General features: G+C 57.6%; 3 protein-coding genes across 5 annotated transcripts in view; all 3 read left to right on the top strand.

Moving 5' to 3' along the window:
- Positions 1-8,889, top strand: part of TMEM9 (transmembrane protein 9) — an 18,705-nt gene extending 9,816 nt beyond the window's left edge. For all 3 annotated transcript variants that reach the window (XM_004438968.3, XM_087424309.1, XM_087424310.1), the window contains exon 6: positions 7,849-8,889. In XM_004438968.3, the coding sequence (XP_004439025.1) occupies positions 7,849-8,001 (153 nt within the window). In that variant the 3' untranslated portion in view covers positions 8,002-8,889. The remainder of the gene's footprint in view (positions 1-7,848) is intronic.
- Positions 8,890-26,213: 17,324 nt separating this feature from the next.
- ASCL5 (achaete-scute family bHLH transcription factor 5) lies at positions 26,214-26,774 on the top strand. The gene has a single exon (XM_004439008.2). The coding sequence runs from the start codon at positions 26,214-26,216 to the stop codon at positions 26,772-26,774; it is 561 nt and encodes a 186-aa protein (XP_004439065.2).
- Positions 26,775-28,397: 1,623 nt separating this feature from the next.
- On the top strand, positions 28,398-92,117 carry CACNA1S (calcium voltage-gated channel subunit alpha1 S). Its single transcript, XM_004438969.3, has 44 exons — positions 28,398-28,549; positions 30,407-30,512; positions 43,136-43,275; positions 44,503-44,645; positions 44,805-44,957; positions 47,100-47,305; positions 48,589-48,692; positions 50,510-50,655; positions 51,083-51,164; positions 53,109-53,269; positions 56,380-56,605; positions 57,313-57,520; positions 58,518-58,638; positions 59,456-59,570; positions 60,628-60,721; positions 61,405-61,474; positions 63,769-63,901; positions 64,548-64,677; positions 65,595-65,654; positions 67,257-67,363; positions 67,881-67,968; positions 68,238-68,345; positions 70,649-70,701; positions 70,996-71,142; positions 71,585-71,786; positions 72,268-72,426; positions 74,195-74,305; positions 74,980-75,063; positions 79,532-79,588; positions 80,497-80,625; positions 80,835-80,900; positions 81,489-81,580; positions 82,221-82,380; positions 83,347-83,474; positions 84,421-84,517; positions 84,854-84,956; positions 85,791-85,892; positions 86,192-86,316; positions 87,642-87,770; positions 88,557-88,807; positions 90,136-90,221; positions 90,999-91,084; positions 91,277-91,417; positions 91,561-92,117. The coding sequence occupies exons 1-44, from the start codon at positions 28,398-28,400 to the stop codon at positions 91,810-91,812; spliced, it is 5,613 nt and encodes a 1,870-aa protein (XP_004439026.1). The 3' UTR covers positions 91,813-92,117.
- Positions 92,118-103,270: the final 11,153 nt, after the last annotated feature.

Here is a 103,270-nt window from a genome sequence, read left to right on the forward strand (position 1 = left end):
GGCCTCGGTGCACAAGCCGGGGGAGCTGCACCTGCCTGTGCGACCACGTTTCTAGCACAGGAGACGTGAACCCACCAGGCCGGTCACACGTAGAGACGCCTAGTATCCCGGTTGCTCACACGTTGTGTCGGGTTCTGGTGGACTTGGTGGTGCCGGGCTTATCCTTCAGATTCTGCAGAACTCTGTTGAGCACCTGCTCAGTGCAGACGTGGCCCTGGGGCCCTGATGAGAGCCAGCAAGGATGCAGTGGTACGAGGTGGGAAACCACCTACGCCCGAGGAACCCTGAGTGTTTCAGGGGTAAGGCAGGAGGGAGGACTAGAGGCACATGGAGCTGGCCGGGAGACTTCGGCCAGATTACTAAAGGCCTCAAAAGTCAAGCTGAGGAGTTTCAGCTTCACGAGATAAGGAAGATGGGAACCGCTGATACCAGGCAGCCCACAGGCCCATCGAGCACTCACACTGTGGTGGGCTGGCCAGGCTAGTGCAGGTCAGTCACAGCTAACAGTCACCCTCTCTTTCCCCCAGCCCCATCCTGAGGAGTTTGAGGTCTGGGGAACAGCTCTTGGTGGGAGCGGGAAGTGGTGTACACTGTGCAGCCTGCCGGGCAGAGTGGTAAGGGGCCGCGCTCCCCAGGGAGTCTGGGGGAGTCTCCTGACCCGCGTGCCCCCAGCTCCCCCTGCAGGCCCATACAGCCGCCAGTTGTGTGAACCAGACAGCGGTGAGTCAGGAGGGTCGCCGAGCAGAGCAGGCAGTCTCAGAGCGGTGGGATCTGCAGGCAGGCAGGGCTGTACTGCTGTCTGCCCTGTGGACGGCTCCGGGAAGCTGTGGAGGGCACGGGCGGCTGCCAGCTCTATGCCAAGGGCCTCCTGCTGCTGGGAGGGCCTCCGGTGGTTTATCCCCAGAGTGAGGGAGGGAGAGCGAGCCGGCGGGGGTATAGGGGGTTCCAGTGGTGAAGCCCCGCCATGTCCCGGGGGAGTTAGTTGAAGAAACTGGGAGATGTTTAGCTTGAAGAAAAAACAAGAACCAAACTCATAGAGGCAGCAGCCTTCAGAGGCATGCAGAGGAGAGCTTGACCTCTTTCTGGGTGAAGCCAGGGTCTGAGGACCCAGAACTGGGAGTGAGAAGGAGATTTAACACTGTGAGGAGGAGTCTTCCTGCAGACGATGCGCGGGGTGGGTGGGCTCCCTCATAAGGCAGTGAGTCCAGGGTCACTAGAGGTCACCAGGTGTAGGCTGAACTGTCCTCAGCAGTCACAGGTTGGAGGATTTCAGGCACTGGACTGGAGGCGGGAAAGGGCAGTTCCCCCAAGAAGAGGGTCCAGGGCTCAGATCCCTCTATGAAGCTGCAAGCCGAGTGAGTCTGGGCCTGCATGAGGTGAGGGAGGGCGAGAGGCCTGGCCGCACCACGGCCCATACTTCTCCTGGGTACGTGCCTGGACCGTTCCCAGTCTGCCCCCAGCCTCCTGCTGACATGAGCTTGGCCAGAGGTGGAGCAGAGAGGGTGGGCCTCGCCCCACTGGAACTGGGGCCTGGGAGGCAGTGGCATTGGCAGTTGGGTGGTCTGTGTTCATGAGGAAACCTTGCGTGCCTACCTGGTTATTAATGTACAGTAATAGCAGCTCTGATGGGGGCGCATCGCTAATGAACACTCTGCGATCAGGGTAACGTGGTAATTGCAGTCCTGGCTGCGGAGTAATTGAGAGACGCGGCCGCTGATTACACAGCTTGAGCTGCCTAGTCCCTGGAATGTATGGCCCTGGGGCACGGCCTTGTTGTGTCTCCTGCCGTCCTGGATACGGAGCCAGAGGGCTGGGCAGTTTGCCGCCTTTGGGTCTGAGCCCAGGCCCCTCTCCCCTGAGAGACCTGAGGGCTCCCCACTTTGAGTCTTAAGTCATGGCCGCCTCTGTTTGTGGGAGGGAGGCCTTGGGGCGGGGGGAGTGGGTAGAGTTGGTCAGTGTAGTCCTGGGAGTGGAGCCTGTATCGCAGGGTGGACATTTCCTGGGGGCAGATGCAGGCTGAGTAGGAAGCATTGTCCATCAAGGGGCACTGTCCGGCCATGTGTTGGGGGTCCCTGGGAGGACAGTGGGCCCCGCGGGCAGCTCTCAGGCTAAAGCTGGCAAGCCCGTGCTCCGTGCTGTGGAGGAGATTCCTGTTCTGGGAGGGTAGAGGGGGAGTGGATGACACCTCCACCCGAGGTTCTAGAATTAGTAGAAAGTGTGTTCAGTCTCTGATACCCCAGCCTGAGGTGCAGCCAGCTCTGCACAGATGTGCGGGCAGGCAGTGCCCTGGGGGTGGTTAAGGGGCATCCTCAGGGCAGCTGCGAGTGTGGTCTGCGCTGCTCCCCTCGTGACTCTGGTATCCCCGTCTCAGGTGCCCCTGTCTCATCCCTTCCTGGAGTCCAGTGGTTCCATTCCTCTCCCGTGCACGTGGCTTCCCTTCCTCTCGCTGGTCTCAAAAGTTGTGCAGGTGGCACGTGTGCATTCACAGACCCCTGTCTGTCCTTGGGGGTTTAAGCCCCAGGACAGAACCCAAACCGGGTGAATGAGCAGGGAACCTAGGGGCAGTCGGTGGACCAGGAGTTAGGAGATGGGCCACCATGGAGAGAGCTGGCCGCTTTGGGAGGCCATTTACCAGACAAAGGTTGGAGGACTTCTCCTTCTCTTTGTACTGTCTGGGAAGGAAGGCTTCCTGGCAGAGGGGGGTCTTCAGAGCCAGCTCAAAGGATGGATGAGACTCAGTCACCGCTATGGTGGCTGTGTCCTGCATGGTAAGGGGTCCTTGCTGACCCTCCGGTCTCGTTGCACGTGCAGGTGGGGTAGGGGGAGGTGCCACCTGGCTGAGCAGCGGCAGAGCTGGGGCTGAGGCTGCCTCTGGGTTTATTAGTGGTCTGGAGAGTGTTTCCCTTAAGAAGGCCGGGGCCTCCCTAGGGTAGGGGGACTTGGCTTTCACCCCAAGAGGAAGAAAGCCTTGGGTTCTCTGAAGGTCACCTCAGCCCGTACAACTCAGTGACCTTGAGGGGGAAACTCGCTAGGCTCCAGGGCTCTCCCCAGTAGTCTGGGACCTGGTCCGAGGTGAGATCTGGAGGTGGGCTCTCTTCCTGGGACGGGCTGCATCCTCCCGATTCTCCTGCCCTGGTCTGGAGGCCGGGAGGAGGGAGAGAGGGCTCCCCCACAGCACCAGCCCCAGCCCCAGCCCCAGGAGGAGATGAAAGCCCGTGGTGGCCCTTTGAAAGCGCTGGCAGGCCTCAGGGGCCCTGATTGCCGGGCGGGCGCTGCCTCCCGGGATGCCAGCAGCATTAGGATAATCCCCGGCTCAGACGCCCTTTGAAAGGAGGAAGTGAGCGTGTTTGCTGGGACGAGCTGCCTTAGATGTGCAGGTTGGGCTCTTTGAAGAGAGAGAAGTGAGGGTTTCTAGGAGGCTCCGGGTGTCTCTGCTGCTCCCAGCACGGCCCCTCTGCGCTCTGAAGGGGTCCTCAAAGATCTCTCCTGCGGGGCGTGGCTGCCGTCCTGGGCCCCTTGTGGGAGAGGGGTGCAGAGGGTCAAGCGAAGATGACAGCGATAGTGATGGAGGTGGCGCCTAGGCACAGGGGGGCTGTGGAGAAGAGAAGGCTTGGGGCACCGAGCGCCCCACTTCCTTCCAGGGACGGTTGGGCGGCACCGTGTGCTCAGGGCCTGGCCCTGGGACTGACACAGACACTTCTCTCCTCTCCTCTGGGGACAGACGGGAGGGGTGCAAGTGGGTAGACATTTCTGGAGCAGCCATCAGGCCTCACAGCACTGTCATCAGGAGCAGGGCTTCAGCTCGTAGTTCTAGGGGGGAGTCCAGCTCTGCCACTTGCTGTCCGCGGTGTCAACTGCCAGGTTCAGTTTTGTGAGTCTGGAATGGGCGCGATGGTCCCTGTCAGCATATTGTCGTGACCTTGTGTGTGCCAGAGCTACCGTGTGTGTTCCTCCTTCAGAAGGAGGTATCTCAGGCAGAGCTTAACACTTGGGTAGCATGATCTCATTGGAGGGAAAGCTGGGGGGCACAGCAGAGGCCTGGCAGCGAGGCGGCCACGGTGCAGAGAAAGGCCACGTGGAACAGTGTGACCAGAGGACAGGAGGCAGGGGAGGCGAGGCCAGGCTGCAGGGGAGACCAGCTCGGAAGGCGCAGATGCCGAGCTTGGGGCATTTTATCCGTGAGCAGCTGGGGCACCAGGCCAGGCTTCTGAGCAAGGATGGCTGTGTGGTATGTGACAGCGTCAGAAGGTGACAGACAGCAGCGTGGGGGCGACAGGAGAGCCTCGCGGCCTGAGGCCATGGGGCTGGCTGCCGCAGGAGGATTCGGGTTATACTTGAGGACTGAGCTAGGCTGTAGGGCTCTGCACTCGGCCCTTCTTAGCCGTGTGGGTCCTGCCTCCCCTAGGACTGGGGCTGAGGGCTGGCCGCCTGAAGTGGGGGTTCTCTTTCCTCATCTCCTTGTCGCCCCAGAGCCTCAGGTCCAGTCCAGAGCTGACTCAGAACCAGCACTTCCCAGCAGGCTGAGGAGGGTTCACCCGGGATGGTTTGAGGGGCTCATAGCTAGTTTATCAGCTCAGTCTCATCCATATGAATATTTGGGGTCTCCCAGGGCTGGGGACGGGGCCTAGCCGGCAGTGCCTGCTCTCTGGTGCCTTTCCTGCTCTCACCTTCGGGGAAGATATCAGTCTGCTTCTTGGGTTTTCCATGTTGGCCAAAGAGGGACGAGCCACGTCCTGGGGTAAGAGATGTGCGGACGTGGGTTCAGGTCCCGGTTCAGCCGCTGAACCGCTGTGAGACCTTGGGCAGTGAGATGATTCGTCTTCCGAAGCTGTAGTTTCCTCATCCCCAGCTGGGAATAACGTCACCCACGTGCCAGTCTTGTGGGCCTGGGCGTGATCCGTGTGGAGTTCCCCGCACGGCACCTGGTACACAGTGGCGTCATCACTATCACACTTGTCTGGTTCCTCTGGGTGGCCCCTGGGAGCCCGTCGGCATCCAAGCGCCCCCTCCTGATTGGCCTCCCCCCCCTTCACTGCCCCTCCACCTCCCCAAGTGGCCCGAAGACCTAACCTTAGAGGTGGGAAATGGTGGCCTTTCTCCTGCCGCCAGCCGCCATCCTGCTGCAGAGCAGGCGAGGATGAGCGCGCTCTGGGCCGTCTCTAGAGCAGATGTGGTCTTTAATACCTTTTAATCAGACTATTAGCTTTGGGAACACGGAGCTCTCAGCAGCAGCTTCCCTCAGTTAGGAGCTGTTTGTTAAGACTTTACATGAGAGGAGAACAAATGATGCCGTGGTACTGCGGTGAATTCCAGCGTGTTCCCTTAATGCTCTGCCTGGCGCCCCTGGCGTCCCTGCTCAAGACGCTCTCCCGAGATGCGAGCCGCGCAGGCAGAAGCAGGGCTGAAGCCTTCCCACCCGCCCCACCTGCCTCCCAGTGCCCGCTTCTCAGGGTCACACCCCTCCCTCCTCGCTGGTCTCAGAAGGGACAAGATGGGGACTGGGGGGAGAAGCCCCTCTGGCCCCGAAGCCAGGAGAGCTAGGTGCTGATGGGCCAGCAGCGTCCCGAGTGGGTCTTCACGCCCATCCCGCCTAGATGGCCTTGCGGAGCTTGTTCCAGCCCCGGGGAGCGCTTGGTTGGTGCAGCTGAAGTGGGAAGGAATGGACTTGAAAGGAGGTGCGACACCACAGTCATTATTCCAAGGCCACAGGCTGCCAGCTTCCCCCTCCCCCCCAGGAGACCCCAGAGCTGGGGTGCGATATTAGTAATTGCTGCTGATCTTCGAGTGCTCGCTATCTGCCAGGTGCTGCCAGAGGCTTCACGTTCATTGTCTCACTGAAAAGAGAACTAGGAAGGGAAATAGGCTCAGAGGACGAGGTGACTGGCCCAAGGTCGTAACCAGTAGGTGCAGAGCCGGATGCACAGCCAGGCTTGTTTGATTCCAGAGAGTTCTCCAGCGCTGTGCTAAGCTGCGGAGCAAAAGGAAACTGGACACTCTGGAGCTCCTGTCTGTGACCACCAGCCTCCTTAGGATTTTGCGTTTACGATCTTGTGTAACCTGCTGTGCCCATCTCCTGATCGTGAACCAGGGTTTTTCAAACTGTAGGTTACGACCCGTGAGGTCATGAAGTCAGTTTGGGAATCACGACCAGCATTTCAAAACATGAAATGGAGCAGAGCAGAGAGTGTCACAATGCATCAGACTAAGTGTCTCATGGAACTTTTTGATTTGTGTGTGTGTGTGTGTGCACACGCGCACGTGCACACGTGCTTGTTAGCTCATCAGGTAACGTAATTTCTGCTGACAGTATGGTCAAAGTCTGAACAGACTGGCGTTGTTAAATCGAGGCTTGGAGAAATAAAGTTGCTTGTCAGGGACACACAGTTGCCCAGTGTGGGGGCTTCGCTCTGCTCCAGCTCCCACGGTAGACCTGTGGGATGGGCTGGGGAGCCTGGGGCTGGAGGAGAGGGTGGCCCCTCAGCCCAGGCATGGAGCCCGGGGTCCTGACTCCACGCGCGGGGTGCCCCTGCTGATGCTGCCGGCACCTGCCTCCCAGGTGTGATTCTCACCTGGCCTGGCAGAGGGAGGGTCCTCGGGTCCTGGACATGGGGCTCCTGGGGGCCGTGTCCATCTCTAACTCACTGTGGGCTCTGCTCACAAGATGAGTGACTCGGCTCTGCGGCGACAGTGAACCACCTCCCAGCCTCACCTCCAGCCACCTCTCGCCCCCACCCACGCTCGCCTAACCCCACCTCCCTCCCCGCCTGGCAGCTGCATGGCGATAGAAGCCGTGCCAGCTCTGGGTGTTAGAAGCAAAGTTGCATTCACTGGGCGGCCCCGGGCTTAGAGAGGTGCGCTAATCCCTTAAGAGACATGTGGCAGGAGATGAGAGGCAGGCAGAGCCAGGGAGGAAATCCCCGCGGGGGTGTGGGCCTGGCCCTGGGCTCTAATTCCCCCAAAGATCAGGCTCGGGTCCTGCAGGAAATGCGCGGGCTCCGGCGTCAGGGGCAGAGAAGTGGTAATTAGGGGAGGATGCGGCCTTTGACAGAAACAGTTCTGAAAGCAAAGGGGAGGGGGCCGTGCAGGCGGGTGGGGAAGGAGCCAGCTCTCTCAACTGTCACAGCAGAGAGTGGGCCAGAGCCGGCACTGGAATGGGATGCTGGGGTCCAGCTCCGAATTTCCATCCCTGCCAGACTCCCTGATGAAGGTCACATCCCTTCTTTCCCAGGAGAATGAGCTGGGTGTCCCAGCCCGTGAGCAGATCCTGTGGGTCACCCTCTGTGCAGGCCCTTCGTGGCCCTCCTCCCGCCCAGAGTGGATGGGCGGCCATCTCTGGGCAGCCAGGCCCTACCCCTGGGCCCTCCTTTGTCCCTGGGCGGTGGCGGCAGGGCAAGGGAGTTCTGCAGCCCAGTGCCAGCCTCGGGACACAAGGATGCACTTCCTCACATAAGTGTCACAAGTCCCCAGCACTAATAAGTGAGGTCCTGAGGCCAGCACTCAGTATTCTCTCAAGGGTTAGAAACAGCTTGGGGGGCGCAGCTGGGCACCTGACGAGCTGGCTGTGCCGCAGCTGGGGCCCCAGATCACAGTCCTCCTGGGGTCCCCCCTTCCCAGGCCCCATCCTCCAAATTCTACAAGCAAGGGGCCTCCGGCTGGCCAGGCGCGCTGTGCTGGGCCCTGCGTGCGACTAGGCAAGGCCCTCAAGAGCCCGCGGCCCTTGGGGAGCGCCCACCTCCCAGCTGGGGGTAGTTCAGACTTGGGGTTGTTCTCAGGGCGTGGGTACCGTGTTAGCTTTCGAGACCCCTCTGGCTCACAGTGCCATATCTTCCCGTTTTTGTCCCACTGCAGGACGCTCGCTCTGCGGCCGTCGCCGCTGCCTCCTTCGGGGGCCCCCGAGCAAACACGGTCCTGGAGCGCGTGGAGGGCGCGCAGCAGCGGTGGAAGCTGCAGGTGCAGGAGCAGCGGAAGACGGTCTTCGATCGGCACAAGATGCTCAGCTAGAGGGGCCGGCGCAGTCGGGTCAAGGACCAGAGGCCACGGCTGCCACGTCCACGGCTCGCGGAGCCAGAGGCCACTCTTCTGTCCCTCACTGCCACCTTCCTGGGCCTTCCCTTTGAAAGCATTTTCCCCCCTTCTCTCTCTCTCTAGGAATGTCGTTCCCAGCTGATTTAATTCGGGAAGACATGGGGTCCCTGATCTCCAGTTTGCCTGCTCAGGTCCTCGGGCTTGAGGGGTGAGGAGGGCCGGCCAAGAGGGAATGGGCACGTCTTGGGTGGCCTCGGGGTGGAAGGAGCCTGTCCTTGTTCCACCCTTGCCGCCCTGCAGCTGCAGATCCCGGGAAGGTCACTACCCTCTGGGAGGTCGAGCTGGGTCATCAGGACTCAGCGTGTGGGAGGAAAGCCTGGCCCCACATCAGCATGTGCTGCTTGCTGCTGTGTTCAGCGGCACCTTCCTCCCACCCCGATGCCTGCCTTCTACCCCACGTGGCCTGGCTCAGCTCTCAGGATGGCGCTGATGGGGGAGCTGGTGGCACGGAGCCCCACTCTGGTCTCCAGGCGCCTGGCCGCTCGCCCCAGCTTCCTCCTGCCCTGTGCTCTCCCACCCATGCGTGGCGGTGTCCGTGCACCTCGCTTCCGCTGCTGCCCAGCCCCTCATGCCCACTCAGGAGGCTGGGCAGCCCCCCACCTCCCCGAGTCTGCAGTCGCCGAGCTAGACGGTTGGTGGGAGCACACAGCACGAGGCCGGGCGGTGGCTCTGGATACCGGAGGCCCCGTCCTCGGATGGCCACTTGTCCCTGAATGTCATTGCACCAGTGCATGGAGAGACGTGCTCGTTCTGCCGTTGTCTGTAGATCAAGGAAGCCATCATTAAATTGTCTTATTTCTGTCACGTTCTGGATTTCAGGAGATTAATTAGAGAACTGAGTGTCCCACATGTGACTTGGTGAGCACTGCGTCCCAGAGAGAGGACAGAGCGTTGTCCTTGACAGGTCCAGGAGGGAGGCGGACCTGGCCGTCTGGTGGCTGTGGCAGAGTCCAGGTGGAGGTCCGGGGCTGGCCGGGAGGCCTGCTCACTGACTGGGAGGGGCTGGCAGGCGGGGTGCTGCCCCTCACGGCTGCTGTCACTGCAAGGAGCGGGCGTGGAGTGACCTGGGAGTGACCTGAGCTGTGGTTTGGGTTCATCTTTGTGGGAGGTTCCCTGAAACTCTGAGTGGTGTCCACTGTCAGGCTCCTGCAGACACAGGAAGTGATGCTCACTGCGAAGCTCCTGAGGCTTCCCAGGTGACACCAGCAGGTGTTCAGAGGGGGCAGCCGGGGAAACAGCTGCCCAGCAGAAAGTGGGAGCAGCTTTGGGCCATGCTCGGAGGAGCCCAGCGCCGGGTCCGCTCCCTCCTACCAGGAAGCACGGTGCGGGCACCGGAGCCCAGGCAGAGACACGGGGCCTGGAGGGGCCAGTGGGATCTGATGGAAGTTTCTGTCCTCGGGGGTGATCTGACTAAGCTTGTGTTGAGGACCTCGTGTAGGCGCCAGGTTGGGTTCTTGGTGATGGGTGGGGGCCGAGAGGACAACGTGCGGGGGCACCTCGGATTGCAGAGATTTGCCCAAGTTCAGAGCCGAGTACAAGTACTAAAGGGGTGGGGCTGACCTGCAGATGGGCCCCAGAGGAGTGGAGCCTTTGGAGTTGGCGTTGGAAGCCCACAGGGGCACAGCCGAGAGAGGACCAAGTGATGGTGGGGTCCTGACTGCTCAGCCAGCGTGAAGTTTGTGGGGGCCAAACGGGAGGTCCATGAGCTGCAAATGCAGGGCCGGGGCAGAGGAGCCAGCACTGGTGACACTTCTGCCCTCTCCATCTGCCTGGCACACACCTGGCGCCTGCTCGAGCAACGCGCTACTTTGGAAGCTTCAGGCCATCGAATTCTTTCAAGAGGCAGGCGAAATCAGGGCTTTCCAAAGGTGAGCAGATGGGTGTGTGAACTTGCCAAGAATAACCAATCCAAAAATGGGCGTCTGACACATCCTCCCTCTAAAGCCTCACGGCCTGGGAACCTCAAGTGCTGCATTGCTCTGAATCTTTGTAAGTCCTGCAGATGATCCAACCAGTCTTAGGTAGATGTAAGGATTTAGTCTGAAGCAAGCAGCTGTTACTAACTATAAATAAGCTCAGTGTAGGAAAGTAAATTAATATAAAAGATTAGGAATAACTGTTCACTTTACGTAAAGAGTCAACTAGTAACCCAGTGTCTACATACGCTTCACCTTACACGCAGACAGCTATACCGGGGTGTGCTCACCATCTTTCTATGAACAATGAAGGAGAGAGCCCCTCAGAGGGAGAGTTGACTGCTTTGCTGATCATCTGAACAGAGATTAGAGTCCCACACCAAATTACGGAAACGATCAGAAGTTCCACTCTTCATCCCGTCTCGTGTGGTGGGAAATGAACGTTGGTGTCACTGCGCTCAGAATCCTGCTTGTCTCTCGTTGAGCCCGCCCGCCGTGCTGGCCTGCAGTGGATTGTCCCACCTGGGAAACCTGGTGGGGTTTGGCCCTGGGGACCAGAGCCTCAGAGCTGGTCTCCACAGTTTGAGGCTGGCACTCGTCCTTCACGTGGCTCGGAGGGCAGTGACCCATGTAGGGAATGGAGAGGTGAGGCCGCTTCCTCCAGGCCTCTTCCTTCCTCACTCGCCAACTCCATCTCCCCTGCACTCTTGTTTCCTCGCATCCATCCTGCATCTGCCGGCAGAACCCCAACCGTGGGTATGTCACCCAGCCTGACTCCTCTGCTCCTCCCTGGGCAGCTCAGCTCTGCTTACAAGAGGCCGAGTAGGGCCCTGCGGGTTTGTTTGTGGTTTCCAGCTCCATCTCCCGCCCCCGCCCCCCGCGGCGACCATTAATCCTTGCTTGAGGCTCTCCCTCTCGAGGTCACTAGGCAACCTTCCTGTATTTCCCCTGTCCCTTCCCCTAGAAAATCTTGCCTTCCTACTTCAAGAAAACCAAGGCTATTAGATGTGATCTCTCATCTTCCTTACCCCCACCTGCACATTTTTCTTTGTGCCTATCTTACCTCCTCTGCTATGGTCTTGGACAGAGCTTGTCCCTCCTGCTCAAAGCCGACCCGCCCATCCCCTCTCCCTGCTGCCTCCATCATCTCTCCACCCTGTTTCCTGGTGCTTCTCAGCCCAGCAACATGCTCAACTCTCCTGCCCTACGAAGAACCTTCCACAGGCTCCAGGCCCCCCTCTGGCTGCGGTGGAGTCTCCTCGCTGTCTCCACGTCCTCCACCTTCCACTTGGTCCTTCACCCGAGCCCTCTGCAGGCAAGGTCCGTGATGACTGTAATTGCCAGACCCAGAGCGTGGCCTTGGTTCTGGTCTCTCTGGCCTTCACTGCTACATTGATGCCGTGGTCCTCCTCCTGTCATGAAATTCTTGGCTCCGGGACCTTGTGTCTGTGGTTCTCCTTGCCCTTTCTGACTATCTGTCACTTCTCCCTAAATCTTGTTATTTCCCAGGCTTCTGTTCTCAGCTTACTCAGCTCAATCTAGAACTTACCGTCTAAGTCCCCTCTCTGAAAGTCTTTTCTCTTCTCTGGTTTCCTGGTGTTAATTCTGGAATCTCTCTCTCCAGCCCAGACCTGACTCCAGTTCCAGCCTTGTCTCCCTGGCTCTCAGCTGGACTCCCCCCACCGGGGGCCACAGAGCCTGTCACAGTCGGATGTCCAAGAATAAGCTCATCTTTGCCCAGAAATTGGCTTATCTATTTTCTTTATCTATTTGCTTTATCTGAATTGGTGATACCACCACCCACCAAGTCGTTCAAGCCAGAAACCCGGAGATCGTTCAATTCTTGACTCTCCCCTGCTCTGTGGCCCCCACGTCCGGTCAGTCACAAAGTCCCGCCAACTTCACCTCCAGATATTTGGGGAATCCTCCAGTCCCCTCCGCCCCTACACCCACTGCCCAGGTTGTGCCCTCATCGTTTCTCATGGGACTACTGCGGTTCTCGTCAGGAGCTGCCCGAGTTCTTGCTTTTCATCTGATCTCGTCACTTCCCTCCTTCAAAACTATCAAGGGCTCCCTATTTCCTAAGGCTTGGGTTCTTTATTGAGGCCTACAAGGCCTCGAGGCCATGATCTGTGCTCCCCTCTGGCCTTTAGCCCCAGAACCAGTTGGCAGGAGTTACTGGGGGCCCTGCCGGCCCTTGGAAGGGGGGAGTTGGTGGGCCCTACGGGTACCTTCTCGCCAGGGTGGGTGCCGCTCTCGGGGGCCAGGGATGCAGCTGATCGCAAGCTGCCCGGAGGTCTGCGTCTTAGGTGGGGGGCACGGGCAGAAGCTGACTCAGGCTTGCCACCAGCTCCCACCATTCACCGCCCTGCCGGGGTCTGAGGAGTGAGCAGAGCTTGAAGAAGTGATGGGGGGAGGAAGAAGATGCCAGACCTGTGCTTCTCTGTCTGTTCCTGGGCATTTGCTCCCATGCACAGGCGACGCCCACAGGCTGCAGGGAGCCCTCGGGGTGGGGTGGACGGCCTGAAAGCCAAACGGACCAGGCTTCTCGACCCCGCTGGCCCTCTGGCCATCCCTCAGCCCTCTGAGCCGGTCTCCTCATCTGTAGGATGAGGCCCAGGGCCCGCCCGTAGCCGTGCTCATCAAGTGAGGCCTGCAATTCCAGGGGCTGCACGGAAACCTCCCCAGAAGTCCAGACCTCCTGTCAGTGGAGCAGGTTTCAGAGCACGAACCCTGAGCCAGCAGCCCGGGTGCAGATGCCCCTCTGCTCCTTACCAGCCGGGCAACCTCAAGTGCGTTTTAAAGCCTCGCATGCCTCCCTTTCCTTGCTGCGAGGTGGGATGCCTCCCACTGCACGGGGTTGCCGTGAGGAGTAGATTGTTAACGTGCATGAAAGGCTCAGAGCGACCCAACACAGCGGTCAGCACTCACCGCAGCTGCTGTTGTTGACACGCTTATTACCCTCATGGCACGGCCTCCCCCCACCCCCCACCCCAGCAGGCCGAGGTTCTGTAGAGTCAGCAGGGACGCCCTGCTCAGTGTGGTCAGTCAGGGGCCCTCAGGACTCCGGAAAACCCAACGGCTCAGCTCAGTCCCAGTCCTGGTGAAGTTCTGCTCCGAACTTCCAGGGGGCGAGTCTCCTGTGACCCCACCCCCAACACGATGCTGAGCGCCGGCCAAGGCGGAGGCAGGCTGACCCCGAGGCCTTGGGCTCCTCTGATGAGCCCATCTGGGCGGACATGGAGGGGGCCACGGGCTGGGGGTCAGGAGCCGGGTCCTGCCCGCCCTGCTGCTCCGCAGTGTGTGACGTTGAGCGACCTTGAGCAGCTGGCCTCCTCTCTGAGTCTCGGTTTCTCCAGAGGGAGAGGAGGGTATTAAAACGGCCCACTGCTTCCCAAAGCGCGGTCCCTGCCGGCCACGCGATTTCAGGTGGCATCGGAAGAGCGCTTTCTATTCTAGTCTGTCCATGACTATCTTAATGTATCAGAAACAATGTAACTAGCACGTAAACATCATGATTTCGTGGGTATTAACACGAAGCACAAGTAAAAGGGGGAGGTGAGTATATGTAAAGAGAAATATGAGGGAAACCCGAAGACAAGTGGGGCTCAGAAACGGCAGACATGTGGGAGGAGCCGTGCGCAGTGATGCGGGGCGGGACCCTGAGCCCGGTGACGTCCAGGGCACCTTCAGATCTCCCAAGACCTCATCTCCCCGGTGGCCCACGGTGCTGAGAAGGTCTGAGAGAGGCTCCGCTGGGGCTGCTGTGCAGTTGCAGCTCAGACCAGGCGCCAGAGGGACCACACCTGGAAACCCTGAACCGTTCCCCGGCTGGAGGGACGCTGGAGTGTAGTGGCCAGGTGTGGGGACACCAGGGCCAGACGATCTGGTCCAGATCCCAGCGCTGACTCTTCCAAACTGTGTGACCTCGGGCAAATTGATCTTCAACTGAAAAATGGGAACAGTAACTAATCTCACAGGGTGTGGGAGGAGTCAGTGTACCTGTGTGCATGTATGTGTGTAACAGAGCCTGGCGCACGGCAAGTGCTCAGTGGGTGTAGCTTGTGTCTATGTGACGGGAAGGAGGGTCTCCCCACAGCTGCTGAGAGGGGTCCCCACCTCTGTCTGCAAGGAAACAGTGTGAATTCAACATGGGCAGAGGGAGGTGAGGTGGAGGCTGGAACCCAAGCTTCTAGCTTGAGTCTCCTCCCCAGGTCAGCAGGCTTGGCCTGCAGAAGGCTAAGCTAGTGGCTGCGTGTCCTTGGGCAAACCCTTCCCTCTCTGAGCGCCTGACTCTTCAGCTGCCCATGAGGAGGGTGGCCTGGGTGACCTCCTAGCTGTGACGTTAGGCGGTTCTGCAGACGTGCCACTCTGCAGCCCACTAATCCCTGGCGGGCACATGGCCGCCCCCAGGCTGGCAGTGCTGGCTGTGCAAGCGCCCCCCGATCCTGGCCCTGGAACTGTGTCCCTGGAGAGCCACCGCCCTCCTGGCCCCCGGCTGAGCCCCTGGAGGGCCCAGTGATCCCCTAAGAGCCCCAACACCAGAGCTGGTACCATCCAAGTCGTTCCTAAGAGAGGGTCATCTTCCCCAGCCGTGAGGATCCCCGCAGATAGACTCCCGGGGTCTCCCAGGGCTGGCACCCTGCTCGCTCACGAGGCCTCTCCTGAGCCCTCACTCAGGTCCTCCCACTGCGCACGCGGCAGCTTCACAGGCTCTCAGCCCCCCTGCTGGCCGGGCCAGGTGTGTGGCCCGCCCCCGACCCTCAGCCAGGCAGCCCCGGACGACAGCATCTCCACGGCCTTGGCTCCAGCCGGGCCGCATGTGTCCTGCCTGGACCCCAGGCAGCCAATCACAGGAGGCCAGGAGTGGCCCTGTCTCCTCCTTGGGAGTGGATACCAGAGCAGAGGAGCCCCTCCGCCCTCCCCTTCTGGGTGTGTCGCGTTTGAAGCTTAATCAGGTAAAGTGTACCTGGCTCCTGGTGCTGTGGCGGGAAGCTGGGCAGGAGGCTGCCGCAGGCGCCGCAGGGCGGGCAGGCAGCACTGGCGGTCCCGCCGTCCCCAGGGCCCACGAGCCGCCGGTTGCCGTGAGCAGGAGCAGTGGTGCTGGAGGAGCCGACCCCAGAGAGGTAACTGTGCGGAGGTGGGGGCTGAGGGACGTGACCTAGCTCCTCCTGAAACAGTGACGGCCCCGCCCGGCCCGGAGGAGTGCCGCCAGGGCACTGTCTCCTCAGGGCTTAGTCAACCCGCCGGCTTTCCTGCCCAAAGACAGGGAAAGCAGAGCCGGGCCACCTGCCGGCTGGGGTGAGGGCAGCCACCTCGGAGGGCAGAAGGCAGATTAGCTGTGCTGCCAAGGGCATTGCCACCACCCAGGCATCTTTCCTGGACTTGCCCTCTGCAGAGCCCACTGCCACTGGGTTAGCCCGATGCCTGGTGCCTGCCAGGCTCCAGAGACTAAAGCATGGATTTCCTGGGTGGAAATCAGCTGCAGGAGGCTTTCCTGGAAAGGAGCTAAAGTGTGAAGGGTGTGGCAGGGGAGAGCCTGCTCCTGGGTCTGAACGTGGGGGCAGGCTGGAGGTGGTGCAGGGCAGTGGTTAGGGGCATGGCCTCTGCAGCACATGACCCGGGTCAAACCCCAGCTCCATCACTTCGGAGCTGTGTGACCACAGGCCATTTGCTTATCTGGGTCTCTGTCCCGTCACCTGTTAAATGGGTCAATAATAGCATCTGCATCACGACGCTGTTGTAAGAATCAAATGAGTAAGCCACGTAGACTGGTGCCCAGCTCAGATTAAGTGCTAGACAGATATTTTTGTTGTTTTTTTAATCCTACTATTTACTAGAGACATGATCTCACTTAAGCTCACTGAAGCTCTCCAAGCCTCAGTTTCCCCATCTGTAAAGTGGGGATGGAAAGTATCTTGAGAGGATTAAACAAGTTGCTAGCACATGGTAGGTTCCCGATAAACAGCAGTCTCCTTCCCTGTACAGTGAGCCGAGATTCTGTCCCTATGAAAACAGCACATTACCCCCATTTCGAGTGTGTGCTTTTCATCCTGTGCCCAGAGGAAGCAGTTTGGACAGAAAAGCTTTGTGTGTCTGGCCCAGACCCGCGGTGTGGCTGCTCTACCACAGACAGACAAAGCAGACGCAGCCTATGAGAGCGCCCGCTTCACCATAACATCCTGTGGTCAGATTGGCGACACCCACACAGGACCACAGGCTAGGCCACTGCATCCCCTCCACCTGTGGGCCACTTCCTGGGCACCTCCTGTGTGCCAGGGCAGAGCCGGCCCTGCGGGATGCTGAGATGCGTAAGGGGCCATCCGCCCTTCTCCTCAAGAGAGCAGGATGCAAGCCTGTGGCCAGGAGAGGGCACACCCCGAGAGAGCGTCCCCAAACCAACTAGGATTGATGAGCGACCAACACGCAGAGGTTCTAGGATTCAGAGGAGAAAGAGAAAGAATAGATCTGGAGAGGGCAGGGCAGGCGTCGGGGACAGGGAGAGACCCAAACTGCTTCCCAAGGAGAAGGACACCCGTGGGTGGAGAGGAAGGCTGATGCCCCAGCAGGGGAGAGCCTGGCATGGAGGGCAGAGGGAGGGGGAGGAGAGGGGAGATGGGCCGTGCTGGAGCGGGGGCTGATGTCGGGGAGGAGAGGACAGCAGGCCGCTGAGGACATCCAGCGCCAGGCAGCGGAGTGTGGGCCTCAGGGAGCTACACATTGTCTATGGGGGGCAACATGGCCAAAGTCACGTTTGGGAAGATGAGTCTGGTTGTGTGCATCCAGAGAAGGTGTGTGGGGCAAGCTAGAGCCGGGAGGCCGGTCCCGTCCACAGCAGCCGCTGGTGCTCACCGGGCCAGTCATGCAGCGCGCAGAGACGTTTTCACAGTGATGTCCTTGACCGGGCAGCATCCCCGGGAAGCGAGTGCCATGTTCTCCCACCCCACAGGAGAGAAAATAGGCTTGCTCATGGTCCTGTGTCTGGGACGCAGCAAAGCCAGGATCCTAAGCCACATTGGGCCAGCCCCCACGTCCTTGGTCGTAAGCCAAGTTTCCCCAAGATGCAGAGAGCACCGATTCTCTCTAAAATGTGGGTAAAACGGCCTGATTGAGGGACAGATCAGAGAATCCTGGCGACAGCCTGTGTGCAGGGAGCCACACGGACCTCAACCACGCAGAGAGGGACTTGCGGAATGGGAGAGGCCCTCCCAGCCCTGCTTCCTCCCTGTGGAGGGGACTGAAGACGCCATCCTTGCAGGGATGCCTGGAGATCAGATGAAATCCAGCGCCTGGAGCATCCCGAGGGCTAAGAAACAGTTCAGTCCCTTCCCTCCTTACGGACCGAGGAGGCGCCATCCTCCCGAGCACCTAAAATTCTCTGAATCTATCATCAGGACGGGCCTCGGGAAACCTCAGACTTCTTCTGTGGCCCCAAGGGTTTTTCCCACGAGATACCCGTCACCTACAAGGGTGCAGAGAGGGAGGGTCTCTTTCCTCCGTCCTGAGTCGGCAACGAGCTGGGCCCCAGGCATGGTTCTCTGTGAGGTGGAGGCCGGCAGGCAGGAGGCCCAGGGAGCTTGGGCTCTGGAGGGTGGAGGCAGGCGGCAGCCCCGAGGGGCAGCTTCGTGGTGCCCCCCGGCTGTGAACCCAGCTCGAGCCGGCTGTTCCACAGGAAGGGAAGCGCGGGCACAGCTCAAATTTCCCCCTCGAAGCTGCTTTCTTCCGCTGGACTGCCTGCTTTCTGCTGGCCGTGCCTAGGATGATCTTCCCCTTCTTCTCTGAGATGAGCCCTGATTCATCACAAGAATTCAAGCACTCTCCGCACCGGCTCTGCACCTCCCGCAGGGAGGCCGGCCAATACTGGCTCCTGTCGAAATTTCAGCCCAAGTCCCTGCCCATGGCCTTCCGCCCCCAGCCCTCCTGCGGCCCCAGCCCCCCCTCTGAGGGTGCTGGCTCCTTGGACTGCTTCTGCTCACAGCCTCCCTGACGCCCGTGAGGAGCAGCTTTATCTCACGGCAAGATCTGTCCACCGAGTCCCGTCAGCATCTACTGGCGGCTTTGGGGCAAGAGCCCAGATGTCCTGGCTCCTGAGCAGTAGAGTCTTTCCTCCCCCTTGTGGGTGTGACTGACAGCAGGGGGCAAGGGTCTGATAGAAGGAGCAGGGTCTGGCCTGGCCTTTCTCTCTCGGAACCTGAGTTTTACTCGTTCTCGTGGGCTGTTAGGAAAGACTAGTCCCTGGACGGGAGGTGATGCCTGGCCAGTCCCAGGGTGCACCCCAGTTTCACCTGAATCCCAAGTTTAGAATGTATCAGCTGTGTGACCTTGGGAAAGGGACTGGACCTCTCTGTGCCTCTGTTTTCCTGTCTGCAACATGAGGGCAATAACAGTACCCACCTTGCGGGGAGGCTTAGATGACTGTGCGTGTGTGCGAGCGTGCACACGCACACAGGTGCTTTAGCAGAGTGCCTGACATGGAGGGAGTCTTATACACACGCAGCCGTTGTCCCCTGGTCCAGGCAGCTGGCAGTGCCAAGCCCTCCATGGCTCCGAGCCAGCGGGTCAGTTTCTGACGGTAAATCCAGTGGCTCCCTTGGTGATAAAGGCAAGAATGAGTTTTCCCCAAAGTCTGCTGCAGGCTTGAAAGGGTATTTGAGAAATCTTCCCGAGCCGCCGGCCCCCACCCTTCAAACACCAGAGAGGACGGCACTGAGGGAGATGGCACCCGGTCTTCTAAAATGGCATCACAGGAGCTAGTAATTACGCCCCGTTATATTCGTCTGGAACCTCACTGTTCACAGGGAGATTTTACAGATTTTCTTGTTTGATCATCAAACTGACCCGAGTAGACTGGCGTCTGTATTGTCCACACGTCCAGCTCCGGGAAGTCAGAGGCAGAGCCGAGGCGGGAGCACGGACATTTTCCTTTATTGTACTGGATGTCTTTACTTTTCATCTCAACTCCTTCTGCTTTCTGTCTCTGGTGGGATTGCTGCCTCCCTCTCGTATGTATAGTGAGTAGGGCCTACTCAGGAGCCTGAATGCCTGGCTACGAATCTCAACTCTGCCCTGGACCTGCTGTGCTACCTTGGGCAAGTTGCTTAACCTCTCTGCGCCTTCATCTCCTCGTCTGTAGTATGGGGACACTATCAGTGCTGGCATTCCAGGGCCATCGTGAGAGTTCTATAGCACACGTAGAGCAGTGTCCAGCACGTGGGGAAGGGCTAGGAGTGTGGTGGACACTGTGACTAATGTGCAGCCCTTTCCTCCTCCACCACACCGGGAACGGCGCCGGGATGGTCATCTGCTGAGCCCCAGCCCCAGCAGGGCTCTGGAAAGAGTTCTGGAGACGTCAGGGGCTGACTGACAGGCAGTAGAATGCATGCTGAATACATTCCACTTATTTGGGGAGTGGTGTGGATTCGGTTGCCCTGCTCTTTCAGAGACCTGAGGAAGAAATCAAGCCCGTATGCACGGAACTTTCCTCCTGGACTTTATCGGGACCATGTGACTATGGGAAGCTGCTAGTGTGGGCGGTGCTACTGTGTCCAGTTGCGATGTTGGAGGTGGCCCATGCCATCTTGGGCCTTCCATAGTCACATCCAAGGATCTGGGAGCTTCTAGGAGCTCTTCCGGGGTGCCCCTGCCTTACTGACAATACCGCTACCAGGAACTCTGTGCCTATTTGTGCCACGTGACTCATACCCAGAACCCTATAGCATCAGAAACTGGCATGGGGCCACTCAACCAGTGAGGGCAGAGCCAGGCTTCCGTCCAGGAGAGTGTGACCTGGAGCCCGGCTCTTCCGCTCATCAGGCTGCCTCTCGCACGGGGACTCCCGGGCAGGTGAGGCTCTGGGGGTTCCTCCCAGCCGGATGCTGGGGGGCCTGATGCTCTTCCTGGGGAGTCGGGGCAGCCGCTCCGTGAACATCCTCCTGTGACTCCCCAGCATCGCACGTGTGGGCTGCAGTCAAGGGAACTAGGAAGGACCCAGCCCCTCCCCCGATGCTGGCGCCCAGGAGATCCTGTAATGATCGTGACTCCTACCGAGAAGCTGGGGACCCCTGCCCAGCCGAGAAGGTCCTCACGAATCCACCCCACCAGACCCCGCTAAATGGCACCCAAGCTATGTGACCCTGAGCAGCCCTCTGAGCCTCTCTGAGCCTCAGTTTCCTCTTCTGTAAACAGAAACGATGATCCCCACCTCCTCTCAGGTGTGAGGATTCCACAAGACAAGCACAGAGCACCAGACCTCAGGAGGCGCCTGATCCACACTGGCCTCCCTGCTCCGCCCCTTTCCTCTTCTTGGAGACGCTCAGCAAAGTGAGGCCGTGTCTGAGGGCCTGGCTCAGTCACCATGGAGAGCTCTGCGATGCTCTTCTCCTGGGGAAGTGGCGGCAGACGTGCTGCTTTAGAGCACCCGGAGCCTTCCACACCCTGAGGCAGGCAGGATGGAGTGAAGGGTGGTGCGAGGGGCTGCGGGGCTCCGGCTGAGGCGCTGGGAGCACTCCTCGGTCAGTGCAGGCCCAGGGCCGCGAGGCTGGAGCCAGCCCACACGGGCCCCGCCTCCACGCGAGGATGCGGCACCAGTGCTGACCCCCAAAGGCACCCTGAGGGCTCGCGGTCCCGGCCGGGCTGCCCTTCTCCTCGGTCACGTCTGGTGTGGCATCACTGAGATCCTGAAAGGATGGTTTATGTTGGACATGTGTTGGGGGTACTGAATGTGTATACGGCGGGAGCATGGGTGATCTTTCTAGAAATAGTTACAGGCTAGAAGACAGACTCCCCGGGGAGACTGTGACATTTCTTATTAAAAAAGAAAAAGTGCTTATTTGTCCTGGAGATTTTAAGGTAGAATTCCCTGAAATGTGGTCTATTTGATGTTAGTAGGCTTGAGAAAAAAAAGAAAAGCGTTCCGGGGGCGGGCCCAGTGGCGTGGCAGTTAGTTCCCGCGTTCTGCTTCTGAGGCCCGGGGTTTGCTGGGTTGGATCCTGGGTGCGGACCTACTCACCGCTCATCAAGCCATGCTAAGGTGGCGTTACACATAGAAGAACTAGAAGGACCTACAACTAGGATATACAACTGTGTACTGGGGCTTTGAGGAGAAAAGACAAAAAGAGGAAGATTGGCAACAGATGTTAGCTCAGGGCCAATCTTCCTCACCAAAAAAAAAAGTGTTTTAAGGTCCGTTTGGGAATTTCTGGGTTAAACCAATCAGCTTTCTTCACTGCAGGACTTTCCCTGAGATGCTGATGCGTCCTGTCCCATGGGCTCCAAGGAAGGGAAGAAAGGGGCCGCATCCTCAGAGTGTTGACCTTAGAGCCTTTGGGGAAAGTTCTAGACCACCTTGCCTGGAGGCGGGGGGATGGGTGAGGTGACCCCACAAGGCTGATCAGTTCCGTCATTTTGAGTCCTGGTTTCCTGACAAACTCTCCCAGTTTTCGGTGGCAGGGGAGGGAGGCTCTGGCAGAAGTCTGATTCAGGAGCCGGAAGGCACCACCATGGATGGATCCACTGTGCCATCTCTCAGCGTGGGAGGAGAGGCAGCGGCCCAGGACTCACTTCCCCAAAGCTGCTGCTGGAGCCGTGGGCTCCGTGTTCAGCCCAATTCTGACCTCAGAACACCTCCTCTGGCCCCAGTCCCCGTGAAGACAGTGAGAGAAGCTGCAGAGGTAGAATTATGGTGTCTGCTCTTTACATGGTCCAGCCTGTTCAAAGTTCACATCTCCCTTTGCTTGACAGATGATGGTTCAGCCCTGCCCAGGGCTTCCCAATGTCAATCAACAGACACTTATTGAGCAGGCACTGTGTGTCTCAAAGATGTGGTATAGGAGAGGAGTTCTTGCGACTACAGTTTACCACCTGGGTCGGGAGGCCGTGTCAGGAAGAACTCTGGGGAGAGGGCTCTCTGGCCACCTGTCGGCCACCGTGAAGAGAGTAGGGCTGGGGAAGAGGGGATGGGGCTGGGTGACCACTGGCCTCCTGTTGGGCTGGGACAGGGGTTGACAGGCGATGCTCATGAAGCCACCCACAGGCAGTTATAATGACGTGCCCTGCTGGGGGACGTGGACAGCTAGAGCCTCTGGCAGGATGTGACAGCGAGGAGCTGACGCTGGGGGACTCACAGTCCGTGCACCCGATTAGATGCAGCAGGGCTTTGGGAAGGAGGCCCAGGAGACCCCCGCTGGCAGCTCGCTTACCCTCCCGGTTGCAGGTTGGATTTGGGGATTATCAAGTTCTTTGTACAGTGTCTTGATGCTAGTGGGCGCTCAGTAGACTCACTGTGCAGGGCGTGACTGTGAACCCATCGTGCTCACAAAGGGAAGCTCAGCGTAGCTGCATCCTGAAGGAAGCTTCGCGGGAGAGCGTCAGGTCCCTCCCGCCGGGCACACTTGCTCGGCCACTCCTGGGGCAAAGTAAGTGGAGGGGGGCAGGCTGGTGAGGAATAGGGGTGCCGGGGGCAAGGAGTGCCCCAGCCCCAGAGAGGAACCAGGCTCCCTTAGAAAGGAGCACAGTGTCGGCCACAACTGATCCTCTGTGGCTCCTTAAAGCAATCCAGGTTGACCCAACTCCACTCATTCCACAGTGGCCATCAGGTCACCATCTCGTCCACTATTTCAGAAGCACACTTTCATCTGGTGAGTTGCCAAATACTGATACAATGTGCAATTTTTTGTTCAAAACGAATAACAAAACATGTTGAATTATACATATTTTATGGGTCTGTATATAATGAAAGTTTAAGTGATGTGAATTGATCCAGAAACTCAGGAAGAAAATTAGTAGCTGTTAACAGAAAACCGAATGGCTCTTCGTTAGGGGTCCTCCCTTGCCTGAATTTTCTAAAAGACCCGGGGACTCACAGAGTCCCCACGAGAGTTAGGGCGTCCACGCCCCGGAGGTCGGGACCTGGAATTTCATCAACCTACTGATGCTGTTGCTCCTCACCGCCACACGGTGGCGCTGCTGACAGCAGATTCTGCCCTTTCCCGAGTTGAGTGGATGGGCGGTTCTCGGCGGCTAACGGGATTCTGCCCAGGCTTCCGAGCATCCTTGAGAGGAGAGGGTCCCAGTACTCAAGTTTTCTAAGCTCAGGCAAGGGCGCTCCTCATCAGGTTCCCAGGGGAACAGCTCCCGGTGCTCGACTCAGTCTGATTACACCCCAGTGTCGCTTTCCCAACAAGAGGACTCCACAGCCATCCTCCTAAGAACATTCTCAGGGGACGTGTCCCCCCCCCCCCAAGGCGACCACGGTGACCTGCGTACCTGTCTCACCAGCTCAACAACAGCACGAGAATGTGACTCTGCACTGGGACTTCCCCTCCCACAGGGATCATAACTGAATAAGATACTTCTGTCAGGTCAGAGCAAGCCCCTCTGATCTTTTGATCCAAACGTGAAACCAGGGGGAGAAATACTGGGGGGAGCAGGGTGTGGTCAATTGGCATTTATCGGTTCATGGAATTACTGACTCTGGGGCCTTGGGCAGGTAATGCGACCTTCGTGAGCCTCTTTTCTCACCTGTAAAACTGGCAGATATCCGGTCCGACCTTGTGAGAACGGTGCAGGAATTGAGTGGGATGGTTCACAAAAAGTACGTGGAACAGTGCCCTGTGCATCATGAACAATAAATGAAGCTACAGTTGTCATTATTGTTATTATTTCACTACAGTGCTCTGCTTACCGCTATGTCCCACTGCCTAGAGCAGTCCCGAGCATACAGAGACCCTCAGTGAGTGTCTACTGAATGACGCAGTCCCTTGGCTCCCGTAGGGGGCAGAAGGCTCACTGGGGAAGGAGCAGAACACAGTCCCTGCGGGGCGTCCCACCTATGCTCCCTGGCAAGTGGGTGGCTCTTTGCTAACAGTCAAGAGAGAACGGGCTCAAGAATTATGTGGTCAAGCTGTGAGGTGTCTTGTCTGAGTCACTTTTCTGAATAATTTAAGGAAAAATATAAATAGTATGTGAGGAAAATAAGTTGAATATTGACTCAACACAAATAGATATTAAGTAGTATCTATTAAAATTGTCATCAGATATAAATAAATTTCTGAACTCTATCAACTTATATTTAAATAATTAAGTCAAATATGAACAGACAGGGGCCACGTGGGAGAGAAAGCCTGGATCCCACATTTTTGCAAACCAACTGCGCTGCTCACAGCTCATGCTGAGCGCCCAGTATGTGCCCTCAGGCGCTGGGCAGGCCTGAGGGCCGTCACCCAGGCGTGAAAGGCCGGTTCTGCCCTCTGCCGTCGCGCAGTCCGGCTGAATGTGCAGCCTGGAGAGCCCATGTGGGAGCTGCAGGGCTAGCTGCCTCTGGGGACGGCAGGGCTGGGGAGAGCAGGGCGGGGCAGAGAGGGCCCCCAACCAGTGAGTGTCAGCCAAGGTGCAGGAGGAGACTGGTCCCCACAGAGCTGACAGTTTATTTGGAAGAGGTTTTCTAGAACCTTCCCTGGAAAGCAGCAGGGAGCCCCCAAGGCTGTTGAGCAGGGGAGGGACTGGTGAATTTGTCCTGATGCAGGTCTCCGTGATGCTTACAATCACTGTTGAGTTGTCCTAGTTTCCTTCAGCATGGAGGGCAGAGCTCACTGGGAACGGACTAGGGACCCGAAAAGAGGACAAAGATGAGAAGGCGCAGAAGAGACTCTGGGGAATCTGAGTTTGTGACCGACGTCCCCCCATCGGAAGAGACCTAGTCCCCTTCTGCCCCATGGGAAGGCCCTGCCCAGTGTCCAAGGCCTCAGGCTGCCCCTCAGTCTCCCCGTGGACGCACCACAAGCTCGCTCATTCAGGGTACCCTGAGATCTGCCATGACGAGGAGGACACTAGCAGACAGACGGCACTTACAGGACACGGTGGACACACACGAGAGGGGGGAGTGGGCTCAGGGAGAATTCCTGGAGAAAATGACACCTGAGTTGATTCCGATAGCCGCATGTGATGAGGGTTGGTGGCACTTAAATTCACAGGCCAATTGTTTCTACAACAACAGCTTCCTAGAGTCTGGGAAAGGCTGTATGTAATTCAATCCTGCCCTGACAGCCCAGCTTCCTGCCTGACCCTCCCTCTCAGTTACTCAGCAAGTATTCGTGCAGCATCTGTGACACGCCGGAAGCCGGGCCGGGCTCTGGGCACACAGAGGTCAAAGAATAGGCTCTTCTGTTAAGTGCCACCAAGGAGAAACCCAGGATGGTGTGAGAGGGTGCATCCTGGACCCTCGTGGACTAGGGCGTGGCAGGCTTGGTGACTGCCTCTCCACCAGCAGAGGGCTTTGAAAGTCCCCAAAACGCCTGAGTTTCTCAGAGTCAAAGATGCACTTCCTTCAACAAAAAGCTGGATGCCTCTGTGGATTCATGGTTGCTACCGGGATTTGTACGGCTCATTCAACATGCAGTCTTTGAGCCCCCCAGATGCTAGGCCCTGGCAGGTATCAGCCACGAGACTTGATTCCCACTCAAAGGAAATGGTATCACGTGGCACTTTTTATAAGCCAGGCCCCGGAGGTGTTTTATGGTATATTTTTGTCTCATTTGATTCTCACAGATTATTAATCTCCTGTGAGGGATGTTTTAATTATCTCCATATATGAAAACCATGACCCAAGCTTTAAGGGGTGAGCCCAGGATTTGAACCCCACTCTGAGCATCCTCTTCAGCAGCCGCACCACCTCCCCTCACGGTGCTTACATCCCGTTTGCGGGGGGGGGGGAGGGGGCGGGGGGGCACAAAGGAGCCCACAACACAAGGTCTTTCCTAATCATATATTCACTCTCCTCTTCTTCAGAAACGTTTCCCGGGACCCCTCTGCGGAGCTGGCACACTCCTAACAGCGGCCGTCAGTTCCCGGCCCCCCGGCCGCCTGGGGATCCCCAAGGCCGCGAGGAAGGAGAACCGGGCGGGGGGCCGGGCATGGAGCCCCAGGGTTAGCGCCCGTGGGAGGCGCCCACGCTGGGCCGCCGGAGGAGGCAGGTGCGGAGGAGCGCGAGGGCCCCGGAGTTCTGGGCGCCACGGGCTGGTTTGGAGGGTCCCCGCCGAGCCTCACGAGATGGGAGCGATGGCTCGCGTTAGGGAGACCGCGGAAGCCACCCCAAAGGGCGAAAAGGAGCCCTAGCAAGTCCGGTCCCGCAGAGCTGCTGCTGGCCATGTGACTCGTGCCCGCGGGCAGGACCGCGCAGACCCCAAGCAGCGGCGATCGGGGAGGGCACGCGGCACCATGAGCAATAACTTCTGCCGGGCCCTGGTGGACCGGCGGCCCATGGCGCCCCCCGGCTGCATGCAGCTGGGCGTCGCGCCCCCTCGGCGGCAGGCGCCCCTGCCGCCCGCTGATCCCCTGGGCGGCGTGCCCCTCCTGCTGTACCCGGGGGCGGCCGAGCCGCCCTTCTACGAGGCCTACGCGGGCGTGTTCCCCTACGCGCCGTTCCCCGGCGCCTTCGGGGTCTACGACTGCCCCTTCGAGCCCGCCTTCATCCAGAAGCGCAACGAGCGCGAGCGGCAGCGGGTCAAGTGTGTGAACGAGGGCTACGCGCGCCTCCGCGGCCACCTGCCGGGCGCGCTGGCTGAGAAGCGGCTCAGCAAGGTGGAGACGCTGCGCGCCGCCATCCGCTACATCAAGCACCTGCAGGAGCTGCTGAGCGCGGCCCCCGCCGGCGCGCCCCCCGCCGGCGCCCGGCCCCACGGCCCCGACGGCGCGCCCCCCGCCCTGGCGCCTGAGACTCCCGACGCCTCCCGCTTCGCCTCCGCGCCGCTCTTTGAGTCGGAGGAATCGGGCCACTGACCGCGCCGTGGCCGCCCGGGGCTCGGGGGTCCCCCGCAGTGCGGCGGGACCCTGACATTTGGAGATCCGCGGCGACACCCTCCCTCCCCCACCGCCACCACCGGCCTCCTCCCTTCCCGCTTGGGGCAGGGGTGCAGGGCAGGAGTACGAGGGGCGCTATAGAGACCCGGGAGCCCGGGGCTGCGGTGAGGGCGCAGGACCGGGGAAGCTCCGGATGCGCGCCGCGCCCCCTCCAGGCCGCAGGAGGACAACCCGGGACGGTTGTCCCTGGGTCTGGCTCCGGCTCTGCTTCAGCCCCGCGCTGGGAAAGTGGGAACCCAGCTCCTGGTTGTGCACAGCCAACCGTGGTGGCCCTGCTCCGTCCTCCGTGGCCACAGGCCCGGTGTCTGCCATCCCCGGGAGGCGAGCCGCGCTTTGGTTCGGATGTGCTATGCCCCGCTCTCCACCAGATGGCCTCCAAGGCTAGTGTCCTCTCGGGAGCTTGCGTGCCCCACCCCCGGAGAGGAGCCCAGAGCGGGAGGTGGGAGGCGGGACTGCTGCTTGCGCTCCGCCCAGGTGGAACCGACTGACGGAGGAAGAGGACATCCGTGTACACGGGTGGCGCTCTCTGGCTGCCTCGATGGAGGGCGATCACCACCCCCCCCCCCAGGGTGCCCGTTTCCTCCTTTTTCCCTTGGACCTGTAGTCTCTGTGGGCTGCGGGAGCATATGGATACATTGGCGCTGTGTTTGCTCCAAGGGGCTGAATAAAAGATTGCTGACTTTTGTGATTCCTAGGTGGTTGTCGACCCTCGTCTACCCCGCACCCCTACTCCTTCCAGCTCCCATCTCAGAGCACTTGCTGTGTGTGTGGGGGGTGTTCCCTTAGCTCACACGTGTGTGCCAGGGACAGTGCCTGGAGGGCAAGCGTCCCCGAGACACACACCACCCTGCACAGTTAAGCACAAAGTACACAGTCACTACGCAGTGTGGCCGGTGCTGCTGGAGGTGTGCAGGTTCCAGGGTCTTCCGGAGCCTCCACCCCAGTGGGGAGAGGTGAGCTTCCCCTGCCATGCGTGTGCATGGGGGTGGCGGTGGGCAGGAGGCTTGGCCTGGGAGCTGCAGGTCCTGAGATGCGGGGCCGTGGAGCTGTGCTGAGCTGGGCCACCAGCACCTTGCCTGGCTGGTGCCACGGGGCAGGGGGCAGAAAGCTCAGCTGGGCCCGAGGGAGCCAGCCTGAAGTTTGAGGCTCCATATCCTAAGCTCCCCCTTCCCAAACTCTCTATCTCCCCTGCCTTGAACCCCTCCATCCTGTCTCTAGCTGCCCCATCAGTGCTCCATCCCAGGCCCGTGTGGAAGTTCCCTCCCCCTCGGGGACATATTGGGATGTCACTGGCTGGGCTGGGCAGGAATGACAGCTGCCTGGCCTCGGGTGTTTGGGCCGGCCAGAGAGAGCCGAGTGGAGGGTAATTTTACTCGCTGGGAGCAGGGAAAGTAATCCTCCAGCCCCCGCCCCGCTGGCTCAGCAGGGCAGGCTTGGCTGGCAGGCTTAGCCCGCCAGTCCCCAAGGCGGGGGCGCTGGGGACACAGGGAGGAGAGGGCAGTGGGGTGGGGGAGCCAGGAGAGCAAGGCTGCCAGGAGAGCCATGGAGCCGTCCTCGCCCCAGGATGAGGGCCTGAGGAAGAAGCAGCCCAAGAAGCCTGTTCCTGAGATTCTGCCCAGGCCGCCCCGGGCCTTGTTCTGCTTGACACTCCAGAACCCCTTGAGGAAGGCCTGCATCAGCATCGTGGAATGGAAGTATCCTTTAGGGCCAGGGCAGCAGGGAGGACATGGGTTGTGTGGGAGAGGGAGGCAGGGGGTGGTCACAGACTGCAAACTTTGGGAGCCAGGGGGACTGAGGACTTAGGGACGGGGTGGACTGCCCCAGACAGTGTGAGGAGCCTTTGGGAAGGAAGCCCTAACTGAGGGGGACCAGAGGAGGAGGAGGAGGAACTGATGGGCTTCTGGGGCCTGAGTGTGCAGCCCAAGGCCTGGGGGCAGCCTGAGATGCCCACTGACCTCTACGAAAGGGGCTGGGATGTTCCCCAGGGCTGTTCCCAGCTGAGCCCAAATCCACGTTATCGTGGGCCACTTCTCTGGTTTTTGAAGCAGCAGCGCCCTTTTGATATAGGATGCGGAAGAAGAAAGCAGTGGCCTCTGCAAAAACATCCCCCATCTCGAAGGGAGGGGATAAAAGTGAAGAGGGAGGTGAGGGCCGAGGAAGGCTTCCACTCTTCCCCCAGGGAAAATCCCAGCCAGGATGGAGGAGAAATGGGCTGGAACGAGGCCGGCCGTGGAGGGCGCCCAGGAGCAGGCCTGGCTGTTTTAGCTCAGACGCACCAGCCCGGGGTTGGGGGTTTGAAATCACTCTGTTTGCGTTAGCTATGGGAGGAAGAATGATGAAAATATCTGGGCTATTTGGGGAAGGGAGGAAGGAGCTAGAGAGAGGTGGGGAGGCCCACGTCCAGTGGGTCCTAAGAGAGAGGGTGAGAAACATTTGAAATATGTGGGAAGTGTTCTGGAAGAACAGGCTCCCAGCAGCTGTTCCCTGGAAGAGAGCAGAGCATGAGATAAGCAAGGGAAGAGTATAGGAAGGGAAAGAAGCACATAGGACCAGATTGGAATAGTTTGGGTCAGAGTCCGCCCTGCTCCCCAAGCTGCGCTCAGCCCGTTGGACCTCCCGCTGCCTCCCCTCCTGCCTGTCTTCTGGGGCTCCGTTCACCCAGCGGGCTCTTTCTCTCCTCCATCTCTGCTCCTCTGTGCCTTCTCCTCTCGCAGGCCTCTGTCCGGTGGCCACCTCTCTTCTCAAACACTGGAGGTTGCTGGGAAGGGAATGGGGTTTCCAATCAAACCCATCTACACGGTGTGCTTCTCCCCACCCATCCACACACACACATACACACACACACCCGCACACTCTCCTCCGTTCCTTCCCTCCCCTCCTTCCACACCAGCTTCCCAATGGTCAGCCTCTCTGATTGGCCCCTGCTGCTCACCAGCAGATCAAGAAAGGACTGGGCCGGGGCGCCCTCTGGAAATCGCTGTGTGGGGTGGGAGCGTCTGGGAGGGGCTGTGTGAGTGGGTTCGAGGTGTGCACACCAGCGTGCGGCACTGATCGGGTGGGTCATCCAGTCCCTCCTCGGGCTCTGAGATGCAGGCTCCATCTCTCTCTCTTCCCTTTCCCAGGCCTGCTCTGTGGGTACCTAGCCCAAACCTGCACCAGCCCACAGCCTCTCCTGCCATTTCTCTGAGTGAGCCCGCAGGTTGTCCGGCCGGAGCCTCAGAAAGTCCTGGCTCCTCTAGAGGACGCAGGTGGGAGCAGGGTTAGGGGCAGGCCTTAGAACAGAGGGTTAAGACTTCCCTGGACCTTAAAGCTGAGTAGCCCCCAGCCGGGGACCAGAGCTTCCTGGTCCCAAAGCATCTAAGTGGAAGTTAGCTGTTTCTGAGGAGAGGGAGACAAGTCCCCCCGGTGGGAGCCTGGCACTTTCTATACCCTGCAAGACTGTAGGGACAGAGCCCGTCAGCCCAGCATCACAGTCACAGTCCAGACTGACCCCCAGCACTCTCTTCCTCTTAACCCTGCAAACCCCACACTCTCCTTAACCCTAGAACCAGGCCCTTCGAGACAATCATCTTACTCACCATCTTTGCCAACTGTGTGGCCCTGGCCGTGTACCTGCCCATGCCGGAGGATGACAACAACGCTCTGAACCTCGGCCTGGTAAGATGGGGCCCCCCGGGCCCCCCTGCAGCCCAGGCGCGGGGAGACCCCCTTGGGGGACCGCGTGCTGGTGGGTGATGCTGGAGCTCCCACCCCCAGGATACAGGCCCCGCCCTCCCGCCCACCTGCAGGGCTGGCCAAGTGGCTCGACAGCTTTGCAGAGTGAACTCACTTCTTCTGGATCCCATCGTATTGCCAGCCGGCACTGGACGAGCCCTCGCTGTGCCTGGGCACCGTGCTGAGCACCTTACAAGAGCCAGCTCACGTACTCCTCGAAACAACCCCTTGGAGTAGGCCCATTTGACAGATGCGGAGGCTGAGGCTTAGCAAGGCCGGCTAGCAAGCGGTGGCAGCTGAGGGCCGACTCCCTTCCCTGGATATAATCCAGAGGAGCGGTGCTTCCACCAAGCTTCCTTCCTGGGAGGGTCTGGTCTCCAAATCCCGGGAGGACGTGTTTAGAGTCCTGTACCTCCTCCTAGGCCCCGTCACCATAACACAGCGCAGAACCACAACCGCCAGAGCTAGGAGGGCTTTCCCAGAGTCAGGCCGTCCTGCCTCCTCCCCACCTCTCTCTTTTATGGGTGAGAAACCGGTGACTTGGTGGATGAAGGGCTTCCTTACCCAAGAGCTGGATAATAACAGAAATGCTTCACACTTAGGAAGGGGTGTTAGGTGCGGGGCTCTGTGATAAGTGTTTTACCGAGCTGCCTTTTCTAATCCCCGGAATTACCCCTGCGGAGTCAGTGACAGTGTTAGACCCATCATGAGACAAGGACACAGGGTCAGAGAGGTGGGGACCTTGCCCGGGGTCACCCACACAGGTCTTCTCTTGGTCTCACACTTGGCCTCCCTGACTGTCAGACCTGCCGTGTCTCCGCTGTGTTGGCAGTGTGGTGACAGCACAAGACTTCTGGGGGAGCCCTCGTGGACAGTGGTCTCAGGCATTTGCTGCACAGGCTCCCGAGGGGACAGGACGAGGGACCCGCCGTGCTAACAGGCTCTTTCCTGCGCTTTCACCGCAGGCGTGGGAGGGAGGAGCCGATGAGCTGGCGTCCGGGGCCTGAGAGGAAGGTGTTTATCTCTGCCTCTCCTTTATCCTGGTTTCCATGGTAATCTATCTCGGGTTGGTGAGAGGGTGGGATTCCAAGTGTGAGCTTGGCTGTAAATGTAATGTAAAAAAATCTCTGAGCTCCCGAGTGTGGAAGGGGAGGGATCAGACGCGGCAGGGCCTGTGTACCGAGGCTGGCGGGGGAGGCGTCTCCCTGAGCCCGGGCCCCCACCAGGCAGGCTTGGTCCTCTGTGCTCCCGAATCTCAGCGGGCTCAGGCCCACCCCACCCTTCAGCATTTCATATTTTGGGGCCCCGGTTCCACTCCAACCCCAAGAAAAGGCCACTACTTTCAAAAGAATCTCTGCTCCTGGAGGGTATTGAATTCCACCTTGGTGGGCACGTCGTCTCCCTCTTGAAACAAAACAGCTGCCCTAAGGGTTTCAAATGGTCCTGTGGGTCTTCCTTCAGCCTGTGGGCGGGAGTCAGAGCCTCGGGCAAGATCTGGAGCTCACAGAGACAGGAGGATGAGTTCCCTGGAGGAGGAAGACTGCCAGACACCTTCCCAAAGCAGCAAAGATAACCCCGAATGTCAGAGTTGGGTGGGCCATTACTAGTCAGTGAGGGGCCATTTACTGTGAAGGCCAGAGAGGGTAGGCGATACTCGAGGTCACACAGCCAGCTGAGGCCTCCTCACTCCCGCTGGTCAGCTACTGTTCATGTCCACAAAGCCAGCAGGAGACATGAGAGGAGATAGAGCAAGAGGAGGGGGACCAAATATTTCTCTCTTGCTTGTCCGACTGGCTGCTTTGTAGGAATCCGAGAAAGGCTGGGGGCTTCCCAGTCGTCCAAAATAACCTGGAGTTTTTAAGAAGGGACCAAGGACCAATTCTTCACTAATTTTCTCATTCATTCAACAAATATTTGTTGAGTGCCTGTGACATCCCTGGCACATACGGGGGATATAATTGGGAACCATAGAGACATAGTTCCCGTCTTCACAGAGCTTAATTAATTAAACCAATTAAACAAGTAGTTACGATTAACTAGGTATTTGGAATGGAATGGGGAACGTGCAGAGTGGGGCACTAGGATGTTGTCCTGGAGGAGAACCTGGCTAGGCTTGAGGTCGGGGAGCTTCCCAGGGATGGGAGGGGTGCCCTGAGCCCTGAAGGATGAGGATGGGGTACCGTCCCACAGGGGCCCGCGGGCTCAGGGTCTAATGCGCTGTGGTCATAGCACCGACATTTTAAGTAATTTCATCTTGGAATCCATGTTTTGTGAGTGAAGTCTAATGGGACAATGGCGCAGGCCCCAGGAGCTCGGAGCCGTGGCCACAACTGGTCCCGCCTTCTGCCACCTCCCTGCCTCAGAGGACAGAGTCAGCTCATTCCCTTGCCCCCTAGTGCCCTGGGCCTCCTGGAGGGGCCTGGGCCCGGGTGTGGGGAGGGTCAGGGTTGGATACATGAGTTCTCTGGTGTCTGAGGACAGGGCATGGTGGTGGCTGTGCCCACACTGGGCTAACAGTGCCACAACCCACTCAGTGGGTGACCGCAGGGCAGAGCCTCTGGCCCATCCCCATCCAGGTACCTGGTGTCTCCTGGCCCAGAGCTGCAGTACCCCTGGGTGTTGTCTGTCCTCCTTGGGTCGAGGCAGCGGGCCTGTGAGAAGGGAGATGTTGGCTCCACATCCCCTCCTCCAGCCAGGGCACAGGAGGTCTGGCTGCGGGATGGGACCTGGCAGCTGGTGGGTGGCGCGTGCCCTGGGGCACAGAGGGAGGTGCCTGTGAGGGTCTGCCCTTGCCCTATACAATGCAACATAGGCAATAAAAAACACCATGGTAGGTTGGTGACCTACCTAAAAAAGAGACCATGGAGGGAAGGCAAACACTTTTATTTCACTCCCTTTAACTACATTTATCTCCTACTTCTAGAACAGGGCACCCCGCATTTTCATTTTGCGCTGGGCCTGCCAGTTATGCAGCGGTCCTGGGTGAGGCGTTCGGTATGAAGGAGAGGTCGTAGGAGCCAGGCAGGAGGAGGGGTCCAGGCTGAGGGAGCACGTGAGCGAAGGGCTGGTGCCAGAGACAGAGAGATGGGTTTGGGATTTAGAAGTCTCAGGCCACGGTGCAGAGCATGGATTGGATGGGGTAGGGTGAGGCGGGAAGCGGGGCGAGGGGTGAGGAAGCCACTGAAGCTGTCCCGGCAGGACATGGGGGAGACGAGCCCAGCGCTGGTGATGGTGGACATGGATAGGAGGACGACGGATAGGAGGCGGGAGATATTTAGGATAAGGATCAATGGGACTCTGTGGCAGACAGATGCAGGGATGGAGGCATGGGGGAGGGGATAAGGAAGGATGGTGCTGGGGTTTCAGGGTAGTGACAGAGCAGATGGTGGTGTCACTTACCAAGACAGGCAGCACCAGGGGAGGAGCAGGCTGGGGGAGGAGGGACATCAGGCATGTCGGGATCCAGGTGCGATGTGCACTGGGCAGGTGGATCTGCAGGTCTGAGCATTCGATGACAGCACTTTCCTCACATGGGGTGACAGCAGCTTAGCTGGGGTGGGGTGGTCAAGGGCCATCTCTGCTTCCCTGTGGAGTGGTACGGGAGGGAGGGAGGGAGCCCCGGAGAGCAGGTCCCCGGCCCCTCGCTGCCACCTCACTTTCTCCTGACTGTGGAGATGCTGCCTGCCCAGACCAGGAGGGACACGCAGAGCGTCCAGCCCCAGTATCCAGGCAGGGCTCCACTTGTCCAAGAGAGAAGCCCGCCTAACAGCCCATCCCGGAATTCCGCCCCCAGAGTGGAGGCTGGGGGACGCAGTTCACCAAGGGGCAGCGTCTGTCAGAGAAGAAGGAGGATGGAATAGACACCGAGCTGCTACTGGGGCCAGCAGAAGGCCAGTGAGATGTCCAGGGGCAGCTGGAAGCCGAGACTGGAAGCCAGAGCCCTGGCTCCCAGCCCAGACCAAGACCCCCCGAGCTGGCCCTGCCCCGGGAGTCCCAGTGCTCCCTGAGGTCTGGAGGAACCTGCTCCCAGTGGGTGCCCCTGACTGAGCTAAAGGAGACCATTCCAGCCATGGCCAGCCTGAGGTGACCCAGGTGGATAAACAACAGCAACGATCAGAGTTACTAGTTACTGGGCACAGGCTAGACATTGATGGCTTTTGCTACATTATCTCACTTCATCTTCAAAGCAATCTTGTGTCCAAGTATGATTTTCAAGAAGTGAAACATGACTCTGATGTAATATAGAAAGAACACGTGTCGAAGATGAATTCAGCTCGCAGGAGGATAAAGCTGATTCAAAGAGGTTGGAAGAGCGGAGCAGAGACGTTGGAGGAAGCCACGGGGGAACAGGGTGCGGGGCGGCCACCAGGCTAGTGATGTCCTACAGGCCGAAAAACCGTAACCGCCGGGGTCACCGTTCCTATCTTGCATCTCTACAGAGCAGCGAGAGGTAGACGAAGGCACATCCTCTAGGTCAGTGGATTTTAGGGGAGGGGGCAAACTTGACAACGTCTAGAAATTGGCAAGGAGCTTGCACATGCCACTGGCATCTTGGGGTGGAGGCGAGGCATGCTGCTACACATCCTACGTTGCATGGGACAGCCCCCTCCCCGACAAAGAATTGTCCTGAAACATGAATAGGGCTGTGGTTGAGAAACTCCGCCCCAGATAATGAAACAATCCTCAGCCAGGCCTGCTATAAAATGCTCCAACAAGACATTACAAGGACACCGCCTCTCCCTTTGCCTACTTCCAAGTTCTGGATGGTTTTTGGTAACCTCTCTCAAGTAGGCCCTGTGTGCAGCCCAGAGTGGGGCAGGTGGCCTTTTGGCCCATCCTCGGCTGGAGCCACACCGCCCCCCCCAGAGTCAGTAGACCCGGTCCGGCCCCCGGTACATTCCTGGGGTTCAGGTTGCTGTGCAGTCCTCCATGAGGCTGCAACCCAAGCCTCTGGCATCCAGGGCGGTTGTCTTTTTATAGGGTCTGGAATGTGCCCGCAGACCTCTGCAGCCAGCAGCTCGCTCCACCTCACTGTCTGGAGAGGCGTGGGCCTACGAACCCCAGCTCTGGCCTTGCCCTCCGGAGATCCGGGACCTGCAGGCAAAATGAAAAGAAAGCCTGGCTTTTGGCCCCCTGGGAGCCTGACCTCTCCCACCCCGGGGACTCGGCTCCCCTTCGGGGGACTCAGCATTCCCCACCCTGGTCCACGCCCCTCACACCGGGGCCAGGGCCTGCGCACACTGATACAGTGAACGACCGAGGCTGCGAAGGAGCTGGGCCCCTCACTCACGCGGTGCAGTCTCGGGGGAGCCATGGGAAAGCACCAGGCTTTCAAGTCAGACGACCCCGCATCCTGGCTGGGACGTTGCTGGTAGCCTCCTGGAGTCTCTGGGCCTCTGTTACCCCATCTGCCCACAAGGGACCTCAATATCTACCCTTTCGGGACTGTGACACCGATGACGGCAACCACCGCATGTCCTGCCTGGCACGCGGGCATTGCTCAAAAAACATTCATTCCTCTCCTTCTCTGCCCTCCCGGCACTCACAGCCCACAGCTGACGGTGCACTGAGTCCAGGCCTGGGGTAGGGGAGTGTGGACAAGATCTGACAGACCTAACCAGATGTCCCAGGTCTGCCCTTTCTCGTGGCGTGGATGGTGGTTGAGACCACAGAGCCTGAAATCAAACTGTCTGGATTCGCATGACGGCTCTGCCGCTTAGCAACTGTGTGATCCTGGAGAAATTACTTAACCTCTCTGGGCTTCAGTTTCCTCCTCTGTAAAATGAGGGTGAGAGTAGCTTCTCAGAGTATTCCTTGAGGATTAAATGCACGGATGTGGCTAGAATAGGGCCTGGCACATAAGTGGGTGCTTAAGAAACCTCAGTATTATTATCATGATCACTCAAGACAGTGCTGGCCCCCCACCCTCTCCCAGGCTGTGCACCTGCCTTCTCTCACCCATCCTAGCACCACCCCATGTGCACAGACCCCTCCTGTGCTCTCAGGAGGGGTCTGGAAAGCCCTGGCAGTTCTGGCCCACCTGGACCTAGGGGATCCTGGTTCTCGGGGTGGGGAAGGAAGGGCACTGGGGGTCCCTGTGGGGCAGGAGAGCCCACTCAGCTCTCGTCTATTGGATGAGATCTCACCAGGCTGAATACAGCCCTTCCCTCACTCCTCACGGTTGTTCTCCAAACCTGGAGGCCGAGGGAGTCACGGAGGTGGGTGCCGGGCCCCAGACACTGGGGGTGGCACAGCCACAGGATGTCAGGCTGGCTTACAGAAGGCTGTCAACTCAGTCAGCTGGTGGGGCAGGCTGCAGAGCCTCTGGCACCTCGCTTCCCCTCTGAGCCTCACTTTCCTCCTCCGTGAAAAATAAGGTGCCAAGGTGAACCTCAGTCCACCACGGAGGTGCTCCAGGAGCATCATCTTTTTTCCTAGGAACCAACCTGATTTGGATCCTGAGCCCATACACCTCTGGGACAGAGAGAGTCTTGGTGCTCTCGGTCACCGTGCCTGCCCTGGCGTGTGCCCGGCCCTGAGGCTCAGGCAGGCCGGGGATCAGGCCATAGGTCCTCTGTCCACCCTGGTCGAGGCCACATTGTTCCTGTCACGTGGGTCCTTCGGGCCCACCCTCCACTGTCTCCATCGAAGTTTAGGATGCAGGGATCCTGGGCAAGGCAGGACCCTGCTTTCTTGGGGGTCCCCGGGGCTTCCTCCCAGACCCCGCGCATCTTCAGGGCACTGTGAGGAAGCAGGCTCCAGGTCGGATTGACCGTGGGACCTCCCAACCCTGGGGTGAATGTCCAGGTCGCTGTGAGCCAGCCCTCTCGCTCCAGCCCCTTTTCCCACATGATGGGTTCAGGCTTCCGCAAACAGAGGTCTGGGGCCCGAGCACAAGCCTCTCCTGAGGCAGGAGGCCCAGCACCGCCGTCTGCTCCAGGGAGGGGGAAGGGCTGAATCCAGGAGCAACACGACGTCCACACTGTGACATCTTGTGACAGCCGTCCCAGCCAGCTCGCCTGGAGCACCTGCTGTGAGGCCCCGGAGGAGCAGGAAGGGGTGTGAGGAGGCCCACGCGGAACCCCGCCCCACCCGGCCGGGGTTCCCTCTCCCTCGGCTCCTTGAAGCAACGTGTCTTAAAGAGCAAATGCCCCCTACCAGCAAGATTTGTGTCCGACAGGTCAAATGCCTTGACCCTCAGGAGGGAGATGGAGGCCCAGGGGATGTGCAGGGTGCTGTGAGCCCACCTCCCCAGGGAGCCCACCTTTCCAGGGAGCCCACCTCCTCAGGGAGCCCACCTTCCCAGGGAGCCCACCTTCCCAGGGAGCTCACTTCCTCAGGGAGCCCACCTTCCCAGGGAACCCTTCCACTGCAGCTGGGGGCTCCCCTGTCGGCGCCGCCCTGGACTGGCCTGTTGAGGTTCTTTCTGCGGCCTCTGTAGATCCCAGAGCCCTCCAAGGGGGCTGCTGGCACCAGAAGACTGGAGTCCAGCCCTCCTGCAGGCAGTGTTGGGGCAGGGCTGGAGAAAGAGGGTGTGGTGACAGCCCCTCTGCGGTCCCAGACAGCGAGATGAGGCGGGGCACGTCTCTTTGGGGCGGCCCAGCCAGCTCCCACCACCTTCCCACAAAGCCCAGGGCGTCCCTGGCAGGAGGAGCAGCCCCGGGTCAGGACCCACTGACCCTTGGAGATAGAAGACTCGGTCTGAAAACAGCGGCAGAGGCAGGGTGAGGGGACTGCAGTCTGAGCCCCACTGTTTCAGCCCAGGACTGTGGGTGGGTCTGGCTCCAACGACCCCAGGAGCAAGTGCCAGGCCTGTGGCTCAGGGCCACACACCAAGCCCCTCAGCCAAGCGTGGCCCCGGGGAGCCCGTTGGAGGCCTGACTGTGGAGAGTGAGGACCCCCTTGAAGGGGACGTTGGTAACGAAGGCCTTTGTGGGGAGCTGGAAACCGAGCTCTCGCCTCACAGAGTCGGACGGGCTCACAGTCCTCCCTGAGGTCAGAGGGTCGGGGAGTCAGAGCTGTCTCCCCCTCTGGTGTGGGAGCCTGGGGTCCAGGGTCCCCTCTCAGGGAGAGAGATCCCGAGGCTGCACCCGATTCCACCGTGTACGTGGGGGGTTTCCCCACACTAGCAAGCAATGCTCTGACACCAGCCCAGGGTCCTACAGTTCAACTGAGTCCTGACACCATCTACCTGGAGTTGGCGTCAGATCCCACAGGTCATGGAAAGATTTTAGGAGCTCTGTGCCAGGAATGGGGATGAAGACCAAATGTATATTTCTTACTATAAATCACGATATCACAGCTCCCTTTGAATTATGCTGCGTGCAGCAGAGATGACAGTTTCCCGCTGTTTAGTCATTCAACAAACACTTCTTGAGCACCGACTGTGTACCAGGCAGTGTGATGTGATCTAGAGCAGAGGTTCTCAGATGATCTCTGGGGAAAGACCAGTTTGTTGCTTTTAATTTCAACCCGCCGTGGACTGATGTGTGGCCCTGCTTCGTGGGACCACACCACAGCTTGTGCCCCCTGGGACTCGCCATGCGCCTTGGACACCCCAGACTGGTCTACAGTCCCCCCGCCTGGAGGCTGTGCACATCGCCACAACAGTCTCCAAATGCTTGTTCTCAGTGCCTACACTAATCCGGGGACCAGCGCGGGCCCCAGCCCGAACCTTGAGTGGTAGCGCGCTGAGGACATCGGTTCATCCATCCACTCGCGAACACTGATGTGGCGGGCACTGTAGACACGGGTGACACAGCAGGGGATAGGGCCAAGGCCTTGCACTCGGGGACCTTACCTTCAGGTCAGCAGAGAGAACTCAAAGAAAGAAAGAGACCTACAGCATGCCACGTGGTGGCAACCACTGAAAAGGAAAGTAAAGCCAGTGAGAAGAGAGATGGGGGGGTCAGTGACGAGGGGACATTCGCCTTGGGATCCAAAAGGAAGAGGACAGCAAGCCACGTGGATGTCTGGGAAGAACATTCCAGGCAGGGGGAACAGCAAGGGAAAAGCCTGGAGCTGAAATGCCCTCAGGAGCAGGAGGCCGCGTCGCCGGTGTGGGGGGGTTCCAACCACAAAACCTGCCCCTTACCACCAGCAGACCCAGAGCCTTCCACGGAGGGCGACCCTGGCTCCACACCCCAATGCCATTGCTGCTGGGGTAATGTCTCCCCCGCCTGTCTTGTGGCAGAAAACCCCGGGGGACCCACCATCAGGGATACGCGGGGTCTCAGGAGGCCGTGGTTTGGCGGAAGGCAGTAAAGAGCTGCACAGTGTCGCAGGACAGCGAGGACAGAGGATTAACTCTCCCCGTGGGTCAGAAGGGTCCTCACAGATGAGGGTCTGCGAGGTGACAGCCTCGGGGACACTCCAGGCAGAGGGCCACCAGGAGCAGAGGCACGGAGGCTGGGGCAGGGGAGAGCCAGGGGAGCTGGGTCATTCCACATGACTGGCAGGGATGCCAGCGGGCCAGCGAGGAGGCCAGTGGGGTCAGCAGGGGTCATGTCACGGAGGGCCTCGCCTGCTGAGAGGAGGCGTTTGGATTTTGTGTGGTAAACAGTGCAGCCATTGAAGAGTTGCAGACAAAGAAGGGGTCAGATCTACACAGGGGAGCACCCGGGGCTGCCGAGGGCACAGACGATGCCAACACGGGGCAGCAAGCAAGGGCAGTGCGGCTCCCCAGATGGGGAGATGGACTCGGGGCGCGAGCCGGTAGGGAGGCCTGGACTTGGAGGGGGAGGACCCAGGGGACAGCAATGGAGGAGACCAGAGAGACCCTGGGTGGCCGGCTTGGGGACCTCGGTGCCACTGCTGAGGCAGGGACACGTGAGGAAGATTCAGATTTGGACATGTTGAGCTCAAGGCCCCGGTGAGTCTTCCACAGATGTGACCTCACACAGCAGCTCTGTGCAAACCAGTAGAACCCAACAGAAGCCAACAGAACGCAGCGCAGGCAGGGAACAGACCTTCACAGAGGGCCCAGGTTTCTCATAAGAAGAGCTGGGATTTATCAGACGTGTGGGCCGTGCTGGGCAGCGGTGGACACTTCCCCACAGGATGCCATCTAACCCTCGAGACACCTCTTCCAGGTGGCTGTCGTTATCTGTTTTACAGATGAGGAGACTGAGGGTCCCAGAGGCTCAGGAACTTGTCCTAAGAAACAGTGCTGGTGAGATCATCACGCCATGTGCCTGCCACCTCCACCTGCCGGCTCTAAGGGGGTGCTGAAGGAAACTGGGGCATTTTAGGGAAAGTTGATAACCTTGGTCTTGGAGAGACAGTGGGGCCTTGCCCAGCGCATCCAGTCCAGCACTTAGTAAATACCTAGGGAATGAATGTCCCTCATTCCTCTGTGACAGCCTGAGCCCAGGCTGGAGGGGCCATGGGGCAACCCAATGTGACACTGATGACACTGTTCCTATGACCGAGCAGGGACGTAGCTCTCCTCCATCCCCCCTGGGCAAGGGCCCGTGCCCTAGGGTTCCTATGGCAAGGTGCTGTTATTCCAGCGCTCAGAATGGGGCTGGGGGAGCATGGTGGGGAGAGCTGGGCCTTGGAGCTGATGGATTGTGGAGACTGAGCGACCCCATCCGAGGCCCACGGCCCTCGCCTAGCTGGCTCTGGGCCAGGCGGCAGGACAGACAGTGGCAGGTGCTGGCGCCTGTCCTGTGTCCGTGGCTGGCTGCCCGGCCTGTGAGCACTGCCACTATTTTGAGCCCTGTTGTCCCTCCCTCAACCCCACCTGTGCTGTCCGACCCCGGCACTGCAGCCCTCCGAGAGCTAAATGCTGCCTTGACTTCACTCTGCTCCCTACTCTTCCCCTGGCTGCTCTGCCCACTCCCAGGAAGCCTGCCCTGCAGGGGATGGGACCACTGCCCCCTTCCAAGAGCCCTGCTCCTCTCAGCAGGGAGGGCGCCCAGCCGCCTTCTGCGGCTCCTTTCCAGGCACGGGCTTCCTGTGATCCCCACCCGGTGTCTAGCTGAGCACGGTCCCTGTCAACAGGCCGGGTGGTGGGATGTGTGGTTTTGCATCTTAATCACACGTCGTCTATTTTCTGGAGGAAAGAGAAAACTTTGGGGTTACAAATTGCAGCAGGAACCAGGGATGAGGTTAAGGAGAGCAGGCTTTGTTCACAGGTGCCTCAGCAACCCCCTCTATACAGACGGGGAATTGTGCTTTCAGGAAAATTCTCTGAATAGCAAGTTGGGAGGCTTCGGGGGCCATATCCACATGAATGAGCCATTTGGAGACCCCTTCCCTTCCCCCCCACACCTACCCAGTTGGAAGTTAAAATAAATTCTCTTCCAAATCACTAACGGGGTGACCAGTGCCCCGATCTGGCTCCACCCAGATTAAAGGGACCCTGAGTCCACAACATGAGTTCTGTCTCCATGGCGTGTAGACGGAGAGGCCCAGGGCCAGGGAGGCCTTTCCTGGGGATGGGCGTACAGATGGTAACAGAGCAGGGGGTGGTTGGGGACGGTGGGGGGGACTGGACTGTGGGGCACAGACCCCTCGTGGGTCACCTCTGGAGGGAGCCCGTCGAGGTCCCTATGTGTGCCTCCTGGGGCTGTGCCGCGCGGCAGCCTGGTCCGGGCAGCGGGCTGGGGTGACGCCCCTCCGGAGCCTGGGCCTGTCTGGGGAGGCCTGGGGGAGGGGAGCAGAGCTCCTGGAAGCCGCAGGCCTGGGTTCAGATGGCTGCAGGGAGAGCAGTTTCAGCCAGGAGTCCTGACAGAAGGGACCTGCTTCAGTTAGAAATAGCTCTCCTCGGCCCAGAGGAGGGGGAGGGGACTGGCCAAGGATGGGGTAACGGAGAGGATCGGGCTCCAGGGGAAGGACCGGCAGGAGTCAGCACAGCTTCTGCGGGGGGCTGCAGCCCTCCGCTCTTCCCTTGGGGCCTGCTCCTCTCGCGGTGCTCCCGATCCCTCCCCTGCAGCACAGGGACGCGTCCTGTCAATGGCAGCTGGGTGGGGCCGTGGGATGGGCAGCGGGGCTACAGCAAAACCAATCAGAGGGGAGACCCTGAGCAGCCAGGGAGGGCGGTCGGACTTCTGAGAAATGCCCTCCTCCTGCCATCATTCCACGGGGGGTGGGAGAAGAAAGATGCCCAAACCAGACACCATCTGCCCAGGCCACTCATTTATTCACCCAGTTCCGGCCCTGGAAGGAGACAAACGAAAAAAATGAACAAAATCCCCAACACTTCATGGAGTTTATGTTCTAGTGGGTGAGACAGAAAGTGAACAAGATAAAAATATACGTGGTATTTTTAGCTAGGGATAAGTGCTAAGGAGACAAAATCAAGCAGGGAGGAGGAACGGAAAGTGCCAGAAGTGGCTCCAATTGTATTTGTGTGGCCAAGGACGGCCTGGGAGAGGGTGACTTTGAGTAAAGACCTGTGGGAAGTGAGGGAGCTGGCCATGTGGGGGGTGGAGGAGTCCAGGCAGAGGAAACAGCAAGTGCAAATGTCCTGCGGCCTGCAGTCCTGGAGGGGAGGGCAGGTGTGGAGCCAGGGTGCACTGGGGATGCACAGGGGGGTGGCCTGACCACGCTTGCTCCCACAGGAGAAACTGGAGTATTTCTTCCTCATCGTCTTCTCCATCGAAGCTGCCATGAAGATCATCGCCTACGGCTTCCTGTTCCACCAGGATGCCTACCTGCGCAGCGGCTGGAACGTGCTGGACTTCATCATCGTCTTCCTGGGGTGAGGCCAAGTGGGGGGTTGAGGGCAGAGGGGCTCTCTGAGCACCCAGGCCCACCACCACCAGAAGCAGCACCCCAGAGGCAGGATGGACCCATGTGTGTGCCAACCCCTGCCCTGGAGCGGCCTGTGTCAGGGGCCAGCCTGGCAGGGCCGCGGCCGGTGCTGTGGAGAGTGGAACATCGTCCCGGCAAGTTGACCCCTTTGCCCAGCTGGGCGCTATGGGTCCCTTTATTCCTTCCACGTCACACAAGTTGGAAATGACGTGGGTGGCTCCTGTGGCCAGTTTCTGGATGTTCATAACTGTCTCAACCTTTGTCATCTGTTCATCTACTCCATGCACCTGTGTGGAGCACCTGTTGCTCGGGTTCACACAAACGGACGTTTAGTAACCCGTGGAGTCTGTTAGGGCTGGCGTCACAAAACACCACACTCTGCGGCCTTACACAGCAGAAATTGCTTGTCTCCCAGTTCTGGAGCTGGAGTCCAAGATCAGGGCGTCACCAGGTCTGGTTTCTCCTGAGGCCTCCCTCCTTGGCGTGTAGACGGCCGTCTTCCCCCAGGTCCTCACACCTGCTGTCCTCCGGGCACACCCGCCCCAGTGTCTCTGTGTGTCCAAATTTCCTCTTCTCCTAAGGGCCCCGGTCCAGCTCGATGAGGGCCATCCGAATAGACTCATTCAACTTCATCACCTCTGTATGGCCCTGTCTCCAGATACAGGCACATTCTGATGTACTGAGGTTAGGGCTTCAACGTGTGAATTTGTGGGGCACACAATTCAGCCCACAACATAACTTCTAATAACCACCACCTAATTGTAACAGCAGCATTTGTCAAGTACTTTCTATGTGCTTTATATGTAACACCTCATTTAATTCTCCCAACAATCCTCTTGTTTTCTCCATGTAAGGAAGCTAAGGCTCAGAGAAGTCAAGCGACTTCTCCAAGGTCACACAGCTAGCCAGTGGCAGTGCCAGGATTCAAACCAAAGCAATCTTGGCTCCAGAGACTGTCATGTAACTACAATGCAGTCCTCCAATTCAAGAAACAGTATGTTGATTATTTACTAACTTGGGTTTACCAAATCGTCAGTCAGCGGTTGGTGAACCGTATTTCCATCTCTCCCAAGGCCTTTCCACAGGTCCCCTCAGTGTGGATGGGACACAGGGTCCCCCCACTGGAACAGTGGCTTATCTGCCCGCTGGCCTCTTCTCTCCCTCTGCTCTCCAGGGTCTTCACCGTGGTTCTGGAGCAGGTCAACATCATCCAAAGCAACACAGCCCCCATGAGCAGCAAAGGAGCCGGCCTGGACGTCAAGGCGCTGAGAGCCTTCCGCGTGCTCAGACCCCTCCGGCTGGTGTCGGGGGTGCCCAGTGGGTGGCAGACCCTCCTCCTCTCCTGACCTGTTCCCTTGCGGGTTCTGGGTCCCCTCCTGCCTTGTGTCCCAGAGGCTTCTCAGATGTGTAGAGAGGGAGGGCCGGAGACCAAGACGGGAGATGACGCCTCTGTTCTCCCCCCGCCCCCCACTGCAGGCCTGCAGGTGGTCCTCAACTCCATCTTCAAGGCCATGCTCCCCCTCTTCCACATCGCTCTGCTCGTCCTCTTCATGGTCATCATCTACGCCATCATCGGGCTGGAGCTCTTCAAGGGCAAGATGCACAAGACCTGCTACTTCATCGGGACAGGTGAGCCCTGGGCACTGGGGAGGGGGACGTGTCCTAGGACGACTCAACAGGGGAGCCACCTGGCCGTGAAGAACCCCAGGGCTAGGGCAGTGCTTCTCACACCTGCCGACCTGGGGAATGGTTTCTCCTGGACAAGGGCTCTGCCAGGGTCAGGGGTCAAGGGCAGGGGCAGGAGGCTGGGCCACGGCTTGTTCTGAAGTGCCTGCCCCTGATAGCTGTGGTACCCCGGGCTTCCGGGGCCAGGCGTGAGCAGAGACGCAGGCTCAGGACTAGCCTGAGTTTCTGCTGGTGCTTTCTCTGCCGCAGAGTCTTAGCTTCGGTCTAAGCAGCCCCTCGGGGCAGGGCCTGCAGAGTGGGATTTGAAGGGGACCTTAAGGAAGAACCCAAGAGCCAAAGGATCATCTGCAGGGTTGTCGGAGACTGCCCACCTCAAGGCTCTGTGGACTCAAGTGAGGCCTCCTACACCAGACTGTTCACCGTCAGGACCCCTTTACACTTTTCTGGGTTGTCAAGGACCCCAGACAGCTTTGTTGATATGGATTTTATCCATTGAAATCTATGGTATTAGAAATGAAAACTGATAAAAAGGTCCTAATATTAATTAACCAATTTGTTTTAGAGGAAGAGTAATAAATTCACTACGTGTGAACATAAATATTTTTATGAAAAATAACTATATTTTCCCAAACCAAAAATATTTAATGAGGAGAATGGTACCATTTTACATTTTCTCTAAATCTCTTTAATGCCTGGCCTCACAGCAGTGTGCCGGGTTCTCACATCTCCTGCACTCAGTCCGTTGTGACATCACAAGTCACATAGGCTCTGGAAAACTCTACTCGGCATTCGGTACAAGATTGGGAGATGAAAGGGCAAATGGCGTCTTGGGCTTATTGTGAAAATAACTTGACCAGGCAGATACCCGGAAAGGTCTCGGGTCCCACACTCTCGGCTTGCTGCTCTAAACTGGCAGCAGCTCCCCGGTGCTCAACCTGTCTCAGTCCGAGATTTCCTTACAGCGGGGTCTGCAGGGAACTGCACACGGCACAGGAAAGAGGTGACCTCTGTTAGGACAGGGCTCCTGCCGAAGCCCCCGCATCTAGCTCACCAGAATAACACCAGCTGGCCGAGACCACCTTGTCCTGCAGGGCCTCAGGAGACGGTGTCACCACTGACAGGGGCAGGCACACAAGGTGCAAACCCACTCACAACAGAAAACTGTGATAAAGCTTTCCGTGGTTCCGCCCCACTTCTGCCTCTTCCTGTCCCCATGACAATCTTCGTCCTATAACAAGCATGATCAGGACAGACAGAAGTGGGCTTTCCATCACAACCTTCAAACCAAATCTGGAGGTCTCACCCGGAGCTCCCCTGAGTCCTTGACCAGTGCTGACCAGCCGTGCTCAAAAGCCCCTCCGGGATGAGAGCTGCCCAACACCTTGGCCCGGGACCCACTCAGAGCCCAGGGCGGTCGACGTCCTCCCTCCCATCTCCAGGGTGCTGAGCCTACAACGGTAAATGTGGTAAGGAAGGGCGCTCTGGCTCTGAGCCAACCTACTTTCTGAACACAGTGGAGGCTACGCATCCTAAGATGAAGGGGGTCTGGGATGTCATCCAAATTGCGGGACTGTAGAGCCAGCAGTAGCCCCATCCAGGGGCACAAAGGGGCCGGCAGCTCAGGCCTGCCGGGAGCTCCCCCGAGAGCAGCCCCTCGCCTGGAGCTGGTGACTGGTATACCCCGTCTCCGTGCCGCTGGGGCCGCTCCATTTCAGTCGCAGACAGAGCTCTCAAGGCGGAACATGTGCCCCCACCCCACACCTCTGGCCAGCCGGCAGCTGCCTCCTTTACGAAGCTCTGGGGACAAAGGACACTCGCATTACATCTGCTTCATAGGCTGCACTTCCGAGGACCAGTAATCAGGCCTGGGCCCAGGAACTAATCCCTTCTGCCCGCAGCTGCCCATCACCATCACTGAGCCCTCGGCCCCAAGCATCCCTCCCCATCCCTCCCCACGTGCCCCGTGCTCCCCATCCTTTGTGTTTCAGCTGCGTGTCTTAGACCCGCTACTCAATGATTTGAGCCTTCTCTCCCATCCTGTCCACCTGCTCCTGTGTCTGACGCTCATGCCCCTTCTGCCTCCAGACATCGTGGCCACGGTGGAGAACGAGAAGCCCTCACCCTGCGCCAGGACGGGTTCGGGGCGCCCATGCACCATCAACGGCAGCGAGTGCCGGGCCGGCTGGCCGGGGCCCAACCACGGCATCACCCACTTCGACAACTTTGGCTTCTCCATGCTCACCGTGTACCAGTGCATCACCATGGAGGGGTGGACCGACGTCCTCTACTGGGTGGGTGTGGGCCCGCGCCTGCCGGACCACCTCCCTGCATCCACGGGGGCCGGGGGGCGGGAGGGGCCGGCCAGTCACTGACTCCAGGGCCCCCGCTCCTTCTTGCCCCTCCCTGGGGAACCCACACAGGGCACATGGTCCCCTTCTCGTCCCCAGGTGTGTGTCCCAGCATCCTTTGGGCAGTCCCCAAGGCACAGCCTGTCTGTGCAGGACCCAAGCCGGGGGTGAGGAATGGGAACCAGGAGCTCCATGGGTGCTGGTCTCCGTTCCTAACTCTTCCCTGAGCCTGGCTATGAGCGACTCGTTCCCGATGGCCTCGAATCTCAGATTTCCTGAGGGACGAAGGGCCCTCTGAGTCTCTCTCTTTGCCACTGGGCAAGGCTGCTTTCCCATATAAATATTGTTAGATATCAGTTTCCTCGCCTGTAAAATAAAAGTACTGCCTGCATCATAGGTTAGGTATGACGGTTAGAGGGGGATTAACTGAGTTACAACAGTGCCGGCACAGAGTTAATGCTATATCAGAGTTTTCTTGTTGGAGTGTATTATTTATTAGGTTAGGTTGCATTTCTTATTTCATCCTCCAACAATGGAAACACAGTTCCCACTTTACAGATAAGGCACTGAGGCTCAGAGAGGTTCAGTAACGTGCCCAGGGTTGCAGAGCTCTGCATAGTGAGCAATAGAGCCAAGAATTGGATGCTGATCCATCCAGCTCCAATTCCGGGACTTAACCACGGTGTGACACCACCCACGGGGGAAAAAGGGGTAAAACTGTCAAATGGTTTGCCAATATAAAGGATTAGCATGAACAGTTCTTGTAAGCTCGTATTATGGGAGCAGATTATTACACATTTCAGGACTGTCACATGTTATCCCACGTCTGTAACGAGACTGTGAGGAGCAAGCACACCATCACCCCCGCGGGACAGATGGGTGCTGTTCGGAGACGTTAGGGGCTCGGCTGGGGCCCCAGAGGTTGTCCGTGAAGGAGCTGGCCAAGCTCGGGCCACGGAAATAGCGTCCACGGGAGTCAGGCCAGGAGGTGGATGGTTGCAGGGAGAAATGGTTGGTCTCGCTGGGCCAGGCAGACAGTCACCAAGGCCCCTTGGGAGGCCCAGCTCCGGGTCCTAGGTCCTCAGGTGAGAAAAGGTCCCCTCTCTGGGCTCCGATGGCCTCCCTTCTTGTCCCCCAGGCTCAGGGAGAGTGTGAGTGGGCCAACTCGGGAAGGGGACCTAGGCCCTCAAGTCAGGGGCTGGGACTCACACCTCTATTGGGACCAGGTCAACGATGCCATCGGGAATGAGTGGCCCTGGATCTACTTTGTCACCCTCATTCTGCTGGGATCCTTCTTCATCCTCAACCTGGTGCTGGGTGTCCTGAGTGGGTAAGGCTGCCGGGAGGTGAGAGGAGAAGGGGAGGAGGGGGAGAAAGGGGAGGAGGAGGAGGAAGAGGAGGAGGGAGAAGAGAAGGAGGATAGAGGGTGCAAGGGAGGAGAATGGGCGGATGGGGGGAGGAGGAAAAGATAGAGAGGGTGAAGGAGAGATGGGGGGGAGGAGGAGGAAGGGGAGGACCAGGGCAGGGAGACGTGGGTTAGAACCTCCGCTCATCCCAGGGTCCCCTTTAGCTAAGAGCATGCTCCCTGGTTAGCAAGGAAGAGATAGAAGATGCAGGCAGGAGCCCCTCAATTTGTTGTCTCCCTTCTCCTCAAGCCTTCTCCCATACTCGCTTCCTTCTGTCCCTCTGCATCTACACTCCCTCTGAGTGAAGCCCCTGAGACCCCAGCCTCCTGGTCCCGGATGTGCATGAGATGCTCAGCACTAAGGGTCAGGATAGCCTTCAGGTTAAGCACACAGACTGGAGCTACACTGTCCAAGTTGAAATCCTTGTACGACTGCTTGGTGGCTGTGTGACCTTTGCCTAATTACCTAACGTCTCTGTCCCTCAGGCTTCACATCTGTCAAAGAGGAATAATTTTGGTACCCATTCTATAGGGTTGTTGGGAGGATTAGATGAGTTAATACATATAGGGTACTTAGAGCAGAGTCTAGCACACGATAAGTGCTTAGTACTTACGGTCATTCTTCATGAGATCTATCCTCTCTGTGACAGCCCCACCCTGGCCACAGTGGAGAGCCTGGAAGTGACCATCAGCCCCTTCCCCACGGCCGTCACCCCACCTAGAAGCTTCCCTCCAGGCGGTCTGTGTCAGAATTCAGGGGTCTGTGAACTTGGACAGGAAAAACTTATCTTTATTTTTTATTGTCTAAGTTAAATTTAGTGTTTTCTTTCATTATGAACATGGGCGACAAGCCACCGTGGTATTCGCTCCTCCTGTGACTTGTCCCAACAGCAATCACATGGCACATGTCACGTTACAGTTGCCACCGACATTACTTACACCCATTACTGCCTTGACATTATGGTGGTCATTCAACCTGCACCGAGATCTCGTAATGAGTTATAAAAGCATTTATATTACTTTATCACAATTTCTTTATATGTCAATAACTATTTTTTAATATATTTGGTTCCTTTGTGATGCTATGGTTTTACTTTGTGCATTTTACGTTATGCTGAGGAGAGATCCACAGGTTTCACGGGACGACCCAGGGTGCACGGCCGCAGTGCTCAAGAGGCCCTGCCTGGCCCTGCCCCCTGGGGCTGCGGCAGGGAAGGGGCAGGCCCAGCTCGCAGCCCCATCTCCTTGGACCCACGACTGTGCTGGAGTCTCCCTCTGTCTCCACCTGCCTGGTGGCCGAGGGCTGCCCTGCTGGTCTGAGGACCCCTCGCTGACCTCGGGTCCTTCCTCCGGGGCTGCCACCTGGTTTGTTCTCAGCCCAGGAGAATTTCCTCCTGGCCTCAGGTCTTTTAGCAGAACCAGATTTCTGAGGTAGCTTAGAGGTCAGGGCAGCATGGAAATTGAGGCTCCGGGCTAATTCCACTGGGGCAAGCGACTGTCATGTCACTAACCCGAGACAAGGTAGGAGAAGATGATGAGGGGTGAGAAGAAAGAAGGGAGAAGGAGGCGAGTGCCCCCCGGTGCTCCTGGAGGGGGACTGGAGGGGCAGCAGAGGGGCTGGAAGGGCACCTGGACCGCAGGCGACACCAGCCAGAGGAGGGTCATGTCCACCCAGAGACCGTGCTGCCTCGTCCTTGGGGAGCTCAGTCCTCCCCTCCTCCCGTCCCCTTGTTGCCCGTCAGGGAGTTCACCAAGGAGCGGGAGAAGGCCAAGTCCAGGGGGACCTTCCAGAAGCTCCGGGAGAAGCAGCAGTTGGAGGAGGACCTGCGGGGCTACATGAGCTGGATCACACAGGGCGAGGTCATGGACGTCGAGGACTTGCGAGAAGGTTCGGGCCCAAGGCGTGGTCAGCACCCCTGCCACCCCCGAGCTGCCCCTCCCGGGCGGCTCTGGCAGAAAGCACTGCTTCTTGTCACCTCCTGCCAGCTGGAGGCCCATCCGCGGGATAGCTTTGCATTTAGTAGATAAAACTCAGGCCCTTGGAGGGGGAGGAACTTACCTAAAGCCTCATACCTCAAAACGGTGGTATCCAGCTGTGCCCAGGGTTCTTCCGGAGGCACAAAGCACGGAGCTGCCGCTTTGTGACCGCCCCTCCCCAGGGGATGTGCGCTCTTGGGCTCCTGAGGATCTGGGTCTCAGAAAGGCACAGAGGGATCCAGGCTGTCCCAGGTGTCTCCAGTTGATGGGCCCTTTCCAGGTGTGCCCAGCCCAGCGGGGCCCAGAAGACTGGCCCACCGTGTCTCTCCCGTCCCCAGGGAAGCTGTCTTTGGATGAAGGTGGCTCTGACACGGAAAGCCTGTATGAAATGGAGGGCTTGAACAAAATCATCCAGTTCGTGTGAGTATCTCCCGTCTCCCCAGGCCCTCCCAGCCCCGAGCAACCTGAGACATGGAGATGGGACCCAGTTTCCTTCCCCCTCAGTGGCTTTAGAGTCACTTTCCAATCCTTAGTGCAGTCAGAGGGCACTCGGCAGGTGACCTATTGACATGCCACATAAGGAAGAAACTGGGAGCCTGGAGGAGGGGAGCAGTTCAGACTAGACCAGAGTGGAGCTGGTCGGGTGGTCAGTCCTGGAAACCTCTGCCCGGGAGAGGGAAGGTGCGTGCCACCAGGAGGCAATACGCAGAGCTTTGCAGGAAGGAGGCTGGAGAAAAGGGACGCAGCAAGCTCACTCACTTTTGTCTCAAGAGGGTGGTGTGTCTGCTTGGTTGGCTGCTCCCTTTTACAAATTCATACAGGATTGCGATTTTGAAAGATCAAACAATAGAGAAATACATCAAAGAAAAGATGAAGGTCCCCACTGCCCTGCAAAGAGGTAACCATAGTAACAGATTTGCATCCCTCTCAGACCTTTTCTGGGCTTTCATCTCTCTGACACATACACATGTACACGCGCACACACACACACACCAGGTTTTTTGTTTTTGTCTTGGCTTTTTACATGACGGGGTTATGTTAACTCATGTCACTTCAGAGCCTAGAACAGTACCCAACACCAGGAGGTGCTGCCATGTATTTGATGAATACCTGAGTATGATCTACACGTTGTCTAGTAACTTACACGTTTAACTTAAAGTTATCAATTGAGGGCAACTTTATACACACACACACACATTTTTTTTTAAGACTGTTTTTTTAGAGCAGTTTCACAGCAAAACTGAGCAGAAGGTACAGAGACTCCCATATACACCCCCATCCCCACACATGCACAGCCTTCCCCATATCAACAGCCCCCACCAGAGTGGTGCATTTGTTACGACTGATGAGCCTACATAGACACGTCATCACCACCCAGAGCCCATAGTTTACATTAGGGTTCACTCTTGGTGTTGTACATTCTATGGGTTTGGACATACGTGTAAGTGACGTGTAGCCATCGTTATAATATCATACAGAGTATTTTCACTGCCCTAAAAATCCTCTGTGCTCTGCCTACTCATCCTTCCTCCTACTGCCCAATCCATGGCCACCACTGATCTTTTTATTGTCTCTGTGGTTTTGCCTTTTCCAGAATGTCATAGAGTTGGAATCACACAGCGTGTAGCCTTCTCAGACTGGCTTCTTCCACTTAGTGATATTCATTTAAGGTTCCTCTTTTCATGCCTTGATAGCACACACACCTTCTATGGCATATCTTTGGATATAAATATTCCACAATATGGATATGCCATCGTATATTTAAAGGACCTTTCCAGTTTGTGGATACAAAAAAAATTCCCAGTCTGCTGCAGGGACCAGCTGTGCGTCAGTGTGAATGTTTCTGCTGGGTAGATTCCCAGAAATGGAATTGCTGGTCAAAGGCTCTATCGGTTTCAAACTTTGCCCAACGCTGCCAAATTGCTCTCCAGAGAGGTTGCACTGACCGGGAAAGTGCCCTTTCCACACACGCTCCTCATCACCAGAGGTGATGAATTGTCAAAGAACTGCTCTTTTAAGAGGCAAAATGCTGCATCTCCGTGTTGCTTTAACTAAAATTAACATGTCCGGAGCCCCCACTGTCTGCGGGGCCCTAGGCTAAGCGTTTTGCTGGCATTCTCTCTAATGCCCTCTGAGGTTGGCGGCGTCATTATTCTTCTCTGAAAGATGGAGAACTTTGCTAGTTAGAGGCAAGATTTTAAACCAGTCTGCTCTACGGCCCATGTCCTTTGTCTCTCTTGTGTGGCTGGAGGGGCGAGTGGGTGATCAGACTGGGGATGGCGAGTCTGTGCGAAAGGAACCGCAGAAAGGTGGGGCCTAGAGTGAAGCTGCTCCTTGCCTCCATCCTCCTGTCTCCTCCCTCAGCCGACACTGGCGGCAATGGAACCGCATCTTTCGCTGGAAGTGCCACGACGTGGTCAAGTCCAGGGTCTTCTACTGGCTGGTCATCCTGATCGTGGCCCTCAACACCCTGTCCATTGCCTCAGAGCACCACCACCAGCCTCTCTGGTTGACCCACTTGCAAGGTGAGACAGTGCGGAGTGAGGCCAGGGAGAGTACGGATGTGGCTGATGCCCAAAGCCAGCCATTGGCACCTCAGGTTTTGCAGAAGAGGTCAATTCGTTATTGCCATTGTTTTCTAGAATTTATGGGCTGGTGGTACTTTTCTCCTCAAGGCGTTACCAGGGACAATAACAGAACACATTGGGAAAACTCCAGGTGCTTGCCCAGGTGTCTGGGCAAATTATTACAATTCCAGATCCCGAACGTAAAGATTACCGGTAATTTAGAACTCCCAGGATCCAAGTTCAAATGCTACTACAAAAACAGCACTCCTTCACCATTTATTGAGTACACACTGCACGCAAGGCACAGAAGAAGAACTGAAGACACAGAGAGAACTAACACGCTGCTCTTGCCTTCAAGGAGCTTCCTTAGCTGAGGAGGAGACAGACGTTAATAAACAACGTCAAGTGAACACAGGGAGGGCGGTGATAGAGGTGAATGCAAGGTGGCCAGAGGAGATGCTGGAGCTCCGTGGGTCTGAAAGAAAAAGAGACAAGGTCCAGGCAGACAAAGGGAGGGGGGATTCCTGCAGAAGGAACAGCAGGTTCAAAGATGTGAAGAGATGCAACAGCCTGGTGAATTCGGGGGGCTATCGGAACTTCCGATGCGACTGAGAGTGGCAACAGATGTCTTTGCTCATCGAGGGCCTTATACACTCTAATAAAGCATTGGGACTTTATATTGAGGCAATGGGAAGCTAATGAAATTAATACAATATAATATAATATAATGTAATATAATATAATATAATATAATGTAACACAATACAAATATAAGCAGGAATACAGCATGATGAGGCCTGAGTTCGTGGAGGATCAGTCTGGTGGAAAGTTAACCATCAGCCCACCCACGTGGTGGAGGATCCCCTGTGTGTGGCGCTCTGGACAGTGACAAGGACCAGAAAGAGGAAAGGGGGCCAATTCCAACTACATCGAGGACCAACTAAATGTCCTCCCCACCACATAGACATAGCGATGCTGCCTAAGTCATGATGACAATACTGCAAAGAAGGAAAAGGAAATCTCTGGGTGCAGAAACAAAGAAGCAACTGAAAGCTCATGAGCTGACTTCTGGGAACATTTTAGACACAGACCTAAACCCTATGGGGTGGCAGCTGGGTTCTCAAAGCCTATCAGGGACAGGAGGCAGGGCCGGGGTCTTCATGAGGTTGAAACTGGGGCTGACCACTTGCCTAGAGCCAGGGCCCCAAGAGAGCTCCCCCATGTAAGGGAAGCAAAAACCTTAACCACCCATTGGGCCAAGGAAGGGGCTGGGGAGTTTATCCCTGCTAGAGGCTCACAGGGGAGGAAAAATCTCTCCAGTGACAAATCGAAATCCAATCTCTGCCCGGTATAGGTAGGGGGCCCAATGTGTACTATCCTTCATGGTGTAGGGATCCTAATCTAAGACAGTAACCTAAAAACTAGTCACAGACCAGAGCAACCCCGGGGGTGCCCGGCAGAAGCAAACCCAAGCCACTCTGTAAGGGTGCTTCTCAACCCAAGGCAGACAGAATTTCTGCTGGGAAAGGTGTTTCCTCAAGATGAGCTCACAATCAAACAATTGCAAACCAAAAAGGAACAGGGCCACCCTGAGGAAGAGTTATCAGGCACACCACCAGGAGCCTGAGAGAATAGAGCAGCACCAAACAGACAATGTTTTAAATGATGAAAGAGATAAAAGAAGGAAAACAAATAGAAAAAAAGACTGTCTTTTTTTATGGGAAGGAGATAGGAAACAAAGCTACAGATAAAATGTATCTGTCCATCCATTCATTCATTGCAACCAATCTTCTTGAGAGCCCCTTGAATGTGCCAAGCATTGGCAAAGACCAAATGTGGTCAAGATGTCAACACTGCCCATCAAGAGGAGTCAGAGACGAATTTGAGGTTCCTGGCCTATGCAGATAAATGGATGGTAACGTCACTTACTGAGATAGGGAAGACGGTCAATGACCAGGTATTTTTGGAGGGTGGGTGAGGATGGGCAGTACCCATCAGCTTAGTCTTGGCCATGTTGAGTTTGAGGTGCCTTGGAGACATCTCAAAGGAGATGTCAAGGAGACAGATGGAAAAATAGGTCTGGAACTCATCAGACAGGTCTGAGTTGAAGAATAAAGATCTAGGAGTCCTTGGCAGGGATGGCAGTTGAAACTGTGGTCTTAAATGGCATCACCAGATCACTGGGGCACAGTGTATACTCCAGGGTACAGCTCAAGTCCAGCATCAACGATTAGATAAGGAATGCATCTTCAGAGGAGGCTTAAGAGGAGCTGGAGACATAGAGAAATCCAGAAGGAGTGGAATCACAGAAGCCAAGGAAAGAGAATGTTTGAAAAAGCAAGAGGTTGGTCAACAGTACCTACTGCTTCTGGGAGGTCAGGAAAATGAGGGTTAAAATGCCCCCTGGATTTGGTGACAGGGAAGTGACTGATGACCCTGAGGGAGCTGTTGGTGGAGTGGTGAGGGGGCCCAGTTGAGTGTGAGGTGAAGAGTGGAGGGGGCAGGAAGTGAAGAAGTATAGAGGTCAAAGTAGATAACTCTTCCTGGAAGTTTGGCTGTGACAGGGAGGAGAAGGCCAGGGCGAGAGCACGGGGAAGTGGGAGAGACCGGCCATTTTACAGTGACAGTGGGAGGATCCATTTGAAAGGAAGAATTAAATACATAGGAAGAAGAGGGTCATCGACAGTGGGTTTCCTGAGGTGGGGGTGGGGGAGGCCAAAGCACAGGTGGACAGACCGGCTTTTGAGGGTGGAGGGACCCCTCGCTAGCAGGAGCGGGGAGGGGTGCAGTCATGACAGAGTGGCAGAGCTTAATGAAGTTAAGTGGCATTAGTAGTGGAACTCTCTTCTTGTTAAATACAGCGTGGTTTAGCTTTGTAGAAATCTAGATTAGCGTTCCTTCAATGCAGAAAAATTCACCAGGTTTTACTGGATTTTGAGAGTAGAAAAAGGATGACGCCCTGGAAAGGTGGGGAGGGTGTCCTGGGTTGAGGGCTGAGTTGCGGCAAAGGCTGGGCACCAGGAACGGGGCAGGAGAGTGCGGCTGAGGTTGCAGTGCCGATCCTGCAGAGGTTGCCAACCGGGTGCTGCTGTGCCTCTTCACCGTCGAGATGCTGATGAAGATGTACGGGCTGGGCCTGAGCCAGTACTTCATGTCCATCTTCAACCGCTTCGACTGCTTCGTGGTGTGCAGTGGCCTCCTGGAGATCCTGCTGGTGGAGTCGGGCGCCATGACCCCGCTGGGCATCTCCGTGCTGCGCTGCATCCGCCTCCTCAGGATCTTCAAGATCACTAAGTGAGTGCCGGGTGGCTGGGCCCTGGGCCCCATGCGCACAGCACTGGTCTGGTCTACCCCTGTCTCAGTTCCCATGGTCGGGGTCTCTGCAAGTCCACCTGTGGCCCCTTGTCCAGGCCGTCCCTCCCTCCGTGAAATAACCTCCCTCTCTGCAGAGAAATGACCTCAGTCTTCTCTTCTTTTCTTCTCTTACGTTGCCTTAGGGCAGGGCAGGGATGGGGGAGTGTGGAAATGAGGGAGGAAGGAGAAAAAGAAAGGACTGGGAGAGGGAAGAAGGAGGGGAGGGTGAGAGGGAAGGAGAGCAGTGGAGAAAGGGAGCAGGAAATAGGAAGGAGGCTACAGAACAGAGGGGTGACGGAGGGCAGTGAGGGGAAGGACTTGATTGGGCCCCGCCGCAGCTGGCACCGCGCTGGGCACGGGGGGACTGGTGCGTGAGGGAGAAGCGGTCCTTACTCTCGGGGCGGCTGTACTGGTGGTGGGGCCAGAGTTACACGGCAGCCCCACGAACGAGTATGAATTGGCAATCTGAGATCCCACCCTGAGGGAAGGAGCGAGCGGGCGGCCACCATGTGTCCAGGGCCTTCCTGCCCGGGCAGCCCTGTCCCCTGTGTTCCATCCCTCCTGAGCCTTTGCCCCAGGCCCGCCCAGACCCCACAGCCACAGGCGCGAGGGGGCGCCCCTCCCCACCCTGTGGCCTCTTCCTTCAGGTACTGGACGTCGCTGAGCAACCTGGTGGCGTCCCTGCTCAACTCCATCCGCTCCATCGCCTCCCTGCTGCTGCTGCTCTTCCTCTTCGTCGTCATCTTCGCCCTGCTGGGCATGCAGCTCTTCGGGGGCAGGTACGACTTCGAGGACACGGAGGTGCGGCGCAGCAACTTCGACAACTTCCCACAGGCCCTCATCAGCGTCTTCCAGGTGGGCTGGGCACAGGTGCTGAGTCCTGCTTCCCGTCCTTCAAGGTCAGGGTCGGCCTCTCCCCCTCCAGGAAGCCCTCTCTGATCTGCTGGTGTGAGTTCCGCGTCCCTCTCCAGGCTGCCTCAGCCCCTGTGCTTCTCTCCCTTGTGACGGCTGCTCCTCTGTCTCCTCCACACCCCCGTGGCTAGGAGCCGTGCCCAGCTTGCCCTATTGGCTTCGCCCCTGGTGCCGGCAGAGTGCTGGCCCACAGCAGGGTAGCACTTAGTGAGTGAATGGAGCTGGGCGGGCTGGCGGTCCAGGTGCCTGCTTTCACCGCATGGGCTCCCCATATCGCTGAGCGCAGAGACAGACAAGGTGGCCTCTCCCCCAAGGCGGCGGAAGCCCCCGAGAAACACAGACCACCGCTCACTGTGGAGGCACGGCTCAGCCAGTGCTCTCTAAGGCCACCCAGGGAGCGCGGCTGTGGCTCCCCCACAGGCCGTCGGAGCCTCAGGCCTCCGGGAGGAGCTGCCTCATGTGGAGCAGAGGGACGCTCCTCTCGTGGGAGCCAGTGCTCATGAGGAATGCCACCGCCTTGGTGCCAGTGGGAAGGGCAGTGTGACAGTGGATTGGTCCTATAGACGGCTTCACCCTCTCTCTCCTCATTCACCCCACTGGCCGGCCAGGCACAGTACCTGACACTTCACGCTGTTTCTGGAGGCTGCAATGACAGGAGGCCGGGTGGGTGCGGTGCGGTTGAGCCTGGGCAGTAGGAGCAGAGTGCGGGGAAGAGGTGACCCCACAGTCCAACTGCTTGGCCCTGGAGAGCCAGCAACAATATTTTCGATCAGTGGAAGAGGTGGAAGGAGGAGAGCGGGGGCCTCTCATCCTGGGCCGTGGATGAGGGGGGAAGGTCTGGGGGATTGGCAGAGTCGGAGGGAACTTTGGACAGTGCAGTTCCTGCAGAAGACTCTCAAGTCCCTCCATGTCCCCCCACCACTGCCGCCTCTCCCCCCAGGTCCTGACAGGTGAGGACTGGAACTCTGTGATGTACAACGGCATCATGGCCTACGGCGGGCCGTCCTACCCCGGCATGTTCGTGTGCATTTACTTCATCATCCTTTTTGTCTGTGGCAACTGTATCCTCTCGGGAGCACGGTACAGAACAGAACTCAGGGAGCAGGGTTGCGTGAGGGGCTTAAAACGGGGGTCAGAGTGCCCACTTGCCAGGCCCCAGGCCCTATGGCTGGAGGGGAGCTCCCGGGCTCATGGGGGCGGGGGGGCGAAGATAGGACAGAGCAAATAGCAAGAGCAGGTATAGCCGTAGGGTAGTTCCTTCCACCAGGAGGTTAGAGAACCACAGAGTGACCGGTTACAGGTCGGAGGAGTAATCCCAGAAATGTCGGTGAGCCTGGAGCAGGCAGGAGGAAGGACAAGGCTTTGAGGAGCAGTGAAGATGGTGGGACCGACTGTCCAAAGGCACCAGGCAGTTGGAGCTTGGGCACTGAGAGGTGAGACAGGCAGATGGGAGGGTGAGGTAGACGGGGCAGAGAAAGCCGATAGTGCCCCCCTGCACCGTGGAATCTGATATTATAGTGGGGAGGGAGGGGACCCTTGTTCCTCGAGCTCCTGTGTGCAGAGCATGATTCTCACTGCAGTGCCTCCCCGGCTCCCCACACCATCCGGAGTAGGGGCTGCGACCAGTCCTGGGCAGGACGAGGATGGTATTCAAGGCCTCAGTGGATTCAGGCCCCATTGTGGGCGCCCTCTGCAGGCAGGCTCCTCTGAGGACACTTGTCCACGTCCCTGGGCCCGTGCCCTCCCGTGGGGTAACCCTGGCAAGACGGACTCCAACGACCCCACTAAGAAAGCAGGTTAGGTCTTGCCAACACGCAGGCAGGACAGGACTCCAGCACCCCTTTCCCACAAGCCAAGGCTCCTTAGCTGCCGCCCCAGACATCCTGCTCAACGTCTTCCTGGCCATTGCTGTGGACAACCTGGCCGAGGCGGAGAGCCTGACTTCTGCCCAGAAGGCCAAGGCAGAGGAGAAAAAGCGCAGGAAGATGTCCAAGTGAGTGCCGCACCCCTCAGGGAGGGCCTGGAGGTCAGCCAGGTGTTGGCCTCCCAACTCTGGGCAGACAGCTCCTTGGAGCCTGAGGAGCAGGGGCCAGGCCACCCAGAGGCACGTCCAGGGGGGCTGAAGACCTGTGAGGCGTCCCTAGGGGCAGGGCTAGAGGCAAGTCGGCCTCCAGACAGGCCTCAGGACATATGAGGGCAGAGCCAGGCAGGGTGGGCGGGGGCTGGGTACCTGGTAAGGGGCCTAGGAGCTCTCCCAACCCTGACGCTGAGTCACTGTGCTTCTTGGAGGGAGGCCTTTCCCTTTGCAGAGCCTCAGACGTCCTGTCTGTGAAGTGGCCTTTACAATTCTCACCATCCATGAGTTTGTTGTCTGGCTCTCTGTAGCCTGGGCCCCTCTTCCGGGAGGAGAAGCAGGGCTGGTCTTCAGATGGTGTTTTTCCAACTCTGACTATAAATGAATCCCCTGGGGACCTTGTTAAAATGCCGATTCTGATTCTGGAAGTCTGGGGTGGTGTGGAGGTCCTGCATTTCTAACCAGCTCCCAGGAGGCGCCAATGCTACTGGTTGGAGAACCACGCTGAGTGGTTCTGGACAGATGCCTGCTTCCTACAATGCTCCTGCCTACAAGAACAGTACACCCATTCCTGGTGGAAGCAGGATGGGAAGAGAAAGGGGGAGAGGACGGCAACGGAGTCCAGACATTTCCAAAGAGTTGAGCCCCATCTTGGACCAAACCATGCTCCCACATGTGGAGTCTTCACGACCCAGGAGCAGAGCCCCTTTCCACCCACTCACCAGTTGAGAGACAGTGAGTGTGGCTGACCATGGAGCCACGGCCCCGAGCTGGGCCTCATGCCCTCTCATCACGGAGAAAGGTCTTGCCCAGGCCTACGGCCCTCCCCACTCGGTGGCCTACACTGCTCCCTCCCCCACAGAGCCCCCTGAGCCCTTGGTGCAGGATCCCCCTGAGGGTGTCGTCAGGCTGAGCAGATCCCCGAGAACTTTCTAGCTGAGCCTCCACTTTGGGTTTTCTTGGTTTTTCAACCCAGGGGTCTCCCAGACAAGTCAGAGGAAGAGAGGTCGGTGATGGCCAAGAAGCTGGAGCAGAAACCCAAGGGTGAGGGCATCCCCACCACCGCCAAGGTGAGCATTTCACGGAGGTATTTGCAGAGGCCGGATGGGGAGGGGACTCTGGTCCCCTGGTTCTCCCCTGTGCCTTAGGGTGCTGGTGGGCTGGACTGGGAGCCAGGAGAGTGGCCATCTGCCTGGCTATCAGCACGTGCAGGCGTCTCCTCCACTCTCCTGGGGGAGTCGGTGGCTGCAGCTCCTGCAGGGAATCCTTTGTACTGAGAATCTGGGAACCAGACTCGCTCAGAGTCCCAGCTTCCCGCCCCGTCAAGGTGTCCCCCTCCCCACGCGACACCCCCATTCCACTGAGAGGCCCCGACTGGCTTCCCACCATTTCTAGCCCGGCTTGTTCCAGCCTGGCTCTGCTCAGCCTTCCTGGAGGCTGAGGGAGTGGAGCTCTAAGGATCAGGGAATTGGGCCTGGGGCTCCTGGCCTGGGGGCCTCAGCTCTTCTGGAGAACTAAGAAGGGAGGGGTACAGACCGAGGTCCTGGCTTTGCCCGTGGTAACCTGGGCAACTGGACTGACCTTTCTGAGCCTGGCTTCCCATCTGTAAAATGGGAATGATCGTATTACCTTTCCCTCAGGCGTAGGGAGGAGTAAGTGAGCTGAAACCCACACTGGCCTCCAGTAAGCGTTCAGCAAGTGGAAACTACAGCTTTTCTTTCCATCCTCATCTTCTCTGTGTTCCTTCCTACAGCTGAAAATCGATGAGTTCGAATCTAACGTCAATGAGGTGAAGGATCCCTACCCCTCGGCTGACTTCCCAGGTGAGAGTCCTGGGACTGTGGGGGGCTGCTGGGGTGATTCCTCCCCGAGGACCATGTTCTGTGTGTCCCCTACCTGGACCCCTCCATGAGGAGATCCCCTCTGCACCTCGTCATGCAAGTAAGCCACCTGCTAGCCTGCTTCTCCCTACAACACACACAATAGAAACATCCACACATTTTATTTTCATTTAATTCAGCAAGCGTTTGTTGAGTGCCAGCTGTGTGCTTCAGTGCTGAGGACTGTTTACAAGGAGCACAGAGACTCGTGGGTCCACAAGACTTCCATTCCAGCCACACAGAGCAGATCATAGTTGAGGGCACCTCCATCCACATGGTGCAGAAGATGGGCAGGGTCCTCACCATCCAGTGTCCAGCAGGGCTGGGGGCCGGACTGAGACAGGGATAAATAGAACCCTGACTTGCATTGTGGGAAAATCCGGATGAAGGAGACAAGGGTAGGGTGGGAGGGCGGATGGATAAGACACAGCCGTGGATAAACTACAGATATCCCGTAAATGCAAATGACCAGTGGCTGCTGGAGAACTCCTGTTCGTTGGTACCCAGGAGACAACACATGGAGGGAGCAGAACTGGCTGGGCTCATGTTCAATGGCCCCCTGAAGGGCCCTGGTGCCCAGGAGCTCTTGGGTCTCTCTTAGCTCACCAGGAGTCCTTCGGAGCACTGGGTCCCTAGCGCAATGTCCTGTCTATCTGTGGAATCAGCCAATTAGCATCTGTTTGCCCCAGTGACTCTCAACCCCAGGACTTTCTGTGCTCCAAATGGCACAGTATTTGCACAGAATAGGGACTCAGTAGATAGAAGGAATGAATGAACACATGAAAGGATTTTGACAATTGAGGTGTGGGGAGAATGGAGCAGGTATAGATAAGACTAATAATATTTCTTCAAATACCTGCAGAGATGGGTATTTGGGTTTTAGAATAATTCATCTTGAGCAGTTTCCTTTAACAACCACCACCTAGTAGATGGGGTGGCTGGTGCATGGGTGCGAGGGTGGCTGACCCAGGAAGTCCACGATGAGGGGAAGGGGAAGGGGCTGGAAGAAGTGGGGGGTAGAGGGTAGAGGGGATGTGGGGTGGGCAATTGGAAGAGATTTCTTACCAAGGGGGTTGAGTACATTTATCCGGCTTCTTTCCAAAAATAATGTGAAATGGCTTACAACACAAGATATGTACAATGAAATTAACAAAATGGACACAGACAAAGGAAATCAGAATTACAGGGTAAAAAGAAAGCAAATATGCTAAGTTTAAGAATTAACAGTCTCTACAGTTAAGACTCAGATGTGTCTCTGGGGTCTTTGGCAGCGGGGCAAGATGAGAAGTGTCGTGTTAGGACACTCACCGTGAGGAAGAAGAAACAGGGTCTCTGGTGGAGCTGAGAACGTGGGCAGGCTGCCATCATGGAGAGAGCAGAATCCAGTGTCTCTAGGCTTCCCTGAGGGTCTCTGCCCAGGGCCAGCTGGGGTAGGGACGATGCGGCTGAGGGGTGAGGGAACCAAGGGACGGGCAAGAGCTGCAAGACAAAGGGCACCCCAGCTTTTGACAGTGCCCCCCAGTCTAATCACTGGATCCTCCCCCCTGGATCTGAGGACCTCAAGTAGTCAGCTCCCTCTATGAGGCCGTGAGACCCAGCAAACGACCCCGGAGTGTCCCTCTCTTGCTGCTAGTCCCGCTCCCACCCCAGGATCTGCCTCGGGACTGGGGGCTGGCTGGAGCTCAAGGAATATTGATTATTTTTTTCATGCTGGCAGTTCCTCCCTGAAATGATTATTTTCAGACTCCTAGCCTGGGAGAGGACCTCAGAGTCCATTTATTTCAACAAGCCCCCTGCCCCTCGTCAATTTCACAAATTGGGGAGCTGAAGCCCAGGAAGGACAGAGGCCTGCCTGGCGTACATAGCAAGTCAGGGGCAGAGCCTGGACCAGAGCTCATCTGAAGCGGGGTCTCCCCTCCAGCCTGTGAGCATTGGAGACGGAGACAGTCCAGCCCTGAGACAGAAGATGCAACAGCAAGGCTTCTTGGCCTTGCTCCTGGCCCCACTTCTGGAAGGTTCTAGCTCAACACTTATCCCTGACAGTTTAAATCTATCCACTGTGGGTAAAGGGAGATGCCTGGCTGGACTCTGCTGACATCCTCATGTCCTGCCCTGGCCTAGTACCTACCTTTGTTTGTTGGCTGCCAGGGTTCATGGTTGGGTTCAGAGCACAGAAGCCAGGGGAGCAGTAAAGTATGGAAAGATGCCCCCAATTTCTCTCTCTCCCCTCCACACAGGGGATGATGAAGAAGAAGAGCCTGAGATCCCAGTGAGCCCCCGACCACGCCCCCTGGCTGAGCTGCAGCTGAAAGAGAAGGCAGTGCCCATTCCAGATGCCAGCTCCTTCTTCATCTTTAGCCCCACCAACAAGTGGGTGGTCCCTTGGCTGCTGTGCAGGGTGATTGATGGGGCTCTCAGAGAGGGCTGCCTCCTTCTCCTGGTTCCCTGTGCCTACAATTACACTATGAGAAACTCCTTCCTTTAGCTTAAAATCTTGTGCCCTGTTAAAATGCTAGTACCTCTGGGAGAAGCAATGCTTTAAACCTTGTTAGTTACTTATACCTAAGAGGGATTATACATACTGGTTCCTTTCTGAAAGCAATTTTAGGCAGGACAGGGGGGTGAGAGTCGGGGGCAGCTATAGTTCTCACTGGCTTCACAATTTTACGCTTTTAAATATACACAGACTGCAGTCTTCCTGGAGTTTCATCTCTCTGCCTCATGGATGGAGATCAGCCTGTCCCGTTCTCTTGGTGGGGAAACAGTAGGGTGGTGGTGGAGTACTGGGGGAGAGGGCAGGTGGTGGGAGGGGCCTTGTTGGGATATGGGACTAAGGCTGCCAGAACAGAATGAGAGGAAGGGCCCCTGCGTGTCCAGCCAGAGGACCATCCAGAAGCAGGCTGTCCTTCTCTACTGCCCTGGGAGGAAGGGATCCAGTGTCCCTCTGCCCGACAGAGGCTGGTGAGGCCTGAGCACCCAGTAGCTCACAGCTCCCTGACCCCCTCCTTCCCCGCAGGATCCGTGTCCTGTGTCATCGCATCGTCAATGCCACCTGGTTCACCAACTTCATCCTGCTCTTCATTCTGCTCAGCAGTGCCGCACTGGCTGCCGAAGACCCCATTCGGGCTGAGTCTGTGAGGAATCAGGTGATGGCAGACCCGTGCCCTCTGCCAGCTCGGCACTCATCTCTACTCCGGGCCTCAGCCACCTGCACACCTCACTCTGGTGCTGAGTTCAGCTATGTCCTCTATGTGGCTGTAGGCATCAGAGTTTCTTAGAGCTCAAATCCCTGGAGACTGCCCAATCCACTCCTCTGAACAGTGTAGTCACAGCATGTGGCACAGACAGGCTCTCATTGCCTGGTTTTAATGATGATGGTGGTGGTGGTGGGGGTGATGGTGACAGTGAGGATGCTGGTGATGGTGACGGTGGTGATGTGATGGTGATAGTGATCATGATGGTGGTGGTGATGGTGATGATGATGGCGGTGGTGATGGTGATGGTGATGGTGGTGGTGGTGGTGGTGATGGTGGTGGTGGTGGTGGTGGTGGTGGTGATGGTGGTGGTGGTGGTGGTGGTGGTGATGATGGTGGTGGTGATGGTGGTGGTGGTGGTGATGGTGATGGTGATGGTGGTGGTGGTGGTGATGGTAGTGGTGATGGTGGTGGTGATGGTGATGGTGATGGTGGTGGTGATGGTGATGGTGGTGATGATGGTGGTGGTGGTGATGGTGGTGGTGGTGGTGGTGGTGGTGGTGATGGTGGTGGTGGTGGTGGTGGTGGTGGTGATGGTGGTGGTGATGGTGGTGGTGGTGGTGGTGATGGTGATGGTGATGGTGGTGGTGGTGATGATGGTGGTGGTGATGGTGATGATGGTGGTGGTGGCGATGGTGATAGTGGTGGTGGTGGTGGTGATAATGATGGTGGTGGTGATGGTGATGGTGATAGCAATGATGATTGTGATGATAGTGATGGTGGTGGTAGGGATGGTGATGAAGATGATGATGATGTCGTTGCTCCTCCGTTCCTCTCACTGACCTCTCTCGCCCCTGCCCTGTCACTAGATCCTTGGATATTTTGACATCGCGTTCACCTCTGTCTTCACTGTGGAGATTGTCCTCAAGGTGAGTGAAGGCCGTGGGACAGCCTGTGCGAGGGGCATCTCCAGGCCGGGGAACCAGACCTGATGTGCCTCTAAATTACACATGCTGCACTCACTCAGGGGCTGGGTTGCAGGGATGAGGAAAAAGCAAGAAGAGGCAGAGAGCAGCAGGGAAAGGCTCGCAGGACCCAGAAGACCAGACAGGGTGTCAGCTCGTAGCTGGGGCGAGGGGGTGAGCAGGTGGATGGGTGGAGACGTGAAGTACAACCAACCTGCCATCTGCACGCCTCTCGGCAGAGCACAGTCCACGTCTGTGAAGCCTTAGGCATTTTCTTCCACATCAAAGGCACAGTTAGACCAAGAGTAAACCCAGGGAGCTGTGATTTGCTCCTAGACCTTTGTTACCAATGGCTGAAAGGCCTCTCCCTCCAGGGCCCCCAGAGAAGTGACTGTTGTCCTGGTTGGGTTTCTGGCAGCTCTGCCCTGTCGCTAGCCTCCCACTCCCTGTCCACAGCACATCGCTGCTCTCCTATTCTTGGGGTGGACACACTGGGTTCACACCATCGCCGTGGAGGGTCTGGGGGACAGAGGGAGGGCCTATCTGTGACTGAGACCCAGTAGCCCCAGCCTTCACCTCCTCAAACGAGGAGGGGGAAGGGGAGCCATGCAGGAGGAGCAGGCTCAGAGCAAGCTGTAGTACAAAATCAAGATAGTCTCTTATTTCAGAGCCCAACTATTACTGGAGTTGCACAGGAGAAGATGGTAGCTTCCCTGAGTCCAGGAGGACTTCCTGGAGGTGGTGGCAATTCAAGTTAGACCTTGAAGTTGGACAGGACTTCATTAGGGAGAGATAGCGGGGGCAATGCAGGACGACAGAACAGTGGCGGATGCATTGTAAGGAGATGTTTGGGACATGCTCCAAGAGGAGAAAGTGGCTCCCCTGGGTTGGGATACAGCACACATACAGGGGAGGCCTGGGTTCGGATGCTAGGAGGGTGGGTTGGGATGAAATCACTTTGAATACCAGACGAAATCACCTTGAAAGAATTCAACCCTATCAGACTTTAAGGGTATAATGTGTTTGTGCAAAGGGCCTGGGAGACTGTGAGAGACCATAGGAAAGAAGCTGAGAGGAGAGAGAAGGGGTAGCAGGGGGCAGAGAGGGGCGGGGCCTGCTGAAGTTCTTCAACTCCTTGAGGGGGTGCTCAGCCCTGGCTCAGCAATCCTTAGGGCAGAGGTGACTTCTGAAGAAGCTTTCCAGGGAGGACGAGGAGGGTGTTATCAGGTCCTGTGGGAGAGAGGAGGGCCGGGGCTTCCGCACCATGTGGCTCCATGGGGAAGAGGCCCTGGGGCTCCCTATGGTCTCGGATAGAAGAGGAGGTCAGAGAGCAACGTCTGACATCACTGCCCAGGAGGGGCCTCCATGCTTCCAGAACTGGGGGCAGAGAGTGGGGTGCCCTAGGACACCGCCAGGAGGGGAGTGAAGGATAGAGACCCCCTGGCCGCTCTTGGCCTCAGCACGTGCTCTCCCGGGCAGACTGAGGCCAATTTTGCCCCGAGAAGCCCTTCTCTGTGGGACAGGCTTGTCCCCCAGCCCTCCCCCAGGATGCACCTCTCTTCCCAGATGACCACCTATGGCGCCTTCCTGCACAAGGGCTCCTTCTGCCGAAACTACTTCAACATCCTGGACCTGGTGGTGGTGGCCGTGTCCCTCATCTCCATGGGACTTGAGTGAGCAGCAGCAGGGGCCGCTGGGCGGGGACCCACCTCTGCTCCAAGCCAGGGCCTCAAAGCAGGAGGCCCACCTGCTGTTGGTTGGTGGGCACCAAGCCGGACAGGGAGGGCCTCTCAGGGCCACTGATGGGGGTTGGGGGTCCCTGGGGTCATCACCTACTGGAATGAAGTGACAGTGCTAAGTGGGCAGAGCCACGTGCTGGGGACGAGGAGGGGAGGCAGACAGAAAGCAGGGAGTCCGCCAACTTCCCCGCGGGCAGCACAGCCCTTGCCTTGGGATCGCTCCCCACCCCGCTGTGTGATGGGAGAGACAGAGCCTGTAGTTGCCGTCAAGGAGCCCTTATTGTGCTGATGGCGCACCAGGGAGAGAACTGGTCCCGTTGGCAGGGACAGCTTTACCCTGGGGTAGGACGACCGGATTCAGGAAGGGTGGGGGAAGATGGGCGTGTTCTCAGGCAGAAAGCCCGCGGGTGTGGAGCTGAGCAGCTGCGCTCAGCCCCCTGCCCCTCCCCAGGTCCAGCACCATCTCCGTGGTGAAGATCCTCAGGGTGCTGAGGGTGCTGCGACCCCTCCGAGCCATCAACCGAGCCAAAGGGCTGAAGGTGAGAGGGCCCTGGGCAGGACCCCCTCCTTGGGGCAAGGGCCCCAAGAAGGGCAGCAAGGGCCGGACCCCAGAAACCTGACCCCTCCATCGCTGGGGCTCCCGTCCGTCCCCTTTGCCAGACGGGGGTGAGGATGAGGCTGGGCCGCGGTGCTTCCCCCAGAGCCTCTCTCCCTCGGGCGAGCTGGGAGGCAGCAAGGCTTGCACCCTCGGGGCCCCCTCAGTGGGGTAGCGAGAGGGGATGGTGCCAACCGGCCCCCCCCCCCCCAGCACGTGGTGCAGTGCGTGTTCGTGGCCATCCGCACCATTGGGAACATCGTCCTGGTCACCACCCTGCTGCAGTTCATGTTCGCCTGCATCGGCGTCCAGCTCTTCAAGGTGAGCCCTGCTGCCTGCAGCCTCCCCTCCATCCCCAGTGCTGCGGCCAGCCCTCAGGCCAGGGCAAGAGCCAGTCCTCTCCCCTTCTAAGCAAAGGGAGTCCCAAGCTGTGAAATCAGACGTTGGGGACCCCACAGGGTTTTGAGGCTAAGCTCTCTTGAGTCTGGATGCGGTCCCCCCGGGTTCCCTCCCTGGCCCCCGTGGCCCTGCTGGCCACCATCGCCATTATAGCTGCTGTCTTCCTGGCCCCGCCCACCGGGTCCTGCAATCATCCTCCCGGCTTTCATCCTTTGTCACCCCTTCCATCCTGCTGGCCTGTCTAGACCATGCTCCCCACCCAGCCCCATCGTCAGCTGGGCCTCTGCACCCCCACTCCCAGCCGGTATGTCTGGCATCGTTCATATCCGCCAGGAGCTTCTGAGGGTGGGAGCCCATCATCTCACGCCTGGGAGCCCACCTCACTCTGTTCTCACTTTCCTGGGAGAACATGGCCATTCGCTCCCTCTCTGGGAACCGGCCCTCCAACGGGGCACCTCCCACTGAGCTGCTTCCTGGCTGCCTCTGGCTTTCAGATCATCTGCAGGACACAGAAATTGATACCTGAGTACACCCCGCCACCACTGATACTTCCTTTCAGGACCCAACCTGCTCCCGCCCCCAAAGCGTGATCTTTTAAAATCACGGTTGTGTAATCTCAGTGGGACCTAGACATGTAATGACATCATCTTACAATCATTCATTCATTCTTTCGACAAACATTTATGGCCAGGGCCTCTGCCGGGGCTGAGGGGTCATGAAGCAAATGGAACAAATCCCTCCCTGCGGGCAGGGAGCAGGTTCTAGGGAGAACAGTCAGCGTGGAGCTCCCAGAGGGCCTTCACGGGGTGGCTCCTGTTTGTCACCATCCTGGGGGGCGGGAGGGCCACGACTTAGAAAACGGTATCTAGACTCCAGATAGCTCAGCCTCAAAGCATAGTGCTCAGCGATCTGCAGGCGCCGCCTCCTCCTCCTCCAGCAGAGGGCTGCCCCCACCTCCGCCCCCAGCCTCCTCCTCTGCCCGCAGCCCTGCGACCCCTGAGGGCAGTCCGCGTCTAACTAACTCGTCCCTCACCCTGGCCCTGCCCAGGACCTAGCCCACCCGTAGGAGGCCTGCAAGACCCGCCCGGGAGGAGATGAGCAGCCTGTGGCTCCGTGTCCCTTCCTTGCAAGAGCAGTTGACCTTCAACCCCCAACTCCCCTGTGCTTTATCAAAAGACCCCCAGTTCCCGCCTCCCAGACCAGAGTCAAACATCAGCTGCAAGTGGCATCGTACGTCATATCTCACTCTGTGGACACTTGTCACCTGCATTCCATGTTACGTTGTGACTTTGACGTTGCTTTCCACCTTAAATCAGTCTCAAGGGCCCAGAAACCTGCCCAGTGGCAGCTGTGTCCTCTCTCTGTTTGTCTCCCCATGTCACCTGCCTCCCGTCTCCACTCTGCTCCAGCCACCACAAAGGGGGGTGTGGCAGGAATGGCAAAACCCCGCAGTGTGCCCTCAGCTCGTCCTCTGTCCCTGGCTGAGGCAGTTTCCCCCCTGGGCCTTTGAGGGAACCTGACCCAAATCCATGGATTTCAAACTCAATTTAGCTACGTTAAGACCCAGCAATCAACTCCTTTTGTTCGGACAAAATCTGTGGGTGTCCAATATGGGATGAAGATACAGGAGAAAGTGCTCTGGCTGGAATCAGTAGACAGCAGACAGAGCCCACCTACTCAGGCCTTGGGGTAGGGTGTGCAGGGACCCCTGCTCAGTTATGAGACAAGTTGTATCATCAGGGCCCAGCTGGGCTCCGTCCCTGTGGCTCCTGTTCCCACGGCAGCCCCGTGGCCACCCCACTGGCAGAAGGAAGGTGAGAGTAGGGGCAACCCTTCTTCTTGCTCTGTAATGGGGAGACCCCAAGAGGGCTTCCTGCAGCAGTGGGAGCAGGGGCTCCCTGAGGGAGGAGCGAGGGCCAAGCTGCGTTCATATTTCCATCCCCCCAGGCCCAGCTGGGGGCCTCAACAAGTGCTCCATCTGAGGAACTAGCTTCTCAGCCTTGGCAGCATCTGGTGGGGAAGGCTGTGGGGCAGCTGAGGGAATGGATGATGGTGAAGGAGAAAGACCCGTCTGGGGCCTGCCCCCAGGGTTAGGCCACCCCTCTGAGAGGAGGAGACGGACTCCTGCTTCCTTCTCCCTTCCACCATTCACTTCCATAGCCCATTTTTCAATCCTGTTTCCATGACAACGCGTCTCCCTCCCTCCCTCCTTCTCTGGGACACAGGGGAAGTTCTTCAGCTGCAATGACTTATCCAAGATGACAGAAGAGGAGTGCAGGTACGCTGTGCTCTGCTGGCCAAGGGTCACTGGCTGGGGGACCATGTGTGAGGGGCAAGGTGGCCCTTCAGGCTGGGGGATCAGAGGAGCCTGAGCCCCCAGGCCCAGAAGAGGTATTCATGGAAGCTCCTCTCCCTGGGTAACTGCAGGGAGGGACTGTCCAGCGGTGTCTCCTCTGGTCCCCGGCCTGGACCTTCATTTCTCCTGCCCACTCACTGCCCAGGGCCCAGAGGACGTGGGTGGGAGGTGGCAGCCCAGCCACGCACAGTGGAGTGACGGGGCCTCCCGCCGCAGGGGCTATTACTACGTGTACAAGGACGGGGACCCCACGCAGATGGAGCTGCGTCCCCGCGAGTGGATACACAACGACTTCCACTTCGACAACGTGCTCTCGGCCATGATGTCACTCTTCACGGTCTCCACCTTTGAGGGATGGCCTCAGTGAGTGAGAACTGGGGCCTGCGTCCAATGCGGGCACCATAGGGGCAGTGCCAAGGGGACAGCTTGTCCCTCCACAGCCCCCGCTGCACTCTGCAGGTGCTCTACAAACCCCATCAGCTCTGATGGTTTGTAGGACTGGTGAGCCTGACCAGGGGGCTCTGAAAAAATGTACCCAGTCCCCCCATAGGCGTGGGCCTCTCTGCCCACAGGAGACCCCTACTGGTTGATTAGGGACAGATGGGGCATCCCGTGGGAAGGCAGGCCCATCCCAGGATCTGTTCCAGCTTTCCTGGCTCGGTCCTAACTTCTCTCCCATCACTTGACTGTTCACAAAGCTCCCTTGGCTCCCCACGGCAGGGGGGATAAAACCCACCCTTCCTGGCCTGGCTCTCTGCCTCATCACCCCAGCCCAGCCCATTATCCCTTCTCTGCCCACCCCAAGGCTGCTGTACAAGGCCATAGACTCAGACAAGGAGGACATGGGCCCCATCTACAACAACAGAGTGGAGATGGCTATCTTCTTCATCATCTACATCATCCTCATTGCCTTCTTCATGATGAACATCTTTGTGGGTTTCGTCATCGTCACCTTTCAGGAGCAGGGGGAGACTGAGTACAAGAACTGCGAGCTGAACAAGAACCAGGTGCCTGGGCTGCCTGCTGCAGGTGGAGAGCAGAGCCCCAGCAGGCCTCCTGCCAGCCTGAGCCCTAGGCTCTGGCCAGGGAAGAGTCCTTGGGTTGGGGGTGGCCCCAGACCTCCATTTGATGCCCAGACCCAGCCTCCACGCACTCTACCCTGTCTCCAACCCATCTCTAATCTGAAGCAGTACAACTTGGTGGGGTGGCACTTCTCATGGACCCTCATGATGCCCAGAGAAAGATGCCCTTCAGAGCCCTTGGGCTGGGCTACATCCCTGTTAGAGATGGGCTGTGATGACTCAAGGGGAACCCACAGGCCCAATGGGACTCTTCCCTAAATAGTCCAGCAGGGTCCCTCAGCCTCAAGTTCCAACCCACAGCTGCTCCTGGCTTGCCAGAATGAGGGTACCCCAAGTCCATGGATGTGGGAGGAGAGGGAGGGACGGGCCCCTCGGTGCTGACCTGCCCTGTCGTGTTGTGTCTCAGCGCCAGTGTGTGCAGTATGCCCTGAAGGCCCGCCCTCTGAGGTGCTACATCCCCAAAAACCCATGCCAGTACCAGGTGTGGTACGTGGTCACCTCCTCCTACTTTGAATACCTGATGTTTGCCCTCATCATGCTCAACACTATCTGCCTGGGCATGCAGGTAAGGGCCAGGGCACAAGGGCCTGATGCACGGGGGCTGGGCATGCAACTAACAGACAGGGGACAAGGGCCTGATGGACTGGGGCTGGGCATGTATGTAAGGGCCAAGGGCCAAGGGCCTGATGCATGGGGGCTGGGCATGCAGGTAAGGCCCAGGGGACAAAGGCCTGCTGCACGGGGGCTGGGCATGCAAGTAACAGGCAGAGGAAAAAGGCCTGATGGACTGGGGCTGGGCACGGAGGTAAGGGCCAGGAGATAAGGGCCTAATGCACTGGGGCTGGGCATGCAGGTAAGCCCTAGGGGACAGGGCCTGAGGGATCAGGGCTGGGCATGCAGGTAAGGCCCAGGAGACAAGGGCCTGAGGGATCAGGGCTGGGCATGCAGGTAAGGACCAGGGGACAGGGCCTGAGGGATCAGGGCTGGGCATGCAGGTAAGGGCCAGGGGACAAGAGCCTGATGCACTGGGGCCTTGGCAGTGCAGGTGGACAATACAGGGTTCCAGTCTGGTTTTCCCAAGGTGCTTTTCCCAGCACCTGCTGTGTGCCAGGCCCTGTGTGGTGAGGTGCTATGTGGGATAGAGCAGTGACCTGTCCCCAGGCCTTGTTGTTTACTAAGAAGGTAGTCCGAGCACGCACACAGCTGTGGTGATTCTGTCAACAGGAGGCGGCTGTGCAGGAGGACGAGGCAGTGTAGGAAGTAGCAAGTGCTTTCCCTGTTTTCCTTCTGCTGTTGCAAATCTGGCCAGTTGAGTTGGTTGGAATTTTGGCTTCAGTCCCAAGAAAGATGGCTTTACTATCCCCAGAACAGGTGTCTCTTAGGAGTCGAGCACGCTGTATAGACATGTCGTAACCAGCAGCATCGTTATCAAGCCTTAATTAAGCATCTGATCCCTTAAGTCCTGTATAAATAGAATCATACAGCTAGGCTCCCCGAACCTAGGAGCCCAAGACACCCCCGACGACAGACCACACATTGCCAGGTGGTGAGGATGTGGGAAGGGAGTCGCCGAGTCGGCAGGTCCAGATCAGAGGGGATCATGAGCAGCAGCTGGAGCTTGGGTCCGAGCTGGGCAGCAGAACGGGGCAGTCCTGCCAAGACGGGGTAGAGCGGGAGCAGCCAGCAGGTCCTTCTGAACTACCTGGGAAGGGTTTGTGGAAGAAGCGGGATTTCATCAACTTTCTACAAAAAAAAGGGGGTAAGAGGTTCCTGGGAAATTCTAGAAGGAAACAGATGTAAGGAGGGTCACAGTGGTGGGTCATGGGGGCTAAGGTCACTGCTTTGAGCTGCCTCACTGTCATGGGGGCAGCATGCGGACACAGTAAGCTTGGTGAGCCCACGTCCCACCTGTGGTTGGTGGTAATACCAGCTCTGGAACCCAGGGGCTTCTCTCCTAGTCCTGTGCCCAGACAAGGGGACGGAACTCATCACAGAGCCCTGCTAGGGGCACCCCCCTGTCATCCCAGGACAGACATGTAACTGAGCTCTGGCCTAGCAGCCCCGTGTATAGATGAACACGCACAGCAGGACCCAGCATCGGGGACCTCTCCTCCTCTTCTCGTCATCTCTTTGCAGGGAGGGGGGCACCCATTAGACTTGGTAGAATTCAGGGATTGCTAATGCAGGTGCCTAGTTTTCTGAGATTAGAAAAAAGGTGGGCAGGGGGCCAAGGAAGAGGGTTGGGGGCAGCTCAGGAAGAGCATGGGGCTCTGGGAATGCAGCCTGCAGGGTGGGAAGCCGAGCGCTCCCAGCGCCCCTGTGCCCCTCCACAGCACTACAACCAGTCAGAGGAGATGAACCACATATCAGACATCCTCAACGTGGCCTTCACCATCATCTTCACCCTAGAGATGATCCTCAAACTCATGGCATTCAAGGCCAGGGTGAGTGTGGGGGCCTCAGGGCAAGATGAGCCAGGGGGCCTTCCCGTGGAGCACCCCCCAGCCTCATTCTGCTCAAGGCCCTTCATCCAGAACTTCTGCTCTCAACCTGCTCACCCCTTTGCCCATTTCTGCCTTCAGAGCCCGGGCAGGAAAGATAGTCAGGCTGCCGAAACTGGGCAATAACAGAATAGACGCTGGTTCCTCTTCCTGCCCTTCCTTGAGCCTGTCTTACATTCCCCGCCTTCCCTTTAGCTTCTGAAGAATGAGCCCGGGGCTGGGGGAGTATCTTGCTGGGTCTCTGGTTCACAAGTCCACTCCCACAGTGCCCAGCCCAGCCACACCAGCACCATCAAGCCCCAGACACGGCTCCAGTGGGGAGCAGGGGGATGAGAGAGTTCCCCATCCACCCAAGTCCTGAGTCCCAACCACTCTTGAGTCCCCGGCCCCTCCAACCACCTCATGCTCTGGAGGGAGGGAAAAAAAGAGCCAGAGGGAGAGGGGCATCAGCGGGTGGGCACCCTGGAGCAGCAGTGGAGAATGGAGCTATGTGCACTCCCGGGCCTGGCACAGTGGTTCTGCATCACCTCAGAGGGCAACCTCTGCCCTCTGCTGGTTGCCCGAGCTCCCTCCTCCCAAAGCTCAGCCCCTGCTTCTCCCATCTCTTTCCCTCCCAGGGCTATTTTGGAGACCCCTGGAATGTGTTTGACTTCTTGATCGTCATCGGCAGCATCATCGATGTCATCCTCAGCGAGATTGATGTGAGTACCAGGCGGGCGGAGCCATCACTGGGGTGGGGCTGAAGCGCTTGTTCAGTCCACTGATATTTGTAGGGTACCCACTGTGTGTGCGGCACGGCACCTCGGGGGTTACAAAGATGAGAGTGACAGGAGCCACAGTCCTACAGGGCAGACAGAGAACTCAGATTCCAGGTGGACATGAGTCTGCCAGGCTGTCCAAGGCCAGAGCTGTGGTGGAAGGAGAGGTCATCTCTGGGTGGGGTGGTCTGGGAAGGCTTCACGGAGGTGGTACAATGGGAAGAGGGTCCTGAAGGAAAGGGAGTGGGGACTAGAGGTGGCGAGGAGAGCAAGCACCACATGCAGGGCTGCTGCAGGAGAGGCACAGAGCAGGAAGTGAATGAAAAGAAGGTTGCGGCCATGCTGAGAGGTCCGGTTAGCAGAAGGGCGTGAGCATGCAGAGGGGAGGAGGGGGAAGTAAGTGGTGGAAGGAGCTAGAACTTTATGACACAAGCAATGGGGAGTCACGAAGTTTTCTGAACAGGGCCCTGGAGGAATTGGAGCTCTACCTCTAAAACATTAATCTGGAGGTGAGGGGCAGGAGGTAAGAGGGGCTGCAAATAGGGGCCCCGTAGGGGAGTCAGCCATTCCTTTATTCCTCAGGTGCTGAGTGGGTCCCTCCCACATGTGCTAGACATACAGCAATGGGGGAAAAGACAGTAAAACAAAACCCTAACAGGGCAGATGCGCCCAGGAGGTAGCAGGAAGAAAAATAGATCAGGTTAGAGGCTTCCCGTGGAGAGAATGAGAGTTTGGTATCATGACGATATTGAGCAAAGACCTGAATAGAGCCAAGGAGGGAGCCGTGCAGGTACTGGGGCCAACACGCTGTCGTGGGGGGCACAAAGGCCCTGTGGTAGGGGCCTGTGCTGAGCTTGAGGAAGAGCAGGAGCTGAGAGTGGAGATCAGCAGTGACCTTGACAAGGGCAATTTCATTGGAATCCTGGGGAAGAACGCCTGGGTGGAACGGGCTGACAGGAAGTGAGAACAGGAGTGTGGACGGTTCCTTCAAGGTGTTTTGCTACAAAGAGAAATAGGATAGAAGTTGAGGAGAATGTGGAGCCAAGGAGTTTTCTTGAAAACGGGAGAAATTCCAGCATATCCTCGGGCTGGCGCAGATATCTGGGAGGGAGGGTGACCACGGGAGCAGAGTCCTTGCTTAAGACCTGGTGTCCAAGGGGAGGGGCTGGGCTTAAGAAAACGGTGGTTCCCTTCTGGTAGCCAGAGGGGCTACAAAGCAAAGGAGCACAAACAATGAGAGTCGGGACTCAGACGGTGAGGGAGGAGCCCGCAGGACTTGGTGAGGGCTGGGCCCAGGGCCACCGGGCAGGAAGGAGTCCAGGGTGACACGGTATTTGCAGAAGGGAAGAAGTGGGGCGCACACTCACCGCCATTCCGCTCTGGTCCTGCGGGTCTGGGTGCAGGGACAGGTGGGAAGCGGGAGCAAGGAGGTGGAGACGCAGGAGAAGAGCCAGCGTCACTCTGCATCCAGCACGCGGCAGCAGCTCCGTAAACACGCTGGTCTCTGAGATATGGAGGTGATGGTCGAGGCCTTGGGTGGGACGACACGACCTCGAAGGAGGTGAGATTCCCACAGAGTTCAAGCCAGCAAGGCCTGTGGGTTTGCGATTAGGAAGCTACCAGTGAGCAGGGTGACGGATTAGCAGACAATCACGAGGGACGGAGCAGCAACTGGAGGGTGAGAAAAACAAGGCAGCGAGTGCAGTGAACAGCTCTCACGAGGAGTTGGGTAGAAGGTAGTTACTGGAAAGTGGCAGACGCCAGTGAATCTCAGGAAAGGGAGACTACAGATGGAGCCAGAGCAGAGAGGAGTTCAAACGTGTGAGAAGAGACGGTTGAGGAGGCAGAAGGGGACACGATTCAGAAGAGCAGACGAAGGAAGAGTGCAAGTCAGAAGTGGCGAGAAACGGGAAGCGTGGAAGGGCGCAGCGTGGGGCGGGGAGGACAGTGCACCTGAGGGTCTGAACCGACTCTTGAGGAAGGGCTGATGCGAGGAACCCACCTGCAGGGAGAAGGATGGTTACCATGCAGCCATGAGCAGGGGCCCGAGGCCGGGGTGGGCCGCCAGCTCAGTTTCACCCTGGAGTCATGCTCGGCAGCCCTGGAGCCTGGGACAAGGGGTTAGACACCAGGAACCATGTGGTCTTGAGGGCCAGCACGTTGGGTGGAGCATCTCAGTACAAGCAGGAGCATTGTTGAAATGCCAGGCCCTGGGGCCCAGGCTGAGCGGGGAGGCAAATGGCCCCAGGAGCTGGACTAAGAGATATGGGATGAAGGGGATAAGGCCCTGGGGGTGGGATGAGAAACAGCAGCAGGGGCAAGGAGGAGGTTTCTGCCAGAGAGGTCCATGCACAAGATCTTAGAAGTCGAGCCCTCCAGGAGTGGCCTCCCTGATGATCTGAAGCCGAGGGTCACTGCAGGGTGAAGGAGGGGAGCAGAGGACGGGGAGGAGCAGACCCAAGAGTCAGAAGCTGAAATCAAAAGACAGCTTCCCTCTGGGCGAGTGCCTGCGAGCTGCATCCTGGGAGGAACGTGGAGAGGACCATTAACCCTCCCAGCCACCCAACCATGGCCATGGTGGGATTCTACTCAAGGGGTGACTGTATGGCCTTGAGGGGCCCAGCAGGGGACTAGCCCCAAAGGCAGGGGGCTCATCTGTGCGTGGGGCTTCTCACAGCCTAACGATGAGCCCTTTAGACACTGCCAGTCCCGGGGTGAGCCTCATGGTGGGTGGGGAGGTGGGGGAAGGATGGACACTAGAGACACCTGAGGGGGCGGAGTGAGGGAGCAGCTGAGGGAAAGTCTGGAGTCTGGGAGGAAGGAGACTTCAGCCTGAGACTCCTCGAGGCTGAGTCCCCTTCTGGGGACTCAGCTGCCACGCTGGCTGTCCATGGGAGGGCCTGGCCTGGGAATCCTGTTCCCTCCACGTGCATGCGTGTTGTGTATTTCCATCCACGCTCGGTTTTTGCTGGGAAATAACATCCTGAAGACCCCAGGGTTTGAGAGCAGCTCTTCTCACCAGCACAGGAGAGAGAACTCTAAACTGCCCAAACTGAGGATAGTTACTTCTCGAGGTTCACGGTCTGTGTAGGGGAGGCCTGGATAAATCAGAACAGTTTCCTTGGTGGTGGAGGACCGAAGGGGGTCCTTGGTCGTCATCTGATTCTTAGCAGCAACAGATGTCCCTTACCTGTAATGTTTGCTTGAAGTCGTGTTAAGACTTTAAGTATTGATTTATATCCCTGACATACAAACCAGGGAACAGACGAGGGCAGCACCATCTGTTAGAACCTTCTGCGATGATAGAAATGTCCTGCTCTGTCCAGTACAGTAGCCACTAGCCATACATGTCTCGAATTATGACTTGTGCAACTGAGATGAATTTCTAGTTTTATCTAGTTTTCACTGTGATTCAAATAGCCACGCGGGCCTAGTGGCTGCCGTATTGGCAGCACAGGTCTGGGACACTGGTTGTCATCCGTGTCTGTGGATTAGAATCACCCGGGTGCGTTGAAACCCCTGAAGCCAGGCCCGTTCCCTGGGAGCTGATTTAATTGGCCTGGTGGGGACCAAGCAAAGGTATATCTTTTTAAGTTCTCCATGTGATTCTGATGTGCAGCCAGGGTTGAGAGCCAGTGGTCCGGGGGAAAGCTGCCCGAGAGATTGTTACTTGGTGGGGAGGTCAGTGTACTGGGAACCAGTCCCCCCACAAATAATTGGAAGAGAACACAGTGGCTTCCCTGTCCCAGGACTCCAGAACAAGGGCTTCTCCTGAGGGCCTAGGGGAGAAGCTCCGAGTAAGCAGAAAAACACAGCTCCCACCCCCTGGCACCTGCTCTGTAAGAGCCTGGCCGCTGAGACAGAAGCCTTGGTCCGGGTCCCAGGCTGGCGGCAGAGAGGCATCAGCTGTGGGGTCTTAGACCCACGAGAGGGCCTTTGCCCCTGGATGAAGGGCCTCACTGGCACCCGAGAGCTGGCCAGCATCCCTGGACTCAGGCAGATAGGGGTGTGAATCCTCTCCTAATGACGAGCAGTTGCCTTCCACATGCCCCGTCAGGGATGTCCCCAGTGTCACACAGCCCAGACATAGAGAAGAACCTGAGCCCCGGCCAGCTGGAGAGGCATCCTGGAGATGAGAAGGGACCTGTCTGTGTCCAGTCTTCCCTCCTCTTCTTGCTCCCTTGTCCCCAGCCTGTTGCCTCCCTGTTCCTACAGCTTCGTCCTCACACCCGCCCACCCCCTGCCCCTGACTGGCAGCCACTTGGGGTCTTCTGTCCCAGCCTCCTTGTCTTTTTCTCTCTTTAACTCTTCTGTGTGTCTGTCCTTTCTGACACCTCTCCTCACCTCCCTCCCACTGTGTCCCTCCTCCTCTCTCCCCTCCCTCCCCTCCCCTCGTCTCTTCTCTCCACAGACTTTCCTGGCCTCCAGCGGGGGACTGTATTGCCTGGGTGGAGGCTGCGGGAACGTTGTAATTCCAGGCTGCATGAGCCTGCCCAGCTGGCGCACGCCCGCCAGCTCTCTGCCCTGCAGCTTGCATGCTCAGGCCTGGCCGCACGGGTTGCATGGGGCAGATCCTGCACTCAGGGCTCCCTTCACCAGAGCAGGCCCCCCGAAGGATCCGGGTTAGAGTGGGAGCAGGGGCTCTGCGGTAGAATGTGCATGGACGTAGTGGCTTTCTCAGAGCCCTGGGAATGGGGTGAGGGGTCTCTCTGGCAGCCTCTATGCGGATGGGAACATCCAGAGAGAACTGACTGCTGGCTGGCATAGGACCTTAGTGACAGCTCACTGACACAAGGCCTTTGGGGACACAAGAAGCCGGGCAGGGGGGCTCTGCCCTTCCAGAGTCATTGGAGTATCTAAGGCTGGTGCAAGGGCAGAGGCTTGCCCAGCATAGGACAGTCGTGTGCCGGATGGGGTGCTGGGGAGTGGCCATGTTGAATTGATGGCACAGAGCAGCCAAGCTTTAGGGAAGTTTTGCCCTGGGAGGACATAGGAGAGGGGCCCCAGGAGAGCTGCCAGGGTCCTCGGCTTGATGGCAGCTTGGGGAGAAGGTGAGACGAGGCAGGAGGCCCCAGAAGGGCGGGCAGTGGGCCTGGCCGCAGCCTCAGCCCAGGGCGGAACCCCTGTCACCTGTCCTGAGAATGGGCTCCGCACGGCTTGGCGCTCCACGCCCACCTCCCTCCTCCCAGCTGACCAAGCCCAGAGCTGAGCCTGACAGTGCAGCCTAGCGCACAGCAGGGGCCATGAGCTGGGGCTGGCACCCCTCCCCGCCACGGACACCTCCGCAGCACACACACACTGCCCCTCCCGCCCCGCCTGCCCCTTCCCCCACGAGGGGCCGCCCCCAGACTGACCACTGGGGCTGCTGCCCCGCAGGACCCAGACGAGAGCGCCCGCATCTCCAGCGCCTTCTTCCGCCTGTTCCGTGTCATGAGGCTGATCAAGCTGCTGAGCCGGGCAGAGGGAGTGCGCACACTGCTGTGGACCTTCATCAAGTCCTTCCAGGTGTGCATGCCCAGCCCTCTCGACCAGGGGCCCGGCCAGGTCTGCATGGGGGCCCCGGTCACTGCACTTACCTGGAGATGCTGCTGGGGACATCTGCCCAGCCTAGGGTGGAGCCCGGGGGGCTTGGGGTCCCTGGTGAGCTAAGGGAGGGCAGGGCTGCAGAGCACGTGGGGGAGCCCTGGGCACCGACCCTTCCTCCTCGCCCGCAGGCCCTGCCCTATGTGGCTCTGCTGATCGTCATGCTCTTCTTCATCTACGCTGTCATTGGCATGCAGGTGAGAGGCAGGTGGGCCCAGACCAAAGGAGGGATCGTGGCCGGTAGGGGAGGCATCATGGACCCTGGAAAGGCCTAATCAGCATGCTGGCTGGGCCATTCCTCCTCCCTGCCCTGTTCATCCAGGCAGCCCAGGGGTCAGCCACACGAAAAAGGAGGCTGCGCCCCTCAAGCCCGGGGCGGGGGGGTGCTGCAGGCTGGTCAGGTGGAAGCAGTCCAGGAGAAACCTTGGCATGCAGGTGGACAGCAAGGCCAGGTGGCATCTCGAAGGCCCCACTAGAGGCCCAGGTGGTCTCAGTCCACCCTCCCCGAGAGCCCTCTCCCCTATCCCTACGCTGAGTCCCTAAATTGGCTTGCCATTAGGAAGACCTGCCCACTCTACTACTTTTCTTTGCCCTGATGGGAGGAGCTTCACCGACCTTGAAAATAATCCAGTTTGTTTGGCTCCAGGTCTGGTGTGGCCTGAAGGGAAGAGGGTTTGGGGGAGGGAGGGGTGAAGCGGGGGGAGGTCAGGTGAGAGAGGTGGGGAGACAAGCTGAGGGGAGACTTCCATCTCGGTTCCCGGGTCAGAGTCCTTTGTGCTTTGCAGATGTTCGGCAAGATCGCCATGGTGGACGGCACCCAAATAAACCGGAACAACAACTTCCAGACCTTCCCGCAGGCCGTGCTGCTGCTCTTCAGGCACGAGCCCACCCCCCACCCCCCCGACCCTGCTCCAGTGGCCCCAGAGACAGGGCTGGCTTCATGGTGTGTCACCTGCACAGCCGGCCAGGCCCTGCGCTCAGAGGGCTAAGATGTCCCTCTGTCCTTGTCTTGAAGTGTCTAATCGATTCTGGAAGGCAACCATGCTCGCCACTCTCAACCAAAGCCACTTATTAAATCATTTTTGAACAAGTGGCCCCACACCCCACACGTGACACAGCTGGTCCTGAGCAGAGCCTGCATATTCCCCTAGTCTCACCCCACTGAGTTAGGAGCCCGAGGTCAAATGTCCCTTGAAGGACGTGGTGAGGCCTCCATGACCTCTGACCCTGCGTCACCCTGGTCAGCACGGTGCTCTCCCTTGCTGTCCGCCACCGTGACCTGAATCATGGATTGATTTTGCCCCTCCATCCAAGAAGCCCCTTCTCTTTAGTGTACTCCTGCTGTAGCGCCCCAGGAGGGGCAGAGCAGTGGGGCTGCAGCACAGAGGGTAAACTGAGGCCCAGCTCACACCGAGCCACCCGGTGAACCTGGGGGTCTGACCTCCCTGCTTCCACCAGGCTGCTGGCCTGAGGGGCCGCCAAGAGTGGACAGGCCAGCAGGAGCCTCTCTCCTGCAGGTGTGCGACGGGCGAGGCGTGGCAGGAGATCTTGCTGGCCTGCAGCTACGGCAAGCTGTGCGACCCCGAGTCAGACTACGCCCCGGGCGAGGAGTACACCTGCGGGACCAACTTCGCCTACTACTACTTCATCAGCTTCTACATGCTCTGCGCCTTCCTGGTGAGACGGCGGTGGGGGCGGAGGGGGCCTGGAGGAGCTGAGGCCCGAGGGAGTGACCCCCTCCCTCCTTGTCGGCTCTGTCTCTCGTCTCAGGGACACAGGGGACAGGAGGCTCTGCTAGGCTGTCCCTTGTTCCAGTCATCCTGGCTGTGGCTTGGTTTTCTGAGCACTGGTTCATGCTCAGAGGGGCTGCTCAGAGGTTTTACCTTTTTTGGGTTATCGCTCAGTAGTCAAAAGAATGTAATGAGGCTCTGCTCAGGGAGAGGGAGGGCTCCCCATAAAGCCCTCTGCCCCTCCCTGTTCCTCGGAAGAGAAAGTTGGCCTGCTCCGAGGAGGCTGAGACTGGAAGCAAGTCCCCCAGGAGGCCCCAGTGGGGTTAGGAACGGCACCAGATTGTCCTGAGCGTCCGGCCTTGCCGTCTGTTCGTGTGGATGGCAAAAAGCCAGCAGCGTCCGCTAGGCCCTTGCTCCTTCCCTCTTTTCTTTCCTATATTCACTCAAAACAGTTGTTCGAGCGTCTGATGTGTGCAGGCCTGGGCTCAGTGCAGGGCACGACTGAGACCCAGCCCCGGCCCCGAAGGCGCTCATGGGGTCCAGGGGAGTCCACGTGTAAGCAAACCCCGCAATTCAAAGGGACACCCAAGATAGACAGAAAAGGCAAGAGCCATAGCAGTGGCGCGGTCCTGGGGCACGAAGAGGGGAGATCGTGTCTCAGGCGGGGCGAGGGGCAGAGATGGGAGCAGCTCAAGCTGGGTTTTAAAGACGGAACCCAGAAGCATGGCAGAGGACAGGGTCTGTGCAAGAGCACGGAGGCGTGGCACAGGTTGCTTGTGGGGGGTGTAGGTCATTCAGAAGGGCCCAGGTGGGGAGAAGCTGTGGACCCCGTACCCAGGGGACACCTCCCAGCCCCCACCTGATCCTGTCACTTGCCTTTCCCTGTTGGGAGCCCTCCATTCTCTTCTTGCAGATCATCAACCTCTTTGTGGCTGTCATCATGGACAACTTTGACTACCTCACGCGGGACTGGTCCATCCTGGGCCCTCACCACCTGGATGAGTTCAAGGCCATCTGGGCAGAATACGACCCGGAGGCGAAGTGAGTCCAGGCTGTGGGCTCTGTGCTGGGCCCTCCCTCACCTGTCCACCCTCCGTCCTAGACCCCGTCCTCATGTCCTAGCAGGAATCACTCTCCAGGTTAATAAGGAGTGGGCTGGCTCTCCCTTCATTGTCCAAGGCCCCAGATCAGAGAACTGGAGTTTCTCAAGGTTGGAAGGGATCCCCCAGCCTCTAAGGGCAGAGAGCCCCTCGACTTTATTGGGAAATGGTCATCCAGCTTCTGCTTAGACACTTCCAGGAGCAGGGAAGTCAATACCTCACAGGCTCTCTAGGACCTGGCTACTCAGAGTGTGGTCCACAGACCAACAGCATCTGAGCAGGATAAAAAGGCAGAGCCCCCGGCCCACCCCAGACTGACTGCATCAGAATCTGCATTGCTATTAACCCGGTAAGGTTACCTTAGCTCAAACATGAGCTAAGGGAGTAAGCTCATGTTTGATGAATATTTCCCTGGTGGCAGGCACTGTGCTAGCCATACATGCATTATCTCATTTAATCCTGACAACAACCTATGACACAGGTGTCCAGCTCTCTACCATCTCTGGAAGTGGGCTTCCACCTCCCTTGATCCATACCCTCTACTTCTATTAATACAGCCCAAGAGCTCCCAATCAGCTTGACCCAATCTCATGGAAGGCTCTGCCATGGGGAAGATGAGGTCCAGATTCCAGGCCTAGAGATCCCATATCTGAAGGAATTCTGGCCTCTATCTGCCAAAAAAAAGAGGGCGCATTTGTGGTGGTGGGTAACTGGGTCCCAACATGGTTTCTTCTTTAGAAAGGGAGCTCAGCTTCCGCTTCCTAAACACGGCTGGAAAATGAGGAAGCATTCCCTGCCTCCCGGCTCCCTGCCCTTGGCCCATTCTCTGAGCAGGAGGGAGGTTCTGGGTGGGGCTGCCGGGTGTGCAAGTCTGTGTACTCCTGCAGGGGCAGAATCAAACACCTGGACGTGGTGACCCTGCTGAGGAGGATCCAGCCCCCTCTGGGCTTCGGGAAGTTCTGCCCGCACCGGGTGGCCTGTAAGGTAACCAGAGCTGCGCGGAAGGGTGCCATCCAGGTGAGGAAGAGGCACCTTCCTTCCTCCCTTCCTGGGAGAGGAAGGGGCAGGGAGATGGCGAGGGCCTGACTGCAGGAGCCACTTCAGAGCACTGTCTCCTGGGTCCCCAAGTCCCTCCCTGAGGACCTAAAGCCTCGACAGTGGCCCACAGCTCATCTTTCCATCCCCTCACGAAGGGCTCCTGGCCGGCCTGCCCCCCGGCCTTCATGTCCCACCCCGTCCCGGCCCACAGACCGGGGGAGGATGACCTCCAGGCTTGGCCTGGTCCAGCTCAACAGCAAGCCCCCGCCTCTCCCCGCACAGCGGCTGGTGGGCATGAACATGCCCCTGAACAGCGACGGCACCGTCACCTTCAATGCCACCCTCTTCGCTCTGGTCCGCACGGCACTCAAGATCAAGACGGAGGGTGAGGGCCTCCCCGCTCTCTCGGAAGATGAGTCCTCCTGGCCCAGATTCTGCCTGATTCTCAGAGCTAGACGCTGGAACCCAGAGCCATGGGGAAAAGCAGAGGGAGACCCCAGACCATGGTCCCCAAATCCTTACGCCACTCAGGGCTCAGAGGCAGCCCAAAAATTCTCTACAGGGCAAAGGTCACACAGCTGTGTCTGAACAGGGCGGAGAAGTGGCAGTGTCAGTGCAGGGGTGGGGCACCTGCGGTTCGGCTCGGGACAGGAGCGAGGGCAGGCTCCACTAAACCAGCAGGTCCCCCCTTGCGGGGACGACAGACGTGGTGGGAGCAGGGAGAGGGGGTCAGGGGCCTCAGTATTGTCCCTGAGCCCTCAATCAGGGCTCTGCTGTATAAGAGCCATCCCCACAGGCATCAGGACCACTGCAGGCTCTGAGACAGCTTCAGGGCAGGTTTCCTTGGGAGAGCAAGGAGAAGAAGGCCAAGAGTCAGGGGGGCGTCAAGTTAGAGCAGCAGAAGGCCGCCAGGGGGACCTTGAAACAGACCATAGGGCATGAAGATGTGAAGGCTTTTGGGGGGAAAGGAGATGAGATCCTTCACTCTGGGCACTGGAAGCCAAGGCCTGTGGGGAGTGAGTCCATGACCCCAGGTTGGGCTGCCCCCGGGGATAAGGATGTCCTCCCCATTGCCAGTGTCCAGCACAGCCACTGCCACAAAAGAACACCCAGCCAACGTTTGTTGAGTGAGACCAGAGAGTACTAGGTGGCTTTGCCAAGTGCAGTTGGCTTGGCCTGGATGACTTTAGGGCCGCCCTTGCCTGTCCCTTGCCCCCAGGCAACTTTGAGCAGGCCAACGAGGAGCTGAGGACCATCATCAAGAAGATCTGGAAGAGAACCAGCATGAAGCTCCTGGACCAGGTCATTCCTCCGATAGGAGGTGGGTGCTGCTTTGGGAGACCAGAGTCCAGAGGCAGCTGAGGAAAGGGGATGAGGGACTTCTCCAGGAAGCCCTGCGGGAATCTGAGAACGGCCCAGACCCTCTGTAAATACCTTGGATAGACCCCATGTTGGCCATTGGTGCAGGCATCAGCCTCAGGGTGGAAGTCGCCCACCGGCCAAGTCAGCAAGAGGAGGGGTGGCCTGAGGCGCCCAGTCTCGGCTACCCCCGGCACCCACTCTGACCCAGTGTCAGTTTCCCACCAGCCTTCAGGACACCCCTTGTTGGCTTCTCCACAGATGACGAAGTGACCGTAGGGAAGTTCTACGCCACGTTCCTCATCCAGGAGCACTTCCGGAAGTTCATGAAGCGTCAGGAGGAGTATTACGGGTACCGGCCCAAGAAGGACATCGTACAGATCCAGGTAAGCCCAACCTGAGCTCCCAGGGACTCCATTCAGCTCCCTCTCTGCAGCCTTAAGGGCCAGTGATGGAGGCGCAGAGGGAAGGAGGGAGCCGGGAGAAGTGAGGGAATGAGATGACCGCTCTGGATGGTGCGTGACGGAGGACGTTTCACCCTCAGGAGAAGAGCCGGCAGCTCTTCCATCTCTGGGTGATAGGACCAAAGGAAAGGGGACTTGTTCAAAGGAGAGATCTGAGTTAGACAAGAGCAGTGTCTCCAAAAGAGGCAGATCTCCCAGGGGGCACGTCAGATGACCCATCGGGTATGCAAAAGAAGTTTAGAACTTTGTTTTATCTCATCTGTTTTTTATTTCTATTTCTTGGTTTTATTTATAATATATATAATTTATAAATTCAAAAAATATACATGCATTTGGGCTGTGTGCTCAAAATTTATTTCAGTTGCAGTATTTACTTTGAAACAATCTCACACAATTTTAAAAGTTGCATGTATAATGCAAAAACCTGTTTTTCTGAATCATTTGAGAGGAATTCCCAAAATGATGATGTTCCATCAACTCAGAACACTTTAATGTGTATTTCCTGCAAACGAAGGCATTCACCTACATAATTCTCCTAAATAACCACAATGCAACCACCAAAATCAGGAAATTAACATTGATACATTACTACATCAAATCCGCAGGCTGCATGCAAGTTTCACCAATTGTCCTAATAATGTCCTTCATAGCAAAAGGATCCAATCCAGAATCACACATTGCATTTAGTTGTCACATCTCTTGAGTCTCTTCCATCTGGAACAGTTCCTCGGTCTTTCCTTGACATGACCTTGACGCTTTTGAAGATTACAGGCCAGGCTGTCCCTCAGTTTGTGTTTGCGTGATGTTTTCTCATGATAGATTTAGGATACGCGTTGGGACAGGAATGTCAGAGAAGTGATGCTGCGTTCTCATTGCAAACTGTCAGGTGACACCAATCTTGATTTGTCCCGTTGCTGGTGATATGAACTTTGACCAGCTCAAAAATTATATTAATGACATGTGCAATCAAAAGAGATGACTTGTCTAGAAGACTGTACTGAGTAAAAAGATTTCTCTGCCTGGAGGCCTGTGAGGGCATGGAATCACCCACGAGGAGCCATTAGGGTTTGGACTATCCCAGAGGCCAGAGCAGCACCAGGTGGCCTCACGGAGCCCTGGGACATCAAATGAGCCAGAAGAGAGGTTGGGCCCCCGGTCTCAGGGATTAGAAATGAGTGGGGCCATCAGAAGCAGTCTGGTCTTCCCCCCTGGACTGGAGGGTCACCAAGACTCTTCTCTGTCCCCAGGCTGGACTGCGGACCATTGAGGAGGAGGTGGCCCCCGAGATCCACCGCACCATCTCAGGAGACCTGACGGCTGAAGAGGAGCTGGAGAGAGCTATGGTGGAGGCTGTGATGGAGGAAGGGATATTCCGGGTACGTGAAGGCCGTGACCACCTCGCGTGTTCCAGGCACAGGGAATAGCAGTGTCCCACAGAAGGGAAGGCCAGGAGCCCAGCCATACAGGAGGGAACATGGGAGCTGAAGACACCCACCACCCACATCCCTTGGGACTCAGAATCTACAACCCACCCTAGTTGAGATGTCAAATATAGCACATCCTTTCCCACCTTCCTCTGCCAAGCCTCACCATCTTCCTCCCCTCCCCACAAACCCTAGTCAACCTTCACCTCTCAGAAGCCCTGCCTTATCAAATGCCCCACCTGCTGCCAGTTATACCTGTTCTCAACCCTTAGCTCTGTCTAGTTGCTTATGACACTGTAGGGCTGGAAGGTCCTTGAACGGAATGGTCCTGGAATGACCACCTAGTTAAACCTTCCTAGGTTATTCACAAGGAAATGGTGGCCCAAAGAGATGACATGAGATGTCCAATGTCACTTAGTTATTCAGAGGTGGCACTAGAAGTGTCCTTCAGACTCCGCTGCCCCATATTTCCCTCTCTGGGTGTCCGTGTCTCCTACAGCTCCTCAGGTTCATCCTGTCTACCCCAGCACACCAAGAACTCTCTGAGGGGGACACGTTCTCTTCTCAAGTTCTCTGGCCTCACAGCCAGGGCCATTCTCCTCTGGCCTTATAGGATTTGTCTCCCAATAGCATCGCTTGTTCCCAGCACTGTCGTCCCCAGGCAGCAGCCCCTGGGCACTCCCAGCCCTCATTCCCCAGTCGCTGGTCTCATCCTTCCTCTCTCCTCCTTGCCGCTAGAGGACTGGAGGCCTGTTTGGCCAGGTGGACAACTTCCTGGAAAGGACCAACTCCCTGCCCCACATCATGGCCAACCAGAGACCCCTCCAGGTTACCGAGATAGAGATGGAGGAGCTGGAATCACCCGTCTTCTTAGAGGACTTTCCTCAGGATCCAAGCACCCACCCTCTGGCTCGTGCCAACACCAACAATGCCAACGCCAACATTGCCCCTGGCAACAGCAGCCATAGCAATGGCCAGGTGTTTTCCAGGTAGTGGCAGCCGCTGCCAGCCCTGGATGGAGGGGCCCTGCGGTAGGACTGGGAAGACATGGTTGGTGGGCTCCAGGCTTTTTTAGAGGGGGGCACACCAAAACGGGTAGGGTGTGGTTTGCTTGCCTCTGTGCCCTTTGGGATCCATCCTCCTCAATGCAAGAGGCAGCCTGGGCTGCAGAGACCCCTCTGGCCAGCAGGGGACGGCCTCGTGTCAGCGTTGGCGCCAGTGCTGGTTGTTTTCTTCCATCATCTACAGAGCATCTGGGAGCTGAGACCTATTGAATGCATTAGGTTAGAAGGAGAGGGCCTTCAGGGCAGCACTACTACAAAAACCTGAACAATTCAGGTTCAGTCGTGTGATCCGGGCTCCGGGGAGACCCCACAGTGCTGGTGGTTCCCATCTCACCAACGCCCAGCTGTGGGCTAAATTTAATCTGTGACTAAGTGAGTGTCATGCAGAGCGGGATGAGTGGAGGTTTCTCAGTGACCATAACCCGGGGGCTGGGCTCCCAGCAGAGCTGTGTTCCAGACGGAAGGCAGGTGACCGCAGGTCTCTGTGGCCTGGAAAGGCTGCATCTCGTGCCCTCAGGAATGGGCAGGATGGGGCAGAAGCCAGGAGAGCAGCTGCTACCCACGGCCAGGGCTGCCTGCACCCGCTGCCAGCCAGAGACCTTAGGAATCCAGCCCACAGCCCTGCAGGGTGCCTGTGCCTTCAGGTGCGGTGGAAACACAGAAGCACAGGCCTGGGCCTGCCCTGGAAGGATCGCAGTCTTGTTGGGGGATGCGTCACATGAGACGATTGTGACGAAATAATTGCAAAGAGTAGGTGTCCTGAGAATGCAGAGGCGTATTGATCACCATGGGCTGGAAGGGCCTAGAACTGAGCCAAGCAACGGTGTCCCAGGCTCCACTGCACGTGAGGCTTCCAAATCACAGAGTCTGGGGGTAGGACACGGCTGCTACTAGTTTTCAAAGCTCCGCGGCTGAGCTGACGTGCAGCCAGGGTTGAGAACAGCGTCCTGAAGGCGTGAGGCTGGAGCCCGGCCTCAACAGAGGAAGCGCATGTGGACAGGTGGAGGGAAGGGCATGTCCGACAGGAGGACCCCCCGAGCAGAGGAGTGGAGGAGGCGGGAGAGTAGTCGGCTTGTCCTCTTAGGAGTGAGGCTGATGGGCAGAGAGTGGTGGGAGCGCCAGCCCTGGAGTCAAGGCCACTGCACAGTGATGGGTCCAGACGCTGAGGGAGAAGGATGTCAGGCGCCACAGAGGTGCAGGGATGGCAGGGGACCCAGCAGCGGCTCTGTTCACCGGCCTTGCTTGCATTTCAGCATCCACTATGAAAGGGAGTTCCCCGGAGAGACAGAGACGCCTGCTGCCAGAGGAGGAGCCTTCGGCCGACCACAAAGGACACCAGGTCAGTCTCTCCTGTGCACCCGGGAAGCTGAGCCTTCTCCGAGAGGCCTGGGGTGTCCACTCTTTCCTTACCGTTGGGGAACCTGGCTGGCAAGGCTGGCTTGGGAGCCTGTTGCCATGGGAACCAGCTGGCTCAGGAATGGGAGAGCCGTCAGGGCCAGCTCCTCATCTCAGCAGAAGAGAAAGGTGCCAGCTAGGCGACCGCCTAAGGAGGGAGAGGGAGAGTGTGTACCCCATAAAACGGCCCTCAGCAGGCATGCCAGGAAACTCCCACCCCCACCGAAGGGCAGCCGCTGGACACACCGACACCTTGGCTCCAGGGCCCTTCAGCACATGATCTGGCATCTCCCAGTAGGTCCTAGACCACTACATGTGACAGTAGGAGCCCTGCGGGTGCCGAAGTTCAGTGGAGATGAGGGTACTTGCCCTGCTGCCCAACACACACACGGACACACACACAGACACATACACACGGACAGACACACTGAAGAACAGCATGGCCAGAGCTGGCCAGACTCTCGCCCTGACCCCACCCCTAAACCCGCAAGGACAGAGACCAAGGCAAGTGGAGTGGCGGGGTGGGGCGAGGCATGGAGTCCTGCCCAGCCCAGAGTTGGTGGGGCCCCAGCACACGCCCACCCTGCGGGATGCCCTCCACAGCCCCGAGGCTCTCTGCGAGCCCTCAGAGTGCAGCTGGCCGGCCAGGCGGAGCTCCGCTGACCCGGGGCCCCTGGCGGGAGTCAGCAGCCCCTCTTGCCCCACCCCTTCTTGCCCACAGGACCCCACAGCAAACCCTGTGAGGAGGCGCTGAAAGGACGGCTGCCCCCGAGAGCAATGGCCGGAGCCCAGGCCCCTGCCGCCCAGGTAACAGGCAGAGCCCAGGAGGAAACTCCATGGGGGGGGAGGGCAGTTGCCCATCTCTAACAGAAGGGCCGGGACTCTGGGATCCGCCCCTCTCCATGGGTCTTGGCAGAGGGTCCCTCTGAAGAGCTGTGGTTTCCCTGGATCCCAGTGGGCTCCAGCACTCCTGTGGGGTCTCTTGTGCGTTTGGAACAGTGCACCAGAGCGGAGCCTGCCCTGCCTGCAGAGAGGAGGCGCACCCCGGGGGCTCAGCCTGAGCAGATGCCCCGCGGCAGTGGGGCCGAGGAGAGTCCTCCCAGGTGCCCGGCTCCAGCCACGGCCCTGCTGATCCAAGAGGTGAGCAGGGCTGGGACAGAACAGTGGGCAGCACTCAGGGGGGCCCTGTGATGGCCTGGGGTGGAGAGAGGGTAGGGCCAGTAGAGGCAGGCCCTGAGGCCACTCCCCAGACAGACCCCACTCAGCCTCCTCTCCCCCCACAGGCTCTGGTTCGAGGGGGCCTGGACACCTTGGCGGCTGATGCTCACTTCATCATGGCGACAGGCCGGGCCCTGGCAGATGCCTGCCAGATGGAACCGGAGGAAGTGGAGGTGGCAGCTACAGAGCTACTTAAAGGACGAGAGTCCCCAGAGGGCATGGCTGGTGCCCTGGGACGCTGGAGCCGGAGGTCCTCCCAGGGCAGCCTTGACCAGTGTCAGGGCTCCCAGGAGACCCTTATTCCCCACCAGCTGTGAAGGCCGGCACAGCTTCAGCATGGGCTTAGAGCTAGCATGACCAATGGGGGAGTGGTTGATGGAGCAGAGAAGGGTCCGCCCACCACGCCACCTCCCCTCTCAGCAGCGAATGGAGGGGCTGAGCGGGGGCAGTCAGGAACCCTGAAAAGTCAGGAAGAAGTCGATTGGCAGGCCCTTCTCCTCGCCAGCAAGAGGCTTGATTGGATGGAGCTTCTAATGTCATTCGAATGGCCTGGCCAGTGCCAGCGTCTGTCCGGTGTAAGGCCACTCCCACCAGCAGGACATTAAAGTCTCCAGGCCTATGACACTGACACCTGGTCTCTGCTTGTCTCCTTTCCTGGACGCTTCTCCTATACTCACTGCCCCCTCCTGTTCCCTTCCCCAGGAGCCTGCCCATGGGCTCGGGAGCCCGGGCCTGGGAGGACGGGGGGCCATCTGGATTGTCATTCTGCATGAGGCAGAAAGGGGCCTGCCGTGGAGAGTGTGGGTCCTCCTGGAAACCCGTGGCCAGTTCCACAGGAAGGACCGGTGGCCTCTGAAGCAGCCCTGCATCCCAGGTGACGCCACAGCCAACCTCCTGTGAAGCTGTGACCGTGTCTCATTGGCCAGAGTCCACACCAACACAGACCCCAGAGCCCTCAGTGGTGCTCTCTGTGTGGCCTTGGTATCAAAGATGTGCAGTGTCCACGGCTCCTCTGATCAACACCAAGTTCTGAGTCACAGTGGCTACTAGGTGCCAAGTACCTCCTGTGTGCCCGCCGCAGAGGTTATCCTATGCCAGGAGTCCGAGTACATTCTGTTTACAAGCACTTTCACACATGCTACCACTCCATTCTCCCCACAGCCTCGTGAGGTAGGCGTGGATTCCATTCTTTGACATGGTAGTGGAGGCCCAGAGAGGGTGGGGGGCACACTGTGGTTGCACAGCCAGCACCAAGTAGTTAGGACTCTGCGGGGTCCCAGTCCCCAGTGGGGTGGATGGTCTTCCCTCCCTGCCCTTCCTTCACTAAGCCTTCACCCAGCACCTGCTTTCTGGCCGTTGCTATGGTAACTGCGGGCTTCCCAGCAGCTCCTGACAGACCGCCCCCCCAGCAGCTCCTCAGGCCACCGCAGCCTTGAGTGTGAGGGCAGGGAGACTCACTCACTGCACACTGCTGATCCATGGTCCGGCCTTGACAGGGCCCCAAACCTCCTTGGTTCCAGTCAGTGCAGCTAGTCCAACTCCCCTCTCTCCTCAAACCTCAGCAGCAGTATCTTGTCCTACCCCACCCTCAGCAAGAACCTGCTTTCCTCCTCCACAGAGAAATAAAGGCTACCCTCAGCTCCCGTCACCAAACTGATGAACTTACCTGCTCTACTCCTGCTCTCCTCCTCTCCTCGGTGGAAGCCAGGATCTCCTCCAGCCAGCCACTCAGATTCTACCTCAGGCCTTATCCCCTCTCCCGCCCTCTCCCCCACCTCCATCTGTGTAACACATTCAAGGTGTTTCCATCTCTGCAACGTGACTTTGCAGCAGTCCTAACTATCTTCCTGTCATCTATCCACCTATCTATCTATCTAATCTATCATCTATCATCTATCTATCATCTATCTAATCTATCATTTATCATCTGTCATCCATCTAATCCATCATCTATCTATCCATCTATCATCTATCATTTATCATCTTTCTATCATCTCTATCTATCATCTATCATCGGTCTATCATCTATCATCTATGTATCTAATTTATCATCTATCAATCTAATCTATTATATAATCTATCTGTCAGTCTATCTGTCGTCTATCTAATCTACCTATCATCTACCTAACTACCTATCATCTACCTAACATCTGTCTATCTATCATCTATGTATCGTCCATCATCTATCTAGTCCATCATTTTTTGTGTGTGTGTGTGAGGAATATCAGCCCTCAGCTAACATCTGCCAATTGGTTCTGGGCTAACATCCATGCCCATCTTCCTCTACTTTTATATGGGACGCCGCACAGCACGGCTTGACAAGTGGTGCGTCGGTGTGTGCCCGGGATCCAAACCCGGGCCACCAGCAGCAGAGCGCATGCCCTTAACCACTACACCACGGGGCTGGCCCCTCTAGTCCATTATTGAGGAGGAAACTTCTTGCCTGGTTTGCCTCCTTGTGGTACATTTCTATTTCTACTTCCCATTTCTCATCCCCTACACTAGCCCACATCTCTAACAACCTTGTTGCTAATCCAGGGGACTCCTTTAAATCCTCATCTTACTTGATTTCCAGGCAGCATTAGATACGATTTACTCCTCCCTCCTTCCTGAAATGCCTGCCCCTTTGGCTTTCCTGAATTTCCCCCTACCTTTCAACTGCTCCAACTTGAAGCTTCCGCATGAGCTCTCCCCTGGTCCACCTACCTGTCAGGTGAGGGACTTCTCAGGCTCTGTGTGCTTGATCCTTTCTTCTCACTTGGCAAGTCTCCCTGGATGCTCTCGTCCACTGTCACATCTTAGTTGCATCTATGTGTTGATAATTCCCAAATCCATATTGCTGGTCCGTGTGTCTTCTAAACTCCGGATCTCTGCCTCCTACCCCCCTAAACAACTCCACATGATGACCCACTTGCGCCAGAAGCACACTGTGTCCAACTTTGACCTCCTTGTACTCTCCCCATAGCCTGCTACTCCTCTGGTGTTGCTGATCCCAGGGACACCAACTCCTTGTTCTAACCAGAAGTCTGGGCGTTGTCCTGGCTCCCACCCTCCCTCCACCTTGCCCCATAGATCGCCCTCCTAAGCATTTCTCAAAGCTGTCTTCCTCCTCCAGTTACCTTCCTGATATATTCCATCATCATTTCACGCCTCGTCTATTGCAACAGCCCCTGAACTGGCCTCCCAGCCTCCTCTCTTCTCTTCCTCCCAGCCTGTCTCTGATCTTTCTAAAGGAGACAACTATTGTCTTATTCTCCTGCTTAAAATCCCCAAAGCACTCAAAGCCTTCAGAATACTGTGCAAAGCCCCCCTCTGCTTACAAGCCTCTGCTAGGTCCACCCTTACCGGAGTCTCCTGCCGGCCCTCCCACTCCCCTGCGGCCCTAGCCAGAGGGAACGTTCTCACTTCTGAGCTCGAACATGCTGTTCTCACTGGAAAACTGCCTGGACCCTCAACCCGACTGGTCCCTGGTCATCTTTCAGATCTCGGCTTTGCTATTGCTTCCTGCGGGAAGCTCTCCCTGAACACTCCAGCCCTCTGCAGCCGGCCCAGAGCGTGGCTCGCCTCTTCCCCCTTACAGCAGGGTCCTAACTGTGCTGTAACTGTTGGTTTATTTTTACTCCAGCCAGAGGCTGAGCGCCACAAAAGAGGAGCGAGTTCGCCCTGTTCACGGTCACCCCCAGAGCAGCGCACTTTGCAACACAGACTCCGTTACTGTTAAATAAACGCACAAAAGTGCTAGTGGGGGCCCTGCCCTCAGCAGGCTCGCCCCCGACGGCGACTGATGTGGCAGGCTCAGCTCTGCAGCCTCAGCCCCTCTGCTGTCTGGGCCCGGGGAGGCAGGGCGGGGGGCCTCTGCCTCCAGAGGCCACCAGCTGGACTCCAGGAGCTCTGTCCCCACAGAGCTGCTGACACTGTCTCTGGCTCAACTGACTCATCTCTAAGGGAAGATGAAATAATCCAGCCCGCAGGACAGTTGAAAAGCTAAATAATGTAATACATGAAAGTGCTTCATACCCCATAAAATTCTATTTTTATTTACAAGCAGGACCCGAGCATCTTACATTAATACCTAACACACACAGAATACTAACTGGACAGCAGGCCCTGTCCCAAGTGCTCAGCATACAGTCAGGGATGTCACCCTCTCAACAAGGAGGAGGCATCATCCTCATCTTGCACATATGACAGGAGAGGGCAGGTAACCTGCCAGTAGGAGGGCAGAGGAGGGATGGAACCCAGGCCACTCAGCATCCAGTCCCACGTCCTCCCCACTGCGCGATATGTCAGCTCTGCCGTCCCTCCAGCCCAACAAGTACACATGCACACACAGGCTCTGAGAAACTTTCCTATCTACCAGCTCTCACCCTTTTGAAAAGTTCAGGCAGTTTCCTTTGCAACATGCAAGATGCTCTGACGTATGAGAATGTATAAAATCTTGCCTCTACCCTAGCTTCGCTTGAAGTGATGGATGGGTTTCTCCTTAGAGGGCAGCCTGACTGCTCAAATAAATCCTAAAAGGAACAAGTTGTGGAAGGACGAGGGCAAGGGAGGAGCGAGGGGGGCAGACTGGGGGTGAAACAGATCCCTCCTCTCAGCAGGACCATCTGACAGCCACTGTACCCATAGGAGCTGGTGGGGCCACCTTCCGTCGCCTGGAGGCACTGGCCAGGGGCACTGTCTGCTGGACCCCAGTCTGCTCTCTGCCAGTTCCCTGAAAACCTGGGGCCTAGCTGCCAGGTAGGGGATCTGCCAGAAGGGGCGGAGGTGCAGGTGGTGGGAGGGGATGGGCACAAAGCTGCATGCTGGCCGTGGGGACTAGGAGAGTCCTCCTATCTGGAAGGTGTGGAGCTCAGATGGAGGATCTCTGGAAAACCAAGGAAGGCGAGCCCCTGTTCCCCTCGGTCTTCCGAGTGGGGAGGAGTTCCCTGGCTCTGGTGCTGGTGCATTTCCAGGCCCTGCTCTAGAAGGGGCAGAGAGGTTCTTAAAGGAGGATATGGCTCTCCTCTGCAATGTATTTAAGAGTGTAGCCTTGGCAGCCAGAGCCTTCTGGATCAGAATCCCATTCCCTTACCTCCATGCTGTGACGTGGGGCAGTTCACAAAGCCCCCTTAAGCTTCCGCTCCTCCTTCTGTAAAATGGGGGAATAATTCCCACTTCTAGGGTGTTGGAAGGTACGAATGTGACAGTATAAGGACCTGGCCCTGGTTAAGAAGCTGTAGTTTTTATTTTGTCAGATGCTGCCTAGTATGAGAGCCAGATATTTAAGACAGGAGGAGGCCGACCTTAGGGGGGTACTGGGCCTCTTCTGGGAAGGTGCTCAGCCCAGGGTCTCAGCATCAGGCATGGTCCTCTGACAGCCCATGGATGGACAGCCAGCTCCTGCCCCAGCTCATAGGGAAGGCACCGCCAATTCAGAGCTGAACTTGACCCCCATTCTCCTGGAATCTAATCCAAGTAACATGTCCCTCCTACTTTGGGGCTGACAGCTTATGGTGCCAGGTGACTGTCCCACCCCACCATAGTCCCACTCTTATTTCACTGATGAGGCAGCTGAGGGGCAAGGTCTCATTGCCGGTAAGTGGCAGAGCTAGGACTTGTCCCTGGGCTTCCTAACTCCATCACTTCTTTCTCCTGACATACAACTGTGCCCCCAAATGGAACTTAAAATCCAGTTTAGGAAGCCAAGGCACAGAAGCATTTTAAAAAGAAATTTGCCATAAATACATGGGGTCAGACACCAATGCTGGCATTGAACACCAGTTGAGAATGCTAGATGTCAGAGCAGCAACTTACGGGGACAGAGGCTGGGGCTCGCGGGGCTCAGAGGTGGGGCTCTGACTATGTTGCTTAAGTAAAATGGACAGAAGAGGAGATTCCGTGGTAGTGAGAAGGGAAACCAAGACCCCAAGAAGGAAAGAGCCGTGTACACCTGATGTCACCGAGTCAGTGAGCAGAGCCAGGAGGAGAGCCCGAGTCCCTCAGCCACGCTCCAGACAGGAGCCCACGAAGTGTGCGGGTCCGGGAGGGGCAGCCCTGGACTCAGAGAAAACACGTGCCCGCTTCCAGTTGTGTCTTCTATTTTAAATGTCTCTGCCTTCAGTCTCCTCATCTACAGAACACTAAATGATAGCGAATGCTCGTCAGGCCCAGTTCACTCAGTGTCTTGACTGCGGTACCTCACTCAGCCTCTGCAACACCATCTGTACAGTAGGTATTACCATCAATCCCCTCCTGTGATCAGAACACTGGGGTTCAGAAAGGCTGTATGAATCTCCAAGAAGTAGGGAAGCCAGGGGTCTACCAGGAGCCTGGACGCTATTTTTGGGCTGCTGGCTCTTGTATTATTGTGAGGATCGCACTCCAATCCCCCCACCTTCAATACCCCCTCGTCCAGTACTAATCTGGCCCAAGACCCTTCCCACACCCTGCCAAGCACCAGCCAACCCCACTCCACCCAGCTCCCTCCTGCCTCCACTGAGCGCCTTTCTGCACAGCCGGGCAGCCCCCTGGGAGCCTCTTCTGATGCTGCCTCCTCCTCAGTGCTCCTTCCTCCTTAGAATACCTTCTGTGATGGCGTTTGTTACACTGTAGCATAATCCAGGGTTTACACTTCCTTTTTTCCAGGTGTATGTGAGTTTCTCAAGGGCCGTGATTTCTTCAACTTCATGTCCCCGCAAGGGAAAAGAGAAGAAAGGGAGGAGAGAGGGAAAGAGAGAGAGCCAACGCAGGAGATCGCACCAAGTAAACTGCTGGACAGCATGGTGCACTAGATTAGATCACTCGAGATCTCCGTTACTCTATCCCTTTTGTCAATTTTATAATATTTGACCTACGATAATGAGGGTAGCTTTCCCATCTGTCCAGCACCTCCCAGTACCACCACAGCCCTTCTGGGGAGCAGGGCCCCTGACTTTCGTTTGGGGGCAGTCTATACACATCCTGATTGCAGGAATTGGTCTGGGTGGGGCTCACCAAGGTGGGCATCCCGTCCCGGGTGTCCTCAAGCAGTGAGCAGCCCCAGTGGACGTGGGTTCTCAGCACCTGTCATCACTGAGATGTCCCTCAGGGAGGAGAGGCGGTGGCCCACCCGTGTGACCGTGAGGAGTGGTCTGCAGATGGGTGCCAGCACCATCTGAGGCTGACTGTCTCTCTAGGGGACCCCTTCCTCTCTCCAGGGCACCCTATGTCTGGTCTTCTAGTCTCGGGGTTTGACATCCTCCAAGGCCTGGGCCCCCATCTCCTCCCTCTCTGCCAGCGCAAGGGAGCGGGGAGGGGAGACCGATGACGGTCCTCTCCCTCAGGGTTCCCTCTAATTTGGGGTATGACTTAAATCTCTGCTCCACGAAGTCCTGGCCTTCCCTTTGGATCCTCCAGCCTAGTTGGAGTTAAAGAGAAAAACAAGCTCCGTTCAGGCTCCTCTGCATCCTCACTAGCCCCATCCTAACGCTCCTCAAGGCAGTGTCTCTCTGTCGACTGGGACAAGTGTCACATATACGGGCCTTGGGGAGACGACACGCATTAATTTTTCAGGAGATTATATCACCTCAGCCAGTGCAGGCTGTCATGGTCAGAGGGCCTTTGAGATTCCCCTAAAATTGCCCCATGCCATTCAGCACACACACTGCCCTGGCTGCTGGCATTCATTACTGGCCCATGAAATCCTCAATCCGGTTGCATTTTTGGATAGCTGGCACTTTAGAGGTTAATCTTGTGTGATCTCCCCCAACCCCCTCCTTCTCAGTTTCCAACACCCTCCCTCCCCATCTCCTCCTATTTTTAAAGTGTCAAATGCTCATTTGCTGGCACTTTGCTCTGCAGGGTCTGGCAGAGGAAAATATCTATTAAAATCCAAGGAAATGATGCATCCTTGGGGACTGTAAATCAATAGCTCCCAGGCAGGGCAGGGCTTCTTTGTTAAGTTAACCAGAGGGAAGGGCTTACCCAGGTGGCATCTGAAGCTAGAGGGGGCTGGCTTCTCTGGGGACCTGGCTAGGACTGCCCTCGGAGGCCCCCTCCTCCCTGGGTCTGGGGAGTGTCTCTGCCCCCTTCCCTGCTCTCTCCTTGTCCCCAGGCCTCTGGCTTCATTTCTTTTCCCCCTCTCTTCTCTGGTTTCCCAGCCTGCCCCCTGCTCACCCCTCTCATGTCCTCCCTCTCCTTTGAATGCCCACTTTTCCCTCTGTCCCTCTTCAGCGGGAGGGGGGACCCTCAATGAGCCCACAGGCCACATGGGGCGGGGGAGAGGGCTCAGTTGCCCTTCGGGTGGCCAGGACTCCAGTCAATGGTCCCAGGGACCCAAGATAAGTCACCAGCTGCTCTGCACCTCTGTCTGAGCAGAGAAGTTAGAGCAAGTTACCTTTTTTTAAACCAGTTTATTGTCGTAATTAACTTATAATAAACTGCACATATTCAAAGTGCACAATTTGATTATTTTCAAAAGATGTATACATCCATGGAACCACCACCACCATCAAGACAATAGATATGTCTACCACCCAAAAAATGTTCTTGGTGCCCGTTAGTAATCCCTCCTCTGTTCCTCCTAGGTCTGTTCCCTGCCCCTGCCCCCACCCCGCCCCAGCCTCCCCCCCTCCCCTCGCCCCGTAACCACTGATCTGCTTTCTGACACCATAGGTCGGTTTGCATTTTCTAGACTTTTACATCAGTGGGATTCCACAGCACATGCTCTTATTGGTCTGGCTTCCATCACTCAGCATAACCATTGTGCGGTTCATCCACACTGTATCGTGTGTCGATAGATCATTCCTTTTTATCGCTGAGTAGTATTCTGTTGTGTGACACACCACAGTCTGTGCCTTCAGCTGTGGAGACATTCGGGTGGGGCTGTGGCGAAGCTGCCATGAACACTAGTGTGCACGGCTGTGTGTGGACCTTGAAGCAGCTGCCGCTCAGGGCGCTCTGCTCACGTTCTCAGCTCAGCAGCTGCCAAGGCCCAGGTCCATCCTCTCCTTCCAATACAGGATGAAACAGGAAGCCAGCTTGCTTGGGCTTCAACCCTGCTCCACTGCCCATGGTGCGAGCTTGGGCAACTCCTGGTGTCCTTGGTTTTATGGGGATGATAATTGTTCCCGCCTCCTGGGGGGTGAGCGTCCCACGACAGTGCGGGCCTGAAGCATGAGCACAATGGTCAGAAATGGTGGCTGTTATTACTCTGCATGTGCCTCTGAGAAGATCTCTACAATCCAAAATCGGCTTCCCCTAGGATCACGGAGCAATTACCCCACCCATTTGTAGCGGCTCTGCTTCACAGAGGAGGAGCTAAGTCCCAAGGCAAAGGGTGACTTGAAGAGGGTCAATCTGAGTTGGGGGTTAACACTGGTGTGTCCTGATACACCGCTAGGCGATAGGCAGGCGATAGGCAGTGCCACCAGAAGGCCCATGGAATTTTCTAATGGCTTCTCAGAGGGGCCCCTGAGGACCCCTGAGGGTCACAGCTGACCAGAAGACTCTGAGCCCCCAAAGGGTTCATACAAAACCATGCTTGTTTAGCCAATCCCCAGGACCCAGCAATCTGGAAACACGGCAAAATGGTAGTCAAATCACGGGGGTGGAGTTGGTAGAGGCAGAGAGGCTGCCCACCCCCTTCTACCCGCCCCACAGGGCTCTATGTAGCCCCCACAGGGGTCCAGTATAGGAGACAATGGATGGATAGGTAGAGTCCCGGAAGGCCCTTGGGCCCTTGGGCATCTTTACGGACCAAGGCTCCAAATTCTAGCTCTGCCCCTTACCAACTACAGCAGTTAGGGGAGGGCTGGCAATGCCAAGGTCACGTAAAGCCTGTAACGTCAGTGGCTTAACACAATAAAAGTTTATTTCTCACACTCTTTCAACAGCATGAAATTGTGTGAGGGGGCCAGTGGCTCATACAGCTTCCACTAGCAGTGACACGTGTCAGTTTTGCCCACATTTCAGTGGTCAGCTAAGTCAGGCAGCCACGGCTACCATCAGAGCAAGGACACACGGTCCCACCGTGTCAGAAGGCAGAGAACCGGAAACGTCTGGTGAGCGGCACAAACGACTCCCGCACCAGCCAAGTGACCTCTGAGCCCACTTCCTCTTCTGCAAAATGGGGACAATGACAGTGCTTACCTCACAGATCACTGTGAGGATTAAATGAGAAAACTGCGTAACACCCTTGGCACAGCCTAGCACGTGGGGTGGGTAAAACAGAACCCAGATGCCCCTCCAGACAGCCCCCACAAGTCTAGGAGCAGGGGCACTATGTACAGCGGGGACCAGGCACGCCTCGGCTCCTTCCTGCTCTGCAAACACTGACCCTGCTCCCGAGGCCCCACCACTGAGGGGCCAGCAGAGGCTGGAAAACCGGCGTCCTCCCTCCCTGGATCAACAGTGACCACTCAGGCCGGCAAACGTCATTGCCATATCTCCTCCACCCCAGCCTCTGAGACTTCCCACCCCTCAAGGGACGTCCTGACGACAAATCCACCCTTCTGTCCAGCTGGAGGACAGGGGCCTGTTGAAGAAGGACAGGGGGTCCACAGGAACTGTGAAGGAAATTGTATCTATTTTGTGCAGCGCATGGAGCTGGGGGCCTGACCCCGGTGACCTCATTCCCACCTCATAACAAGCCCTGCCATGAGGTCAGGTGATTACCTCATTCTGAGGGGGAACTTGCCTTGGAGGGTGACACGACTTGCCCAGGGTGACGCGACTACTAGGCGGCAGAGCTGGGATTTGAATCCAGAGCCCGTGACTCAGAACACCGCCCTGCGGCTTCCGGGTTGTGTTTGTTATTTTGCACAGACTTCACTTTTCTCCAGACCATAAGCTCACACACAGCCCAGTCTCGGATGGTTAGCCTCCGGGTCCTTCCATGCCGCTGTGGAAACCGCCCTGCTCTGGGATGGCGGGAGAGTGCTCTAGGCCCTGCTCAGCCCTAGTTTACTGTGCTGCTGAGGACACACCTCCTTACCTCTCTGGGCCTCAGCTCCTTCAGCTGAAGATGACGCGGTTGACCTGGATGATCTTGGGCTGCTTCCAGCTCCAGGATTCTGCGACACCGCCCAACCTGCTCCTGCCTTGGGCCCCAGGACTGTCAGAAGGCAGTGCAAAGCAGCAAGGTGGTGAAGAGCCCATGTCTGAGGTTATATGGAGTATTAGTTAAATCCTCAATAACACTGAAACCAAAAATAGCTTGTTTGTTTTTTTGAAGACTGATGGGGTGTTTGTAATCCATAGCAGTTCTCTCTCCTCCTGGCTATTTATAACAAATTCTGGTTTCCTCTACGGCTAAGTCTGTCTCTCTCTGGAACAGAGGAAGTCAGGCTGAGCCTGTGTTGGAGCTCATATCTCCGAGACTGCACCCCAACAGACCCTCTGTGGGGTCCGGAGCTCCTGCTGCCAGGCGAAGCTGGGCTCTGTCCAGGTGGGCACTGGAGCATGTGGCTGACCGTCTCCCGCAGGACGGGCGAATTCCTGTTCTCCCGGGGGACCAAGCATGGCTGCTGGGTGGGCCGGGGGCTAGGGCTGGCAGTCCAGAACTCTATGCTCTCCACCCCAGAGCTTTCAGCAAATGCAATGGCTGGTGCTAACCCTGAAGGAGATGAAAGGGAAGCGCACTCAAGTCCGGGCCCCTCTGGAGCCCCCTCTAGGCCTGAGGGTGTCTCCTGGGTGTTTGGATTTGTTACTATAGGGTTGCTGTTGAGAGCTAGGCCGTGCCTGAGAGATCTGGGCCAGATGGCTGCCCCAAGCCGCGGCTGGAGTATTTTAACTACAGTAGCGTGGGAGCTTCCT

Source organism: Ceratotherium simum, chromosome 36 (genome assembly GCF_057802395.1).
Source record: "Ceratotherium simum simum isolate JZ-2026a chromosome 36, ASM5780239v1, whole genome shotgun sequence".
NCBI lineage: Eukaryota > Metazoa > Chordata > Mammalia > Perissodactyla > Rhinocerotidae > Ceratotherium > Ceratotherium simum.

Coding starts and splice junctions, on each gene's coding strand:
- ASCL5 (XM_004439008.2), top strand. CDS start 26,214: ATGAGCAATAACTTCTGCCGGGCCCTGGTGGACCGGCGGCCCATGGCG.
- CACNA1S (XM_004438969.3), top strand. CDS start 28,398: ATGGAGCCGTCCTCGCCCCAGGATGAGGGCCTGAGGAAGAAGCAGCCC. Junction 60,722..61,404: donor GCATCCCCACCACCGCCAAG/GTGAGCATTTCA, acceptor TCCTTCCTACAG/CTGAAAATCGATGAGTTCGA. Junction 72,427..74,194: donor CTATCTGCCTGGGCATGCAG/GTAAGGGCCAGG, acceptor GCCCCTCCACAG/CACTACAACCAGTCAGAGGA.